General features: G+C 43.3%; 1 protein-coding gene across 1 annotated transcript; it reads left to right on the forward strand.

Annotated features, from left to right (window-relative positions):
• Positions 1-39,386: 39,386 nt before the first annotated feature.
• Positions 39,387-103,155, forward strand: LOC119566493 (mucin-2-like). Its single transcript, XM_043548500.1, has 54 exons — positions 39,387-39,576; positions 52,877-52,948; positions 53,420-53,681; positions 54,102-54,216; positions 55,000-55,090; positions 56,007-56,116; positions 56,350-56,566; positions 57,221-57,346; positions 57,907-58,024; positions 58,478-58,616; positions 59,260-59,370; positions 60,311-60,380; positions 61,060-61,197; positions 61,284-61,448; positions 62,230-62,324; positions 62,980-63,106; positions 63,926-64,181; positions 64,730-64,782; positions 65,204-65,304; positions 66,198-66,349; positions 69,251-69,389; positions 69,484-69,597; positions 69,722-69,901; positions 70,887-71,126; positions 72,410-72,566; positions 72,846-72,974; positions 73,553-73,697; positions 74,739-74,782; positions 74,884-75,069; positions 77,020-77,419; positions 77,791-77,877; positions 78,502-78,825; positions 79,088-81,645; positions 82,294-82,590; positions 82,726-83,470; positions 83,549-87,507; positions 88,331-88,471; positions 88,526-88,575; positions 89,320-89,488; positions 90,043-90,290; positions 90,668-90,851; positions 91,280-91,484; positions 91,968-92,146; positions 92,583-92,652; positions 93,327-93,427; positions 94,256-94,287; positions 96,275-96,452; positions 97,718-97,822; positions 98,091-98,134; positions 99,348-99,446; positions 99,935-100,063; positions 100,512-100,563; positions 101,212-101,323; positions 102,173-103,155. The coding sequence occupies exons 1-54, from the start codon at positions 39,387-39,389 to the stop codon at positions 102,384-102,386; spliced, it is 14,724 nt and encodes a 4,907-aa protein (XP_043404435.1). The 3' UTR covers positions 102,387-103,155.
• The last annotated feature ends 5,986 nt before the right edge of the window (positions 103,156-109,141 follow it).

Genomic DNA, 109,141 nt, shown 5'->3' on the forward strand with positions numbered 1-109,141 from the left:
CTTTTACAGAACAATAAATTTTGGGCTGTAGATCCCACCAGTCAGAGTTCAGTCCTGTGTTATCCTTAGGGACCCCCCAGCATTCTCTCCTGCTGTTGTCCAGATGTGTGGCAGACTCACCCCTCTTGCTTTCGAACTGTTCCTGTTGCATATCCTGCTGCTCCCAGCTCCCTGTCAGTCAGCTGCCTGCATCCTTGTTTGGGTCACTTTTTTTACCCAGCCTCTGTGTCTCAATGTGCAAGTTGCCTTCCTTCCATGATCAGCTCTCAGGCTACTGCCTGCAGCATTCTAGTCACCTTCACAAGCAGCACACTGTCTTTCCTTGGGCCTAATCCAAGTGTCCTCTGGATGTTACTCCCCGAGACATTTCCTGCAATAAACTTCATTGCATTACATCAAACCTTTCTGAATTAAGTTTACGTATTTTAGGAGTTCACAGTGTAAAAAATGCAAATGTTTATGATTTATTGTGGGGATTATATAGAGAGACAAGATTAAAGAAAACCTCAGGAATGTTATGAGTTTCAAAGGACCCTTTGACAACTATGGGCCAGAGAAGATTGAATTTTTTTTTCCCCTATAAAATACTTGGGAAGAGGGGGATGCAAATTACGCACCTCCAGACCCATCCTTGAAGCTGTGCCTTAAAGAGAAACCTATTGTCTGGCTGATTACCTATTCATGGTCTCTTCAGATCAAAGACATGATCTAGATAAAGGAGTGACTCACAGATTCAAGTACTCCTTGTTCTTTCTGCAGATTCTAGGATGTGCTTGTTTTGAACTAACAGCTGTTATGAACTTGTGACCACAGGAAAACCCTCTGGTGGGGTCTGAAGGTCAGATCACTGGCCCAAACCCTAGTTGGAATCAGGGGGTGATCTCTGGCTTATTAGCATGGTATGTACATTCTGTTATGGTTTTTTAAAGTTTTCTCTTTAATGTTTTTACCTTAGCAATACATTTGGTTGCTTAGAAAGAGCAGTGTGGAACTGAACTGTGGGTAATTACACGTTTATAGCCTCTGAACACAAGGCAAAGCAGGCCGGCTTATGCAGTCTGTCTTTCTGGGAAATTCACAGTGTGGGCAGGAAACTGTGCAACCTGGAAAAACCCTAGCCAGGGGGCAGAAAGACACAGGTCTCTGCCCAAGAGAGGTGATGGCTAGGAATAGTGGGTGCCCTTAGTGGACCATGAAAGGGAAATGCTGTGGCTCTGAACTGTGACACTCCCTTTTCCTGCTTGCTCTGGGTAACACAGAGTTATCTACGGGCTAGATGCTGGGTCTCTGTTCCTCCAAGAATAACCTGTGATGCTTCTCCTCCAGCTCATTCTGGGAGAGGGGACGGAGGATACCTAGTAATGGACAAGTAGGTTAATTACACTAACTCTCTGCAGGAGAGGAAGCTACCCCATATCCAACTCAATCCACCAGCCCAACTTTGTGCCACAGGGCTGCCATATGACCCTCAATCCTTTCTCCATCCAAAGCCTGAATCTCAACAACATAATTTCTTTCATTACTTGAAAACAGTGTGTATTCAGAGTATGCCACCAGCAACTTCACATGGCTTGCTGGCAGAACAGGACTTGCTCCAGTCCTTGAGAGATTTGTGTCAATTAGGCCATTCATAGAGACTCCCAACTGCCTTAGCAAATTCCCCCTTTTGTACTTATTCTCTACCACACATTGACCCTAAATTCTCAGGTACACCCCTTACTGTGACTACTGATTGAGTGTGATGGACCATGCTTGCTTCCTTTGTCCTTAGCCTCTCAACCAAAAATCCTTTGGCAAGAGTAGCTAAGGACTGACATTGAGGTCTCCTTTGGCTTGTGCTGGGACGTTCATTCATTCATCCATCCTTATTACATTGTCTCAGCTGTGAGGCCACTGGATCCATGGTCTCAGACTTTATTGTGATTCCCATTTTCCAATGCCTTGCTGGGCATCTTCCCCATTACTGAGATCCTCACACTTCAGGATCACTGCTGCTCCAGTCTCTGGAATGGCTCCCTCCTATGAACTCGCTCATCCTTTATTCCTCTCCTTGTCATGCTGGTAGCTCTTTCAATCAATTATTCTGTGGGTAATGCACTGATGTTGATTGTGTCCATAATGGTCAAGACTTGCCACAGATTCACTGCTTTGCCCATTATCCCTCGTGTAGCTGTGACATTGACAGCTACTGGAGCCTACTCACCTTCAGTTACACCAAATTCTACATTCTTGCTAACCCACAATCTATTAGGTGCTTCCCTCACATTCAAGGAGGGATGATCCCTGTTCTGAGGCTCTCACAACTTATGGACATTGACAAATAGACAGGCATTAAATGCAAAATTCAACCAAAAATAAAGTGGAAACATGAGTGAACTGGCAAATGATCTCTTGATGCATCCCAGCATATTGTGCAGGTCACAGCAACTCTCTACTAGATAACTATATATATATACACACACACACACACACTATAGATATATAAGGTTTTTTTCTCCTGCTAATAACCCACCTTAATTGATTGGTCTCGTTACAGTTGGTATGGCATGTTCTCTGTGTATCTATCTATCTATATATAAAACGCCACTAGCCGTCACCTTCAGCCCCCAACTAAAACCTCTCCAGCGCATCATCAAGGATCTACAACCTATCCTGAAGGACGACCCATCACTCTCACAGATCTTGGGAGACAGGCCAGTCCTCGCTTACAGACAGCCCCCCAACCTGAAGCAAATACTCACCAGCAACCACACACCAAAAACACTAACCCAGGAACCTATCCTTGCAACAAAGCCCATTGCCAACTCTATCCACATATCTATTCAAGGGACATCATCATAGGACCTAATCATATCAGTCACACCATAAGAGGCTCGTTCACCTGCACATCTACCAATGTGATATATGCCATCATGTGCCAACAATGCCCCTCTGCCATGTACATTGGCCAAACCGGACAATCTCTACTCAAAAGAATAAATGGACACAAATCAGACATCAAGAATTATAACATTCAAAACCAGTCAGAGAACACTTCAATCTCCCTGGTCACTCAATTTCAGACCCAAAAGTCACAATTTTCCAACAAAAAAAACTGCAAAAACAGACTCCAATGAGAAACTGCAGAATTGGAATTAATGTGCAAACTAAACACTATTAAATTAGGCTTAAATAAAGACTGGGAGTGGATGGGTCATTACACAAAGTAAAAACTATTTCCCCATGCTAATTTTTCCCCTACTGTTACTCACACCTTCTTGTCAGCTGTTTGCAATGGGCCATCCTGATTATCAGTACAAAAGTTTTTTTCTCCTGCTGATAATAGCTCACCTTAATTGATTGGTCTCCTTACAGTTGGTATGGCAACACCCATTTTTTCATGTTCTCTGTGTATATATACATATCTTCCTACTCTATTTTCCACTGCATGCATCTGATGAAGTGGGTTTTAGCCCACGAAAGCTTATGCCCAAATAAATTTGTTTGTCTCTAAGGTGCCACAAGTCCTCCTCGGTTTTTTTGCTGATACAGACTAAAAGGGCAACCAGTAACTCTCTTGTGCAGAGAATGAATATGTAATACACCTGACTTGACACTAGAGGGCACCAGGCTTACAGTTTACCCACCTGAATTCTGTTTTACAGTAACTCCCTCACTTAAAGCTGTCCCGGTTAACATTGTTATGTCACTGTTCTATTAGAGACCATGCTCGTTTAAAGCTGTGCAATGTTCGGTTATAATGCCCTCCATCCCACTCTCCAGTGCCTCCCACCCACTGGCAGGCTCCATGGATCAGCACCTCCCACCTCCTGCTCCATGCCTCCCGCCCGCTGCAATCAGTTATTTCATGACATGCAGGGAGGCTGGGAACGAGGAGCGAGGCCACGGCGCGGGCGTGGGAGGGGCGGAACGGGGTGGAAAAAGGTGGGGTGGGGGTGGCATGGGGGCAGGAACAGGCAAGGCAGGGGTGGGGCCTTGGGCAAAGGGGTGGAGTGCAGGTGGGACCTTGGCTAGAGCCAGGGGTTGAGCACCTCCCAGCAGTTTGAAAAGTCAGCGCCTGTGGCCCCAGAAGCCTATGTCTGTCTCCAGCTCTGCAGGGATCTAGAGGTCCAGTGCCTCTGCGTTGTGTGTCCCGAGCATACCATGCAACCTGGCAGATTGGTTCTCTTAGGAGACGACTGGTCTCCCCAGCACCCTGAGGGGTGGGGGCGGCATTCAGTGAGTAACTGGAGCAGAGATTTGTGTGATCTGCTGCTCAGAGTCCACCAGAGGCATCCCCATCAGGCGCTGGGGAAGGATGCAGCACAGTATCCCTTCCTATGAACTGCCGCTTGCCTACTCTGTCTGGTTCCCGTGTCAAGCCCAAACCCGCAGAGCTTCATGGGGAGGACTCTGCAGGCCTACGAGTGGGGGTGTTGTTGGCCCACACCCTCACCAGAGCTCTGAGGCCAGAGGATATTCACTTACCTAGTCACAGCTGTGAGTCAAGCCGCACCAAACTGGCACAGAGAAATTTACCAAGAAAAAAAAAGGAAAGTAAAACAACAATCTCTAGATGTGTTTTTTCGAGTTGGGAAAATTCAGCAAGAGGAGCAGCTGGATAATCCACCCTCTGACTCCACCACCTCATCCAAGCTTCACAATCATCATTGCTGAGTACAGTATTAAATGGTTTGTTTTAAATTGTTTAACGCTTATTCTGTACATGTATATAATGTCTTTTGTCTGGCGAAAAAAAATTCTCTGGAACCTAACCCCCCCATTTAGATTAATTCGAATGAGGAAATTGGATTCACTTAACATCGTTTCGCTTAAAGTCGCATTTTTCAGAAACATAACTACAGCGTTAAGCGAGGAGTTACTGTATTTAGAAAAAACGAGGAGTCCTTGTGGCACCTTACAGACTAACAAATAGTCTCTAAGGTGCCACAAGGATTCCTCGTTGGTTTTTGCTGATACAGACTAACATGGCTACCACTCTGAAACCTATATTTAGAAAAAGGAAAGAATTACTCAAGAGTGTTATATTGTTGTTATAGTTTAAAGTCAGTAGGCCAAATTCTGCCCTTGATTAACCCTTGATTCTGACTGTGCCCGGCCCACAAGTAACACTGAGGACAAGGGCAGAATTTGGCGCAACTTATCAGTTATCGATAACTTGTGTCACATAAAATGATCCTGAGAATACGAAGACATCAGTTCTGAAACCTGTTCATTGAAGAAAGAAATTATTCCAGCTGTAGAGGAGTCTTGCATTTCACCCTAGTTTGGAGAAATCTCCCTGGAAACAGAACGGTCCCCACCTCCCTCCTGAACTTTTGTAGCTAAGACTCCTCTAAAGCACACTGTTTGATTATAGTTAGAGTGACTGACGAATTTTTTGTAGTTTTCACCCAGAAATCTAAGATGTAACCAAATAATGTTTGATAATCATTATTTCCTCTTTAGAACCATGTGCAAGATGTAAAATGTAAGGCCCAGCAGCCCTGTGTCAGCTAAAATTTCATTAGTCTATTCAGAGTTTACTAATCAGCAACAACTTCTAGATAACTCACTACAGTATACACACCAAAGAAGCACGAACACGTTAACCTTTAATTTACTGTATCATAAAGCACCACAAGATGGCACCAGAGAAGTCATTAAGTACCACAACAGACTGTTCTCTTCCAAAGAACTGGCATCGGATGACCTATTAGGTATTTTGTGGTAGTTTTGCCACCTCTCATGACTTTTATTTTTATTTTTTAATGCACCACACAGTTTTAAGAGTTTTTCTTAACATCCTAGCCGATGGAGTCAAGTGATTACTTAAGAATCTTAGCTTTCACTAAAAAAAAAAGAAAATTTCCAGCCCTCATGGTTAGAGAGAAAACCTTGAAAATATGAAGCAGGTGTCCCCTAAAGGCTCAGTACCTGAGGAAAAATAAAAAGAACCCAACATGGGTTTTTTTTTATATCTCAATCTCATTATTTTGGAGTTCCAGGCTAATTATTTAGCGCCTGGGTGTGCAATACTCTGGACTCAGGGTAAAGTCCACTTCCCTATTTTAGAGACAGTATGATGGAGGGGGAAAGATGGCCAAAGGCTCGGTCCCTCTGCAGGATCCTTCTCTTTAAGAGACCCAGGACAGCATTGCTCAGGGATTTGGATGAGGTCAGGTTTACATCCTGGTACCATATTTCTCTCACCATGTACTGCAGAATGGCAACAAAACAGGCCTAAACTCCTCTGACCTAAGTGTCCACTTGAGTCACTCAATTTCTGAAGACGATAACAGAGGAGCCGGTGTGAAGTTATGAGGCAGGTCATCTCTTGTGGCCAATGCTTCTCCCACAAGGGGTGCACAGGAGACACTACTAGTGTCTCCTCAGCTATAAGGAGTGGGCAGAGGACCCCAGTAGCTTTTTTTGCCAGGAGCCTCAGACACCACCGTAGAACGTATCAGGTATTCCTGGCCTGAATTAAGGCAATCCTGGCCTAGGAACAGTAAAATATCAGGTTCCCTTACCCCCTGCTTAGGGGTAATAGACAGAGGTCATTCACAAAGAACCCTCTACTTGGAATGATGGTTACTGAGGAGGGCAGTAGGGGTGGGAATAGCAGCAGTGAGCTGGGGAGAAGGAGGATCCCCACCCGTCCACACAAAGAGGTGTAGCAAAGGCAGCAGTGGTGTAGGATCCCTCTTCTCCTTGGTCTAAGGCCTGCCCAAACCCTGAGACTTGTGGCTGGCGAGGGAGGTAGCAAGCCTTGGCCTGGTCAGACACTGAGACCTATAGCAGTGGGCACCCACAGATATCTCTACAAGGGAGAGGAGGGCCTGGCTGCAGCCAGCAGTATGCTTCTACTGTAGCACTCTCCAGGATGTTCATAATGCTATTGCCTGTACTGTCAACCCTAGGAGTTCAAAAACCATGCTTTAGACCCCGCCAAGAAACCATGAGATTTTTAAATATAATCAATGAATTTTGGTGGTGGTTGTTTTTTGTCTGTCACCTCATAATTTACCTTTTAGGGGAAAGGCTCAGTCCTACTTGTGTGTAATTATTTGAGGCTGAAATTTCAACTTGAAATGGACACCCAGATATGCAGGCCTATCCCACCTGCTGGGCTGCTCAGAGAGGTCCTCCAATTACCCTCTTCCACCCACAAGGGAAGGGGACATTAATTCACTCTCCATATCCCTTCCCCACTCAGCTCTTCCTCTCACAGTTTTCTACCCATATGTCCCCTTCTTTGCCTCAGCCCTGCCCCATCCCCTATTTTAGTCTCCTGCTCTGTCATGGGTCTCCCTGCCCCATCCTGCTCTGACTGCCTTCTGCCAACCCTGCTCCTTTCCCACAGAATCCCTGTTTATCTTTACCCCCATATTCTCCTTCTCTGCACCTCCAGTTTTCTTGCTTCCCAAAGTCCCAATGCTCCCTCTGCGTTCTCTTCTCACCCTCACATTCTCCCTCCCTGACCCCCAAAGTTTCTCTAAGTTTCTCTACCTCCACATATTCTAAAGTCTAAACAAACACCCTCTCTCTCCACATTTCCTTGTCTCCTCACTGTCTCAGGTGGCTCCTTACTTAGCTGAGGAATGCCTAGCTTCAGTCCTAATAGGAATAATAAGAGCCAGGGGCCATCTTCACTAGGGGCAATTCCAGCTGCAATGCTGTAGGCAAAGGGAAATCATCTTAGTTGAGGGCAGCTGCTGGCTTCAGTTCTAGAGATAACTGAAGATGGTGTCCATTTTTAGCAAGGGCAAAAACACAAAATCTAGCTCTCTCCTGACACCATGAGCAGCTTTTAAAAAAAAAGTCTAAAATTGCAACAATCTGGACAGTAGTCTGAGAGTTAGCAACTCTGCATCAATATACCGTGCCATCATCTTGTATATCACATAATCCCAGAGTCAGGGGCCTTACACTCAGGGCCTATTGAATCTAGTGCTTAATCCAGCCATAGTAAGGATGTGATCATATATCAGAGGGGCTGTGGAGCAGAAGCCAGGTAGGCAAAGATTCTGAGAGGCTGCTGTAATAAATTGGGTAGAGAGATCAGGAAGTAAATAAGAACAGCATCAGCTCTATCTTCTTAAGAACTCTGAAGAAAAGACATTCACAAATATTAGAACTGAGTTTGGAATACTACGGGTCAGATTCTGCACTTCATTTACACAATTACATATCAAGAGTAGCTCCATTGCAATTGAATTAATCCAGATTTACACAAGCGTAACCGAGAATCTGGCACTATTTTTTTTATACTTAGCACATCACTGAACATGAAACTCTGTACTAGAAAAAGCTTTGGCACCCAAACGTAGTTTATTTTGCTCGGCTTCCTACTCTCCCTTTCACACACTTTCCTCATTCCAATTCTTGACTGTAGCTCTTATTTATAACCACTGGGGGGCAGATGTTTACATATAATATTAACCATTACCCAAATCATTACAATATCACATTTATAAATTTAGTCACTTATTTTCTTTCATATTACTCTCCTCTTTCTTGCAGATATTGCCATTTGTATAAAATAAAACCTAATTTCCCCCCTTTTGACTTGCTTTAGTAAATATACATAAGTGCAATGGTAAATAAAAGCCAATAAACCAAGACCCATTTGATATCTGTGAATTACACAGAAATCTCATATCAAATTATAAAATGTGCGCTCAGACATGTGAGAAGCAGTGGAGTTCCACAAAATGCTACAGGCAGGTAAATTAGCATGACAACTAATCTTGTATACCGAGCATCTGATTCTGATCTCACACCGGCATAACCACAATGACTTCCACAGAGTTACTCCTGATTTACACTAGTATGAATGGCATTCAGCCCAGAACATTTTAACTGGATGTGTGTCAAAACCAGAGCTGGTTGAAAACTGGAATTTCCATTCCTGGGAAATTCTGAAGTTATGGAAAAAATTAGTTCCAGTTCTTAACAAAAAGCGGACTGGTGAGGATCCGAGGAGCCATGGCTAAGCTGGAAGCCTCAGAGCTTGGGATCTGGGGCTCCCAGATTTCCTGCCGCAGAGCAAAGAGTCTGGAATTCTGTGAGCCAGAGCTTGAGATAGGTCTCCCAGGGCTGTCAAGTGTCAGAAGTAAGGCCCTGCAGCTGTGCCTCCTCCGTCTCCTGACAGCGTTAGAAGTCGGCTAGGCTGCCTGATACACCTGATTGGCTAAGGAAGCTAGCGGGCTGGTTCTTTAAGCCCCACAGCAGCAGTAGCATGCTGACTACTCAATGTGCACACTCATGGACTCTCTGCTTCCCTGTGTTTGCCATACTTCAAGCTCTGCTCCAGCCTAGACCCCAACCTTCACCAAGACTAGCTCCAGCCTAGACCCTGTCCTGTCCCAGCCTTGCTCCTGCTTCTGAACCAGCTCTGCTCCTGATTCTGATTCTGACCCTTGCGTCCAATTCCTGGCTTTGTCTCAATCCTTGGCTCTGGCATGTGGACTCTGACTACAGTTTTCGCTCTCAGCCTGGTTCTAATTGTCTTGACCCTTGGCTCTGGCATACAGGCTCTGACTCCAGTTCTTACACCTGGCTCTGATCACTAGACCTCACTCCTGCTCCGACCACTAGGCCGGACCACCTCTGAACTGGTCTCCTGACACCAGGTTTCTGGCTCCATGGCAGACACCCTGACAGCCCCAGCTCAAGCCATAGGAACACAGGAATTTCCAGACAAGAACAGTTCAGAGGTCCATCTAGTCCATATACAGCCTCTATAATAGTGGCCAATACCAATGCTTCAGAGGAACATAAGAACAGCCATACTGGGTCAGACCAAAGGTCCATCTAGCCCAGTATACTGTCTTCCAACAGTGGCCAATGCCAGGTGCCCCCGAGGGAATGGAACAGAACAGATAATCATAGAGTAATCCATCCCCTGTTGCCCATTCCCAGCTCCTGACAAACAGAGGCCCGGGACACCATAGAATCATAGAAGATTAGGGTTGGAAGAGAACTCAGGAAGTCATCTAGTACAATCCCCTGTTCAAAGCAGGACCAACCCCAACTAAATCATCCGTGCACCATCGTGGCTAATTTATCTAGTTCTTTTTTGAACCCTGTTATAGTCTTGGCCTTCACAACGTACTCTGGCAAGGAGTTCCACAGGTTGCCTGTGCGCTGTGTGAAAAAATACTTCCTTTTGTTTGTTTTAAACCTGCTGCCTATTAATTTCATTTGGTGAAGATAAAAGAAACACCATAATAGGCAGTTATGGCATAACCTGCCATAAGGAATTTTTTCCTAATCCCCATCAGTTAGTAATGGCTTTATGCCCTGAAATATGAGATTATTTTTCCTTATGCATTTTAATGTTATCTAACTATAAGTGCTCTCATATTTTATCAGTCATCCCAATGGAAGTTTAGCCCCATTATTCAGTTACTATAGATAATAAACAGCACGTAATATCTGGTTTGTGCTGAATGGAGATAAATTTAAGTCTACATTGAATGACGTACCTTGTGACAAGGTACAGTTAAGCAATATACATATCTGTATGAGACATCTCCACAGTTCTGCCTGAACTGATCCTGAAGTTTAAGAAACCTTTGTCTTAGGAAGGAAGTTACTGGATTGATAGGTCCAACAATTAAAGACAACCCCTTTTGTCAATATTCCCATGCAGAGTTTCTAAAGCACAATAGGTAACTTTAGATTGCACTTTCTTTTCCAAGAAAGGTAATTTTTCAGCATAAACCATTCTCTATTTCTCAATGTACTTGCTGGCTTTTATAAAGGCAAAAACTTGGCAGCAGCTATGGGGTAGAATTCAAGACAAGCACAAGGATATAATGCGTCAATTTTCGAACAACTCTCCTTGCAATTTATCAAACAGCTATCCCTTCCTATCAGTGTAAAATTGGGAGCAAAGCAAAACCTTTCAAAGTTTTTCACAAAAATACACAGAATATGGACTAGGCAGGTGGCTAGGTCACTCACTTGGATTGTGAGATTCAAGTCCTTTCTCTGAATCAGCATTTCTGAATCAGAAGGGACTAGACCCTGCGTCTCCCACCTCCATGCTTAATGCCCTAACCACTCACCTACTGGCTATTCTGGTGGGGGGGGGGTGTCATAGATTGTTTTGACCAGAAAGTTCATCCCGGACCTGAGACACCTTTCCCAATTAAAGGTTTGTCTAAGCTGATAGATTCCCATAACATGTTTTGGTTCTGAGGCATCTGCATTTTCTGCTGGGAAAAAAATTCATTTGCAAATCCCCAACCAGCTCTAATCACTCAGAGTATGTCGATCCAGAGTGCCTGGTGACTGGACACTTCATAAAGGCCTGTGTCTTGGCTCCAGCAGGTCTGAACAAGAGACATCACAGAAGTAAGCTTCCTGACGTCATCCTCGCGTGGTAAAGGTGCTTACCAGAGACCTCACAGAAATCTGGCCCTTCCCATAAGCCTGGAGGTTGAGGCAATGTCACAGAGACCTCCAATAAGCCTAGACAACTAGATATGCTGAATCAATAACCTTGACATCAAGCCCATCAAGCTGCGTCTGTTAACCAGTAACTCTCAGAGGCTGATGCCTTGGCACCAAACCACATGCTAAAGTTGTATGAAGTAAGGAGCTTCACATAAGGCCAGCAAGAGTGCAGTGCCCTCACAGAGCCTGCACCTGGGCTTCTGCCCACGAAGCTACAGGTGCAAAGCCCCACAGAAATCTGTGCCTTGAAATCAACTCAGAAAATTGGAGTTGCTGAGCCAGTGACCTCATAGTGGCTTATCTCTTGGTATCGAATTTGCAAGCTCGAGGTGGCTGAGCTAGTGAGCTCGTAAAGTCCTGTGCTTTGACATCAGCCCAGCACGCCAGCGCTGCTGAGCCAGTAACCTATTTGAGAATTGTAACAATGATCTGAGATTTGACATCAGCTCAGGAAACTAGATATGCTGAACCAGGAAGCTTGAGTTTAGCCCAACAAAATAAAGTTGCTGAGCTAGAGACCTCGCTGAGGGCTGGACCTTGACATCATCCCAACAACTTAGCGGGCCTGATTCATGCCACTCTGTCCCTTCACACCAGAGATGCTAGCTGGAGGTGCTGAGTTACTGAAGTGAGCTCACAAAGGCTGTTGCCTGGACAACTGAGCAAGCTAGAGGGGCTGACCTAAGCGATCTCACAAAGGCTTCGGCCTTGACGTCACCCCAGTAAGCTAGAGGTGCTGATCCAGAGAAGTCACGGACACCTGGGCTTTCGTGCAAACCCAGCAAGCTAGAGGTGTTGAGCCAGTAACCTCACAGAAGCCTGTTCCTTGACATCCACTAGAAAGACGGAAGTACCTGAGTGTAGCGGGGCGGTTACCCTGCTCCTGAGATAAAAGGCATGACACAAGCTGAGGGAGGCTGTCTGGATAGCTGGCCACAGGTGTGGCCAGCTCAATCAGGGCAAGGCTGGCCCTGATAAGAGGGCTGGGAGTAAGGAGCTGTGGGAGTCTCACTTCAGGGCTGAGAGAGACAGGGTACCTTCGACGGAGCAGTGCTGGGGAAGGGGCAGGCTGAGCTGGGCAGCTCAGGCCTGGCAGGAAGGTCTAAGGAGTTACTGGGGCTGCAGGGAGACAGCTGGGGCTAGAAAGGCAGCAGGTCCAACTCCCTTGCCAATGATGAGTGGCCATTACAGACTGCAGTTGGCCCCAGAGAAAGGGGGCTAGATGATGACTGGCAGTAGTCACTGAGGCAACGTGGGCAAAGGGGGAGGAGGGTTCCCCTGGCAGGGAAGACCCAGAGTGTGGGGGTGCTGCTGTGGGGCAGCACCCTAAGATAAGGGGGCCTGAAGTGCCTGAAGTACAGAGGTGGTGGAGATGAGGAAGCAGGTACCAGTAGGGAGAAACGGGCCAGCAGGAGGCGCTCTGAGGCTGGACTGAGCTAATTCCTTGACTGAGCAGCAGGAGACGCTGTGGCGGTGAGTGCCCGCTGTGTTACACTGAGTCAGTGAGCTCACAGAGGCCTTTGACTTTTCAGCAGCTCTGCAAGCCATTGATTCTGAGTAGGGGTTAGAGCAGTAGGGAGTGTTTAAGCAAATAGCTCCCCATCTTCTTCAGAAAGCTTTATATGAATTCAGAAGAAAGCAGAGGTGACACATGAGGGAGGGGGAAGGCACACTGGGTCACATGTCCCCCGCCAGATTTCTGCCAGGGTTTATATTCCTTGCCATGAACCCCACTGCATACCACCAAAACCTTTAAATTGTGCCCCCCTCCTCCCCACTCAACAGGTACACATCGTCACTGGAAGAAACATATCTGACAGAAGAAGCTGAGAAATTCACAAGGGAGATCAGTGAGGAACAACATGCTCCAGGTGGTTGGGAAAAGGTGATTTTTTCCTTTCACTTTTTTTTTTAAAGAAAGAACAGGTTAGGTATCCATGCACTACTGTACATTCGGCAAAATTGAAAACCTGCTTGTAAGTGGGAACAACTTCTATGGAAACCTCTCAGGGTCAGATTGTCTAACCATTATTGCCCCCACAGGGAATTCCTCTGCATGGATCCTCACCTTTCCCATGGAGGCAGAATTGTGTGTCATCGACCTCCATGGCACCATCCCTGACCCTACCCCACCTTTGATCTTGTGGTCTGGAGTTCATGGTTGGGGACAGGTAGTCTGGGGACAGTAGGAGGAGAGCTAAGGACAGGGCAGATGCGCTCTCAAACATGTTGAGAAAGCCAACAGACAGACAGTTCCGCCGAGTTTGGCGGGGTCTAACGACTGCCTCTTCTGCAGAAAAGTAAATCATGGCCCCCAATAGCATGATTCGGGGAAACCTCCACTTGGAGCGCCTCATGGAGTTTCTGTTCCCTAGAATTCTGTGACATTGGCACGTCCCTAGGATTGCAAGAGTCAGGCCTCGGTAACTCTACTATAAAATCAGAGTAATTCCATTGTCACTAGCTCTGTTAGTGGAGACGCACACTAGGGTAAATGAGAGGAGAATTTTAGTCTGAGGGCTTGTCTACACCACGCAGCTTTTAACGACAAGGCTGTGTCGACAGCGTGTGTAAACATCAGTGTGTGTAAACGCTCTTTGTCAGTACTTTGTCAGCACTTTTGGCGACAAAATACTTCCAGCCCCGTGAGCGGCATTAGCTCTGTCGGCAGGAGAGCGCTCCTGCCGACAAAGCCGCGTTCACACTGCCACTTGTGTCGGCAAAACTTTTGTCATTCGCGTGCGGGCTTTTTTAAGTACCTGAAAGACAAAAGTTTTGTTGACAACTTCACAGTGTAGACATACCCTGAGAGGTCAGATCATCATCATGGCAAATCCCAGAGGGATGTGACCTTTTTTGCAAATTGAGCACCACCTGGACAGATCTCTTGTAAGTTGCTTAAAATACTCTGGCTGTATATTCAATTTATGTCCAACACTGGCAGTTTTGTCACACCACCAAAGCTTTGGACATCCACGTGACTGATGGTTGTGCAGCAGCATTCCTTGGAACACAACTTCAGAATTCATTGGTCTTCCATTCTAATAATATGTCCATACCAATAAAGTTGCTGAAACTGTACCAGTGCTGATGGAGGCAGTTGCTGGGGCCGGTTTTGGGTATTCTCATTTCTGATCTTGGTCTGCCAGTTGATATGGAGCAGATAAAGATTGCACGAATAAAAAAAAAGTCAATCCAGTGTTCTTCAGCCTTTCTCAGCACCCTTCTTGTTTCACTTCCATTAAACAGAGTTGGTATAACCATGGTTCTATAGATCCGCAGCTTCATAACAAGCTTGATGTCACAATGACCCCACAGAAGCCATAAAGTGCCCAAAATAAGGTAGCAGCCACTGGTATATGCATCCACAACTTTCAAACGTCCTCCAGCACTGTCCATGACACTGCCCAAATATTTGACAGCTGCCACCTGCCTGATGTCCCATCCAGACAGGTTACTATTGAGCTGGTAGTAATCTGGAGCTACAGGCTGCTTGATTATAATAACCAGGGACTTAGTTTTATCCAGATTAATAACCAGAACAATGTGCACAGCTTCATCCTGGACCATATCAGCCATCAGCTGCAGCGATTCACCAACCCAAGCCAACAAGACAATGCCTGTTCAAGATCTCAAAGTGGAATGGTGTTCAGCTCAACACCACTGACAGCTGCCTTCTCAAACTTATCACCCAATCAGTGCCAATACTGAACAACAGTGCTGAGAGAACACAGCATTCTGAGGGGTCAGAAAGGAACATCAACTAGCAGAAGGTGTAAGATAAAGAAGGCCTTCCCCAGACTCCACCATAAAGCATTAGATTACACTTTTCAGTTAATGGATTTTCATACCAGACTTACGCTAACAGTCCCTTTGGCATATGTCACACTTCTTTTGTGCACATTCTAGCCAGATCCTGGGGTTCATGCTAAAATTCCTTTGTGATGCCTTAAATGGGCAATTGAGGATTTCCCTGGCATGGGGGAGTTCTTGACTGATGAACGGCCAATGTAACCAATTCTATCTCACCCCACCCCTCTTAGCACTCCAAGCACAGAGGGCATGGCAGGGATGAGATGTGGTGTGATTCACACCAGGGTAAATGAGAGCAGAATTTTACCCTGAGGAGTCAGATATCATCATCATGGCAACTCCCAAAGGGGTGTGGCCTCTTTGCAAATTGAGTACCACCTGTGATCCTCAGGAGACAAAATAGCCTGTAAGAGGCTATTATTAATCATTATAAATTCTCTCATGTACACCAGTTTTCCACTGGTGTAATTCCCTGGCCTTTAGTGGAATTGCTTCTGAATTCCACCAGCATCAGAGAGGAGAATCAGACCAGCACATGATTCAAAGTATGCATGACAATTATGCTCTTTTTTAAATGCACATGATAGCTAGATACTGCCAACTTTTTAAAGAAGGATTTTTTCATATCATTTACTAATTTTAAAAAATGTGAAATGAATATAAAAAGTGATGACTTCAGGCATTGAAGAATCCCGAAGCCTACTAGCACATTGCTTCAATCAGAGGATTATGGGTTTTAATGTTTGCTTCATGGATAAACTCACTATAATGCATTAAAAATAATTTCTCTTCTCATTTTATTTAGTCAGATGTTCCATTAAATAACAGAGAGTCAAGCCACATACTAAGCCCAGAGGCATTCTTTCAAGCTGACAGAATTGTTACAATCGCTCTGAATCAAAAGAATGAAATTGAATTAATTTATTTAAATACGTTATAATAGGTAGGGCTCATGATACAAACCATTATTTTGTGGTGGGGGGGAATAACTTTCTAGTTCCTTTAAAGAGCATATTTCATTCAAAATATGACAATTACAGTTACAAATGTGCTGAAAATATGCTGCAGCTAGAGATTGCAGCATTTCTCTAGGCAGTTAAATTGAATGAGGTCTTGGGATCTGATGCAAAGGCCACGGAAGTCAATGGACTACAAAACTATGGTGAAGAGGGCAATATGGAAACCTATATAGAAGAGAAATAGAATTGAATGGAAAAACTCCCTTTGAGTTCACTGAGCTTTGAATTGGCTTTAGGATTATATGATTATTATTGGTTCATAAACTTTTGCAGTAAATGAATTTTAAATTCAAGAAAGCAAGTTAAATATTTTAAAGATCATGGAGGATAGGTCCATCCACAGCTATTAGTCAAAACGGTCAGGTATGCAGCCTCATGCTTGGGGCAACCCTAAACCTCTGTCTTCCAGAAGCTGGGCAAGGACAACCGGGGTGGCTCACTCTGACTGCCCTGTTGTGTACACTCCCCCTGAAGCTCTGGTATGGGCCACTGTTGGAGACAGGAAACTGGGGTAGATGGACCATTGGTCTGATTCAGTAGGCAGTTCTTATGTTCTAAGATGTTTTGGCCCTCTCTTTTGTGGCTATAGTCTTGATCTGAGGGAGAGTGATTTGTGTAAGAAATTCCAGGGATATGCTTCTTCAGCACTTTGGACTTTGTGTAGTCCTTTATTCTTGGCATGGGGGCACGCTGGAAGTGTTCTGGGGATGGAAGAGGGCATGGCTGGAGTGCACTGTGCTCCCATGGTCCCCATTGCCCCTAAGAAACCATTACAAGCTAGAATAAGATAGGTCCTCTCTCTTTTAGGGTTTTATACTGCCACCAACTGTCACAGTATCTAAGAGCCTTCCATGTAAAATTGATAGAAATAGCAAAGTTCCTAGACTTCATGGATCCTCTGGCATCCTCCCTTTTTGGGTAAAAATCTGCTAGGGATAGGGTTTTTCCTTTTTTTTAAAAAAACCTTTATTCATTTCTTTTCTCCGCACCCTCCCCTTTTTTTGTTTTATTTTTTAATTGGCAGGGTTTTGTTTTGGGGGTTTTTTTGGTAAAGGGGTGCTAGTGTTACCTCCAAGGGTTTTAGTAAGATTCAAATTTATTCAGTAATTAAAGAGACCTCAGGATCAGTCAGCTTGATTTTATTATTAATTGTTTAGTTAATTAGGCAGCACATAAGAGAAAGAGAGATACATGGCCACAATTGCGAGAACCCATTCCCTGTGGCTGGGGAAAGTGAGCTTGCACTCCTGTCTGGTTCTGTGTTTAGCTGAGACTTCAATAATCTTCAAGAGGAGCTGATTACAATTTCATCCTCAGTTTTTCTTCTTTTTCATATACAGACACATGATCTTTTTAGCACATTTTTGGATACATTTCTAATTACACAGTCAGACATCTGTTATTTACTTGTATCTTTTCAGTAAGTCCATCAAATTGGGCTAATGTAATCATCTGTTACTTTTTTGTAAGGACATTGCTAAAAATAATATTCCTTACTTAACAATTCTTGTAAACGCTATAGCTTTCTGGTAATTCTTAGCAAGCTAGCATTTTCTCTTCTTAGCATGACTCCCAAAGCATCATGGGAGTTTGGTTCACGGGTAAGCTATAGGGCCTCATGAAAGTCTGATTCATAGCTCAACACTAGTGCTATGACATTTTTATGGTGGATGCATCTTTTGGAAGAGAAAGCATATACAGCATTTCCTACAGACAGACAGACTCTGGATTCACTTAAACTCTGGAACCTTAGTTCGTACCCGGGTCACTATTACCAAGAATGCTTTGTCTCCTGCTCTCACACGTTTTGCCCATGGCTTTATGAGTTGCACTGTCCCAAAGAAGCACAGCTGTCTTGGTGGTTCATAGATTGAAATTCAGCCTTTGTTGTAGCAGAGGTTTGATCCACTAATTGCTTTGAAGATTAGTACTAAAGTTTTAAACTGGCATCAGAAGCCAAGTAGGAGTCAGCGGAAGGACTTGAGCACAGGCCTGATGTACTTATAGAGGTCTAAGTCACAGAGAAGGTAGGCAGTCACCTTCTGCACCATCTGGATCCTGGTCATTGTCTTCACATTCAGCTTTAGACACAGTGAATTACAGTAATAAATCCTAGAGGTGACCAATGCATGGATCATTGTGGCATTTTTAGATATTGATGCTACCTGGTCATCGAAACTTAGTGGGGCATCAAACAAGACCCCGAGGCTTTGTACCAATTTGATAAATGGGACTGAATGCCTTCAATGGAAGGTGGAAACAGTGTCTCATCTAGTTCTTCAAAGTGTTTCCTTTTTCTAACCGACATCACTTCACAGTCTTGCCTGGGTTCAGCTTGAACCAGCTGCTCTTCATCCAAGAGTTGATTTCTTGTCAGCATCCTGACATTTTGGAAGTCGTGGTGGTGGTTCCATCACTTGAGAATGAGTTATTTAGTTAACTGTCATTTGCATATTTTTGGCATCTGAGCCTATTGTGTCTCACTCTCTCTCTGAGTGGTCTAATATAGATATTGAAGAGAGGCAGGTATAATGTGAATCCTTAAGGGATTCCACAGGTGTAATTCCCTACATTAGAGAATTTTTCACAAATACAGCTACACTGGTGCACATGTTTCTAATCTGGACAGGGCTTCAGAGCAACCCTGAGGCTGCTCTAAATTACCTATCAGGTTAAGGTGCATTGGTGCAAGACGCATTTCACACCAGTGTGCTGTGTCTACATTACCGTCTGTATTGGTGTCGATACATTGGTGCAAATTTCTCTAATGTAGGCAGGACCTTAAAGCAACATTGAGGCTGGTCCAAGTTGCACAGGGGGCTGAATCAGCTGCTGGCATGCCTTAGAATCGGGAGAGTACATCTAAGGCTTAAGGCAATTTTTTTCCCCTGCGTAAGCAATGCTGAACTGAACTCTGCCACAGCTAAGGATCTGGGCCATAGTGTCAGTGTAAATAAGTATAAGAATTATGGCTGCAAAAAAAAATAATGTTAAGAAAACAGACTCAAAGCCTATCACGAAAGACTGGATCACATCTTTAAGTGAAAAAGATTCGCATGAAAGAATAACGTATAGATTACAAGGAACATAGCAATAAGATTGTATGTGGGGACAATTCCTGCCCTGTCTTACTAAAATAGTAGTTATATTTATTCTGATACCTCTTCTCTTCTTGCAGCAATCTCTCTTTCTTTCCTTCTCTTCCTATCATTTCTTCACTTATTCTATAGTTTAGTTTTACTAATATCTTACTGAATATTATATTGCATCTTTTGTGTTGCATGATATTGACCTTCACAATTACCACTTGCACTTTTTTGAAGAAGCTGAAACCATGTGATTACAGTCCCTGGAAGTATGTGTAGTTGCTTTCAATCCAATATATGAAACTTATTCCCCACTATGTATTAAAACTGGTTTATTTGCCACTCAGTAGTCCCAGAAAGAGCCACTGCTTTGTTTCTTGGAATTTAAATTTGTGTTCTAAGAGAAATAAATACGGTGTTATGCTAGAGGGCTACAGACTATTTTGCTCCTTTCTCCCTAGGAATTCTGTATAATCTGGAAAATGACTCATAGATCAGAGATTCTGGTTATGCTGGACAATATACCCTGATCTATATAACCTTTTAGTGTATAATACTTTAGCAGTCTTCTAGGGTTAAGATACAGTGAATTTCCCAAAAGGGAAGGGTTCCACAGAGAATGTAAAGATTTGATACCTCTTTGATTACTGTTGATAAGAGAGACTATGTTTAAAATAACAGACTTAATCTGAACTTTTACCTTATATCTTTTGCCACTAAAATCCACCCACCCTGTTCTGCCTCAGACCAAGGCAACTCATATGTTCCTAAATCAGAGCGAGTTATTTCTCAAACTTGGTTATTTGAAAAACTGGAAAAAATGAGCCAAATCCTGTATTCCACTGCTACCAGGTCACCCCACTGAAGTCAGAGGGGTTGCACTTGTGTAACTGGGACAGAACTGGTCCACAGTTTGCCTCTATAAGATAATCGGCTGCAGGAAAATGCTTCTTCCTTTAAAAATGTAAAGACAAGTTCAGCATATCCCTTAACAATGAGTTGAAAGGCTTGCCTACTCTAGGGATATTTACACTGCTGTAGAGACCCTGATGTACTCTACTAGTGCAACTCTAAAGGGTGGACATCTAAAGGGTGGCATCTAATTGGAGTAAGCCACACTGGTTCAAGTCACTTGTCACACTAGTGCAACAAGTCCACCCTTTAGAGTTGCACTAGTACAGTAGAGCAGTGGGAAAAAACCCTGGAGTAGGCAAGCCTCTAAACTCATTGTTAAGGGATATGCAGAACCTGTCTTCAAAGGATTAAAGGAGAACGAATTTTCCTGCAGCTGATTAAGGAGTTGTACTGATGTACCTACATTAATGCAAAAAGCTTCAATGTTGACAAGACCTAAAAATGTGATCAACACAAGATCTATACACATATATATCAGTAACGCATCTGGCTCTCATGAGGGATTCATCCCAAGGGAGAACTGGCAGTGTTAGCACTGTTGCTCTGTCTCAGGGTTTCTTATGAGAGGCATCTTTAAATTCCTGCCATGGGCTTTCACAGTCACTCCCCTACAGGCAGGCACTGAGTTAGCATGGTCCTTCCAGAGTCATGCTCCCTTCCCAGCCAATGCAAGCTCCATTTTGGGACTGTGCTGATAACCTCTGGCATTAGCATTGGGAAAGTTGCAGCTACTTTGTCCTGCTGCAATCTGGTTCTTCTGTTGCAGGAGCCTCTGCCAGGGATTATGATGACATAAAACTGATGTAAGCCCTGAGTGAATTTAGCCCATACTGATGGTTGAAGTCCTAACGGGAAAAACAGCTTTACTCCAAAGTGCTCCAAAAGCAGGGAGAGTGACAGGAAACAGTCAATGTATTCCCATTAATAAATCTCCTTTTCAGCGTCAGAAAGGCTGAAATATTTAACAGGCTTCACACACACAGCGTGCATGCAAAGCAAACAGTCAGACAGACCCTGCTATTGTGGACTGCCCTATATTAGCTTTCAACCTAATGTCTAACACCACACTTAAGGTGTGGCATTGGGTGTCTCCCAGCATGATACATATGCTGTCAAGTCTGAGAGCTTTAATGTAGTTACTGGGAGCCAAAGCAAATCCCTGTCAAAATACAACCAGCAGATGAAAAGATCACAGTATGAGTAACAGAGATGAACTGTATGCTAACCACTAGAGAGGGGCCTGGTTATCAGATCTGGAGCGGACCTGATGGGTGTGGAGCCATGGTTTTCATTTGGACACATCTCTCGTAAAGACAGAAAGCTTAATTAAAATTACTTTAGGGGAGACAATGAGTAATAAGAAGATGAATCTGTTTCCCCCACACCCAAGTCCCCTCTTAAATTGCTATTTTCCAGATTTCTGTGCCTGATTCATTAAGAATTTTTCTCACTTCTCTCTGTTGGTGGTGGTGTTTTGTTTGGTTTTCTTTTCTTTTAGAACTTGAAACCCTCCTCCTCTTTGAGTCCCTGATACAGCATAGCACTTAAGCATGTGTTTAACTTCAAGCACATGAACTTCAAGCATTGAAATCACTGGGAATATTCACATTTAAAGTCAAGATTGTGCTTAAGGCCCCAGTTCAGCAATCCACCTGTGTTCAGCAAAGCCTTTTAGCCCGTACAGTACTTAACTTCAAGCATGTGTTTAAGTCTCATTGCAGTAACCATGGATATGTTTAAGCATGCACTTAAATGCTTTGCTGAACTGGGAACTAGTAGATCAGGGCTTAATTTTGCTTCCATCTCTGTTTATTGCCCTATTATTACTATTTTTAGTTATGTATTTATTGTTTTACACCAGTCACTGTCAGGATCAGGGGCCTTGTGCAAGGTGCTGTACAAACGTAAAATATGAGACAGTTCCTAGGGACAAGAGATACAAGCAGTGTAGAGTGGAGTGGAGTAGGCAGAAGACTACAAGAGTGACAATAGGAATATAAGGTTTGGTCTGCTATTAGCTAAAGTACAGTGTGGCAATAACTGCCCTCTTTGAAAGTCCTTTTTGTCACTGAATGGTTCTCCAGTGGCTGGTTGCGGAACACCAGACATGGTGCCCATGGAACAGATGGTCTTCATCAAATTTTGGAGCTCAAAGGAGAAGGGTTCTGTTTATAAACAGAAATGCTTCTTAACCCTAGCAAGTATAATGGACTTATCATTTAATTAAAGGAGTCTCCAAGATACAAGGATGTCAACACACCACCTCCAAGACAAATAAAATTCACAAGCATGACGTTCTTGCCATGACTTGCCCAGAACAACAACAAAGAATAGAAATCTTTACAGAAAGGGGTTTAACTCTTTCTGTGTGTCTAATGGACAGCTTCAACTGAGGGCCCAGGGCTGCCTGGAGGTGGTTATCTAGCAAAAGGCATATGCTTTACACCACCCCACATTCACTCTCTCACTTGTACTCGATATCTATCACCAGTCTTTTACATTCTCTCAGACATTCTCTCCATTTACACACGTTTCCCTCAGACACCCCTCCTCACTGTCTATTCCTCACCTGTTCTCCTTGTGTCTTCCCACTCCCCGATCCCCAAACCGCATGTTCCACTTTTCTTTCCATTCTCCCTTCCATCACTCCATTTCCTCTCTCACCTCAGCATCAGTGGTAGGAAGAGGCTACTCAGGGCCCAGTGACAGCAGCAGCAATGAAGGTGAATGGGATGTTGAAGAGGAGGGCCATTATGTCACCACCAGTTAAGCTGGCAGCAGAAAAGAGGAAGGAGCAAGAAGTTGGTGAGACTTCAAGGCCCCAGATCCTTTACCTCAAGTTTTAGCCTTGCTAGTGTTCCTCCACTGAGCAGTCACTAGGCAACCATATCCCCTTTTAGCTTAGAAAGAAATTAATGAGCTGGATGTACACATCACTCACACCAGGTCAAGCAGGCAGCCATTTATCTGATGCCTTTGTTTTACATTAACATAAACCCACACTAGCCAAGTGAACAGACTTCTCTACTGAACACTAATAAAGTGCCTTTTCTATTCCTGACCTCTTAAACCCCAAGTGCCTGGCAAAGGGAACTGTTTACACTACCGCGCTACATCGGCGCAGCTGCATGTCTGGTGAAGACGTACTATGTCAATCGGAGAGCGCTCTCCCATCGGTATAATTACTCCACCTCAATGAGAGGCAGAAGGTATGTCGGCAGGAGAATGTCTCCCACCAACACAGCATGGTGTGGACAACACTTTAAGTCAATGTAACGTATGTCACTCAGCAGGGTGGCTTTTTCACACCCTTGAGCGACATAAGTTACATCTATTTAAGCAGTAGTATAGACAAGCCCTAAGTTTCTGTTTTACTTCCAGACACTGATAGGTGAACCTCGGAAAGTTCACAGGCTTGATTCATATAAGCAGCAGTCCGCAAATATTTATGCACTTATTGGAACTATCTTGGTCTCTCTGATTGGAAAAACTGGACTGGAAATCTTGTGGCAGCATTAAGTGCATGGGCCATCTTAATTGTGGCAGTTCTTAACTTTTCAGTGCTTCATTTTGCAATAGTGTTCTTTTTAAACATAGGTTGTTTTGTGTGTAATTTCCTAGATTTTTAACAATGCTAACTGCAAAAACAGAAATTCCATCATATGGCATCATGTTGACACCCACGTGGATCATGAGCATGGCTGGAACTTTTAGAGTCCCCCGTCCCCAGACAATTTCCACTTGAGTTAACAGAGTAACTGACAGCAACAATAGGTTGTCATCTTCTAAGGGAACCAGCATTAGAGGGGGATGGTATATTTGCCAGTGGGTTTCACAGATATTTGCTGACAGCAGAGGAATGGTGAGACTTGGGAAGCTTGAATTCCATTCCAGGCTCTGGAGGGCAGTATCCTCTAATGGGCACACACTCTTCAAACTTTTCCATCCAAGTTTGACCTCCTTCTGTCCCATCCCCTCCAAGCTGTCCTTGTCACAGGACTTGTCTCTTCCCATCCCATGGTTCCTTGTCCAAGTCCCATTCTCCTCACCTACCCAGGCCCAGTCTTCACCCCCAGTCTTCCCACCCCAGCCGCAGTCCTTTTGCTCAGGAAGCCTTAGTCTTCCCCCTCCAGGCTCTCCATCCCAGGCTGAGTCTTCCCCCATTCCAAGTCCTTTGCCCATCCATTCCCAGTTCCCTCCCCATCCCACCGCAACCTCTAGCTTCTTGTCCCTAGGCTCCTTTCCCAGCCAGTCCCATTTCCCCCCTTCTGGCTCCTTAGTCCCATATGTGTCTCCCCATCCCACCTGACCTAGTCATCCCCCTCCCCACATCCATATTCTCTGTCCCATTCTCCCTCCCTGGTCTCCTTGACCATGTCTCTGTGTATAACCAGCCTCAGTTCTCCCCTCATACTCTGGATCCTTGTCAGATTTAGTTCCCTTCCCCCTCACCCCTACCTTCCCACCACCCCATTGGTTCCCAGTCTCTTTGCCCATCCAGACTGATTCTCCCTCCAGGGACTCACTGAATTCCAGTCCATTTCCCTCCTGGCTCCCTGTCCCAGTAACCTTACCCAGCCAATCTAGGTCTCATTTGACACCCCAGCTGCCCATACCAGTTTCCCTCTTCCCTCCATCCACCAGCCTCCAGCCCCAATCTCCCCAGCCAATGCCTGTCAGTTCCTCCACCCAATTCCCTCCCAAGCACCCACTATCCTTGCCCAGTTAGTTCCAGTCTCCCCCTCAGTCCAACCTCCTTTCCCAACTTATTCCAGTCTCCCTACCAGCTCCCAGTCTGTCTCCCACCAGCTCCCAGTTGCCGTCTCCTTGTCCAGTCAGTCCCAGTCTCCTACCCCAATTCCCAGCTCCAGATTCTGACAGTCTCCAGTTGCAGTCTCCCCTGCCCAAGCTCCTTATCCCAATCTACTCACACTTCCTGCCCACCTAGGTCCAGCTCTTCTCACCTCTGCATTCAAATCAGGCAGCTGCTTCTTCTACACTGCCTTGGTCCAGCAGGGGTTCATTGAGATTAGATGAGAGACAGACTCCCTACCCTCAATTTCAGTGCCTGGTCCCAGCCTGGCCTGCAAAAGCCCAGAGATGCAATTTCAGGAAAAGCCTTGTTCAGCCCTAGGCCAGAGCATCCCAGAATCTTTTGGGAATTTAGCTGCAATGCTCTAGCAAATCTCTACCGAATGTGTGTGTGAACTGTGTTTTTTCAAAGGTTTATAATATGGCCAAATTTGGGCAGATTTTCATGGGGATGCCTAAGACATTTCCTTGTCACAAAGGCCAACCCACTTTGCCAAATTTCAAGTCCATGCTCCAAAGCATGGGAGCCCCAAGACTTTTCAAAGAAAAGGTCATCAGAATTTTTTAATATGGGCAAAATAATATATTTTCCCCTATCCTTGTTCTTGAAAACAGCTGGACTGTTTTGGCTGAAATTTAAAAAATAAATAAAAAATCAGCCCACGGTAGACACCCAGCATAGAAATTTTTATACAAATTCTTTAAGTATGGCAAAGTTATAAGAACTGGAAACAGGTTATAATGGGCCGTGCTACCAACTCTGCCTATGATAAAAAAAGATCTAGGAACAAATTGAGACCAGTCAGCAATGATCTATACAAAACATTACATAATTAATAGTTAGGGACAATAAATCATATCCAATATGCAGGTATGCAGTCATTTAATTCACACAGTCCTTCGTTGTACATAAAGTGTACATAGGAATTTTGTTATCCATTTGAGCTGGTAAAATACTTTGCAAAAGGAATAAGTTCACCATAAAAGTGTAGATCTTTAAGGGGATGATCAAACTTGCTTGACTTCCACAGAAGTCTTTCCAATGATTTCAGTGGAATTTGAATCAAGTCCTACGTAGGGTGGACAGAATTCTTACCCAGTTCTGAAGACCAAATACCCAATGGCAGTCACCATCTGGACAGTGGAGGTGCAGATTAAATACCTTATGAATTCCTACAATTTACCAAACTGGTACCACCCTTGAAGGGAAAAGGAAAGTTTGCATGCATCTGTCCACACCTGTGTCATCACTTTTCACTATGTGGACCACTTTGTAAGAGAAACATCCTCTTGTAGACAGCTTCCTCTCCCAACCTCACAAATCTCCAGTAACTGGTTAAGAAAAAGTTTCTGTCTATGAACCACTAGGAAAGGCTCCATATATTAGCCTTTGAGAGCCAATGAGTGAAACAATTCCCTACCAGGCTTGTTTGCTTTAATGAATTTTGATGTACTCATATATATTAAAACTAACAGAATATTATGCGTAAATGCACACACATTCCATTAACCTTTCATGAGCAAATATTAGCTAAAATAATGGCTGCATAATGGTTACACCCAAAAGAACAATTTTCTGGTGGTGACAGCTTCCTGACACTTTTACATTTATTTTCCCAGGTTTTTGAAATGTTCCATACAATAACTTAGGCCCTACTCACAATGGGCCAAGAACTAAGTATTGAGTAATGTTTAAACTCAATTTAAACACAGTTCCAGCAAGTTAGGTCACACTGTGTTAGAATTAGAGCTTGATCATTAATTTAAAAAAAAATCATCCCACATTTTAAGTAAATTCACTTCTACTGTGTTCAGACCCTTCTTTGTTTGCTCTCCATTGTGACAAGACACCTCCCTTGTCTCGCCAGAGTTAGCACTTCCCCCTCTGGCGATGGCGGGCCTGGGATAAATCAGCCCCACTCTGGGCAGTGTGCCTTCCCCCTCCTGTGCTCCCTTGGCTGTGTTTTCAGGGTAGGCTCCAGAGTCAGCCTAAGGAGTGATCCTGCACCCAACAAAAAAAGGAAACAGTCTCGTAAACCGAAAAACAAAAGGGGGATACCTTTCCCTGCCTCCTCGCTGGGGCAGGGTGTCGTCCTCTTGCTTGCACTGGGGTGTCAGTCCTTCCCCTAGCAGGCACTTGGGCTTGGCTGTTCCCCTCTGGGAAGGACCACAGCCTCTCAGTCTGGATGATCTTGTTTCCCTGCTGCCACTAGCCTGTCACTCTCTCTCTCTCTCTCCTTGCTTTCCACAGAGGAGGGGTTTTTAAAGGCCTCAGGCAACCCTTAATTGGATTCAGGTGTCCCTAATTGACCTGAGGTAACCCCTTCTCAGCTTGTAGGAAAAAGGGCCTTTAACATTCTAGGGCTATTATATCAGCGTTCCAGGACCCTCTTGCAGCCATCTGGCCTGACTTTGTCACAGCACAGATATCCTAGAAAGTAAGTTTAGCGACAGCAATATTCACAGAAACGGCAAATTTTCTCGGAGCACTGGAGAGTAAACTTGTATCAGTAGTCACATTGGAAACTCAATTCTGAGGTCTTATTTCTATTTGGGATTAGCCCACCTCAGCAATCAGTGGCCAGCAAATGCTGCACATAACATAAAAACATAAGAATGGCAATACTGGTTCAGACCAACGGTCGATCTAGCCCAGTATCTCACAGTGGCCAGTGCTAGATGCTTCAGAGGGAATGAACAAAACAGGGCAATTCTGAGTGATCCATTCTGTATCATCCCCTCTAGTGCCAGGTTCTGGCAGTTGGAGATATAGAGTCACCCAAAACATGAGGTTGCATCCCTGACCATCTTAGCTGATAGTTTTTGATGATCCTGTCCTCCATTTATTTATCTAATTCTTCTTTTAACCCAGTTATACTTTTGGCCTTCACAACATCCCAAGGCAATGAATGAGTTCCACGGGATCACTGTGTGTTGTATAAAGAAGTACTTCCTTGTATTGTCTTAAATCAGCTGCCTGCTAATTTATCAGGTGGCCCTTAATTCTTGTGTTATGTGACGGGGGTAAATAACGCTTCCCTGTTCACTTTTCCCTACTCCATGCCTGAGTTTATAGACTTCCAGCATATCCCCCCACTCTCACTTATTTCTTATTTCAGAGGCACAGTCCCTGTCTTTTTAATCTCTCCTCATCTGGAAGTTGTTCCCATAACCCTCATCATGTTTGCTGTCTTTCTCTGCTCCTTTTCAAATTCTAATGCCTCTTTTTTGAGATGAGGTGATCTGAACTGCACACAGTATCGAAGATGTGGTTGTAGCATGGATTTATATAGTGGAATTACGATATTTTCTGTATAATTTATCTATCCCTTTCCTAACATTCTGTTAAATTTTTCCAACTCCCACCGCACATTGAGCGGATGTTTTCAGGGAACTACCCACAATGACGCCAAGATCTCTTTCTTGAGGGATTATAGCTAATTTAGACTCCATCGTTTTGTATGTATAGTTGTGATTATTTTTTCCAATGTGCATTAACATTGAATTTCATCTGCCATTTTATTGCCCAGTCACCCAGTATTATTAGATCCTTTTGTAACTCTTCAGAGACTGCTTTGGATTTAACTATCTTGAATCATTTTGTATCCTCTGCAAATTATGCCACGTCACTGTTCACCCCTTTTTCCAGATCATTTATGAATACGTTGAACAGCACAGCTCCCAGTACAGATCCTTGGAGGATCCCACTATTTACCTAGCTCGACTGTGAAAACTAACCATTTATTCCTGCCCTTTGTTTCCTATCTTTTGATCAGTTACTGATCCATGAGAGGACCTTACCTCTTATCCCGTGACTGTTTACTTTGCTTAAGAGCTTTTTGTGAGGGACTTTGTCTAAGGCTTTATGAAAGTCTATGTACACCATATCAACTGGATCACCCTTCTCTACATGGTTGTTGACTACCTCAAAGAATTCTAATAGACTGTAGAGGAATATTTTCCTTTTACGAAAGCCATGTTGACTCTTCCCCAACGTATGATGTTTATCTGTGTGTCTGATGATTTTGTTCATTACTGTAGTTTCAATCAGTTTGCTTGGTACAGAAGTCAGGCTTACCAGCCTATAATTGCCAAGATTGCCTCTGCAGCCTTTTTTAAAAATCAGCATTATATTAGCTACTCTCCAGTTATCTGATACAGAAGCTGATTTAAGCAATAGGTTACATACCATGGTTAGTAGTTCTGTGGTTTCGTATTTGAATTCCTTCAGAACTCTTGGGTAAATACCACCTGGTCCTGATGATTTATTACTGTTTAATTAATCAATTTGTTCCAAAATCTTCTCTATTGCATTGGTATAGCTACAGCAATGCAAACCTCAAGTGTAGACAAGGAAAGCTATGATTTCGCAAGTTGAGTTTACCCCAGTTTCAAGCAGGGGATAAGTTCAGCCAGTGCAAATGACTGCTTTCCTTGTCTACACTTGGGGTTTGCATCAGTGCAGCTACCCTTGTTATAGACAAGTATATAACAAGTATAAGTATAGACAAGATCTAAGGATAATCTTATCTGGGTACAAAAACAGGCCATCAGACATACCATTGACTTTGACATATCTAATGAAAACTACACAACACTTCTCAAATTTTGCACACAATCTACAGACCAATCATTATTCATATAAATCATTTCCACATTGTTCAGGATAATTCGCTAAATAGAAAAAATGCAAAAATTGTTGAAGAAATTATTCTTTAGAGTTATTCCCCTTTTCCCACAATTGCTCTGTGTTTGTTTGCCACTGCCCCATTTCCATTTTATTTAACTGTTTTTTCCTTTTGCATTTTTTTTACAGTGAACCAAATAATATTTGAGTTCAAGTCAAACTTTCAAACTGAAGGTTTTCTAATAGTTCCTAGATGAGACAAAAGCAGTTTGCCTGGTCTCAGTTCTTCTACCACAGACACACACCAGTCAGCTACACTATGCCAGAAACCAGTTTGGCTAGAACTATGTTTAAACACATTTCCAGCAGGGCCACCGATGGGGGGCAGCAACATTAAAGCAATGCCGTGGCAAAGGACCCTGCAGTGCTTTAACGTCCCTGCCACTTTTGCTCCCCCACTCACCCCCTGGCTGCTCACAGGCGGGTGAGGGGGAAAGGGAGCAGCTGCCCCAGGGCCAGCGATTTAAAAGGGCTCGGGGCTGCAGCGGCCCTTTAAATCGCCACTGGAGCCCCAGGCAGCGCAGGCCAGGCTGCCTGGAAGAGCTGGCTGGAGGATGCTGACCCCCACCCCTTCCGCCTGAGGCCCCACCTCTTCCGGGAGCCAGAGCCGGCCCCAGCCCCGTACCGATAAGTGTCTGGAGTTACTTTCACCCCTGCTCATTGCCTAATGCCCATTGTGTTGTTATGGTTTATTGCTATAGTCAAAAACCCCAGCATTCCATCAGACACGCTACAGATAGGTATTGCTTGGTCAAAATCACCCAGATAGTTTTTCTTGTCCTTTATATTTACAGTAAGATATAATGGGGAAATGGTTGTTTAGATTTCTTTGAGCCCCCTTATTAAGGAATGGGTTTCTCTTCCACAGGATTCTAAGACAATCGTTAATTGTGCTAGGGGTTTCTTTTGCTGGATATCTCTGGACATTTGTCTGAGGTATTAATGGGATTACGTTAGCTGTGTTTGTTTGGTCAGTGTTTGTAACAGGTGTTTAATTTCATTGGTGAAGTTGGGTATTTGTCCAGGTGTCAGTGACCAATCCACATACAAAAATCTTATATTACATCTTTTGTGCTTCATAACCTGGATTCTCAGCATGGGTGCCATGACCACCCTGCCCTTACAAAGCTGTTAAAGCACCTGATATGCAAAAGGCCACTGATTCAGATTATAGATTGGATCTATGATTAACATACTGTTGGGAGCTTTTCTTGTCTATTTAGTTCTTGTCTCTTCTGTTAGTATTGTTAATGAACCATATATTCATAATATACCGTATGGAATCAGGATAGCATCCCATTGATAAAAGGTTTTAAAAAAACACTCCAGTCACTTAAAAACAGCTCATCCATAAATATGCACTAAGAAAACTGTAAATGTATGGATGTCTATAATTGACTGAAGCATAAAGCAATTCTGCAAGACAATCAGAATACAAAAGGTCAATAGTGGTGCAGTGAACAACTGTAACTCTTGTTCCCCTATAAATGGTTACATTTACATTAGGCATATAGTGCAAAACCAATAAAGAAAATGTAATTGAATATTATCCGAAGATGAATCCCTTCCTGTCTGAAAATAAATCTGGAATATTGGGTTTGCTTATTATATTAATAATATATTAATATTATTAATTTTAATATTATTATTATTATTCATGATATGTTTAGACAATTATGTTTGCCTTTCTTTGTAAAGCACTTTAAAATATACAGATAAAAAGTACTTTGTAAGAGCTAAGTATTACAATTATTATTATAAAAATGACTTCTTTGGCCCTGGCATATATACAACATTATCCAGTCAACATAGCCAGAACAGCACTGCAAAATTACTATTTAGGATGTTAGCAGTTAGATTTGCAAAGGGGTAGATTCTCAGACCCATTCTGGCTGTTTTGCACTAGTGAATCTAGCCTCCTGGGGATTCTTCCAGTGTAGTGGCTTTATGCTACCCTTTTGAGTATCCCCTGTAGCATGAGAGATGTCCAGAACAGTGCTATACTCCACCAATCCTAGCTGCCAGAATGGCCCTTTGGGGCCTGGGGCAGTTGCGGGTAGTTAGAACAGCCCTGAGACTGCTCTAAATTAAGCCAATGGCCAGACTAATCCCTGGTAGGCCCCAAGAATCAGGGAACCACATATATGTCTTACAGCCATCCTTCCCCCTCCCATCTCCTCAGCTGCACAGAGCAGACCTCAGACACAGAATTAAGCCCGCAGTGAAAAATGTGGATGCGGCCTTCCTTTCACTGTAGTGTGCAGCTACATTTGTAGTGCCTGTACTCTACACACTGCCATAAATGTAGACATAGCCTGAGTGACTTTTCTAAGGTCACACAGGACAAGCAATGGAGCAGGCACCTGAATCTGAGTCTTCAGAGTCCCAGGCTAACACCCTAACTATTGGACTATCCTGCCTCCTCCAAAAGTACATTCTGGAAACTTTTATCTCAACTACACCAGTGTGGATCAAGAGTGACTGCATTTAATCTGTCCATCTAGGGTCTTATTCTGGACTCCTCAGCAGGGCATCTGAGTCCCAATGGCTTTGATGGTATTACAGTGGTATAACTGAGATCAGAATATGACTTGTGCTGATTAAGAAATAAGCAGTAGATGTTTTCTGCTCCTTTGCTATGCATTTTGGAGTTCAGAAACCAGTCAACATTGTTATTGAATTTGCCCCGAAAATATAAGACACTGCCGGATCTGGGTGAAACTTTATTGTTAAATATCTTGAGGGCTTCTCTCTCTCTGGACAATTGTTATCAGAACTAATTTCGATTTTGTTGCTCTCTGGAGATTTGCAAATAAAATTGGAGAAGCCAACCCCCCTCCCTCCACAGCGATTAGGTTCATTTGCTTTAGCAGATTGCAATGTCTTCCTTTATAGTTAAACTAATAGAATGACATTCATATGCGCACACATACACACAAAGGTTATAATAACCAAATATTAAATACAAATAATGGATGAATTACAGTTCCTCCCAAAAGCAAAGAAGTATATTTGCATGAGAGCCTGTTAATCTATTGTTCTTTTATCAGGCTTTGAAATATCATATACAGTAAGTCAATTCATTTAAACCTAGTATCCATTGCCCTATGCCTTCTTATTTGAAATATAAGGCTGGCAAAGACTTTTTAAGATAAAAATCAGCTCACATAATTACATAACTATATTATTAATTATTATTATTATCTTTGTATAGCACTTTTTATCCAAGGAGATACCAAGATCTTTGCAAATGTAAAGGGCAAAGTTGTGGCTACAGACAGAGTCCTTTGCAAGGGGTGGTGCATATGTTGCACCACCAATAGTCCTGAGAGGCATCATGCCTCAGAGACACCTGTGCTTGCCTCTTGCTCCAGAAAGAAAGGAAGTTACTGTGGCCCTTGGAAGGGGCTGCTTACTTTCCCCTCATACCTACTCAGTTACTTCCGCTAGTGAGTGCAGGGGCAGCGAGCAGAATCAAGTTTCCACCCATTCCCTTTCTTCATCCCCTACTTGCTGGCAGTGAAGAGTATTTGGAGAGCAGGGACTGTGCTCAGCACCAGATCTGGACCCAAGTTCTGGGTAGATGGGCCTTATTCCTGTTTCAATAGATAGCTTTCCAACAGGGGACATGATATTGTGATAACATCCTTAACTATATAAGGGCAATGTCTAGGAAATTTGAGAACTATGCTTGATGAGAAAGAAGAGAACAGTATAGGTGGAGGTACAATACAACCTGAATGTTGTACTGTCTTGGCTCTCTCTCTCTGTTTATGCTTGAGCACTGAACATGGTATCAGAAGTGAGTCAGCGCCTCCAGATATGTGAAATCAGAAACTAAGAACACTGAAAACAAAAACAAAGGGAAAACAATATCAGGACAGCCTACCAGATTCCTGTTCCCGAGCAGAGGAAAATAAAAGGGACACGTTTAGCAACTGGATATTTTTTAGATCACAGTGGGAAAACTATGAAATTGCAATGGAGTGGGATAAAAAGGAAAACAAAATAACAATAGCCACACTATTACCTGTAATGTGCAAAGGCTGCCACATGCTCCAACGGCATCTAGACATGTCCGCACCACATCAGACTGAAAGGACCCATGTAAAGTCCTAGAAGTGCTCCAAAAGCATTTTCAACCCAGAAAAAATGTCATATGAAAGGTATCTTATCAGCAAGTGTAATCAAGAATCTGGAGAAACAATAAATCAGCATATTGCCAAACTGTTCAAAATAGCTAACTCATACGATGGTCAAATCTTAAAAGATGAATTCGTTTATTATATATGATCAGTAGGGATGAAAGATGAAGGAGCTCAAATAAGAATGCTCAGGGAACACACACTAACTCTACGAAGAGCTGTGCAAAGCTAGTGAACAAGCTCACATCCAAATGCAGAGCATAAATAGCGTGGGCAAAGAAATAATTCACCAAGTAGCTCAGGAAAAGCATGAAAATATAAGGAAAAATGCACAAAAAGTGTGCAAAAGCAAATGCAAAAATGCAAAATAGAGAAGAGAAATGAAATGCAAATGAATATACTGTGGAGAAAAACATGATAATGGAAAATGCCCCACATACAGAATCATATGCAATAATTGTTGCAAGCGAAATTATTATGGCACAGCTTGCCAATAAGAAAAAAAAAGGGAAAAAATGCACTATATCGAGGAACCAAGCAATGACTCAGAGAATGAGATTTTGCATGGTTATGATATTAACGCAGTGCAAAGCAGCAAAACTAAATGGCTTGTAAATCTTAGACCAGCATCAGGGGCAAAGACAAGGCAGCAGCACACAAATAAATAGGAAACTCAGTGCCAAATAAATAGAGCTGCCTCAGTAATTGTACGAAGCTACAAAGACTTCCTCAGCATTATTCAAGAGAAGAAAGTCTAATTACAACCCAGCAAAGCCAAAATAAAATTATACAATGGCACAATCCTAATACCATTAGGACAATGTAAATTACAAGCAGAATAGCAAGGAAAAGTATACTGCCTAAAATTTCAGATAGTTGAAAACCACAGAAGCCGCTGCTAAAACAAGTGAATGTGCAACCACAGCGACGCTAAACCTGAGACGTACAATTCATACAAAAGACACACAAGCAAACCAAAAAAACATAATCGGAGCAGACCACGTATCGTGGCCTCCCTGCAGTGAAGCTGTTAAAACGTTACCGAAATGTTTTCAAAAGAATGAGCTATCTTCCAGGCACCTTACACCTGGAAATAGTTACAAATGATTCACCAATACAGCATCTGCCTTGCAGAGGACCCATTGCATTAAAAGGGGGGGGCGGGGAATAATGAGAGCAATAAAACATATGGAAAAAAGAAGGCATCATTGCTGAAGTCCCCAAGCCATAAGTTGGATAAGCAGCCTGGTAGCTTTTGAGAAGCTAGGCAAACTCTGCATTTACATAGAACCAAGCAGTTTAAACAAAGCACTAAAAAGAGTTCACTAACAAATACCTACTTTTGAAGAAATATTTCCTGACTTGGCAAAAGCAAAAAAATATTCTTAGTACTTGATGCCAAAGATGGCTATTGGCAAGTGCTACTGTATAAGGAAAGCAGCTACCTTGCCACATTTTGGATACCACCAGATAGATACAGCTGGTTGAGAACGCCATGTGAGATCAGACTGCAGAGTGTAAGGATCCATGGGAGCAGAACCCAGGTCAGAGGAGCCCGGGGCAGCTGATGTTTCCACACTGCCACCAGGGGGCCACATAGAGCCATATCCAAGGAGCACTGTGGAGATTAGGTGCTGCAGGAAGTACTGCCCAGACGTAGGGTTGCCAGGCGTCCGGTTTTTGACCAGAATACCCAGTCAAAAAGGGACCCTGGTGGCTCTGGTCAGCACTGCCAACTGGGCCATTAAAAGTCCGGTTGGTGGTGCTGCAGGTCTAAGGCAGGCTAGTTCCTACCTGTCTTGACACCAGGCTGTGCCCCGGAAGTGGCCAGCAAGTCTGGTTCCTAGGCGGCGGGGCCCATGGGACTCCGTGTGCTGCCCCTCCCCCCTCCGCAATCCCATTGGCCAGGAACCGCAGCCCATAGGACCTGGGGGGCGGGCCCTGCTGGCAAGAGCAGTGCGCAGAGCCTCCTGGTCCCCCCCCCCGCCTAGGAGCTGGACCTGCTGGCTGCTTCCGGGGCACAGTGGGATGCCAGGACAGGCAGGGAGCCTGCCTTAGCCCCACTGCACCGCTGCCCAGGAGCTGCCCGAGGTAAGCCTGTGCCCAATCCCTGACCCTCAACCCCCTGCCCCAGCCCTGAGCCCCCCCCCAAACCCAGAGCCCCCTCCTGCATCCCAAACACCTCAACCCCAGCCCCACCCCAGGACCCGCACCCCCACCCTAGAGCCCGTACCCCCTCCTGCACCCCAACCCCCTGCCCCATCCCAGAGCCCCTTCCCACATTCTGAACCCCTCATCTCCAGCCCCACCCCAGAGCCTGCACCCTGAGCCCAGAGCCCATACCTCCTCCTACACCCCAACCCCGTACCTCAACCTGCAGCCCCCTCCCACATGCCAAATCCCTTGGCTCCACCCCCCAGCCTGAAGCCCCTTCCTGCATCCCAAACCCCTCATCCCCAGCCTAACCCCAGAGCCCGTACCCCCAGTTAGAGTCCTCACCCCCACCCACACCCCAACCCCCTGCCCCAGCCCACGAGGATGGGGGAGAGTAAGCCACCGAGGGAGAGGGAATGTAGTGAGCAGGGGCAGGGCCTCGGGGAAGGGGCAGGGCCTCTGAGAAGGGGCTGGGGACTCAGTGTTCAGTTTTATGTGATTAGGAAGTTGGCTACCCTACCCAGAGGGTCCAGAGGAACAGCACGCTGCAGCCTTCTGATTGGTCCATGCTCACTATTTAACCCCGTAGGGAGCTCCAGAAAGTTGTCTGAGCAACCACACAGACTTCTGGCCTGCTGTGACTCCAGCTGTCACCTCGCTGACTGATGTCTAGCTTCTGACCCCACCCTGACTGACCCTGTCTGATCTCCAGTCTCCAACCCCAGCCTGAGTCTAACTCTGACTCTTGCTTATCTATCCCAGCTCTAGCAATTACTCTGTCCCTGCTCATTGACTTCTGCCTCTTGGCCATACTTGACTTGACACCAGTCCAGCCATGACTGCTAGGCCAGACCTCCTACACCCCAGTCCCCTGCCCAGACCACCTTTCAACCCCCTCCATGGAAGCCCCTTAGCAGGATTTGGAAGGAGTGGGTCTACCACAACCCACTGGACCCCATGGGGTACCAGAGCTGCAGGAGAGGATCACTCAGCTACAATCCCAGAACCATAGGCTGCGGTCCCAAAAGTCACGGCTCCTAGCAGAAAATCAGACACTCCATGAGCAGCTAGCATGCTTCCAGGAAGAGAAGCCCATGTTCCTTGCTCGGGTTGGGCAACCGCCCTCTGAATAGGGTTCCTCAGTACAGCTACCCAAACGTTTTGATGGGAACCACTGGAAGTTCAGGGGGTTCCTGAAGCAATCCAGTCTCATTTTCCTGCTCTTCCCTCCGGTGTATCCCACTGACCAGGCCAGAGTGGGAATACTGATCAGCTTGCTAGCTGGAGAAGTACCGGTTTGGGCCTCTGCCCTGAAAGAGCAGGACATCCCAGGGTTAACTGACGAATGCTTTCCTGTGAGCATTTTCTGCAATTTTTGACAACCCTCGTCACGCTCACTCAGCAGAAGCCACACTATGAAGTCTCCAGCAAGGGCAAGGGCCAGCTACCTCGTACGCTGCCCAGTTCTAGAGACTCACAGCCAACGCTGAGTGAAACGAGGCAGTCCAACTGCCCTGGCCAGCTTAGATGCTTTTATTGACCTCTTTATCTATATCAACAATTGGCTGCATGAGCAAAAAGAGGAGAGATGGGGAATTGTGTCACCACCTCACCCATACCCCAGGCTGAAAACCCCAGGCCCAACCACCAACGGATGCAGGTTGATCTGGTCTGCCAACGATTGACCCAGGAAGAAAAGGAATGGTACCAACACAATAACTTATGTTTTTATTGTGGAGCGCCAGGATATGCCCTTGCCTCTTGTCTGTTGCAGATTTTGATCAGGAAGAAATCAAGAAACAAACAAACCCAGGCTATATTGGGGAGAACTAGCCTGGGTACAACCAGGGCACTATACTATAATGCTCCCCCCCACCCCAGCCCTCAAGGAAAACCTGATCCAGGACATGTATGTACATCCTGCACGTCCACGTACAAATACAGTTATGTTCCATGGGCCGAGCTGATTCTCCGTCAGTGGGCCCTGATCAGTTCCAGGGCTGCTGATAATTTCATAGATGCTGAAGCCACTCAAGCCCTAAAGATCCCCCTCTGTTTAAAGCCTACATCCGTTCTCACAGAGATGATAGATGGGTGACTCCTGTCCCTGGCCTAGTGATGCAGGAAACAGTACCCCTAAGCAGCCATACTTAATGGACACTGGGAGGTGCTACAATTCAATGTGATTCATTCTGCACACTTTCCCCTGATTCTTCGCATCACCTGGCTAAAACAGCACAATCCTTGCATCTCCTGGTGCGAGAAGGGGATCAGTTTCCCCTGTGACTATTGCCAAAGGATCTGCCTGCATGAAGGCAGCCCCAATGCTCTGGTCCTGGGCTTCTATAGCCAATCAGAAGTGACAGCATTTGTAGGGGAACCCCAGATGGCAGTGGCCAGCCAAAAGGAACTGCTCTCAAACCTGAGTCCCCACCTCCTTCACAAGTATCAGGATTATACAGATGTTTTTGAAAAGAAAAATGCAGATATAAGACCTCTGCTCGAGAACTATGACTGCCCCATATACCTGCAACTCTGGGCAAAGGACCCTTATGGATAGATCTATGCATTGTCTGAGCCGGAACTGACAGCCTGTCCTGTGTGCATTCAGGAAAACCTGGCCAAGGGCTTCATTTGGCACTTCACCTCCACACCAGGGACTCTTGTCCTTTTCAGTAAGAAAAAAGATGGAATGCTACACCTCTGCAAAGACTATCAGGCCCTAAACCAGGTGATAGTCTAAAACCGGCATCCTCTGCCCTTAATCTCAGAGTGGCTAGACCACGTGCAGTCTGCCAGAATTTTTACCAAACTGGACCTCTAAGGGGCTTACAATCTAGTGCCTTTTATGGCAGGAGAAGATTGGAAGACTGCCTTTCAAACCTGCTCTGGGCACTTCAAATATTTAGTAATGCCATGTGGTCTGGCTAATACTTCCACAATGTTTCAACACTTCATGAACGGCGTATTTTAAGACATCTTGGACCAGTATGTAGTAATCTATCTCAGTGACATGCTTATGTTTTCAGACAACCCTGAACAGCATTGTTACCACATTCATTCCATCCTGTTAAGACTACAGAAGTGCAGACAGTATGGGAAACTGGAAAACCGTACCTTTGACCAATCCTCCCAGAAATTTTGGGTTATATTCTTACCCCAGAGGGCCTTAAGATGAACTCCCCAGAAAGTAAATGCTATCCACAGCTGGGTAGTGCGCAGGTCCCCCTGGGAGTTACAGCACTTCCTGTGCTTTATGAATGTTTACTGACAATTCGTTCCAGGCTTCTCAGGACAAATAGAGCCCATGACTAACCTTCTCTGCAAGGCCATCGAATATGTTTGGATGCCTGAAGCGCACCATCTCTTCAAACAGCTCAAGGATGCTTTCACCTCCACTCCTGTTCTAGCATATCCAGACCCTTCCAAAGCATTCATAATGGAAGACGATGTATCCAATGTAACGGATATCCCATTGGAGCCATACTCTCCCAGAGGCATGGGCCACTGAACCTCTGCACATACTCCAGAAAACTCGCCCCTGACAAATGGAATTATGAACTATTAGATAAAGAATTGCCCACAATTAAATCAGCCTTTGACGAGTGGCATCATCAGCTCAAAGGACCCCAATACCCAGGATCACATATGTTGATGGGCAGATATACATTCCACTGGGCGCTCCCTGCTAGAAGTGCTTCATCTCTGCCACAACATCTTGGCAGGCCATTTTGGCCACTTTAAGTCTTTCTGCACTACTTTCTGTTTCTTCTGGTGACCTCATATGTGAGCCAAAGCCCAGCACTTCATTGACTCGTGACCTGTGTGTGTGCACGAAGACGCTTCGCACTAAGACCCTCGGCACCCTGTGCCCTGGATATCCCATGTAGACATCGGGCCTCTGTCACACTGGATTTCATAGTGGAACTCCCCAGCTCTAACATCCACACAGTGATCTTGACCATTGTAGACCAACAGACTAAAATGGTACATTTCATCCCCTGTGACTGCCTACCCCCTGCTGAAACAAAGGCTCACTTCCTGATGGTGCATGTTATCCATTTTCATGGGCTTCTGGACCATATCAATTTGGACAAAAATTCTTCCAAGCACCTTTCTACTGACCCCTGAGATGAGTACTGGACGGAGATGCAGTATGTATATGGCTTCCTCAACATGATGTAGCTATCATACATATCAAAGATCTGTGACTGACTATTTCATCATAAAATACTACAATGCCAATGAGGAGGCAACTATGCAGTGGGGAGCCCATGATATGGGACCTGGGGCATCACTCCAACAAAAGGGACAGCAGGTAGCTTTCACGTCAAGGCCATTATCCCTAACAGAATAAAGATATGCTCAAATTGAAATGGAATTTCTTGCAATTGTCCTCACTTGTGAAAAATTCAACCAGTATGCAGAAGCACAGGAAAGCCTTTGAGTATAAAGTGGCCATAAGCCACTAGCGAACACTTTTTTAAAAAGCCACGGCTAGCAGACCCCAAACACCATCAGCTACTGAAGCTGCAATGCTCTAATTTAGATGTATGCTACCAGAAAGGGACTGAGATGTACATATCTGACTTCTTAACCAGAGCAACCTCGCAGCATGAAAATACTGAAGAAGAATTTGAAATCCTCAGAAGACACAGAAAGACCTAGAAAGCATTCACTAAATTAGTTATATACTAGTTTCATGGCAGGAGCTAGAAAAGAATCCAAGAACAAACTATATATGACAAAGATGTACAAGTGCTCATGTCCAGCAATGTATCAGGATGACCAGACACAAGGGATGAATCCCCACTGGCCTCCCAGGAACACAGGAACTATCAAGATGAGATGAGCTTACAAGATAATGTCATATATAAAGCAGTTGAATCATAATACTCAGGTGACTGAGAACAGAAACTCTCTACGTTGTGCAGTTTGCAGAATGGCTCCAAACTACCTGTCAGAAACTACCACAGTGACTATCATAGACCAACCAATTATGTATTTCAACAGCCACCATATCACAAACTGTTTAACTTCAGAAAACAGACCCCAGATGACCTGCGGTGAGTTTGTGCAATTTAGCTGGCAATGGGAATTCAGTCATAGCCCATCATCACCATATAACAGTGAGTAAGGGTATCTAACCCATAGGATATCATTCATTTTTTATATATGTAGTTGAATATTTGGTGAATACAGTACTTGTGAATACTGAATATATCAACAGAAATCAGAATCTGTTACCAAATGATTTCCAAACAGAAAAAAGGGCTACATTTGTTGGATAATTTCTTTACAATGAATAATTGTATCAGATTTACTGTCATACGTTAGCAGTGAATGTGTCAGTATCACATATAAATGTTTCATTATGGTTTATGTCAATAGTTTTATTTTAAATAAGGGTGTATATTTGTTTGAGATTTACAGTTTTAATTACAATGAGGAAGTATTCAAGGGTGGACCATGAATTGCTCATCTCTGTATGCTTGGGACACCTTATTCAGTGCAAACAAAGTTGGAGAGTCCAGGCAATACTTGGGCTAATAGTAGTTAACATCCCTAATGAAAAACCTCAGAAAAGACCTTTTGACTTTTTTTGTGGATTTGCCGACCATAGCATGGCAATTTCTAATTTTCTCTTTACAAAATGATGACATGTTTTTTTCAAAAAGCACTGTAAGAAACAGCAGCTGATTTGTGGCTGGCAGTAAGTCCTGGGAGCCCAATGATTTTCACAGCATTTGGGCAGCAACTCCCCTCTTCTCCCTCCATGATCAAACACACTGCAACGTTCACTAAGAACCCACCAAACACTGAGGATAAGAAAGAAACATAACTTTGATGTGGTTTGATTTTGCAAAATTTAAATGACTGGTTTGGGTGTTGCTAATTCAACTGGATTGAACTCAGATCCCATTTTAAATCAATTCCCTTAAGCATCTGCAAGTTCAGAAAAATAGAAGATGGTCACAACTGGAGCTGTTTTGATTTTGTGAAATGTAAACTAAGAGTAAGGATTGGTTTGAATCCAAGCCCCATTTATTCAAATTTTTACATTTGAGAGGGCTTGACATTAATGGGCCTTTATCCATTCTATTTACATATGATTGTCTGAGTGAAGTAGTTATGATATACATGGTTTTAAAGGTGATATAAACACCTGAGGTGACTTTTGAACTTTTTTATTAAGTTAGTATAATCGGTGTCTTTTATCTTGTATGTTTTCAGCATAAAGAGAAAAAAATACAGTTGAATCAAGTAGGAGATAGTATGCCAGGCACTGGAACTACTGATCAGATAACAACAGATAATGTTATATTTACTGTTCTACACGCCAATGTTAATTACCAATATCTATTATTGTAGGTTTTAGAGGTTATGTTTAGATTTTAAAGTTCAAAAAAATCTGGACTCAGCTCCATTGGCTTCAATGGAGCCATGCTAATTTACACCTACCAGTGACCTGGCCCAAACTAATTTTACATTATTTTGACGATGAGAATCTCACTCTAAGGCTCTAGGTTTCTTGAAACATTAAAATGAGAAAAATGGAAAGTAGAAGGAAGAAAAAGGAAAAGTTATCATCACCTGGCTGAACAAGTAACATTCCCTTATGCAAACCACATATTTCAGTTTCACTGCCGGCAGTAATACTGGAAAGCAGCCCCTAAGAGAGGGATTCAAACTGAGTACCTCTTAATTATAAGCAAGATAAGGTGTTGTAAAAAAACAAAGTAAACTTCTGTTACTAAAACACTTTCAACCCCGTTTTCAGGGTTTTTTCCTTGGTAATTTATTATACCATATTTATGAAGACGCCGTATGGCCCTCCTCCCCATGGTATCTGAGCATCTTTGAGAATCTAAGATAATTTATTCTTTAACCTACAAACATCAATTTAAGTAACTATCCATTTGGCTGATAAACTTTTGTTTTGCTGCAGACTCTTTAGTTGATTTGAGGCCGTTACAATCAGTCAACTCTTACAGCCTGACAGTTTTTGCGTTTCAGTTTCCATCAGATGTAATGAACTGAAATTTCTCCACTCCCCTCAACCATGAGTAACAGGTTTCTGATTCCTCATTGCAGAGGAGACTGGAAACAAAGGTCTACACAACTGGGTAGGGTGGACATTGGAATTTTACTTGGATGTCATTATTTTATGGGAGAGCAAAGATTTCTTCTTAAATCAGCCAAAGGCACTTCATAGCTGGTGACATTTTGAGCTGGCATTTACAAGGTAACATACCTGAGCACTTTATTTTTAATACACCCGCTTATGCAGAGACTAATGTGCAGCAATTTAGTGAAACCAAACAATACAGTGCACCGTAAAAGAGCACACTAAAGATTAATGTGCATTCATTTAGCCACGAAGAGTAATGAAGAGCCAGAGCTGAAGAGGAGGTGCTGAAAAGAAAAGCGGACCACAAGATATTAATGTTCTGCCCAGCATCATCCCCAAATGACAAGCTGTGGTGGAAGGAAGCCAGACCCAATCCTATTGGGGTACCTAGTATTGTTAACACCGTTCTCATCCATGTCCTTTCCCATCTGAGCTTAGAGTGCACCCAGTGGGATTTTGGCTATCTCCTGCTCAGTGAGGGAAGGGCTCTCTGTGTCCCCACCACCCCTTCCCCACCCACTAAGACAAGATCTGTCTACAAGGGTTTAAAGTAATAGATGAATCCCATAGAAGAGTATGGGCCTGATGCTGCTCTCATTTACACTGGTGCAAAACTAGTGTAAATGAGAGAATGGGCCCTTGTGACTGTTCTGTCTAGTGCTGACACAGTGAGCCCTACAGCCAGCATTCTTTACTTTTTTAAGTTTAGGTTTTGCCACTCTTTTGCTCCTTTGCCAAGTCATTGGGCCAGATTCTCCACTAGCCTGCATCTTGCATTGTCATTTACACCAAGCAAAATGACTGTGCAAAGTGTGTGTAAGTCATTATCACTCTTATTTCATGGCATTTTATCCCACTTTACATATACTCAGCAGCACCATAAATGACTAGACAGGGTGTAGGGCAGGGCAGAATCTTGCCCTATTGCCTGTTTCATCTTCTCACTTCTTAAGATCTCCTCACTTCTGAGCACATTTTTCACTTCTTCCCAAGGGAAACAAGGTTTTTGCTACTTCAATGTAAATACCTTTTAGTGGCACTGAACATTATTTCCTGAATAATAAGCATCTCAGCTACCCCAGTGACATCTGTGTTTGTTTGGGAATCACTGATTTCTGTGATCTTAATTAAAATCTTATGTTCATGAATATTGCCATTATAGTTTCTTACTATTTTCTTATTCTTTGACTCTTATCCCAACAGGGCATCAATGTCTGGAACCCTGTGCTCCATGAAGCACTGGCAGAATCCATTTTGTTAGGATAATTTTTTTTTTTTTACATGCTATGATTTGAACACAAATTGTCTCCCAGGGTATAAAAATAGGGTTTCATGCTTAACTATGGGAAGTCGTGCTTGCATTTCCTAGCATACACTGATCACTAGATTGGCCCCAAGAAGGAGTCCTGACTCCTGGCCATGTTGCCACAAGAGACCAAAGAGGCATCGTTTGATTTCAGCCTCAACTATAGGCCAGATAGAGCCACAGCTGGCGTGTGCACTGAAGTGCCTAGAGCTATTTTCTATGTGTGTCTGAGTAAATTGAAAATTCTGTTCTTGCTCTGAAGTCAGTGGACTTACTCCATATTTACACCATTGTGAGTACAGTTTGGCCCTAAACATCTAATTGCAGAACAATGATCCTGATTCTCTGCAGCCACGTACCTCGTGTAGTCATTTACAGCCAGGCAAAGCAGCTGTAAAACACTGCCCTAGTTAGAATTTATACGTGGGTGGCAGCTTTTACATCCGCTTCACACTCCCTAGGTCTGATTCACCACTATGTCCTTCCACTTTTAGCCAGTTGTAATTCCATTGAATTCAGCGGAACGATAGTGTCTTAAAACTGATGTAATGTAGTGGTGCATCTGGTCCACTTTGTAACTGTACCAATCACTGCACAAGTGGAGAATCAATCAGACACAGGACTGGCCCTAGAAACCGATCATATCAGAAGTTGCATGGGGCACCAACATGGAAGGGGGCAAACAGAAATGCCAGCTCTGCCACTTCTGAGCACACGGTGGAACACGATAGATTAACTAGAACTACATGTACCCCAGGAGCAGGATGCCCAATTTGACATACCGTAGATATCTTGTTCAAATATCTAAACAAGCCTAAAGTATATTTATCTAAAACATTTAACCGGTTTGAGCTGACACAAAAATTAGATGGTATTTGCCTTCTCCACATACAGATGTATTGACATTAATTACAGGTACTGGCACAGAGTAAATTAATGTCCTATGGGCAGGAAGTCCAGTTTTTTTTCTTTTCTTTATTCCATTTTCCAGGGCTTCTGAACCATGAAGATGTAAACAACTTATTACCAACTCTTCAGATGTGATTTCATCAGACATCCTGGATGTCTCGATAGGGATCATATACCGTGCGTGGTATAATAGAAAGGCTAGCATATTGATCTTATGACTAACACTTGCGCATTTGGCCACCATCTGGAATTCAGTCCAAAAATCTATTAGAATAAAGTTTGAAAGTGTAATAAAATATTCCATTAAGTACCTCCATTAGGAACCTGTGTTCTCAACATTACATGGGACTGTTATTAAAAACAGTTGTACTAATAGCACTTAATGAAATGTAAAAGGGAGACAAGGTGCAATGCAGTAACATGCAGAGTGTTATAACTGACAGCATTATGATTAGGGAGAATGTGTTTTCATTTATAACTGTAAGCAGAGATTTTGAAAAAAGCCTAAGAGAATTAGATGCCCACTTCCCACTGAAATTCAGCCCCTAACTTCCTTAGACTCCTTTGACTATCTCAGTTGTAAGAAATTACATCGAATCAATATCCCAAATGGTCAGGCAGAAAGGCTCCAGACTGGCCTGTGAGAGGTCACCAGTTTGAGTTCCTCCAGACACGCTGAGACAATAGTTCTCCTGGAAACTTCCTCTCTCCTACAGTTTACCTGTCTTCTCTCCACTTCCATACACCCTCATCTGCATGTTTTTCCTCCAGCCACCTGCAAGCTAGACACACCCTTGTGACTTCTCCTCTCCCCTTAAACACATCACACATGTGATCTTTCAGCTGCGCCCCCCTCCCCTGCGCACTCTCTCTTCGGTGCAATAGGCCTCCCACCCCATCCCACACAATGAACGCACAAACACATGCATGCACATGGAAAGAGTGGGTACATGGTGTTGACTCCTGGCTCGGTCTGCCAGCTCCATTCTTACAAACTAGCAGGAGATTGAAAATGATAAGAATCAAGCTTGAATATGCTCTCAGAGCAGGAATATCATCAAATACACTCCTCTGCAGGCTCATAAAAACAGAGCAAACAGATACTACAGATAACTGTTGCAATGTTTATGTTACACCTGTCAGGTGTATAACCATATCTGTGATCCTGAACAACACAATGGGCAGGCTTTTGCACGTTGGCTTTTGCCTTTAAAACAGGGTTTTAAAGACTGCCAAAGCCCTAAATTTGAAGTTTGATGGGTTTTTCCCCCTAAATAAAAGGAGTAAATTTTAAAATGGAAGATTTAAAAGGCACAAAGCAGGAGCCCAGAAATGTTGGTGTTGTCTCTTTAAATATAAATTAATTCACATTTTTAAATGATAAATTATTAATATTGGAGGTAACAATTGTGGAAAAGATTCACAGGTCCACATCCGTGATCTATACATTAACAGGTCCTGACAGATTTCTATTAACACAGAACATACAGGGCCACAGTCAACACTCTGTTGCACCACTTTTAGCTGTTTTAATTCCAATGATGTGAAAGGAGTTAAGCTGGAGTAAAACTGGAGTAACACATTTGAGATTGAATCCCACAAACATAATCACCCTGGTTCTCCTTTCCCTTAAACTGGTGTTAGGCTGCTTGAGTTCAGTGGAATTACTCCTGATTCAGACTGGAGTAGGTGAGAGCAGATTCAGACTTAATTTCTACTTTCAAATCTTGGCAGCAGAAATCAGCCTTTGATGGGCTCTGGAAGCCTGGAAGATACATCTAGATGCACACAACTGGAAAATCTGAAGAGTGTTTGGATCCAGAGTGCAGGGTTTGGACCAATCTTCAATATAATCAGGATAAAGCATGGATAAAAACAGCTTGAATCTCCCCAGGAAGGTGCATAATGCTTGTTGTCTATGCAGCATGGAGAAGTTCTCACTGTATGTGCTCACAGAGTCCCTGTCCTTTAGGGCTATAGGTCTTTTCATATCACAAAAAAGAATATCCACATCATGAGGCACCAAATTGTTTCTAAAGCAAGGAGGGTCCCCCATGCTGAAATGTTGCATCCTCTTGAGGGCTAAGGAAGAACTGGTTTTCACCAGAGAGGAAACTGGTATCATTTACAGTAACTAGAAACTTATAAGGTGACCTGCCTCTCATTCAAAAAACCACCAAGGGACTCAAAAGATCTTTGACTATTTTTTCAGGATTTGCTGTTAATGGGACAGGAATTGTTCTACTGCCATTCATGTTATGTCCTTTATTAGACAGAACCTTTAGAAAAATATACTCCTCCCAAAATGCAAACATGCTTGGTCAGTCCCTGAGAAAAAAAGAGCATCCTCTGTTTACCTATGCATCTGCTAAAATCCCCCAAACCCCACCTTCTCAGTCCATGTGAAACAATCTGGGAGCAAAGCCAAAGTTTCCTGCTATATAAGACCCAGACAGTGCAGGTGAACTACTTCTCCTGACCAACATCTGACTCAGTATCCTTGTGCCAAACTCCACTCAGGATGGGGTTTGGCCAGGGGATATGGGTCTCCATATGGGCCTTTATGTTAGGTGTCTGCTGTGCCCAACAAGGTAAGAACCCATTCACGTTTCATTTTGCTCTGAGAAAAGAAAAGAAAAGAAAAAGTCTAATTTAATTGGCTCTATACTGATATATTTTAAAGTTTTATTTCTTTTACTTTGCAATCCTTCTAAATGGTTGCATTTAAATGAGATTTCTTTGTGTCTTTTTATTTTTGTACCATTTCCATTAAATATTTAATGTTTGTGCCTTAACTGGACTAATTTAATCATCTTGCCTCAAGCCAATACAATTAACAACATTTGGATGAAGATAGCTTTGAAGGTCAAAACAAAATAATAACTATCCATCTCTTGAAATTTCGTGATTTCACTATCAGTTTAAAATGTTTTAAAACATTTTATTTTTGGTGAGTTTTCCACTAGGATTGTTGTAAAATCCTACATTTTTATGTAATCATAAATGTAAAAATTACCCTATACTTGATCAGACCCATGGTCCATCAATTCCAGAATCCTGTTAATCACACTCTCCAGTACCAGATGCTTCAGAGGAAGGTGCAAGAAACCCTGCAATAGACAGTCATGGGGTAACCTGCACCCAAAGAAAGTTTTCCTCCTCACTCCCAATAGTTAGAGGTGGTCTCAAGCTCTGAAACATGAGGGTTTATATCCTTTTCAAATTATTTATATGTCTGTTACTATCTGTTATTATAACTCTAGTTATTCTTGTGATCCATATAAGCTCTTGGATTCAGCGATATTGTGGTAATGAGTTCCCCCGCCTAACTGTGTGTTGTTGAATTTGCCACTTTTCATCTGAGTTTCAAATTTGCCACTTATATTTGCCAATTTATATTGATTCGTCCCTTGTTTTTTTGTATAATCAGACAGGGTGAACTGAAGTACCTGATCTACCTTCTCTCTGTCATTCATTATTTTGTATGCTTTGTTATTATGATAATGTTACATTAATTAGAACTAATCCCAAAAGCCCTTACTCATGTGAGGAGTCCTATTAAATGTAAAGATTACTTGCATGAGTAATTACTTGCAGAATTGCTCCTATTCATATATCATAATTGTTGCCACTTCTTGATAAATGTTCCCATAATCCTTTGTGCTCATGTAAATTTTCTCTTTCTTGTTTACCATTCTCTAAACACTGACAAGTGTACATATAATCATTTTCAGTAAGGCCAGGTAGCAAATTAAGCCAGGCATAAAATAGAGCAGGCAAGAATTGTACAAGCTTTCACTGAGAGTTCTGCACCTCAGCACTGATTCTTTGCTATTCTGGCCCAGGGCCTCTTCTGGGCAGAGAAAGTTATTTCTACTGGATAACGATAACCTGACAGGTGGCCAGGGCCAGCCCACAACATTTTGGCACCTGAGACGGGGAGCTCAAATGACACCCCCATGCCCCCTCGTTTGGGCCAAAACTTTGAAAGGTCTCAATTCTGCCTTCTTCCTGTTCTACTCCTCTCATTGTACTGCTCTGCTACCTACCCCAATAAAGGAGAACTAACAACTTAAAATGCCTTGTTCAAAAATTTTAACACCTAGCTTTCAAACGCCTGAACACAAATGTAACTTTTCTTGTCTGCATAGTAAACACTGGGGTTTTTATCTGTTTGAATAATCAAAGTGGTGATTTTCATGCCTTCTTGGTTGCAAAGATTTGAACTGCTTCTTGAAGGTCCACAGTCTGGGCCAGCTCATGCTCTATTAAGATGGTTGCAAGGCCAACCAGCCTGTCCTATGTCATTGTGGAGCATAGATGTGTTTTTATTAACTTCAGTTTGGAGAAACTGTGTTCTCCACTGGCAACTGTTACAGGAAGCGTTAGAAGCATGTGCAGAGCAACAAAAGCATTTGGAAAGAGGGTGGTCATCTTATTTGTGCACATATATTCCAGAACAGCCTTTGGAGTTGATCCTGCTGAAATGTATCTTGAAAGGGCTTTCAGTTCATCACCTAAATCACTTGCATCAATATTGTACATGTTATCACATGTCAACACTGTCTCTAGTGCCCTGCATTGCTGGTGTAGGTCTTCTTCAGGTATAGTGAGGAGTTTGGGAATATCATACAACATCCCAAATATACTGCTATGTTCCTTGAGCTGCATGAAACGTTCTTGAACTGACTGTATTGCACAATCTAGCACCTGGTTAAAGAATTCAACTTGGAATTTTTGTTTGGGGTCTCTTATGGGATTATCCCATGCCTCGTAATCAAAATGTCTTCTTCGGTGACTCCTGTATTCTTGAATGGGTGGGAAAAATAGTTTCAGTGTCAAGTTCCTCTACCAACTTCTGTGCACTCTTCAGAACGTTTTGAAATCCCTCATCTGACTGGTAAGACTGTAGGTATGATTTTGCTTTGTCCAGTTGTTCCATTGTTCCAGATATATCAAGGTCAACACCTTGGAATCTCTTGCTTACAACATTTATTTCAAACAGTATGCCACAACACTAAGCCACATAGAAATTTGAAGTTATGTATGTTTCTGCTGATTCCATTTCCCTCTGCCACTGTTCTCCCACGACAGTTCCTGTCATAGCATTATCCTCCATAATGACAACTATGGCATCGTCTATCTTCCCAATTTGGTGTTTGATAGGCTTTATCGCCTCCACTCGACTTTCCCGTCGTGTGGCACTCAGTGCTTCCGTGTCAGAGAGGATGTTCCCAGATGTTGCTTCAAAATTTGCCATCGATGAGTTGATGCAAAGAAAAATACATAGATGCTTTGAATTACATTAAAAAATTCAGCAGCCTCACTAGAAACTGATGCTGTATCACTGACCACCGAGTTCAATAAATGAGAACTGCATGGGACAAAAAAAAGCTTGAGGGTTTAACTCTCGGATCCATGTCTGCACTCCTCTGTTCTTTCCTCTCATGTTGGCACCATTATCGTAGCCCTGACCTCTCATGTAAGCTATCGCAATTCCCGTATCTTCCAGCTTTTTAAGAAGCACATTTGTCATACCAGCTCCTGTAGTATCATCAATGTCAATAAATTCTAGAAAATGCTCTCTGACAGTCACCATTGCAGGGACATTTTCACTAGGTTCTGTTGTTGTTACAAAACACACCATTAAAGTCATTTGTTCCGTATGGCCGATGTCAGATGTGCAGTCCAGAATAACAGAGTAATATCTTGCTGACTTCAGATCTGCCACAATCTTCTGTTTGACTTTTGTTGCCAGTAACTGTATGATCTTATTTTGAATTGTTTTTCCAAGGTAGTGGTGTGCGTACATTTCTTGGGTGGTGACTCTTCTTAGATGCTCCTGGAGTACAGCATCAAACTCGGCCATCAGCTTCACAATTTTAGGGAAGTTTCCATTGTTTGGCACATACAGCTGATCTGAAGTGCCACGCAGTGCTAGGTTTTGGGTACCAAGCACTCTCACAATGGCAATGAGCCTTTTCAGAACATTTTGCCAGTAAAGGGACTTTGATGCAATCTTCTCTTGATGCTGATCATCTATGGTGGCCTTTAACCTTAGTCTCATCTCAAGCTCTTTCCACCTGTGGAATGTTCTCTGGTGATTTACTGCCTTCTCATGGCATGCCAGATTTCTAACCAGACTTTTCCAGTCCTTTGTTCCTGTAGAACCCAATGTGGCTGGAACATTAGGCTGGAAGAGTTTGCAACAAAAACAGTATGCAGCATTCTGGGTTTTTGAGTACATAAGCCATGGCCTCTCCACTTTGTCACCATTGGGGATTTCACGCCAGTAATGTGTTGGATGGAAACTTCTATTTTCATTGTCTTTGGGGAACATGAAGTTTTTCACTTGCTGTGGCCCATGCAGTACAAGGAAGTCCCTCAGGCAACTGCTCAAGTGGGTCCACAGTCTTGGATCATCTAGACTTAAGGAACTAAACTCAGCAGCAGCTGTTTTTTGCGCCTCCACCATACTCTTCTCTGATCTACGCTTTTCTTCAGGAATGTGCATGGTGACATCCATTTGAGATGGAGATGCCAGGTCATCTGCACTCTGACTAACTGGAAGATCAGGCATCTCCTCACCACTCACATCCTCACTGTGGCTAGAAGGCTCATTTGTGCTACATTTGTGTCTATGTATCTCATGAGAGCTCCTTTCTGCTTAAACAGAAAAGCTTCCTTTGCTTTCTTTCTATTTCTGAATGCTGCCCCAGAGGGGTGTTTTTTTCTTTCACTCATGACTGCTGTTCTGTGCCAGCTATAGTAGCTCTCAACACTCAGTTGAAGGAGACAAATAAGCAGCCTGGTAGCAGGGCCTGAGTGAGGGAAGATATCAGCATCTTAAGGGCCTAACTGGCTCCTACTACTTCAGTTGACTGCCTGTTCTCCTCAAGTGGGTCCAGGGAAGCAGCAGGAAACAGGAAGCTCCCTGAGAAGCTGTTGTTAATCCTCCTCCTCTCTCTCCCTGCAGCTCCTGCTGCTTTCTGTTATTCCCTCTCACCTTTTCTCCTGCCTGTCTGTTATGTCTCTTGTGCCTTCCTTCCTCCAGCACAGCACTCCACCATCTCTGTGCATCTAGAGCAGAGAGAATACATATGCACCAGCAGCAGACACAATTTTCTACACTCTGGGTCCTAGTGGCGCCCCGCCTCCGCAGTCTGGCACCTGAGGTGGCCGCCTCAGTTCACCTCGTGATAAGGCCAGCCCTGCGAGGTGGCTTTGTGATATGGACCGGTGGAGACTAGGCTGAGGCCACCAAACTCCTTTTATCTTGCATCGTACTGTTATGCAAATGTCTCTTTCTCACATTCTCTGAACAGAATGACTGCAAAATAAGGGTGCAATCCTGCTTGGTTAAACAATTTTAAGGCAGGTGGATTCTTCCCACAACTACCACCCATAAACTTTCTATACTAACTGATTTTTTTTTCTTATTTGTCTGAAGCATTTACTACTAGTACTCCATCTGGAACAGTGAACTTCATCCCGCCACTGACAACAAGCCCAGTAATAACATGTAAGTTAAGCAAATAGTCTCAAAAATTCCTCCATCCTTCTGAAGTACTGATCAGAAAGTTAAAATAAACAGGGAAACAGACTGATTAAGGGGAAAAAATGGGTCGATCAGTGCTGTAAGGAACAAATAGCTGGATAAACATGACATGATGGCAGAACAATGCGTTGATTGATAGGTAGATAGATGGGCAGACATATGATAGATAAGTAGAAACACAGAAATATAGATAGGTTGGTACATTATACATGGCAGACAGTAGATGGGTGGAGCAACAGAGATGGGTTAAATAAGTAGGTGGATAGATGGACAAATTGATTATGTCACAATTGATAAATGGACAGAAAATAAATGGAAGGGGACAGAGCAATGAATAAACTAAAGAAATGAAGGTTTGGGCAGACTGATCTAATAATATTCACGTTAAGTCAGGGAATTCTCAGTAAATTCTTACAACGAGTTTTCAATCCACAGCCTTCAACCCTGCTCACAATGGCCGCGTATGCAGTACGTGGGGCAATTTCCACTTCAAGACTTTTGATGGGGACATCTTTTACTTCCCTGGGCTCTGTAATTACATCTTTGCATCCCACTGCAATGCTGCCTATGAGGACTTCAACATCCAGATCAGGCGCACCGTGGTGGAAAATGCTCCTACAATCAACCATATCACCATGAAGCTCGATGGGGTGGTTTTTGAAATGGCAAAGAACTTTGTTGTTGTCAATGGCAACAGGTAGGTTTAGACATATCTCTGTGTGTGCTGGACATAGCTGTTTCCTCAAACCAGGCATATATTTCAGCACTTTCTTGGAAAAACTTGTATGTATTTTGATAAACCATGTAACTTTAACCATATAACCATCTCGCCGTTCTTCTGTTAAGATGTCACACTATAAAGTACTCTTTCCCTTCAGAGATGGGCCCAAACCAAAACACCAGATTAAAATGCCCCTGAGCTTTGAGGAAGCTTGAATCCAGATCCAGATCCATATTTTTTGTGTCTTGGGCCCATCTTTTCTTTAAACTGCTTTTTCTTCCACAATATTGCATTGTCGAAGAACCCACATGGACACCTGATAACACAAGCAACCTTTTCTTCTTCTTCTGCATGGCATAGAAAATATTTAACATCTCTGATGCTTTTTTTCTCCAGGGTTCAGCTGCCTTACAGCCAGTCTGGAATCATGGCTGAGAGAAGCAGCATGTATATGAAAGTGACTGCCAAAATGGGCCTGGTTTTCATGTGGAATGAAGATGACAGCATCCTGGTAAGAATAAGTTCTAGGTGCTTCAGAGAATAGGAAACAGTCTATTAAAACATTTAGACTCAAATTTTTGACTGGCTTAAGAATGTGTTTGGGCACCAATTTGCACGCACTGATTCCACACTCGTGCATACAGACAGCCATGGCATATGCAAATCAAGTAGGTAAAGGTGTACAAAAGAGAAACTGCCTAAATATTTGACCATAAGCCTAAATCTTGAGAGGTAGTATGAAGATATATGGTTAGTCCCTGGATACACTTGCCCCCAGCAGTTTGGGAGCTGCTGTTTCCCCCTGCTGATTATTTCTCCCATTACAGAGCTATGTTTGTATTCATGCACTCCTGCAGAAAGCAACTGTGGTGTGTTCCTAGTGGAAATCAGGCCTCCCACTTAAAATGGGAAAAAGCACTTCCCTCACTTCAGTAACATAATAGCATCATTACATTAGGTGCCACTCACCTCCTCAAATTTTATTTCCCAGTAGAATTCCACTGTCATAGGACTTCAGTTTCACAGTGGATTTGATTTTCTTTCTGAAGAAACAAATAGATAGAAAAAAGGCTGGATATCATACAGATATTGCAGTGAAAACTAGGTCTGCATAAATAACTTGGATTCTATGAAGTCCACATTCTATGAGCCAGGTTTGAATTGGTCTGCTAAAACATTTACGCAACACTGATGAAAATTATTTAGGTGTAGGAGGCACAGCTGCTTTCACTGGTTTTGAAGACATTGTGGAATATCTATATTAACATCTATCAACTTTCCCCCACCATTTTAGCTGGAACTGAATGACAAATATGCCAATAATACCTGTGGGCTTTGTGGGGACTTCAATGGTATTCCAACTTACAATGAGTTCTTTTCAAAAGGTAAGTATTAAAAATAATGACAGACTGTTGGTTTCTAATAGCTCCAATGTCTACCCCATCCATTTTTTGTGTTCTGTTGGCCATACCCCTTCAGCAGGCCTCTTTTCCATCCTGCTGAAAGATCTGCTGAGAACATCAGCACATTTGGGTCTTCAGTAACTTGAATTATATATGTATTCGTGTATACCGTTTGTCTATTTATTTCATTTGTTAGCCAGTTAGATTTGGGCGAAATACTGATTCTCAAGCATTATTAAATATAAAAATACATCCACAGACCAAAAGACAATAATAATACCATCCACAGGCCAAAAGACAATAAGCAAAGCAATCACAACAATTTCTGGTCAAGAATGTTCTATTTTAACATACTCCAAGATGTCACCTCTAAATTATATTTCTATGATTTTATATATAAACTATATTTGCAAACCCTCACACATTTTTGTCCATAATTAACATGCAAGCATCAGCACAACATCTCGATCCTGAGTTGCCCAATCAGCTGGCTATAGGCCTCTATCTCTCTATCCATCTCTCTTTTCCCACTGTCAGTATCACCATTTCGTTTACAAAGCTTTTAGGCAATTTATTCAAATCTCACCTTTTCTCCTAAATTCTGTCTCACAGTAGTCTCTTCTATTCATAACCTGTCTAAAACTTTCTCTTCTGTTATCTAACTATGTCTCCTCTAACCTGGAATGCGTTTGTCATTTTCCAATACAAATTTCAGTTTGCATGTTCCTGAAATTGTTTTCTGACATAAGGATGATGTCATTCAAAGTAAATTGAGTCTATGGTGTCACAGTGTTAATTTTGTCTACATGCCAAATGTAATGTCTACATGAAAGAATTCAAAGAGAACCAACTCCATTAAAAAACATTTAAAAAAATATTAATAAATTATTTATTGCAGATGCCAAGCTGACTGCCATGCAATTTGGAAATATGCAGAAGATGGATGGGCCAACAGAAGTCTGTGAGGATCCTACATCATCCTCCCTAAACAACTGCACGGACAATTTTGTAAGGATCTTTTTTGTTTATTTATGTGTCTTTCATTTAAATGTGCCCACTCTCTTCTGTTTCAGGAGGGACACGTGGAGAAAACTATGAAGGGATTGGAAGTAGAAGAAGGAGAATACAAGATGTCATTAAAGAATAATTTTAACAAATTGATAACAGTATTAAAAACTGATCCTCTCTGTTTTGAGGAATTTGTGGATTTAATAAATTGTTCTGTTTTGTTTTCTCTCTAGGATGACATTTGCCGTAAAGTATTGACTGGCCCTGCATTTTCAGAATGTAATGCTCTAGTTGAGGTTAGCGACTACATTAGGTCTTGTGAACACGACCTGTGCCGCTGTGACCAGTCTAAGAATGCCTTCTGTATTTGTAACACCTTTGGTGAATACTCCCGGCAGTGCACCCATGCCAATGGACAACCTCTGAACTGGAGAACCCCAGAACTGTGTCGTAAGTGTCTCTAGAACTGGCCTTCATGTGTGCTTGCCAATTAATCAGAGACAGATTCCTATAGTTTGCTGGGGACTCATAGGAACTACATGTTATTAAGTACTGGATTGGTTTCCAGAGCGCTCTAATATGAATTCCATACTTCGGGCCAGATCCTGGGGTACAGCTGATCTCCCCATGGTTAAACTGTGCTCACTAATATTTATCAGTGTAAATTCTGGAGGTAAATTCTCCAGGGTATAATTGGATACTTCAGTGATTTCCACAGAACTCAAATATGCATATGCATTGGAAAATTAATGCTTCCATATTTCACTAGAAATTTAGATTCTTGAAAAGAGAGGATGGCAAAACAAATACACCAGAGTATAAGCCTCAGAGATCTATGAGGCAATTACTCATGAATCCATAGAATTCCAGACTTTAGGTCACAAGTTCAGCATCATACAGTTCTATCTGATGCACAAGTTTTTGAAAAACAAACCTAAACTACAAAATATGGATTGGGATTTTCAAAATCCAAGGGATCCCTGGACCTCGGGTTTGGTGTGGCCTCATGTCTAGTGGGGAAAGGTTGAATGAACATGCATGCTAATATGTAGCCAATAGGGATTACATTTGATTTCAGAAATCTGTCTTTGTTTAAAATTCCAGCCAAGACATGTCCTTTCAACATGCAGTACCAGGAATGTGGATCCCCCTGCACTGACACCTGCACCAACCCTGAAAGATCTCAGGTCTGTGAAGATCACTGTATGGATGGCTGCTTCTGTCCTCCAGGCAAGTTTTTATTTACTCCCATCTTTCATAGTCTCAATAAAGAGCACTAGCAGATTTATATGTAGGAGTTTAGCAGCTTTCTCAGGGGTCAGGGCTCCTCCAGCTGCCCTCTTCACCGCTTCAAGTGGTAGGCCTTTACCTGTGCACGACAAGTGACAGAACACGTGACTGAATAATTCAGTTCCTGTAGATGTGCAACATCTGCAAAGTAGTGTGGAACAATCAGGGACCAAAATAGAACATAAAATGCTGCCTGTCTTATCGGAATGAGGTGGTTTTACTACAGCAATTCAGTATTATTCAGTTGAATTCATCTTACAGGGCAGGAAATCCCTTGAAAAACCAACGGGATTTTAAGACTCCAAGGGCAAAATCCTCAGCTGGTGCAATTTGGCATAGGTTCCTTGACTTCAATGGAGCTATGACCATTCATGACAGCTGAGGATCTGGCTCCAAGACTGTATTTTATATTTGTGGTCAACTATTTAAAGCAATAAAATTGCATATTGTCCATATGTGTAAAACACCTTTTTAATGTATCCGTTTCTTTCTTCATTTAGGAACTGTGCTTGATGACATTAACAATGCTGGCTGCATCCCCCTTCAGGAGTGTTCCTGTCCTTACAATGGCAACTCTTACGCTCCAGGGACATCTTTTGGAGCCCATTGCCATTCCTGGTAACTTACCTACTTTGCTGTTTCTTTTTTCGTAAAATGAACTAGTTTAATGGTTTATTATACACAATTTCATCATTAACCACCTCTGGGTGCATATTACTGACTTCCCTGCAATTCTAAAAGAATCTCCAAAAAAAAAAAGTGTTTGTCTCCTTTAGTGTCATTATTTAACAGGCTTTGCATTCTGACTCAAGTTAAGATAAGGGTTTGTGATATATAGATTTATTACCTCTCAGTTAAAATTCTCTCTCTTTGTTTGCTCCTTTGAAGTATTTTGACTTTTCCAAGACAAAAGAAGCTGCAGCCACTCACTTATTTGCAAACCTAGATTTCATCTGAAGAAGCCAAGAATAATATGATGGGAACATCAGTAGCAAAACAACAAAACCTTGTAACTCCTTTTCTCCAGGCTATTATCATGGGTTGTGGTTAATTTCTCCACGTTCCTTCCAGTACCTGCAATGGAGGTCAGTGGAACTGCAAAGACATTCCGTGCCCTGGGTCTTGTACAGTAGAGGGAGGTTCACACATCTCCACATATGATGAAAAACGTTACAATGTCCATGGAGACTGCACTTATGTTTTGTCTAAGGTAAGCACCATCAGGTTTTAATAGGTCATCCAGTCCTATGCAGTTATAAGGAGGAAGGAGTGGGAGGGCTGCCTCAGTCAGGATTAGAGAAGCCAACCACACTTAGGAAAGAACATTGGAGAGTTTTCTGTGAAAGCAGGAGAGCCCTGCATTGAGCGAGAATATACAGCAATTCATGCAAAATGTATTAACTAGCTGTGATGTTGGGAGTCCTGACATGCAATGTAAATACTGATGTATTTCAGATTTCAGGATGTGGTAATTGTTGGTAAATGCTGAATATTTACACGTAACTGCTGTATTTGGTCTATTTTCATAACTGTCATACAGTTCAACCACCTTGCTGTGTGGCAACTGGTTTTGCCATGTTACTAGTCCTTGGTCATAACAGGTCAGGCAGGAAAAGATGGGGATAGAGAGTAGAACTGAAGCAATTTTTTGAGGAGAGGTTGAATCAAAACTTTGACTCTAAACACCAGAACCAGATCCAAATTCTGTGACTAGTCCCAGTCTCTATAACTATAACACTAGTTCAAAATAGCCCTGAGTTTTGGGAAAGTTTGGACCCACCTCTACATAATAAATATTTTTCAGACCCAGGAACAACCCTTTAAAGCAATAGTTGTTGCTATTGTTTTTTCAGCTCTGTGAAAATGACACATTCACTGTTCTGGGAGAACTCCGCACCTGCGGCTTGACAGACACTGAGACATGCTTAAAGACAATAGCCCTCAGCATTAACGGGGGACAAACTGTAAGTATCCAAAACAAGTGGTGAAAATGCTGCAGGAATATTTTATAAAAATATGGGGAGCAAAAAGATTAAGCCAGAATGAGTCAGGTATAGAGCTTTGTTAATAACGGATTGTTCAATTCAGGTCAAAGGAAATGTTTCATTTGAGACAAAATGAAAAGTTTTGTTTCAAGTTTTTTTTATCTTTTAAAAAAATTAATAAAACTGAAGTTCAAAAAGTCATTTGGAGTCAACAAATCTAAACATTTCATTGTGAACATGTCAGAATGAAAGGTTTAAACTTTTTTATTTTACTGAAACTATTTAGCAAATGCAACACGTATTTGGAAAATGTTTGTCCACTTGAATCTGCATTTCTCAGCAAAAAAAAAAGTTTAGTCGAGAAAATTTCACCCATATCTAGTCAGGGAGTGGCATTTATCCTTCTAAGGATCTGCAAGTCTGGAAAATACATATTAGTTTTTTAAACCAAGATAAAATAAATGTATCTTTCTTTATCATAATAGTGAGGTAAGTAGTATGTTCAGCCCCATGCTAGTTCAGTCAGAAAAGAGACTTTATTCAGAAAACAGGAGAGAAGTTCTCTTTCTATTAAGTAAACAATGAGACCATGAACTTCTTGGTTTCTGCCTAAAACTACCAGCTGCATTACATGCAAGTCAGTTCAGATACGGAGGCTCTGCATCACTGCAAACTAAGATAGCCTGACCAATGATGCAGCTCTGTAAAGGACAAAGAATGATTCTTTAAAACAATTCCCTTTTAGAAGGGAAAAGGCAACCAAAGATTAAAAGGAAGGACAATTAAGATTTTAAAGGAAGGGTAAAAATCAGAAAATCAACCCCGTTTCATGAAATTCATCAGGACCTACTGGGGTATTATCATGCTGATGTTACCAATGCATGACATAATGTTCCTTTATCTTTATCTTCCTTGCCAGATCATTGTGATCAAGTCTGGAGGGGGTGTGTTTGTGAATTGGATCTACACTCAGTTGCCCTTCTCAGCAGGTATGTTTCTATCCTGAGACCAATACATGACACTCTCAAAACTTCACCTAGACTCTTGCTTATTATTTTAAACTTCAAAGAAGTTGATGTGGTGTCACTATAATGAAGAATCCCATAGCCTAGCATGTTCACACTAGATTCTCGCTATGATGATTCTTGACCCAAATGGTGATTCCAGCAATAGAGGTCTAAAGTCTCATGATAAATTACAACTTGTTGTCCAACTTGTTAAGATATTAGTATGGTTTTTGCTGTCTATCCTCATAAAGAATGATCCTTACTGAAGAATTTTATGCCACCCAGTCCCTGCTCATTCTCCTCTCCACAATGGACTTGCAATGATCAAGATACCAGATTAGAAACTAGAACAAAATTATTCTTGTTATTGCTTCATGTAATCCAATTTTTCCCTTCATTAGTCTGTGGGAAGGAGCAGACAAAAGGAGCATTCTACTCCTGTGTAAGTTTAATACAAACTTCACTTGCTAGCTCCTAGGCAGTCACAAGCAAATATTGCATTGTATTTTTCATTCAACTTTAAGAATATCTTGGCTTTACTCCACACTAGGATTCACTATAGTTGCAACAGTAATCCAAAAAGAGCCATAACAATGGGGTGGTGTCACTCTCAAGCATTTGATCTCTTCTGAAATCTGATTATCCCATTCTTTGTCCATAGCTAATGTCACCATTTTCAGACCCTCATCCTTCTTCATCATGGTGGAGACAAACTTTGGACTCCAGCTGGAGATCCAGCTTGTACCTGTCATGCAAGTGTTTGTGCGACTGGATCCATCTTTCAAAGGGCAGACCTGTGGTAAGTGAATGTAACAAAATGAGTGACCTGCCTGAAATCCACATTGGTCTGGTATGAGTGATTGAAACTTTGTGCTTTTTCAACAGGTCTCTGTGGAAACTTCAACAATGTTGAGGCTGATGACTTCAAAGCCATAAGTGGTGTAGTGGAAGGAACAGCAGCTGCATTTGCTAATACCTGGAAAACACAAGCTTCATGCCCTAACATCAAAAACAACTTTGAGAATCCTTGTGCCCTCAGCGTAGAAAATGGTAAATGCATTATAGAAAATTGTCCGTGACATGCAGGCAATTTGAAATTAGATTTCTAGTTTTTCCTCATAGAGCTAATGGAAAATACTTGACATAAAGCAAAAATTAGAAGACATAAGAGATTTTAAACATGATAAAACATACATTTGGAATCAGAAAGACATGTTCATAAGAGAAGAAAATTTGAGAGAAGGTAAGTAATAAAATAAATGCAAGAATCATGGATACTTTCCAACAATAGCAAAGAGTCCTGTGGCACCTTATAGACTAACAGACATATTGGAGCATAAGCTTTCATGGGTGAATACCCACTTCGTCGGATTCATGCATCCAACGAAGTGGGTAATCACCCACAAAAGCTTATGCTCCAATACATCTGTTAGTCTATAAGGTGCCACAGGACTCTTTACCGCTTTTACAGATCCAGACTAACACGGCTACCCTTCTGACACTTTCCAACAACAGTTTATCGTCACAGATTTAGGTTTAGTGAACAAGATGGCAACTTGGTGCAGAATGAGTGTACCATAGCTATATGTTTATAAGGCTTTTGTGAATTCTTTGTTCGATCCATGGTGAGAAACTGCTTTTTCATAACTTTGGCTTTAACAAGTCTTTGCCAAATGTAGCAGTGAGCAAAACAATGTGGTTGCTATGGTACAATTTCAGAACTGAGTTTACGAGAGTTCATGATTCACACAAGGACACATTAGCAGTAGGTTTTTAAGCCTAATGAAATAAAAAGAGTAATATGGATTCATTTCATTTCCTCTATTCACAGAAAAGTATGCTCAGCACTGGTGTGGATTGCTGACAGACAGCACAGGACCTTTTGTCAATTGCCACTCCACAGTGAATCCAGCTGTTTACCACACGGTATTTAGCTATTTTTCTTTTTCCTTTAAAAAACAATCAAAATTGGAGCCTTAAAACCAGCTGTTTGGAAAGAAATGTCCCAAACACATCTCCCAGATTATGCTGTGTTTATATTTTAATCTGCATAATACATCACTTCTTTTTATCTATATATGTTTCTTACTTTATGTGTATATTGCCGACCCCTATTTCAGTCTGCACTCTTGGTTTCATCATCCTGAATTGCTTTTACACTCTTTGTTAAACAAGAACTGCTATTTGCCACAGAGCAGGAAAACCAAAATGTAAACATATAAAGAGGAAGTTATATATAAAGTATATAAAATATACTAATTGTATATGAATTTTTGCTTACTAAAGTATATCATCTTCAGAATAATCCATATATTTAGGTAAAATGGGAGATTACAAAGCATACAACAGATTCTTTGGCTCTTATTTTACAATAATAACTGCCAATATTTTGGGGTCTCCATTATCGCCATATCAAAAAAATCCTAAAAGGAGGTCAGAAAATATTAAAGGTATGTTGACACTGCTCACAACTGAATGTATACGGAGAAGAAGCTGATGCATAAGACCAGAAGTTAACAGGACCTCTTTTTGGATGGGCAGTTCTGTGATTTTATTAATTAGTTTGTTTCTGCACCCCTAGAACTGTCTGTTTGACACCTGTAACTGTGAGAAGAGTGAGGATTGTATGTGTGCTGCCCTCTCTTCCTATGTGAGAGCTTGTGCTGCCAAAGGAGTCCAGCTGGAGGGATGGAGGACTGATGTCTGTTGTAAGTGTTATAGCCACTCCCTCGGTCTTCTATTCTGAAAGAACCAGTAGTAGAATTCATCAATCAATCATCATCTTATATCAATTTCTAGCCAATCCACGGCTCTCCCAGTAAATTTTGAGGGAAAGGAATTGAAAAGTAAAATTCTAGCAATAATTCCCTATTTTTTTAATAACGTAATGGAGGTTAGTTGTGGTGAATGCAAACAGATGGAAGACACAATTGTTGCTGGGAAAGAGACAACTGCTGCTGAAGTGGCTCTGATTCTCTCTGCAGAGGCTTTAAGTTAACTAGAGTTTCATCTGTCCCCAGTTGCCATGGAAATGAACGTGTCAGATCACAGAAGCAATATTAGTTCTAAACAAAATACTTCAAAAATAAAAAATGTTTAAACAAAGTGTTGTTTAAAGTCACCAAGTTGTTTTATTTGATCCAACATGTGCTGGTGTATTTGCCTACCTCAGGAGGCCTCATGCCTCAGAGTGCACCAAAGGTTTATAGGGTTTCTGTTATAACTGCCACCCTGATGTATGGTTTCTCTTTCCAAATCTCATTTGAAAACATATCTTTTTTCATTTGCATATATCACTTCATTTGTCCCCTATCTACTGTTACTTTTTTTTTAATGCTGTGCATTATTTAACTCTGAAAGCATGCTGGGATACATTTTGTCTGAAAAATGTGATACACAAAAAATTGTATAGCATTGTTTTTTATCTGTTATTCAGAGTACATATTCCCCCTCTCTCCCCACCAAATAATATTATCTGGAACTATTGATGTCTGTTGATGTCATTTTGTTTGTTTTTCCTTCTCAAGCCAAATACACAACTTCGTGTCCCAAATCCTTGACCTACAGCTATAACATCAGTTCCTGTCAACCCACTTGCCGGTCTCTGAGTGAGCCCGATGTCACATGTAACATCAGGTTCATTCCAGTTGATGGTTGCTCCTGTGAAAAAGGAACCTACATGGATGAATATGGCAAATGTGTGTCTGCTAACAAATGTCCTTGTTATTACAAAGGATCTCCCATTCCCTCTGGGGAAGCTGTTCATGAAGATGGTCTTGTCTGGTAAGAGATTCTTTTATAAAACACTAATGCTGCATTGTATAAACTTTTTAAATATAAGACTACACCCCAGTTAAGCTTGCTGTACCCAGCCCTGCATGATTTTCAGTATAATGCTCTGTCCACAGAATAGTTCTGTTAGTCTATGAGAGTAGTGCATTTTTCCAGACTTATGAGAACTATTGTATTCAGGTGCGATTCTTATTGTATTCAATGATTTTTCCCAGCATAAAATACAAAAATACACAGCGAGAGGTTTATAGTATAATAAACATCAAACTCACAGGGAGACATGGTCTGTTACATTTTCGGTCACAATTTTTCCTGGACATCTATAGCCGAGATCATAGGGAAATACCACCAGCAGTTGGGTTGACAAGAAACTTTTTTCTGTAATCACAAGGTGGCGTGTTAGAATTCCATGTCCTATTGGAAAGTTCTGAAACAGCAGAAAAGAAGCTCAGTATGCGAATCTTAGAACAGAAGGTGCTACAGTAAATGCAAAATAATAAAGAATAAATATTATTATTATTCCCTTCCATTTCTTACAGCACTTGTGCACAGGGTAAGCTGAGCTGCATTGGAGCTGTGAACCAAATGGCAGGTAAAAACCCTTCTTTAGCTTATCTTTGCTCTCTAGTCTGTCCTTGGTTTTGAGTACGTTTTCTCTTGGTGCAACAGAACAAAACTGAAACACACAGGAAAGTCAATAGAGTGGAAACTGTTCTTTAATTTCATCTACTATTTTTAAAATAAAATATCAGTCTATACAGTGTGACCAGTTAAAAAAAATAACATGAAGGTAATGCAGTAATAATTACATGTAATTTCTAAGAGATTATATAAATAAAAACCTGCTACTTCCTAGGGAATTCATAGCATCCTGTCACATAAACCCTTGCATTCTTTTTTTAATTGTACTGGATATGAAGAGCCTAGTCTCCTTATAGCAAATTGAAAACATGTTATTGCTGTGCAAACTCTGGTGCCTTTTCTCATATCTCTCATGTCATTCTCTCCCCTAGTTTGCGCTCCTCCCATGGTCTACTTTGACTGCAGAAATATCACTGCAGGCACTAGTGGAGCCGAATGCCAGAAGAGCTGCCAGACTCTTGACATGCAGTGTGTAAGTATGAAGTGGCTGGACAGGATAGCCTTTGTAGAAAACTAATGTTTGTTTTTACTCCTGTACACTAGAACTATTCATGGTTCATAAATATGGTCCTGAAGCTGTAATAGTGATAGTCTGTTGTTTGTGCAGCGAAACCCTGGAAGCATGTTATGAAGCATTAACAATGCAATCACTAAAGGTCAAGATCATGAGCAAATAACAGTCAACTTTACTTGAATCTCTAGCAGAGGTACTGACTGGAGATGCATCGGACTTTGTAGATCTAATTCAGACAACAATACCTAGCAAGAACTAGTTCTCAACGAAACATCCAGAAGTTTGCCATATGCACAATCTGTTCAGTAGAAAATTACTGGATGTAACCTTGATTGAAACTGTTAATATCTTTTGTGCCATGACTCACTTTTTAATAATCTCTTACACATCCAATTATATTACAAAGGCTAGGAACATGATAACAGCCTGATTGGCTATGTCATTTTATGAGACAGCATCATGTGAGATAAATGGCAATCCAACTTAATGCATCAGAAAAAATGTATGAAACAATTCTTTTTTTAACTTTCCATCCGCTCACACACAGATCAGCAGGTCCACAGGTTCATCAGTAATTCAGTACCCAATTCAATATTTTTCACACTTTCACATCCATAGACCACATGTGGAGACAGGGACACATGAAATGTTGACTTTTAACAGGTTTTATCTACCACTAAAACTTCCTTTAGCAACCAACCATATGTTTGAGCAATCCATATTTTCCTTTGAGACATCTCTGATTTAAACTGGATGTAAATAAACAACAGTCCAGAGACAGGTTCTAAGAACCTAATCTCACTCTCTCTCTACTCAAGTAAGTAAGTTACATTTTCTGCTTGGCTTTACAGTACAGCACACAGTGTATGTCTGGCTGCATGTGCCCCTCTGGGCTAGTGTCGGATGGTAAAGGCAGCTGTATTGCTGAAGAGGAATGTCCATGTATTCACAACGAGGCTACCTACAAACCAGGGGAAGAGATCAAAGTTGACTGCAACACCTGGTATGTATTCATTGAACTGTGTGGTTCATGGAGCCACCACATTGCCCTTTCCAAATATCCATATATAAGCAGCACAATAGCAAAAAGAAATGTTCATTGTGGATTGGGTTGGCAGATGGACTTTTCAGTATATTAACCAACAAGCCAGTTTTCTGTCATTCGAGGTAGATGGTAAAAGCAAAGAGTGGGAGTCAGGAAATCTTTGGGTTTAAGGTTTTCATAGAAACAGATTCATAGAAAAATAGGGGTGGAAGGGACCTTGATAGATTATCTAGTCCATTCACCTGTGCTGTGGCAGGACAAGTATACTTGGACCATCCATGACAGGTGTTTGTCTAACCTGTTTTTAAAAACCTCCAAAGATGGGGATTCCACAACCTTGCTTGATAATCTATTCCAGAGTTTAACTACACTTGTAGTTAGAAGGTTTTTCCTAATATCTAACCTAAATCTCCCTTGCTACAGATTAAGCCCATTACTTCTTGTCCTGTCTTCAGTGGACATGAAGAACAATTGATTGCATCCTTAACATATTTGAAGACTGTTAGCAAGTTCCCTCTCCATCTTCTTTTCTCAACATGCCTAGTTAAAAAAATAACCTTTCCTCACAGGTCAGCTTTTCTAAACCTTTTATCATGTTTGCTGCTCTCCTCTGCACTCTCTCCAGCTAGTCCACATCTTTCTTAAAGTGCAGCATTCAGAACTGAACACAGTACTCCAACTGAGGCCTCACCAGTGCTAAGTAGAATGGGAAAATTACATCAGTCCTGTGAATATAGCCCAGAATATTAGCCTTTTTTGCAACTGCATCACATTGTTAACTCATTTTCAATTTGTGATCCATTATAATGTCCAAATCCTTTTCACCAGCACTACTGCCTAGCCACTTATTCCTCCTTTTGTAGTTGTGCATTTGATTTTTCCTTCCTTAATATAGTACTTTGCACTTGTCTTTATTGAATTTCATCAACACTTCACCAATTTGTCAGGGTCATTTTGAATTCTAATCCTGTCCTCTAAAGTGCTTGCAATTCCTCCCAGCTTGGTGTTACGGGCAAATTTTATAAGTATACTCTCTATTCTATTATCCAAGTCATTAATGAATATACTGAACAGTACCGGACCCAGGACAAACCCCTGCAGGACCCCATTAGCTACATCCCCCGAGTTTAACACCAAACCATTTATAATTACTCTTTGAATACAGTCCTTCAACCAGTTTTGCACACACCTTACAGTAATTTCATCTAGACCACATTTCCCTAGTTTTCTCATGAGAATATCATATGGGACTTTATCAAAAGCCTTTCTAAAATCAAGATATATTACATTTACAGCTTCTCTTCTATCTACTAGGCCAGTAATCCCATCAAACAAGGAAATTAGGTTGGTGTGGCATGGTTTGTTGTTGACAAAATCCCTGTCGGCTATTACTTGTTGCCCTATTATTCTCAGGGTGTTTACAAATTGATTAATAACTTGTTCCAGTATATTTCCAGGTATTAAAATCAGGCTGACAGATCTATAATTCCCCAGGTCCTCTTTGTTACACTTTTCCCTTCTTCAATCATCTGGGACCTCACCCATCTTCCCTAAATTCTCAAAGATAATCATTAATTGTTCCAAGTTTGCCTCAATTCGTTCCTGAAGTTCCCTAGGATGAATTTCAGCAAGCCCTGCCAACTTGAATATAGCTAACTTATCTACATATTCTTTAACCTGATCTTTCCCTAGTTTAGTTTGCATTCCTTTCTCCTTGTTAATATTAATAATGTTAGTTATCTGGTCACATTTACCTTTTTAATGAAGACTGAAGCAAAATAGGCATTAAACACCTCAGTCTTCTTGATAATGTCCATTATTAACTCTTCTTTCCTGCTAAGTAGAGGACCTCCTTCATCTTTCTCTTGCTCATAATGTATTTATAGAACCTCTTCTTTATTGTCTTTTATGTAACTCCATTTTGTGCCTCAGCCTTTCTGATTTTGTCCCTACATGCTTCTGCTATTCTTGTGCGCTCATTCTTAGCAATTTGCCCATGTTTTCACTTTTTGTAGGATTTTTTTATTTGTTTTGATTTTCGGTTCATTAAAGAGCCCATGATAGAGCCATATTGGCCTTTTACTATTCTCCTATCTTTCCTTTGCATCAGGATAATTTGCTGTTGCTCCTTTAATATTGTCTCCTCGAGAAACTGACAGCAATCTTGAACTCCTTTTTCTCCTAGATTTCCTTCCCACAGGACCTTACCTACCAGTTATCTGAGTTTGTTAAAATCTGCTATTGTCCTTATTCTGCCTTTCTCACTCCTTCCATTCTTTAGAATGAAATCTATCATGTCATGTTTCAGAGTAACAGCCGTGTTAGTCTGTATTTGCAAAAAGAAAAGGAGTACTTGTGGCACCTTAGAGACTAACCAATTTATTTGAGCATAAGCTTGTCATGTCATGATCATTTTCACCCAAATTGCCTTCACCCATCAGATTCGCAACCAGTTCCTTCCCTGTTGGTCAGAATCAAATCTAAAATGGCTGTCCCCCTGGTTACTTGCTTCACCTTCTGAAACAAAAAGCTGTCACCAATGCATTCCAAGAACCTATTGGACGTTTTGTGTTTTGCCATATTACTTTTTCAACAGATGTCTGGGTGGTTAAAGTCCCCCATTACTACCAGGCCTTGTGTTTTCATGCAGTATTATCTATATTCCTATTAACCCCTTCATGCTGATGATATAGAGCTTTTGCATTAATTGTTTGCTTGGAGAAATTCTAACTTTAACACAAGAGTGAATACAACATTTACCAGGACTGATACATACTGAATTAAATAAATATGTTGTGGGAATTACCTGTGCATCAAGTGAGTAATTCTATGATTAAAATACTTTCTTCTCCTTCTTAGCGTGTGTAAGAACAGGATGTGGAACTGCACCAGTGAACAATGCCTGGGTACGTGCGCTATTTATGGAGATGGGCATTACATCACATTTGATGACAAACGGTTTAGCTTCAACGGAGATTGTGAATACACATTAGTCCAGGTACTGAGCTTTTGTCTTAGCATTACTACTTGTGGAGTCACCTGTATCCTCCATATGGCAATTATCCATCTGCTAACTTCATTTCTCTCTTCAGGACCACTGTGGGAAAAACAGCACAGTCAATGGAACCTTCCGAGTTGTCACTGAAAACATCCCCTGTGGCTCCACTGGGACTACCTGCTCTAAGTCTATTAAAGTCTTCCTTGTGGTGAGTTCCTTTTTTGGTACATTTTTTAAAAGAACGGGTTTATTATGTATTCATTTGAGACTCAGGAGGAGCCAGAAGCTGATTCTTAGTCATTCTTTTGGTTTCTTTTTTCTCCCCATTTTAGGGCTATGAGTTGATACTCAGTGAGGAACACCTTGAAGTGGTAGAAAGAGAAAATGGAAGGCAAATGCCATACCAAGTCCGCTCTATGGGCATATACTTAGTTATTGAGACCAACAATGGACTGATCCTCATGTGGGATAAGAAAACCAGCATCTTCATCAAACTCAGCCCTGATTTCAAGGTAAGGCTTAAGAAGGCAGGAGTTTGCTGCCAACTATCATTGATACAAACGGTGAATTATCATCCCTCTTGAGTGAAAAAGCAATATTGATTGAAATGAAACAGAGTATGGCTGAAAGGCTTGTGTAAAATGATAGGAAGTATGTTTAACCATGTCTCAAAATACAGATGTTAAAGGTAGTGCGTGGTACTATTCTAGAGTTTGTCAACATAGCTATTGATGTGTGAGAAGGGAACTTTGGAAATGGGAACTTTGTCATCCTATTTGCATACCACACTGACTTTTCCATTAGGGAAATGTATTAGGGAGTGGTTCAGCCAGCTTCAGAAATGTATGTAGAAGTATATTCTAATGCCATGAGTTCTTTAGCTAAATAGTACACCAGAATCAAATGTATTTTTCCCACAAATATGGAATGTATTTTAGATTCATACATACAGCCTAGTATTTATGTCAGCCTTGCTAAATTATATTTCCTCACTTGCCTAGGGTGACATTTTTTGGATGGACAAGCAAAGTATTCATTTTTATCAATGTCATTAATTTTGGTAAAGAGCAAGTGAGTAGATTTTGTGCCTGGAGTGGGCTACTCATTTTCATGACAGTTTTGTAAGGCTGTTTTATCTAAGTATGTCTATTGTATATCTGTACAACACAAGACAAACAAAAGAATATGCAATTAGCTAACTGTAGATTCATCGTCATAACTCACCAGTGATGGGGCACAATAACCATGCAATTTTCTTATTGTTCAAATTTTTAAATAAATTACTGGGCTTATACCCCTCAGACCAGTCATCAGGTCTTTTTACTGAGGAAAAAAGCAGATTTTTTGGAAAGTATGTTATCTTAGAAAAACAGAGAGTTAGGTTATTACCAAACAGTTAGAGATACCATGCAAAATAGGGAATTCCAGAGGTGCTTTTAGTCTGTGATGTTGCTGAAAACTTTCTGTCATCCTTTTTGTGCATGTGTGTGTGTACAGGGTCAGGTCTGTGGCTTGTGTGGGAACTACGATGGCAATGGCATTAATGACTTTACCACCAGAAGTCAGTCTGTGGTAGGAGATGTGCTGGAGTTTGGAAACAGCTGGAAAGTGTCTCTTACTTGTCCTGATGCCAATTCTGCAAAGGACCCGTGCTCTACCAACCCTTATAGGAAGTCCTGGTCACAGAGGCAGTGCAGCATTATCAACAGTGAAGTCTTTGCTGCGTGTCACTCTCAGGTATAGCAAATCCTCAGAGCAAAATTCTCCTAAATAACGATGATATTTTTGTATTCCTCAGATGCCTGTGCACTTGACATTGAGTTGTCAGTCCTTACATTCCATTGAATACAAGTGGTCTGCTAGTGTACATATCCTAGACATGGGTGTGAACAAGAGCAACTGGATCCAGCCTCACACCTCAACCTTTGGGTGTTTGGAACCAGCTCTGAATTTTACAACTAAGGCTCATCTCTAATATATACACAACATTGTTGAAGAAACCCATCCCTTTAGAAGACAGGAGTCAGGGCTAATCATGAACTAAATTTTTGACTATCCAGAAATTTCATTTGGGTCCATTTTCTCCCTATTCCAAAAGAACTATCCCCATTGAAGGTTGTTCTCATACATTCTGACACAGGTGCACAATTCATCAGCTAACATATGTTTCACCTTGAATTGTCACAGGTAAATTTCAGGCTGGATTATTCTACCCAACAGGAATGGGCACTGCACCTGTAGAACAATACAACGTTGTTTATTTTACAGGAAGCATTCTTGTTTTTCTTGTGTAAAAGAAGGATAATCTCAAGTCAGTTTGAGTTTTATTTTTAGTGTGGGTTAGTTAATATTTTCCTCATATGACATGTACAGAATACAAGTGTTACGCCAGCAGACCCCCGTCATCGGTGGGTGGGATCAAACCGGAGTCCTGTGGAGCTTAGTGCATGAGCCTCTACTGCATGAGCTAAAAGCCAACAGGTTGTTAGCAAAGGCTGTAGAGCAAACTCATTAATCTCTCTTTCTAAGTGGTGCCAATAAATGGGACAGAACACCACACCCAGAAGGTATGTGGGTCACACAAGCTCTATCCCTGAGTTAATTATTAACATGCTGGAGTATCAGGGGAAAAGAATCAGTTTAGATATCAGCAGCCGTTACTAAAGCATATGTAAAACAATGTAGCCTACCTGTGTTATTTGTGTCTTAATTCTTTCCATAGATACAAACCCTAATGTTCAAACATAGTTGTCTGTTTGAGCCCGCATTTTGGGGCTCAAATCTGCAATTGTTTGCAAATCTGCTTATGTGAATGATCAGATGTATGATTTAGACATACTGTTTCAGCATCCACATGGGAAAATTGGGCCTAGTTTGTCTAGCAATGCAAATACAAGAAAATGAAAGTTACAGATTTTGCCTTTTTGTGGCATGTTAATATTCTAGAAGCGTTACTCTGGCAAAGCAAGATGACCCCAGAAAAAGTAAAACTTACATTTACTGCTTTCTTTGTCTAACAGGTTGAACCAACTAAATATTATGAAGCATGTGTGACTGATGCTTGTGCTTGTGACAGTGGGGGAGACTGTGAATGTTTCTGTACAGCAGTAGCTGCATATGCTCAAGCATGTAGTGAATTTGGTGTCTGTGTAGCCTGGAGAACTCCATCAATCTGTCGTGAGTATTAGCCCAGGCTCAATGGAGATAGAAAGAATAATGTATCAGTTTCAAGGCAATTGTTTTGAGAATGTTATTAAATATATTATTAAATATATGACAACAATTAGTTCTCAGCCCTGTGTTTCATATCAAACTGGGTTGACAGTTATGCAGTTTCAGCTCTTGATTCATGACTTTCAAGACTACCCAAATGGTATGGCAGTGGTATAATGGAGAGCTATGAAAAAACGGAGGCATTTTGTTCTGAACTTGTCTTCTTTTCCTGTTTCCCCTCAGCTATGTTCTGTGATTATTACAACCCAGAAGGGGTATGCGAGTGGCACTACAAGCCTTGTGGAGCCCCCTGCATGAAGACCTGTAGGAATCCAAGTGGAAGATGCCTTCATAAGTTACCAGGTTTAGAAGGTGAAAAGAGCTATGACACAGCACGCTGCTTGCTGTAGAGTGCACAACTGGTTACCGTTTTTTTCCAGCTCAGTCACTGTTGCATCAAATTCTCCCTTCAGATACACCCCATACAATCTTATTTTCTTCAGTGGGTTGCACTGGTATAACTGAGGGCAGAGTTTGGTCTCTGGAGTTTGAAAACATTTGTAGGTCTCAGTCCCTGTGGGGTCTCCTAATGGTAATAGTCTGTGCTACATGATAGAACTGTATTAGTATCTTGGTTCATAGGCTAGCATCACATCCACATCTTAGGTGTTAGGGGAGCCTTGTACGCTAAATAATAACACTGTGCCAACCAACAAAGGAGCCATTAACAAGAATCCAGAAGCAGTAGTTCCCTTTTATTTGGAAGGACTCATCATATTATAAGGAAGGCAAGCCAAAGAAAGTCAGCCAGGGGAAGGAGTACAAGTTTGGAAAGCCCTTGTGCCTGAGAAATATAGCCCAAAGTAGAAAAATAAAAAGGAATTACCTTCTGCATAAAGTTCCAGCTTAAACTCTTCCAGCTTATACTCTTTTTTTTGTTTGTGCCTCAGGCTGCTATCCAAACTGTCCAGCAAACAAGCCATATTTCAATGAGGATGAAATGACGTGTGTTGATAACTGTGGCTGTTATGATGCTGAAGGAAACTACCACAAACCAGGAGTGAGCTTCTACTCACGGGACAACTGTCAGTCATGGTAAGGTTTAATGTACAGTCTGACCATGTTAAGGAGAAAAGACCAAATCAGTGTTTGAAAGTTATGCACCGCAGTCCAACGGTGAGGTGGGTTCATGTTGCCTGTGCAAAAGTGACCTCTTATTTTCACATACCAATTTTCGTATTACTAGTGAGCAATTTTTGATTCTGTTGAATTTGTTCTCAGTATCACAGTAAATTCTTCAGCTTAGTGCCCAGAAAAAAATCTGATGTGCTTTATAACTAGGTTTGTTCTATTCTGCAGTCCTCTATCACGGTGATATTCCTATAAAGTCACTCCTCACCATGATAGAAGAGTGCAGAATAGAACAAACCTGGTTATGTAATATATAATATAGATTTGTTTCTGGGGTTTATTCTACATCCACATATAATTTAGAGTTCATAACTAATACAATCCAATATTCAGACTTTTTCCTTTTCTAGCCTCCGGGCCAAAACTCATTGGACGAATGACGAATGTGACAAGTAGCCTCCCTAAAGACTTGTTTCTGTAGTTTCCCATAGCCTTTGACTTCACTCTCACGTAGGAGCTGAGGTCTGATATCAGGGAGATGGTTGGGAAAAGAATGGCAGTCAGAGGAACTGACATGAACTGGCTATAAGGGGGATGGCATAAGAAGAGATTGGTCTAACAGTAAGGGTATGGGAAAGGAATGGACCCTCTTCTTAACCCTCCCTCTGATCCATGCTGCTTCAATGTCAGAACTGGCTTTAGGGAGGAAGAAAAAAGCAGCCTCTAAGCAGGACATGATGCAGGTACTGTGGAGAGGGAGCTGCACCTCCTCTTAACTATTCAGCTTGGAAGAGGTATTTTAATCAGAGCTGACTATGAGAATATTAGCTGGAATCTAGACAATTACTTCTCTGAACTTCAGTCAAACCCTAATTCAGAATAATTCCGCTTTGGCTTATGATTAGTCTCTGGTATAAATTCAGTGAAAATACCATAACTGTAAAGCGAGTTCATCACCCTTCATGCATCTTCAGGCTCACATTTCTTCCCTGTTATTTCTTTCAGTACCTGTACAATGGAAGGCTCAGAGTGCAAGTTTGATGCTGAAGGTAAGTTGGCAAAGAAGATTTATGAATGAAAACACATTCTTGAACTTTTGTTTCATTTGACAGGTAACTAACAACGTCATTCCACCTCTTCTGTTTTACAGCATGTTATTGCTATTATGAAGAACAAAAATATAAATATAAGGATGTCATTTATAACACCACAGATGGGATTGGAGGGTGTTTGAGTGCAACTTGTGACATCAACGGAACAATAACCAGAAAATTCTTTGAATGCAGTGGAATTACAGCTACCACCCCATTCACATTTAGTACAGTTCTACCTACGAGTGCTGCAGGTATTTCTATGCATTTCCCAAAATATCTGAAAAAATCTTTGCATACCTGGCGGGTAAGGGCATAACTCCTTTAATTGCACATGTTTGTACTATAAGTTGGTAACTTCTACAATAACAGTCAGAAACTCAGCTGGCAGCTCCCCCCTCCCCCCCTTGAGGATTCTCTGCCCAGCTGGTGCGGAGAGATACAGCAGCAGCTTCTACAAATTCTCTCCCTTAGTCCCCACTGTTACCCTGGGTAACACCACCACCAGGTGCTCCCAGAGGAACGATAGTGTGGATAGTTCATCTTTATGCCATGAGCATGAAGTAGAGCAGCTTTAAGGGCAGCTCCCAGAGAGCTCTAGACTGGGGGGGCGGGGCAGGGGAGGGCATCTTTACTACTTCTCCCTATATATATGGTGGACAACAAATAACAATTTTAAAATAAACTAAGCACATTAGTGCAATCTCAAAGCTAAAAAATCCAGTTTAAGGGAACTTTCAAGGTATTTCAGAATGTCCTTTGACACTCTTCCTGATTGCTAAAGATTTTTGTAAGCAAGCTAGTGCTTTCTTCCAAAAAGCTCATTTACTCCTGCTTGATCCTGCAGTTAATGCATCATGCTGAACATGCAAAAATGACAAATATATCCATAGCATCGTAGAGTAATATCATGAATACAACATGATGAATTCAATGTTGGATCAAGCAGAAGCAACCATTCTGTGGAGAAGATGGTGTTTATTCAACACAAATGTCTCAATAATACCAAGATGCTATAGAAACCTATGTTAAAATAAAGAGAAAAGTTCTAAATGTGACCATCCTGATTGCCATTGACTTTTTCCTTGCATAGTCACTGTGAAGTGTGTGTACCATTCTGATTGTCTAGAAATCAATTGTAAATTATTACAAAAGAGATAATACAGTGGAAAATCAGGCCCTCTTTTCTTTATTTAAGCTCAGTACCAATGTGGACACAAGAACAAATGGATATAAACTGGCCACCAGGAAGTTTAGACTTCAAATTAGACGAAGGTTTCTAACCATCAGAGGAGTGAAGTTTTGGAATAGCCTTCCAAGGGAAGCCGTGGGGGCAAAAGATCTATCTGGCTTTAAGATTAAACTCGATAAGTTTATGGAGGAGATGGGATGATGGGATAACACGATTCTGGGAATTAATTAATCTTTAAATATTCATGGTAAATAGGCCTAATGGCCTGTGATGGGATGTTAGATGGGGTGGGATCTGAGTTACCCAGAAAAAATTTTCTGTAGTATCTGGCTGGTGAATCTTACCCATATGCTCAGGGTTTAGCTGATCGCGATATTTGGGGTCGGGAAGGAAATTTTCCTCCAAGGCAGATTGGAAGAGGCCCTGGAGGTTTTTCGCCTTCCTCTGTAGCATGGGGCACGGGTCACTTGCTGGAGGATTCTCTGTTCCTTGAAGTCTTTAAACCACGATTTGAGGACTTCAATAGCTCAGACATAGGTGAGAGGTTTTTCGCAGGAGTGGGTGGGTGAGATTCTGTGGCCTGCGTTGTGCAGTAGGTAAGACTAGATGATCATAATGGTCCCTTCTGACCTTAGTATCTATGAATCTATGAATGTAGTAGAAAAGAGCCTCTTAAAAATTCATAGACTCCTTTATATATTGAGACGTGATACACAAGAGATAACTCTGAATATTTTTAACTGCAAAAGCAGAAAGAAACAGACTATAAGTCAGGTGAAGTTTTGATACTACACAGGTGATCAAAATTGCTCTTCCAAAACACTTTGCTGGAGGACAGAGTCCAAGATAATAAAGGTCCCCCTTGTGGCCTTAAATGAAATTCTTTGAAAGATTAATACCCTAATCTTTCCAAACACAGTAGGAATAATAAGACATTAGACACTAATTATTAACAAGAATATTGAATCTCAGGACAAGAAACTATTTTTTTTTTCTATCACAGGAACAACAACTACACCATCAGTTACAACAGTGTGTGTTCACAAAGTGTGCGATTGGTCAGAATGGTATGATAGCAGCAATCCAGCACAAAGCTCCAACAATGGAGATTTGGAAACATTTGAAAATATAAGAGCTAAAGGACATAGTGTTTGCAAAACTCCAAGCGCTGTGGAATGCAGAGCACAACAATACCCGGGCACACCACTAAAAAACCTGAACCAAAATGTGACATGTAGCAAAGACATAGGACTCATATGTAATAACGAGGATCAGATTTCAACAATCTGCTACAACTATGAGATCAAAATATTATGTTGTACTTATGTACCATGTGAGTCTACACCATCTACGCCATCAGGAACAGCTAGTGCACACCCAACAGTAACAGCTACCTCACTTGAGTCAAAAACGGTTTCATATCCAACTACTTCAATAAGTTCAGAAGTGCCGACTCCATTCCCACTTCCCACCACGCTTCTACCCCCACTTTCCACTACCGTATCAGTCACCTCCACTGCTTCTCCTCCGACTCCAGGCACAGCAACAGGCTCAACCGGTACACCACCACGGCCAACAGGCACAATCCCACCTGCGACAGGCACGCGTCCACAACCGTCATCGGGTTCCACCCATCCTCCTCCCGGACGAACCACCACTGAAGGCACCACACTCCTCTCCACACGGCCAACATCACAGGGAAGCACCACCTCGCTTCTACCCCCACTTTCCACTACCGTATCAGTCACCTCCACTGCTTCTCCTCCAACTCCAGGCACAGCAACAAGCTCAACCGGTACACCACCACTGCCAACAACCAGAATGCCACCTGCGACAGGCACGCGTCCACAACCTTCACCGGGTTCCACCCTTCCTCCTCCTGGACGAACCACCACTGAAGGCACCACACTCCTCTCTACACGGCCAACATCAGAGGGAAGCACCACCACGCTTCTACCCCCACTTTCCACTACCATATCAGTCACCTCCACTGCTTCTCCTCCAACTCCAGGCACAGCAACAGGCTCAACCGGTACACCACCACGGCCAACAGGCACAATCCCACCTGCGACAGCCACACGTCCACAACCTTCACTGGGTTCCACTCTTCCTCCTCCCGGACAAACCACCACTGAGGGCACCACACTCCTCTCTACACGGCCAACATCACAGGGAAGCACCACCACGCTTCTACCCCCACTTTCCACTACCGTATCAGTCACCTCCACTGCTTCTCCTCCAACTCCAGGCACAGCAACAGGCTCAACCGGTGCACCACCACTGCCAACAACCAGAATCCCACCTGCGACAGGCACGCGTCCACAACCTTCACCGGGTTCCACCCTTTCTCCTCCTGGACGAACCACCACTGAAGGCACCATACTCCTCTCTACACAGCCAACATCACAGGGAAGCACCACCACGCTTCTACCCCCAGTTTCCACTACCATATCAGTCACCTCCACTGCTTCTCCTCCAACTCCAGGCACAGCAACAGGCTCAACCGGTACACCACCACGGCCAACAGGCACAATCCCACCTGCGACAGGCACACGTCCACAACCTTCACCGGGTTCCACCCTTCCTCCTCCCGGACGAACCACCACCGAAGGCACCACACTCCTCTCTACACGGCCAACATCACAGAGAAGCACCACAACGCTTCTACCCCCACTTTCCACTACCGTATCAGTCACGTCCACTGCTTCTCCTCCAACTCCAGGCACAGCAACGGGCTCAACCGGTACACCACCACGGCCAACAGGCACAATCCCACCTGCGACAGGCACACGTCCACAACCTTCACCGGGTTCCACCCTTCCTCCTCCCGGACGAACCACCACTGAAGGCACCACACTCCTCTCTACACGGCCAACATCACAGGGAAGGACCACCACGCTTCTACCCCCACTTTCCACTACCGTATCAGTCACCTCCACTGCTTCTCCTCCAACTCTAGGCACAGCAACGGGCTCAACCGGTACACCACCACGGCCAACAGGCACAATCCCACCTCTGACAGGCACACGTCCACAACCTTCACCGGGTTCCACCCTTTCTCCTCCCGGAAGAACCACCACTGAAGGCACCACACTCATATCTACACGGCCAACATCACAGGGAAGCACCACCACGCTTCTACCCCCACTTTCCACTACCATATCAGTCCCCTCCACTGCTACTCCTCCAACTCCAGGCACAGCAACAGTCTCAACCGGTACACCACCACTGCCAACAGGCACAATCCCACCTGCGACAGGCGCGCATCTACAACCTTCACCGGGTTCCACTCTTCCTCCTCCCGGACGAACCACCACTGAAGGCACCACACTCCTCTCTACACAGCCAACATCACAGGGAAGCGCCACCACGCTTCTACCCCCACTTTCCACTACCGTGTCAGTCACCTCCACTGCTTCTCCTCCAACTCCAGGCACAGCAACAGGCTCAACCGGTACACCACCACGGCCAACAGGCACATTCCCACCTGCGACAGGCACACGTCCACAACCTTCACCGGGTTCCACCCTTCCTCCTCCCGGACGAACCACCACTGAAGGCACCACACTCCTCTCTACACGGCCAACATCACAGAGAAGCACCACCACGCTTCTACCCCCACTTTCCACTACGGTATCAGTCACCTCCACTCCTTCTCCTCCAACTCCAGGCACAGCAACAGGCTCAACCGGTACACCACCACGGCCAACAGGCACAATCACACCTGCGACAGCCACACGTCCACAACCTTCACTGGGTTCCACTCTTCCTCCTCCCGGACAAACCACCACTGAGGGCACCACACTCCTCTCTACACGGCCAACATCACAGGGAAGCACCACCACGCTTCTACCCCCACTTTCCACTACCGTATCAGTCACCTCCACTGCTTCTCCTCCAACTCCAGGCACAGCAACAGGCTCAACCGGTGCACCACCACTGCCAACAACCAGAATCCCACCTGCGACAGGCACGCGTCCACAACCTTCACCGGGTTCCACCCTTTCTCCTCCTGGACGAACCACCACTGAAGGCACCATACTCCTCTCTACACAGCCAACATCACAGGGAAGCACCACCACGCTTCTACCCCCAGTTTCCACTACCATATCAGTCACCTCCACTGCTTCTCCTCCAACTCCAGGCACAGCAACAGGCTCAACCGGTACACCACCACGGCCAACAGGCACAATCCCACCTGCGACAGGCACACGTCCACAACCTTCACCGGGTTCCACCCTTCCTCCTCCCGGACGAACCACCACCGAAGGCACCACACTCCTCTCTACACGGCCAACATCACAGAGAAGCACCACAACGCTTCTACCCCCACTTTCCACTACCGTATCAGTCACGTCCACTGCTTCTCCTCCAACTCCAGGCACAGCAACAGGCTCAACCGGTACACCACCACGGCCAACAGGCACAATCCCACCTCTGACAGGCACACGTCCACAACCTTCACCGGGTTCCACCCTTCCTCCTCCCGGACGAACCACCACTGAAGGCACCACACTCCTCTCTACACGGCGAACATCACAGGGAAGCACCACCACGCTTCCACCCCCACTTTCCACTACCGTATCAGTCACCTCCACTGCTTCTCCTCCAACTCCAGGCACAGCAACAGGCTCAACCGGTACACCACCACGGCCAACAGGCACAATCCCACCTGCGACAGGCACACGTCCACAACCTTCACCGGGTTCCACTATTCCTCCTCCCGGACGAACCACCACTGAAGGCACCACACTCCTCTCCACACGGCCAACATCACAGGGAAGCACCACCACGCTTCTACCCCCACTTTCCACTACCGTGTCAGTCACCTCCACTGCTTCTCCTCCAACTCCAGGCACAGCAACAGGCTCAACCGGTGCACCACCACTGCCAACAACCAGAATCCCACCTGCGACAGGCACGCGTCCACAACCTTCACCGGGTTCCACCCTTTCTCCTCCCGGACGAACCACCACTGAAGGCACCACACTCCTCTCTACACAGCCAACATCACAGGGAAGCACCACCACGCTTCTACCCCCACTTTCCACTACCGTATCAGTCACCTCCACTGCTTCTCCTCCAACTCCAGGCACAGCAACGGTCTCAACCGGTACACCACCACGGCCAACAGGCACAATCCCACCTGCGACAAGCACACGTCCACAACCTTCACCGGGTTCCACCCTTCCTCCTCCCGGACGTACAACCACTGAAGGCACCACACTCCTCTCTACACGGCCAACATCACAGAGAAGCACCACAACGCTTCTACCCCCACTTTCCACTACCGTATCAGTCACCTCCACTGCTTCTCCTCCAACTCCAGGCACAGCAACAGGCTCAACGGGTACACCACCACGGCCAACAGGCACAATCCCACCTGCGACAGGCACACGTCCACAACCTTCACCGGGTTCCACTCTTCCTCCTCCCAGACGAACCACCACCGAAGGCACCACACTCCTCTCTACACGGCCAACATCACAGGGAAGCACCACCACGCTTCTACCCCCACTTTCCACTACCGTATCAGTCACCTCCACTGCTTCTCCTCCAACTCCAGGCACAGCAACGGGCTCAACCGGTACACCACCACTGCCAACAACCAGAATCCCACCTCTGACAGGCACACGTCCACAACCTTCACCGGGTTCCACCCTTCCTCCTCCCGGACGAACCACCACTGAAGGCACCACACTCCTCTCTACACGGCCAACATCACAGGGAAGCACCACCACGCTTCTACCCCCACTTTCCACTACCGTATCAGTCACCTCCACTGCTTCTCCTCCAACTCCAGGCACAGCAACAGGCTCAACCGGTACACCACGACGGCCAACAGGCACAATCCCACCTGCGACAGGCACACGTCCACAACCTTCACCGGGTTCCACCCTTCCTCCTCCCGGACGAACCACCACTGAAGGCACCACACTCCTCTCTACACGGCCAACATCACAGAGAAGCACCACCACGCTTCTACCCCCACTTTCCACTACCGTATCAGTCACCTCCACTGCTTCTCCTCCAACTCCAGGCACAGCAACAGGCTCAACCGGTACACCACCACGGCCAACAGGCACAATCCCACCTCCGACAGGCACACGTCCACAACCTTCACCGGGTTCCACTCTTCCTCCTCCCAGACGAACCACCACCGAAGGCATCACACTCCTCTCTACACGGCCAACATCACAGGGAAGCACCACCACGCTTCTACCCCCACTTTCCACTACCGTATCAGTCACCTCCACTGCTTCTCCTCCAACTCCAGGCACAGCAACGGGCTCAACCGGTACACCACCACTGCCAACAACCAGAATCCCACCTGCGACAGGCACGCGTCCACAACCTTCACCGCGTTCCACCCTTTCTCCTCCCGGACGAACCACCACTGAAGGCACCACACTCCTCTCTACACAGCCAACATCACAGGGAAGCACCTCCACTGCTTCTCCTCCAACTCCAGGCACAGCAACAGGCTCAACCGGTACACCACCACGGCCAACAGGCACAATCCCACCTCCGACAGGCACACGTCCACAACCTTCACCGGGTTCCACTCTTCCTCCTCCCAGACGAACCACCACTGAAGGCACCACACTCCTCTCTACAGGGCCAACATCACAGGGAAGCACCACCACGCTTCTACCCCCACTTTCCACTACCGTATCAGTCACCTCCACTGCTTCTCCTCCAACTCCAGGCACAGCAACGGTCTCAACCGGTACACCACCACGGCCAACAGGCACAATCCCACCTCTGACAGGCACACGTCCACAACCTTCACCGGGTTCCACCCTTCCTCCTCCCGGACGAACCACCACTGAGGGCACCACACTCCTCTCTACACGGCCAACATCACAGGGAAGCACCACCACGCTTCTACCCCCACTTTCCACTACCATATCAGTCACCTCCACTGCTTCTCCTCCAACTCCAGGCACAGCAACGGGCTCAACCGGTACACCACCACGGCCAACAGGCACAATCCCACCTGCGACAGGCACACGTCCACAACCTTCACCGGGTTCCACCCTTCCTCCTCCCGGAAGAACCACCACTGAAGGCACCACACTCCTCTCTACACGGCCAACATCACAGGGAAGCACCACCACGCTTCTACCCCCACTTTCCACTACCGTGTCAGTCACCTCCACTGCTTCTCCTCCAACTCCAGGCACAGCAACAGGCTCAACCGGTGCACCACCACTGCCAACAACCAGAATCCCACCTGCGACAGGCACGCGTCCACAACCTTCACCGGGTTCCACCCTTTCTCCTCCCGGACGAACCACCACTGAAGGCACCACACTCCTCTCTACACGGCCAACATCACAGGGAAGCACCACCACGCTTCTACCCCCACTTTCCACTACCATATCAGTCACCTCCACTGCTTCTTCTCCAACTCCAGGCACAGCAACGGGCTCAACCGGTACACCACCACGGCCAACAGGCACAATCCCACCTCCGACAGGCACACGTCCACAACCTTCACCGGGTTCCACCCTTCCTCCTCCCGGAAGAACCACCACTGAAGGCACCACACTCCTCTCTACACGGCCAACATCACAGGGAAGCACCACCACGCTTCTACCCCCACTTTCCACTACCGTATCAGTCACCTCCACTGCTTCTCCTCCAACTCCAGGCACAGCAACGGGCTCAACCGGTACACCACCACGGCCAACAGGCACAATCCCACCTCTGACAGGCACACGTCCACAACCTTCACCGGGTTCCACCCTTCCTCCTCCCGGACGAACCACCACTGAAGGCACCACACTCCTCTCTACACGGCCAACATCACAGGGAAGCACCACCACGCTTCTACCCCCACTTTCCACTACCGTATCAGTCACCTCCACTGCTTCTCCTCCAGCTCCAGGCACAGCAACAGGCTCAACCGGTACACCACCACGGCCAACAGGCACAATCCCACCTGCGACAAGCACACGTCCACAACCTTCACCGGGTTCCACCCTTCCTCCTCCCGGACGTACCACCACTGAAGGCACCACACTCCTCTCTACACGGCCAACATCACAGAGAAGCACCACCACGCTTCTACCCCCACTTTCCACTACCGTATCAGTCACCTCCACTGCTTCTCCTCCAACTCCAGGCACAGCAACAGGCTCAACCGGTACACCACCACGGCCAACAGGCACAATCCCACCTCCGACAGGCACACGTCCACAACCTTCACCGGGTTCCACCCTTCCTCCTCCCGGACGAACCACCACTGAAGGCACCACACTCCTCTCTACACGGCCAACATCACAGGGAAGCACCACCACGCTTCCACCCCCACTTTCCACTACCGTTTCAGTCACCTCCACTGCTTCTCCTCCAACTCCAGGCACAGCAACAGGATCAACCGGTGCACCACCACTGCCAACAACCAGAATCCCACCTGCGACAGGCACGCATCCACAACCTTCACCGGGTTCCACCCTTTCTCCTCCCGGACGAACCACCACTGAAGGCACCACACTCCTCTCTACACAGCCAACATCACAGGGAAGCACCACCACGCTTCTACCCCCACTTTCCACTACCGTATCAGTCACCTCCACTGCTTCTCCTCCAACTCCAGGCACAGCAACAGGCTCAACCGGTACACCACCACGGCCAACAGGCACAATCCCACCTCCGACAGGCACACGTCCACAACCTTCACCGGGTTCCACTCTTCCTCCTTCCAGACGAACCACCACCGAAGGCACCACACTCCTCTCTACACGGCCAACATCACAGGGAAGCACCACCACGCTTCTACCCCCACTTTCCACTACCGTATCAGTCACGTCCACTGCTTCTCCTCCAACTCCAGGCACAGCAACGGGCTCAACCGGTACACCACCACTGCCAACAACCAGAATCCCACCTGCGACAGGCACGCGTCCACAACCTTCACCGGGTTCCACCCTTCCTCCTCCCGGACGAACCACCACTGAAGGCACCACACTCCTCTCTACACGGCCAACATCACAGAGAAGCACCACCATGCTTCTACCCCCACTTTCCACTACCGTATCAGTCACCTCCACTGCTTCTCCTCCAACTCCAGGCACAGCAACAGGCTCAACCGGTACACCACCACGGCCAACAGGCACAATCCCACCTCCGACAGGCACACGTCCACAACCTTCACCGGGTTCCACTCTTCCTCCTCCCAGACGAACCACCACCGAAGGCACCACGCTCCTCTCTACACGGCCAACATCACAGGGAAGCACCACCACGCTTCTACCCCCACTTTCCACTACCGTATCAGTCACCTCCACTGCTTCTCCTCCAACTCCAGGCACAGCAACGGGCTCAACCGGTACACCACCACTGCCAACAACCAGAATCCCACCTGCGACAGGCACGCGTCCACAACCTTCACCGGGTTCCACCCTTTCTCCTCCCGGACGAACCACCACTGAAGGCACCACACTCCTCTCTACACAGCCAACATCACAGGGAAGCACCACCACGCTTCTACCCCCACTTTCCACTACCGTATCAGTCACCTCCACTGCTTCTCCTCCAACTCCAGGCACAGCAACAGGCTCAACCGGTACACCACCACGGCCAACAGGCACAATCCCACCTCCGACAGGCACACGTCCACAACCTTCACCGGGTTCCACTCTTCCTCCTCCCAGACGAACCACCACTGAAGGCACCACACTCCTCTCTACACGGCCAACATCACAGGGAAGCACCACCACGCTTCTACCCCCACTTTCCACTACCGTATCAGTCACCTCCACTGCTTCTCCTCCAACTCCAGGCACAGCAACGGTCTCAACCGGTACACCACCACGGCCAACAGGCACAATCCCACCTCTGACAGGCACACGTCCACAACCTTCACCGGGTTCCACCCTTCCTCCTCCCGGACGAACCACCACTGAAGGCACCACACTCCTCTCTACACGGCCAACATCACAGGGAAGCACCACCACGCTTCTACCCCCACTTTCCACTACCGTGTCAGTCACCTCCACTGCTTCTCCTCCAACTCCAGGCACAGCAACAGGCTCAACCGGTGCACCACCACTGCCAACAACCAGAATCCCACCTGCGACAGGCACGCGTCCACAACCTTCACCGGGTTCCACCCTTTCTCCTCCCGGACGAACCACCACTGAAGGCACCACACTCCTCTCTACACGGCCAACATCACAGGGAAGCACCACCACGCTTCTACCCCCACTTTCCACTACCATATCAGTCACCTCCACTGCTTCTTCTCCAACTCCAGGCACAGCAACGGGCTCAACCGGTACACCACCACGGCCAAAAACCAGAATCCCACCTGCAACAGGCACGCGTCCACAACCTTCACCGGGTTCCACCCTTCCTCCTCCCGGACGAACCACCACTGAAGGCACCACACTCCTCTCTACACGGCGAACATCACAGGGAAGCACCACCACGCTTCTACCCCCACTTTCCACTACCGTATCCGTCACCTCCACTGCTTCTCCTCCAGCTCCAGGCACAGCAACAGGCTCAACCGGTACACCACCACGGCCAACAGGCACAATCCCACCTGCGACAGGCACACATCCACAACCTTCACCGGGTTCCACCCTTCCTCCTCCCGGACGAACCACCACTGAGGGCACCACACTCCTCTCTACACGGCCAACATCACAGGGAAGCACCACCACGCTTCTACCCCCACTTTCCACTACCGTGTCAGTCACCTCCACTGCTTCTCCTCCAACTCCAGGCACAGCAACAGGCTCAACCGGTACACCACCACGGCCAACAGGCACAATCCCACCTGCGACAGGCACACGTCCACAACCTTCACCGGGTTCCACCCTTTCTCCTCCCGGACGAACCACCACTGAAGGCACCACACTCCTCTCTACACAGCCAACATCACAGGGAAGCACCACCACGCTTCTACCCCCACTTTCCACTACCGTATCAGTCACCTCCACTGCTTCTCCTCCAACTCCAGGCACAGCAACAGGCTCAACCGGTGCACCACCACTGCCAACAAGCACAATCCCACCTGCGACAGGCACGCGTCCACAACCTTCACCGGGTTCCACCCTTTCTCCTCCCGGACGAACCACCACTGAAGGCACCACACTCCTCTCTACACAGCCAACATCACAGGGAAGCACCACCACGCTTCTACCCCCACTTTCCACTACCGTATCAGTCACCTCCACTGCTTCTCCTCCAACTCCAGGCACAGCAACAGGCTCAACCGGTACACCACCACGGCCAACAGGCACAATCCCACCTCCGACAGGCACACGTCCACAACCTTCACCGGGTTCCACTCTTCCTCCTCCCGGACGAACCACCACTGAAGGCACCACACTCCTCTCTACACGGCCAACATCACAGGGAAGCACCACCATGCTTCTACCCCCACTTTCCACTACCGTATCAGTCACCTCCACTGCTTCTCCTCCAACTCCAGGCTCAGCAACGGGCTCAACCGGTACACCACCACGGCCAACAGGCACAATCCCACCTCTGACAGGCACACGTCCACAACCTTCACCGGGTTCCACCCTTCCTCCTCCCAGACGAACCACCACTGAAGGCACCACACTCCTCTCTACACGGCCAACATCACAGGGAAGCACCACCACGCTTCTACCCCCACTTTCCACTACCGTATCAGTCACCCCCACTGCTTCTCCTCCAACTCCAGGCACAGCAACGGGCTCAACCGGTACACCACCACTGCCAACAGGCACAATCGCACCTGCGACAGGCACACGTGGAGAAATGACAACAGGTTCAGCCTCCACGGGTAGCGGATCCACCGTCACAGGGAGCACTATGCGTCTTTCCACACTCCCAGCACAGCCAACATCACAGGGAAGCACCACCACAGTTTTATCTTCAGTTTCCACGACTCTTGCCATCTCCCCAACTTTCAGCATTATAACCCCTGCAACATCTGCTATTTCACGGCTTACTTCTTCAGTGTCTGCAACAACAGAAGGCCCCAGTACAGCCTCCACATCAAGTGAAAAAATTACATCTTTCACTTCAAGCAGAGTCACACCATGTTTATGCAATGTGTCTGGTGATTTCTTTTCTCCTGGTGAGTTTATTGTTTCATGCTTTTAATAACTGAGATACAATGTTAGCATTCACCTTTTCTAAATTATAATTTACTATACAGTGTGTCTTGAAAGTGAGAATTTTTTCTGAATATAAAAATATGATGAAGACATATAAATTAAAACATTTTAATATTTTTGTTTGATTTTTTTGTTGAACATTTTGCTCATTCCTTTTATTTCATTTGTGTTATTAATTTTGTTTCATAGGTGAAGTTATATACAACAGAACAGATAGCACTAGTTGTAGTTTTTATGCACTTTGCAGTAAAAGATGCGAAATTGAACGATTCCAGGGGCCATGTCCTACAACAACTCCTGTTTCATTAATCTCATCATCTACAATACCAAGTTTATCAACCACAACGACTATATCTTCTTCAGTGCCCGCAACTCCAGAAACAGCTAAACCTACTCCAGTAGTAGGTTGCCCTGATGCTGACCCACCACGAAAGGTAATCCAATTATCTATTTTCTTTTTCTACATCACCACCATTCCCAAAATTGACCCAAATTCTGCCATCAGATTGACCCACATCCAACTTTCATTAATTTTACTAGGAGTTGCTCATGTATATGTCTGGGCAGGATTTGGCTATTTGAAAATAATCTGATATAATGTAATTTTTTGTGAACTTGTGCTGTCAACTTTTCCTGTTTGCAAATTGTCCACAGACTGACTTGCAATTTTTACAAATTTGTTCTATATTCAGAATTTCTCAATATTTTATGCAAATCAATTCCATCCTAAAGATTGTTTACAAAGTATTCTTTGTAAGCATTCCTTGTGTATTTGATATACAAACTGTATGATTGATCACTGAAGTCATATAACATAGTTGTCATTCCCTAACTGGATGACCTAACTTTTATACTGCTACCCTATTCACCCAAAGTGTGTTTGTTTTTTGGGTGAAGCAAAATTCTATTATGGAAGTCAAGAAAATGTCCATGAATAACTTTTTCTCAGTATTCATTCTGCTCTAAACCCAGACGTGTCAGGGCAGTCACTCATAGTCAGCTTCTTCTTCAGATACGTGACCAACTTTCTTTGAATTCCATTCTTGCTAGTCCCCATAGTAAATCTTACTTGAAACAACCTGAAACCCAAAGATTGATTATTATATTATTGTAAGATAGAAATCTAAATTCTGCCTCAACCCAAACCATCTGTACAAGAATTTCCTTGTCTCTTCTAGAGGAATGAATCCTGGATGTTAAACAACTGCACTACGGCAACTTGTGAGGGAGACAACAGAATTGTTCTAGTGCTTCCTCCAGCTGTAGAGACGATTACTTGTGCAAGTGGACTCCCACCAATAAAAGTCTATGATGAGGATGGCTGCAACTACCACTATGAGTGTGACTGTAAGGGAACCAAGAAACAAGCAAAGCACTAATGATGCACAATATACTTTAATATTCCAGAAAAAGAGGTTTTCAGAATGTCTTGATTCATGTAGTGTTGTACTATTGTGGGCTTTACTCACCAAATTATAGTTTACAAATGTATAATATTGTTATGATGAGTCAATGCTTTAGGCACTCTATTTTTCTCAGAAGATAGGAACATGCTAAAATAGTTGAATTACAAGAGTATATCATTAAATTATAGATTTTTCTATCTAGCTTGGTATTTATTATACATCCATTGTAGTAGCATCTGACTCTAAGTAAGAGTTTAATAAGCCAGATCATCAGCTAAACTAAAGCTAGATATATAGACAGAAAAACAGATATGGATACTTAACGCCAGCTAAATTCTGCTTCTAGAATCTTTATTTTTCCAGATGCCATACAAGGGAGAAAGCTTGTAGTTTAAATATGATATATCATCTTCAGTTTCAGTACCAGCAACCAATCTTTCTTTGACTGGTAGCTTAAGGAAATTTGCTATTTTTCTTTTCTTTTCTTCCTGATAGGTGTTTGCAGCGGCTGGAGCAATTCTCACTACTTGACTTTTGATGGCACTCACTACACATTCCATGACAACTGCACATATGTGCTGATGAAACAGATTGTGCCCAAATACAATTTCAGCATCCTTGTTGACAATGACTTCTGTGATGTGGCTGATGGATTCTCCTGCCCCAGATCTATCATTGTGAATTACAACTCCATGGAAATAGTGCTGAGCAGTAAGATATACCAGGGGAAGAGAAATAACAAGGTAAACCTTAATGGATTTTCACATTTTATAAATTGCTTCAATAAAAACATTTTAATAATAAGAGAAGGCATTTTTTAATAACACCTTATAAAACCAGCTGAAGATTATAAACACAACGTTAGATATGTGGTAATTATATTTAATTCCATAAGAACTCCATAGTGTGGGTGTATGTGTGTGTGTGATTATTTTGTAATCTCTCTCTCTTATGCCTCTTTTTTTCATGAGGAACATAATGGGGATCTTCAGATCTACAGAGAGGAACTCTGCTCTTTCTTAACTCCTAACACTGCCATCATGTGTTCAAAGACTTGTCTCCCTGCCTAAGACATAAACTAAACCTGTGCTTTCGCTGCTTTTATTTTGTTGGTTTTTAGATTCTTGTCAACAAGGAGCCAATCAATGGAGGCTTCAGCAGAGATGGCATTTCAGTTGCCAATGGTGGAACAGACATGGTTGTTGAAATCCCGGACATCAAGTCTTACATCTCCTTCAGTGGACTCACCTTCACAGTGAAAATGCCATTCAGGATGTTTAGAAACAACACTGAAGGCCAGTGTGGTAAGCAGCGTGGTTTAATCCCCTCTTTTCCATCAGGCAATTCTCAGGAGACTGTTTTCCTTATTTATGCTATGGTAAGGTGCACTTTAGCTGATCATTTAAGTTTCTAGGTGCTACAGCACATTAAATAAAATAACTCAATGGGATTATGGCGTATATCACTTTTTCACTATTTCCAGTCTCAGCATCACCTCAAAATGCAATTTACATTAACAAGAATATTTCTAATTTCAGTCTTTCATAAAGTATTAGGACCAAGGAAGATTAACGGTATTGTGGTAACCTGAAAATCAGGTAAAACCAGCCCCTGAGTGTGATTGTTACAGTCAGAGTGGACATTCCCTCTTGTACTTACCATGCCATGCTGAGTTTCTCTATTGCCAGTGCTTCCATACCTTTCAGACGCGGTTCCATCTGTTTTCTTCTAGGCACGTGTTCAAATGACAAGGTGGACGAATGCCGCATGCCAAGTGGAGAAGTAGTTTCCTCTTGTTCAGAGATGGCTGCCACCTGGCAGGTTCAGGATGAAAATAAGCCCAGTTGTGAAGGGCCCCCAACACCACCTGTCACGCCAACAACTCCACCTGTGCCCTGCAATTCTACTTCTCCTCTTTGTGAGCTGATTTTGAGCGAGTAAGTTAAATTCAGGCTTAGGGTACATTTGAATCTTGTGTACTGAAAAGCAAAAAAAGTGTCTTGGAAGCCTTAATAATGGTCTTTGAAGGGGCCTTTAGTCACAAAAATATACACTGCATTATTGATTGTAATAATAGCAAAGTAGTCTCGATTTGTTTTTTAAGAATACAGAATAGCTGTGTAGTTTGTTGTTGCTGTTACCAAAGCTCCTTCTCTGGGCATCACTTTAGTCTCTTTTAGAGTTATGCTATCTAGAAACCCAGTCTGCCCTTGAAGAATTCTCATTAAATATAAACTGTGTCCCACCAAGTGCTATTATTATATTATCAATAAAACACTCACCTGGGACCAATATCGTATTTTAACCCTAAAAGGCCATCTAGGCAGTTCATTACCCTTTAATTATTTCATTCTGACAAGTCTAGATTTTTATAGTGATTGTGCACCGCAGCTCAAATTTCTCTTCCATTGTATTTAAAGTCTCTTTGCAGAGTGTCATAAGATTCTGACTCCCAGCACATTCTACGAGAGTTGCATCTTTGATTCATGCCATGTTACCAAAAAAGCTATACCCTGCTTCCATTTGGAAACGTATGCCTCCCTCTGCTCTGCTAAAGGTGCCTGCGCCGACTGGAGAAGCAAGACCCAAGGACAATGCCGTAAGCAGCATTAAGAAATGCTTTGCCTTGGATCTATGACGTGCTTATTACAAATTTATTCTGAAAATGTAAACTTCTTCCATTATTTTGCGGGTGGAGGAATAGATACGTATATCTAAACTTTAATTTCATTCATGTGGAGATGGGTGAACTAGTTCCGATAAAACATAAACAACCCTGAACCTTTGCTATTATCTCAAATTCAACCAAAGCCACATCTTTTGTGAGGTTCAAAATCATTCAGTAGCCATTGCAATATTTTAGATATTTGTGCTTTTGTATTTCCTGATCCAAAGAGTTTATGAAGTGAGAGCACCAATAGTTGTTACCCCTCCACGTACATAAAATTAAAAGCAATTGGAAAGCATCATCTCTGCTTCTTTACCTTCATACAATGTTTCATTTTCATATTAATTTTATTTTTGCTCCCACACAGCATACAACTGTCCTCAAGGCAAGGTGTATGATGCGTGTGGCCCTCTTAACCCTGTCACCTGTAATTCCGGGTAAGGCTAAACGAAATAATTAGCTTTACATTAGTTTAATGTCACTGTGTACAACTGTGTCTGTGTTTGGACGGGAGACCTCTTCGTAAATACCAACTGCTTGAGGACAGGGTGGCATTGATGATTGAGTAAATCCTCTGAGTGGTGACAGGGGACAATGTGTTGTTACTAGAGATGTCATCTTTTATTTGTGGCATTAAAACTGAAGTCCTGACTCCTCTGATTATTAAAAATCCCATGGCACTTTTCACATGAGTAGGAAGGCCAGCATTTAGGGCCTCGCCAATTTCCTCTTTGACTAATTACATTGTGCTACCTAAATTCCCTCTGCAATTTCAAATGGATGCTGTATTTTCACTTCCTGCTATTTCTTGAAAGTACAGCATTGCTGTGAGCTGTTAGGTAGATGTAGTGCTCCACTTCAGAGTTGGCTATATTTCAGAAAAATGATTCACATACATAGATCATTTCTGAATGTTTACAAAGTGTTTTGTCATATTTGGGGATAAGGATTACCATACTGTATAAATGTACATTTTTATATACAGGAAACCTTACTTGATTGTTTAGAGAAATTCTTCTTTATGCCTCAATTATGTTAGTGCTGTAAAAAGTTATTGATCAGATAATGCTGGGAAAATGTACTTTAATAGCCATTCCTTTCTTCCTTGTAGAACTGTTAACCACATAAGTGAATATGTTGCTGAAGGATGCTTCTGCCCCAGGGGTTCGATTCTCTTCAATTCATACACTGACGTCTGTGTGTCAGAATGCGGTAAGTTGGGGGGAACGGGAAGGAGAAGGGGTTGGAGGGGGGTGTAAATAATGTGAATGTTAGTGTTGAGGAAAGAAAGAGATGGACAGGACAACCTAGTTCTAGGTGTAGCATGAAAAGATGCTATGGAAGCTTCTATCACAAAGCGCTGCTCATGGACTCAGTTTTACCAATTGCCATTCTGCTTCTTGAATATCGAAATTCTACTAGCTGAACCGGTCTGACTGGTGGTTTTGTAATTTTGACAAATTCACACAATTGACTAAAACTACTGACCGTGTTTCACTTACAATATATCACATGTAAAGCCTGATCCCTCATAGTTTAAGATTAGCATATTAAACTCATTACTTTAGCCTCCTCCCCATTTTATATTACATGCCTAGAATCTGGTGAACCGGCATAATATTTACACTGCCAGTGGAAAGTCCCTTAGTCTGTTTTCAGACTCAGCCTAATAGCAGATTTTAGTGTTGCACCATCATCATCATGAGTAAATACACCAGCCACTTAACATGTGAATGCTGAGTGCCAGAACTGACTGCCCTTGAGAACGGCTAGTTATTTCCATTTCCCTTTTTTAGAAAGTGACCGGTAAGTGACATTAGCATCTGTGTCTACTTGTTGAAAAAATGGGTCTGAGCTGACTCATGAGACAAGAAGAAGGTTTAAAAGTAAATCCTTTGTGGATAAAGTGTGTAGCGATAATAATATCTGAAAAGTGCCTTGACGAACCCTTAATTAAAAGGGTAAGTGAGATTCATTTGTATAGCACATGGATCATCAGAATGGCATCCATGTCAATCTTTATCCTTTCATTCCCCTCAGTTTGCGTGGGACCAGATGGAATGCCCAAACTGGTGAGTATTTCAATCAGCACTTTCTCCAAGGCATCTTTCCCAGAAAGGTCTCCCAAATACAGCTGCTTCCAGGCTTTCAGCATATCACTGCATTTTCCCACCTCTTAGTTCTCCTTTTGTTATGAAATGTGCAAGGTTGTGGCAGGTTAAATTCTTAGCAGAAATAAAATGGAAGGAGATGATGGTAAGGACTTGATTACAGCCAATGCCTTTCGTATTCTGTGGTCAACTGCACCCCATTGGTTTTTTTTTTAAATCACATTTTAAACCCCCGAAATGCCCCCAAAAGAATGAATATGAATTGTGTGTAACAGCTTCAAATTGCACGATGGTGGGTCTGTATTGCTTCAGATAAATTCCTAGTACCTCGGTTCCAGTGATGTACTGTTCCATTGCCAAGTATTGGACATGATATTTATTTATGGGTCTCTTGGGAAATTGAAAGCAGTCTGTTGTTAGGGGGCTTATTCCTTCACCCACTCACTTCCCTGGTCCTTCTCGCATGAACAGAGAGCAACAATACCCGAAGTCCAAAGGTGCAAACAATTCGATGTTTGTTGGGGTGAACTTCCAGCAAGCATGATTCCAGTTTCCTTCCTTAGTGTCCCCCTTCCCAGCTCTGACACCACAGAGCCTTACACCTGTGGCCCTGTTCCCATTCCTGCCCTTAGCCAAACATGATTCCAATTTCCCCACCCCCATTCCGCTGTTCCCATTTCCCCCTTTAGCAAAACATGATTGCAATTTCCTTACCCCCATTCCCTGTTCCCATCTCCCCCTTTAGCAAAACATGAATCCAATTTCCCCACCCCATTCCCTGTTCCCATTTCTCCCCTTAGCAAAACATGATTCCAATTTCCCCACCCCATTCCCTGTTCCCATTTCCCCCCTTAGCAAAACATGATTCCAATTTCCCCACCCCATTCCCTGTTCCCATTTCCCCCCTTAGCAAAACATGATTCCAATTTCCCCACCCCCATTCCCTGTTCCCATCTCCCCCTTTAGCAAAACATGATTCCAATTTCCCCACCCCATTCCCTGTTCCCATCTCCCCCTTTAGCAAAACATGATTCCAATTTCCCCACCCCATTCCCTGTTCCCATTTCCCCCCCCCCCCCACACACACTTCCTGATTGACTGCAGACTATATAGTAAAACTTGAGTTCTGCTTAGCTATACCTTAACCAATCATTTTCCTGAAATTTAACTAACCAATCCTAACATATTGTAACATGATTATTTAACCAGTTATGTCCCACCACCTTAATTAGCTTACACCCAGCAAAATTAATTATACAGCAGACAGAAACAATCACAGAACCAGACAGAGATTATACAGACAAACAATAGCAAAGTGGGAACTATAATGATAAAACAATACAGAAGTGAGGATTTCACATCCCAGCTATTGATAAGTGAGTTCTTGCCAGACAAGATGCTATCAAACTAAGTTTCCTTTTACATTTTCAAGGCACTTCCCTTTCTCTGGAGGCAATAGGACAGGAGTGTATTCCTAACAGCCCAATAGCACCTTATTTCAATGTGACAAGTTTGGAATGTGAGGATGTGACCGTTCGCTTCCCAGCTTATGGCTGCCTCTGCTGCTTAGCCAAAGATCTTAACCTAAGCACAGGGCCTCAGACTGTCACAGTAAAAGAAGGACCTTACACCGGCAGACAGTGATTTTGATTTTTTTCTTTTATACCTCTATAACTAGCCAAGTGATAAGAATACACCTAAATTCTTAGAGTATAGGCCTTTACAGACAGGCCTGAATATCTATATCCTAACACATGTCTGAAGATTTTCAACCTGCTCTTTGAGCCAGATTCAAACCCATTGAAATCAATGGGCTTGAGATCAGGTCCCATGAACAGTCTAAATTACTATCCACTTTGAGTCCTTCATCCAAGTGGACCCTGAAAAAATACCTATGATCAAGAGCACCAGAGAACAGTTAAGATAAAATATTTTTATATTTTTACAGCCTGGAGACATTTGGAAGAGTAACTGCCAGGAGTGTGTCTGTGACCCATTCTCTGTTACTGTACAATGTAAGTCACTTACATGTCAAACACCCGAGACACGCGTGTGTGAGAAAGAAGGATTCGTATCTGTCCCAGTGTTGACACCAGAAGACCCATGCTGTCCTGAAACTGAATGCAGTAAGTACCGGCTACTATCTTTTATAGCCAGCTCATAAAAATATACTGGGCCAAATATTGTCCTTGGTTACACCTGCACATCTCTCACTAGCTAATCTAATCTAGTTAAGGTTTTCATGTAGCAACTGTCACTGTAATATCTAAGGCTCTTAAAATTAAGCGTTATTCCTTGATTGATTCAAAACTGTACCTCGGTACCAAAAGTTGATTTCTGAGTTACAGTTAGAGGTACATTTTTAGTTGGTAAAAAAAATCTTTTTGGTGTGTGTATGTTGCAGAAGAGGGCAAGAAGAGAGGTAAAAAGTTTTTCTGAGTCTTAAAGTAGCTGATAAATTAGCTCCTTATTTGTGGGTTATACAGTGTTTATACACAGATTTTATGTTGCAGAATGGCAATATTAACTTAAGTAGAGCTAAACAGATGATCAAACACTAAAGCACAAGCCAGTAGCTGTATGTGATATAGTTCTAGCTGTTTAGAGATTTTTTTTTTTTTATTACTGATATAACGAAATCAAAAGGGAGAATGTGCCCACAGTTTATTAGCCTGGAACTAAACAAATGAGCAACTGAGGGCTAAGCTTGAAGTGGTCCTGTGAAAAACGTGAATGGGATGTGAGAGGCTACCAAATGATTTGATTATGATGGTGTGGCATATTTATTTCCTTTGAGGATCAGTCTTCCATCCAGGCCACATCCAGACAGGTTGCGGAAGACTCAATAGTGGAACAGAGGTGTCTTTTGAATGTATCACGCTGCTGTGGTTATAGAGTAAGATGAATTGCTTTAACTTGAGGAGGAGCTTGATAGCAGTAGGGAAAGAGAGGGCTTTCTCAGGCTTCCATTCTAGTTCTAGGCAATTTATCCTCTTACATCTTCTCTCCCCCTTCAGGGATACATCCCTCCAACTTCTTCAAGCTTCAGCCATATGCTAGATTGTAACTCGAGCTTTATGCACATCAAGGTTTTAAAAGAAGTTATCAATAATCTGTCTGTGCCAGAAGCTGGGAATGGGTGACAGGTGATGGCTCACTTGATGATTACCTGTTCTGTTCATTCCCTCTGGGGCACCTGGCATTGGTCACCGTCGGAAGACAGGACACTGGGCTAGATGGACCTTTGGTCTGACCCAGTATGGCCGTTCTTATGTTCTCTGCCCTTCTTTGTGTTAGGCTCTCCACGTGTTCATGGAGCCGAAGCACCAATTACTTCTAAGCAGGAAAACAAAGACTCATTGCTCACTTTCTCTTCTGTCTTATTCCACAGGATGCAATACAAGCGCCTGTTCCCGGGCCAAGACAACTTGTGAGCCAGGGTATCGGCTCATCACAATCCTTTCAGAAGGAGACTGCTGTGTCAATCATACATGTGGTAAGTTACTGTGCTCCTTCTGACCTCTGGGTTATAAAAGGCTCTAGTTTCAATTTCAAAGGAGATATGGAGTTAAGAAAAAAATGTATGAGAAATGAAGAAAGTAAGTTCAGTGTACATTAAATAATAATAATTAAAAAAACCCACTTACCCTCACTGAACTATATCCAGGGGGGAAACTGAACTTTTTTGTGCATTTAGACTCTGGCCGTTTTAAATATTTTTTTTTTCATTTCATTTTTTTAAAATAATTGATTCTTTTTTTCAGAACCAATACCAGATGTCTGTGTGCTTAATGGAACTATTTACCAGGTAAGAACAGTAGTAGTACACCAAACATACTAACATATACTGATATTTCAGTAGCTCTCTGATATAAACCCTGATACAGAGCATCTCACTAGGAGTTTCCATGAGGGAGTGCTTTATCTCCTGCATATTAAAGAACTTTTGTACCATGTTTGCTCCTTGGTCACCAACCCAGATCTGAAACAGATTTTTAACAAGGAGCAAAAGTAAAAACTTAACTGGTTTTATTGAGAGGGGTGAATCAGTTCTTTATCCGTTCCAGATGTGGGCGATATAACTTTCTGATGGAGCAGAATTTTGAAAGTCTTTTTTGTCGGGCAAAAGAACTGAAGTCCCTCAAAAAATAAATCTAGAACTTTGGCCTAGACCTCCAAGTTGAGACCTTAACTTCTTAGTCAAGGTTTTCTCCTTAAGATCACAGTTGCCATCTTGGAATGTGATGTTGGGTCAAATTTTCAAAAGAGGCCTGAAGTCCATGTGTAAAGAATGTGTACATATTTATGCTCATGCAATTGGATACACCAATGGGTAGATGTTTTAATATCCATTTGCAAGAGATGACTGCTTCACCAGTTCTGAAAACAATTCATAATGGAAAGCTTCTTTTGCGATAAGTGGTGTATTGATGAGTTTGCAAAATATGGAGGCAGCTCAAAGCAGTCTTACCTAGTACCCAAACTCAGCATGTTGCTTTGATCTTTCCTGGTACATTCTTGCCATCTCTTTACTATCCTAAGTATTTTGAATAATTTCAATTAGCTTGTTCCTATACTTGCTTTCTGCTCTGGCCCCACATTTTCCTGTATTATGTGCTTCACAATTGCTTTATGCTGTCCACTGCGTAACTCAATTTCACTTGTGTATCAGCATCTTTTATGTTCACATAATTGCTTTAAATTATCTCCATATGGTATGAGGTAATATACAGTAGATTTCCTTTAAATAATGAGATTTGCTGAGATGGAATGTTCTCTCTTTGGCTTCTCCCAGCCTGGAATGTCTGTTCCAATGGACTCTTGTAAGACATGTATCTGCAGTTCTGAAGCAGATCCAGCCTCCAACAGAAACCTTCTGCATTGTGTGCCAGTCCAGTGTGACACCACTTGCCCCCTGGTGAGCTCCATTTTTATTTCACCTCCCCGTTAGTTTCTAAACTGGCGAAAATGGAAATCTCCCTTATTGACTCAATGTATTTTCTCTCCCACTTCTTGAACAGGGTTATGAATACACAATGAAAGATGGAGAGTGCTGCGGAAAGTGTGTCCAGGTGGCTTGCACAATCAAGCTGACTAACAACACTGTCCAGGTGCTCAAGGTAACTATTTCCGTTGATTCTCATTACACTTTGTTTTAGCCCACGATAGGGGATAAGTGTTGACAAAAGCAAGAGACAGCTCTCTACCAACTTATGTCCGTTCTTAGTTACAACAGGGTATTTTCTACATTTATTCTAGCTGGACACATTTGGATAACTAAATCACACATTTAGATGCTCAAATGGACTGGGGAGGGGGGGCAAAAATATCCATTTTAGGCATCTAACTACAGACCTGAGAGTGCAGGTCTAGGATTTAGGCTCCCCATCTAGGCAGTGAAGTTTGAAAATTTGGCTCCCCACGTTTAGTGTTTCAGAGGAAGTTAAGAGGGTACAGATGAGTTCCTTCTAGGTGAGAGCATGAAATTGCTCATCAGAAAATCCTACGCCAGTCTTTGTCAGAGTAATCACACTGCGCATATCATAATTACATCATTGATCACATCAGAAAAGCAATAATGCTAAATTTGTTTTATTCCTAATGCCAGCCGGGTGATATCTGGAAGCCTGAAGATAATCCATGCAGGTATTACAAATGTGAAGAAGCTGAAGATCAGCTTATTTCAGTCACTGTTCTGAGAACATGTCCTGCCTTTGACCCAGAGGACTGCAAGCCTGTAAGTTTCAATCAGTCCTTTATTGTTTGCTATTTGTTGAATGCTACTACACAGAACAAGGGGCAAAGGATACAAGACAAGACAACATAGAACCAGTATCTCTAGTTATTAACAGCTCCCACTGTGTAAACAGCCATTTATCAGGAATGGTTTGAGAGTGAACTCAATCTTGTCACAGTGTCAGTTGTAACGGACAATCCCCCCAGAACAGCCCTGTTCTCCCACTTAATAGTCTGCTACCTCTTATTTTTGGATATGTGGATTCAAGAACTATATGGAACCAAGCTGGCAAGATAGCCTTCAGGGTCCACCAGCCATGGTTTCACTCAATATCCACTGCACAGCCCACCTCCCGTTAATGGTAAAAATGCTAGCCAGTGCTAGAAAGCTCGTGCCTTGTCATTCATACACTAATTCTGATTGCTCTCTCTTTGTTCCTGCACTGAAGGACGAAGTACACCTGACTCCTGATGGCTGCTGCAAAACTTGTACCGCTACGTGTAAGTAAAGCTATTTTCTGATGTTCTGCCGCCAATAGGTTAGGTATGATTAGAGTATTTCTAACTATTTTTGTGTGGGATAGGGAAGTAGAAGTTTCCTCCAGGATCTCCACACAGGTTTTCTTTAGTTCTCATTGTCAAAGGCTCCACGTTACACTGACTCATCCTTCGAAAGAAAAAGAGAAAACATGATTGCTTGACAGTATCAAGATACTCCCCATCCCATCCAAGATCTGTTTATACTGCCTCAGCAGTGCTCTCTGCTACCAATGGCCTAAGGTTGAAAGATTAAGACTGGGACTTAAACTTAAATCCCCAACTAAAGTACTTGTGTGTTTCCTAGCTACGGCATGATATGCATGAATCCTGCATAATCAAACATTTCATAGAATCATAGAATATCAGGGTTGGAAGGGACCTCAGGAGGTCATCTAGTCCAACTCCCTGCTCACAGCAGGACCAATCTCCAATTTTTGCCCCAGATCCCTAAATGGCCCCCTCAAGGATTGAACTCACAACCCTGGGATTAGCAGGCCAATGATCAAACCACTGAGCTATCCCTCCCCTCAGAACAGCTTTAAGCATTCGCTTAGCTGTGAATATGAAGAGACGTGAACCATTTCTATTTATTTTTTCCTCTTTCTTAAGCAACAAACTGCAAGGTTTACAAGAACTCAACCGTGATCCGCCACAATGAATGTGAATCTTCTGAGCCTGTTGAACTGACGTACTGCGAAGGTGTTTGTGCCAGCTCCTCAATGTAAGTGGCAACAAATACATTATATCCTCTCTTTGTATCTATTTCTCTTTGTGGCCTCTTTTCATCCAACTGTTCAAGTGGGATTGAGCATGGAATCACCTATGCACTTTCAATTAATTTAATATACACTTGAATAGCAAGTGTTTCCATTGAGTGTGATGGCTTGTATATCTGAAGTGTGTTTCAATATTCGGGGGAGCGGGAGAGTGCTTACACTATACCACAGCCGTTATCTCCCATCACTTTGCCTGACAGACAATATAACATGACGTTCCCAATGTTAAACAGCCAGACTCACAGACGTAAAAACCTTGTTCAAGTCACAAAGCAGAGTATTGAGTATCTGACAGCAAAGCACCCGTTGGAACCACAGTGAGGAAGATGCTCATTGTGGTTCTGATTTGCCTCCGACTTACATTCATTGCCATCAGTAGAGTCACACCTGATATATCACAGTGGCTAAAGAGAATCAGGTCCTGTATTCAGAAATAAGCCATTATTGCTATTTGGCAAATAGAGTACATCACATATAAATTGGCCCAGCCTTCCTATCAGTTGTTCTTTAGACCGCCTTGATTTCTCTCTCTCTGTCTCGTACATGCTCAGAACTAACTGCCATTAAATAATGATGAAAGTCAGTGGAGAGACTAGAAAACACAGACTAGCACCACAAAATTTGGTCTTCCTGTTTATATTGAGCTAAACACACAGAGCTCAGTGGAAACAGGTACAGGCCCTCTATCAAATAGATACGTTTTTTTATAAGTGTGCAATATTTAGCAGAGTGTGTGTGCTAGATGAAGACTTGCACAGAGGGATATAATTTCTTTTCTTTATCTGGCCGGGCAGGTATTCCTCTGAAGCACAGCAGATGCAACACAAGTGTAACTGCTGCCGGGAACTCAAGAGCCACAAGAGAGAGGTGACCCTGACGTGCCGCAATGGAACAAGCATGAATTATGACTATGTCTATGTGGAACAGTGCCAATGCATAAGTGGATGCATTATGGAAACCACAACCACACAACAGTTCCAGCAGGAAGAAAAGCAGAGAACAAGATGATCTTAGGAAAAAAGAACCCAAGAAGTCTAAAGCAGTTAAAATCAAAAGCAACATAGATAAAATAACCTGTGCATCGTCTTAAAACACCGTTTCTTACTTATTTCAGTTTCCACTATCACCATTTTTCACTTCTTAAATGTGAGACTATTCAGAAGCCAAATAACTAAGTCTTCCTATGTATTTTCATTTCTAAACAATACAGCTTTTGAGGGGGGAAAGGATGAACAAAATTATAACTTGCATTGTTCTTCCTGATTTAAGCCAAAAAGTACTTTCCTTTACCATTTCCCCTGTGAAGGTTGTAGACCATTTAGTTCTATCCTTTTCGCCAATTTTTTTTTTTTTTAGTATTTTCATTGTTTCAATGGGTCACCCATTATGGTTATTTGTGTGCACGTGTATATATGAAAACAACTGAAGACCCCTGGAAAATAGCCTTTGTTTACATCATGGGCATTCGCAATTATTCCAGTCAACTGTTTACAACATTAACATTTCGGCAAGAAGTAGTAGGATGACTCTTTAAAACAAAAATAATGGTGATAGTGAGGTAATGTTTTACGTAGAAAACTGAATTTTGTAGTTACGTTGCACAGTCCTTGGCTATTTGTTTGTGAGTAGAGAAATAATTTTATTGGGGGAGGTCACTGTCTATGGATTTAAGGTTTTGTATGGGGTTAACAGGCAGTCTTTTCCTGTTCATTTTGTTCTTACATGATTAATAAAGCTTTCAGCATTTTTCAACTTCGGTGACTTTGCTGCTTTCTCTTGCTGAAACCTAGCCTGACCATGTATCTGATCACTTTGGCTGCAATGTATCCAGCACCACCACTCAGGAGGGTTCATGCCTCAGATAACTACAAATCCACTCCTTAGTTGCACAGAGGCAGGGAAGCAAATCTTTTGTGAAAACCCTATTCAAGGGCAGCATACTCCCTGCACACAGCCAGCCAGCTCTGTTGACTGGCATGTAGGATGGGCAGAGTTATGGTTTTGTTCACTCTCAGTCCACCAGCTCCTGAGATGGAGGGGCAGCATCCAGGGCCTCAGCTCCTGCTTTCCACATGCCCGGAGCTGTGATCTACAAGAGCACAGGATTGGGAGAACCTGACTCCCTGCTACTCTCCTGCATTACCATGTTAGAGCAGGGAACAATCTAGCTCCTGAGAATTAACTGCTGCTCCTTATCATTGATACAATAATTACATATTTAGACACCTTTACATGTCTGAAGGATTTTTAAATGTTTTTTCCTTTGCTAACAAACAAAATGTTTATGAATGGTGAAGCGTGCACTGTTGGTTTTTAAAGATATAAAATGCTATTTAGGATCCCAAACATATTGGTAACTTTGAATGCACAGATAGCTCCATAGTTTACAACTAAATGCCCCATTTCCAACTCATTTTCTTTCTTCACTTACCTGCCAAATCTTGACTTCCAAGGACTTACACCAGGAAAGAATTTGGCTGCATTTCCCCTCACCAATATTTGCCAGCACTGTTTTGGGTGGCTGCTGTATCAGCAGCTGTTACAGCTTACACACAGAAACCTGAACTAAGGATTTTGCAGGAAAGTAAAGGCAGAACTGACTTTTCAAATAATCGTATTCAGGTACAAATTTTAAACACATATAAGCAGAGGGCCAAATTCAGACCCTGAATAAGGTCAATCGCATTATACCCTTTGGCCCAGAGAGTATTAATGATATGGGATCTTGTGTAGTATTTTTTTTCTTGGGGGGAGGAATTTAAACTCTTCAGTTTACTGTCACAAAATTTTATACTGACAGTTTCTTGAGATAAATCAAGGTTACTTAACCGAAAAATTGTAAATACATTGGGAGAGGAAGTATCTCAAATGTTTCACTAAAGAAGTTTAAACTCCTAAGTGTACGTCTGTAATGTAATCTGGAATAGTACTTGAGCTCCACTCTATCTTAAGAGAGGAGTTATAGAGATGATGTCTTGGCCCTGTGCTATTTAGCATTTAAAACCTGAAAGAAAACAAAATCATCACCGACAAAGTTTGGAGAGGACATAAAAAACTGGGACAGTGGTAAAAATGAAGAGGACAGGTCACTGATACAGAGCGATCTGGAACTCTTGGTAAGCTGGGTCCAAGCAAACAATATGCATTTTAATGTGGCTAAATGTAAATGTACATATCGAGGAACAAAGAACATAGGCTATACTTACAGGATATGGGGCTGGGAAGCAGTGACTCTGAAAAAGATTTGGGGGTCATGGTGAACAATCAGCTGAACGCAAGCTCCCAGTGTGACTCTGTGGCCAGAAGGGCTAATGCAATGCTTGGATGCATAAACAGGGGACTCATGAATAGGAGTAGAGAGGTTATTTTACCTCTGTATTTGGCACTGGTGTGGCTGCTGCTGGAATACTGTGTCTAGTTCTGGTGCCCACAGTTCAAGAAGGGTATTGATAAATTGGAGAGGGTTCAGAGCCAAAAGATTGATTAAAGGATTTGAAAACATGCCTTATAGGGATAGAATTCCTTGATTCTCTCTCTCTAGTTCAATAGAGCAAGTTATGGGCTTTTCAATCTAGCACAGAAAGGTATGACATGATCCAATGGCTGGAAGTTGAAACTAGACAAATTCGGACCGGAAGTAAGGTGTAAAATTTTAACAGTGAGAGTTATTAACCATTGGAACAATTTTCTAAGTGTTGTATGCAAACCAACAAGGAAGTTTTTACAGTGTCTCCCTGATAACAGGGTGAGTCTCCAGCCCAGAAGTGAAGTCAGTCCTCAGACTAAGCCACGGGTGCCAACTTTTGTCGGCGCCAGTGAGTGCTCACGCCCTGCCCCCCCCCAACTCCGCCCCTATTGGATCCCTCCCCAGATCCCCGCCCCGGCCCTGCCTCCTCCCCAGGCATGCTGCGTTCCTCCTCCTCCATCCTCCCTTCCTCCCTCCCAGGCTTGCCACGTGAAACAGCTGTTTGGCAGCACAAACACTGGGAGGGAGGGAGAATCAGGATCCAGCGGCGCGCTCAGGGGAGGAGGGGGAGCGGGGCGGGGAGCTGCTGGTGGGTGCAGAGCACCCATCAATTTTTCCCCGTGGGTGCTCCAGCCCCGGAGCACCCATGCAGTTGGTGCCTATGAGGTAAGCTTAAAAGAGGAGTCCCAACAGAAGTGACTCTCTATCCAAAGTTGGAGGGGGACCAGTGAGCTCCCACACCAGAATAATCCTCTATTCCTTCCCCCCAAGAAAAGAAGCAGCCATAAAAAATGCTAGCCCAAGGAGTTCATCTAACAAATTTCATCCCATTTCTATACTATTAGTGTACGAAATAGGGTTAACCTGCCTCAGCAGTTCTCAAACTGCATTGCACTGCAACCCCCTTCTGACAACAAAAAATTACTACACGATCCCGGGAGGAGCCAGAGCTTGGAACCCCGCTGCCCCAGGCTTCAGCCTTTGGGCTTCGGCTTCAGCCTAGGGTAGCGGGATTCAGGCTTCAGCTTCAGAGTCTAATGCTGGCCCTGGTGACCCCATTAAAATGGGGTCCCAACCCACAGTTTGAGAGCCTCTGGGTTGGTAGGGGAAGTGGCTGCTTGTCCACAAAGACAAAAGAACATTACTGAGATCAGTTCCCCCAAACTACACACAAAAGAGATTATGGTAGAAATAAAGCAAAATATGTGAACAATTCTAGCAGTGGCTTGATTTTTAGTAGTGCTGAGCAAACTCAGCTCCCACTGAAATCCATGGAATCTGCAGGTTATCATCGCCTTTAAAAATTGGGCCAAAAGTTTGGGTGTTTTTGTGAGACTAATTTGGTCCCCTAAATTCTGATTATTTACTCATGTGCTCACCAGTTACAAAGCCTGCAAAACAGGTTATCTGGTTTGTTGGCTTCACTTACAATTATTTTAGATACTTTATAAAATGTTCTGTTTAGTACCTACACTTCAAACGTTGCTCAGCTGCCCTCTAGTGATGATTAGGGGTTTCAGTCCACAGAGTACTGTATTCCTATGAGACCATCCAATACAAATGTTAGTGCAGGTGAGACTTATTTACTCACCAATCTCAGTGGGGTGGGGTTTGAAATCCTACAGTACATACACTACACAATTTAAATACAATAGACAAAGGGAGACTGGATGGCTCAAGGGATTGATAATGAAATATAGATCTTTTCTCCTTTGTCACTATTGAAAAGTATTATTTATTATTTTAAAAGGGTCCGAAGTGTGGTGGGTGCTTACCCAACTTCGGTTAGTAGTGACCAAAGCTCATTGCTCTCAGTTGGCTGCTCAGTGGCATGTGAAATGAACTTCATTATCCCAGTGCAGTCCTCAGTGGACATGTTGCGACATCATTAAAAAAACACAACTGGCAACACTGCAGTGCCAGCTGTGGTGGGTTTCCTGCTGTAGACATCTGAACATTGGGAGATAGATCGAGATCATCAGAATTGTACTGATTTCTTTAATTAGTAAATGTCAATATTTGTATGGCAAGTCCTCTACCTAGTATACTTGCTGGTTGCCTCAGCCAGGAGACCAAAGAGTACATGGGCATCGGGACCAAATTACCTTCTCGAGGTATGAACTGTGACTCCCTACTTGTCTGTGAAGTGCCTATTACACTTTTTTATATAAATAATGACTGTAAAAAAATAAAAAAGAACTGATGTAAAGAGGGACCCAGGCTCCTTTCCCCGCAAAACCTAACAAGTGAAAAAACTAGTCCCTGCATTTCCTAATTAAGGAGTTTCCACACTCTTCCCCAGCTAAACTGAGAGTCCAGGATAGAGGGGAAAGCTGCTTGAGCTGGTCAGGAAATGCTGATTCCTCAAATCCAAAGCGTTTCACAGACAGGTATCTTGTTTGACAAACTTCCAAAGAACGGCAGCAGGTTTCCATTGCAAATCTCCCTGATTGGCTGCTGGGACCCTGGGATTCCAGGGTCTGCAGTTCCAGGGCAGCCCTGCCATGCAGACTGCCCTATGACCAGGGAGCTCAGGGCTTCCAGGCTTTCAGGCCAGCTGGCTCTGCAGGCTGCCTGACTCCCATAGACTCTAAAAGACAGCTGTCCAAAATGTCTGGCAGCCTGGGGAACCAGCTGGCCTAGGAGCCTGGAAACTGTGGGATGCCTGGCCCTGGTATAGTCTGTGTGGCAGGCCTGCCCAGGAGCTACAGAACCTGGAATCTCTTGGGTCTCCAGCCCCAGGACAGACCACATGGTGGGGTCTCCCCAGAGCTGTGGACCCTGGAAGCCCTGTTAGTGTCAGTCAGATGGTGGGCAGTACAAGACTGACAAGAATCACGTCAATTACAGTCAGGAGCTGCTGGGGTCATGGAGAACAAATTTTGTTTTGGAAACACCAACGCAAAACGAAGATTTGACAGAATTTCCAGCTTGTGGGAAATTTTCCACAAACTGGAATATCTGAGATTAGGCCAGTTGTAAAAACTACAATCTCTCAGAAACAATTGCTACAGAATGATCACTGCAAAAGACCAATAGCTAGGAATCTCTAAGGAAGAGTGAGAATCTGAGACACAGATCTATCAATAACTGCATAAAAATAACATGAAGATACAAACTTGTGGTTGACAAAGTGATCATTGTTTTTGGCTAAGACAACATATATATCCAGCTCCCATGTCTCCTTTTAATCTAGTTATTCAGAACAAGAAACCTAACTCCTGAAGTACAGTTAAACAAATACTATGTATTTCTCAGTCTCGCAGCTAAATTCTTGAAAAAGTTAATTGTGTATTCATGCTGTAAATCAATGCAGTTACAGACTAGTGAGGATACTGCATTTGAAAAGTGAACAGTAGTATATCAGATAAAATCAGCACTGGACAACTTTGCTAACAATTGTTACAATACACTAGATAAGTTTAAAAAATGTGCACTTTGACCTTCCATAAAGATGAGCTGATGTCCTGATATTTCATTAGAAACCGTCAATGAATGGCACTTGTCTACAACAAAAAATGGGGTGTTAGGATGTTTATCTAATCAAATTGCTAAATTCAAATGCTTTGGGGTACTGTTATTAGGAATGGCCATGTTGTAAAATATGCACATAGATGCTTCTATTACCCAGTTTGGTGCAGTTAATTGGTCTCTCTGCACAAGGTTTGTTTTGCCTGTTCCTTTATGTAAACAACTCTGTAAGCTGACTCTTAATATGGTATCAAGTGTTTGTCCAAAAACAGCCACCTACTTTACAGCAAATTTACAGTTTTTTGCAGTTCCTTATCTAAACAATCCATTGAAAATGTCAAGGTTAATTTTTGCTCTTTTGTAAACCTCTGTGTTTACTTGGTGAATTGTAGCGCTTATGAAGGTGAGAGAAGCTGGTGCTACTGAACAAAGGAAGGCAGTGGGTGGGGATGTTTGCACAATGTTTTCCCACAGCTCATCGCAATCCTGATGTGCTGCATGTCTCATTGTGCCCGCCCTGGCTTCTTCTGTGAGCTGTAGCTCACGAAAGCTTATGCTCAGATAAATTGGTTAGTCTCTGAGGTGCCACTAGTACTCCTTTTCCTTCTTCTGAGTAGGAGCTGCCAATCATACCCAACTTGCCAGTGGCTTGGGAAGTCATAGACTAACCAAATTAGTTTCATTTTGAACAGAAGATGGAACCAATCTCCCCTAAACACTAAGAAAATAGGGGTCTGAATTTTTCAGCTTGGGCTCACTCTCTATTTTTCAATCTTCCCCCACTCTCCCACCCTTTTTTTTTAAATTAATGTAATCAGGCAGCATT

The sequence above is a fragment of the Chelonia mydas genome, chromosome 6 (assembly GCF_015237465.2).
Source record: "Chelonia mydas isolate rCheMyd1 chromosome 6, rCheMyd1.pri.v2, whole genome shotgun sequence".
Classification (NCBI taxonomy): Eukaryota; Metazoa; Chordata; order Testudines; family Cheloniidae; genus Chelonia; species Chelonia mydas.

Bases quoted from the DNA above. Each gene is read 5' to 3' on its own strand.
- LOC119566493 (XM_043548500.1), top strand. From the start codon at position 39,387: ATGACTAACCTTCTCTGCAAGGCCATCGAATATGTTTGGATGCCTGAA. The intron at 60,381-61,059 runs GTATGTTTCTAT...CTTTGTCCATAG, and splicing joins TCAGTTGCCCTTCTCAGCAG to CTAATGTCACCATTTTCAGA. The intron at 72,975-73,552 runs GTGAAAAGAGCT...TTTGTGCCTCAG, and splicing joins TAAGTTACCAGGTTTAGAAG to GCTGCTATCCAAACTGTCCA.